Source organism: Euleptes europaea, chromosome 4 (genome assembly GCF_029931775.1).
Source record: "Euleptes europaea isolate rEulEur1 chromosome 4, rEulEur1.hap1, whole genome shotgun sequence".
NCBI classification, from domain to species: Eukaryota; Metazoa; Chordata; class Lepidosauria; order Squamata; family Sphaerodactylidae; genus Euleptes; species Euleptes europaea.
The window spans coordinates 64,161,658-64,305,836 of NC_079315.1; the positions used below are offsets into that span (position 1 = coordinate 64,161,658).

Here is a 144,179-nt window from a genome sequence, read left to right on the forward strand (position 1 = left end):
GTCTTTTTATTACCAGCAGCGGTGTATTCAAGTCCATTTTTGTTGGATTGCAACCACGGTATTTCTTTGCATTTAAAAGCTCTATTGGAAATTGTGCACATTGGCTTTTAGATGAGAGTTGTGAATATCATATATGTATACAGGATGAGCACAAGTGGAACATTTTGCTCACATGCTCAACAGTGATCATCTTAACCATCCTGACTTATCAGCTTTAGGATTTATATATAACATGGAGATGAAATGCAAAGTTGTAAACTAAACAGAACATTAACCCTTACACTCAGTTCATAGTTTGAGGAATTCTCTGTCAGAGTTAGCAATAAACTAGTTATGGGAAGTCCAGTCCTGCAAAACAACTCTATATTAAGACATGGCTTCTATAACAATTTACTTTAATGTGAGAATTTAACTATAAATTGTCCTTTTAGAACAGACAGTAATTGCCTTTGGAACAGACAGATGACAACTCTAAAGCCACAGAAACTGGTTGAAACTCAAGATGGGAAATAAAGAAATTTCTATTTAATAGTCTTTCTTGCTATAAACGTTATCCCTCATATTAAAAACCAATCTTTTTTTTTTCTTGTGCTAAATCCAATAGTTTAGACACTGGTTTAAGAACACCTTTGTAACCTATCTCTGGTTTGGCAACTGACATTAGCTAAATATATCTTACTTTATAAAAAGCAGTGCTACTTAACCAGATAAAATGTTGGGAAGAGCGTTCACAAAAATACAAGGGGTATAAAATATAATGTTTTGGCACTGTTGTTCTGAAACACTAGAAAACATAGCAACATCATTTTAAAACAGATACAAGTTAATGAAACATAGAGTAAATGTGCCAGGTTATTAGCAATGCAAAAGACCAGCTTAAGCATATTTCGTCTAAATCAATCATAAAAAGAAAAGGTGCTTTTGTAGCAATTAATGCACCGAGACTGCTCAGTTGATTTCAGGCAAATAATTAATTGAACATTGTACTATTCGTATTCCATATTACAATAGTGCTGCTCGTTTATAAAACCATTTCTTACATTTAAAATGTACAGCATATGCTACATTTTGTACTTTTTAACATACTTATTCAGTCCATTTGGACAAAAAATACATCGATTGTACTGACATTTCTGAAGCAATTACTGATATGTTATGCATTATTAATTGTGAATAGCAGAAATGGTACCCAGAACTGTTGAGTCTCAAGTGCCAATAATTTGGCAAAACTTGAAGCCAAAGCCTACTACTTCACAGCTCTTTAGCTATATTCATCCAAGGCTTTACTTGCATTCTAAACAATGTCAGCAGTACAATTCCATTACCAGCAATGGGGTGAACTCTTGTGTTCGCTTTCACAAATCTCCTGTACTACAGTCAGTTATGCTCTGACACACTATATATACTTACATGTCTTGTCCATGGACAACATTAATCCACTGGGAATATATAACATGAGAAAAAAGTGATGACAAATTAGTTTTTTTTCTGAAGTACCTAGTAAGTCAGATGACTTGGCTAAGTGAGTATTTGGTAGATTGTATAGTCTTGACTGCATTTCAACTATGCAAACTGAGCTACTGAAAGAACCAGCCATCCTTTGTGAGGCCCAGCAATGCAGGCACTACAACTGTTCTGCAAGCTCATACCTTTGAACCAGTACCATGCATTTAACATGTTTGGCATCCGCTTCTCTCTCTAAAAAAGCAATTGCAATGGAACATCCGAGAGGGTCTTCCCAGCTTGGCATCTATCCATTTGCCATGTGTATATGCAAGCCATAGTTTGACACTCCTGGTTAATATACAGCAAAATGTATACTGAATGCAGATGGCAAAAGAGAGGAAGGAGTATAACTAGGTCCCAGTTCTCTGTAAGAGTTCCACTGTGCTCCAAAATCCTCACTGTCATTCACTGCCATTGTCTTTCTCCGAAGACGCAGGACTATCCCGAACTGGCAGCAGGTCATAATGGGAGGGAATGTGGCTGTTTTTTGGTAGATCATAAAGATCTTGGCTGAAAGGTCTGTTGTTATTCAATGTTCCTTGGACAATACTAACTGTAGGTTCTACAATGGAAAAAAAACAGACATATATTAGTGCTCTGATACTGATAAATTGGAAAGAATCACAGCATTTAATAACAACAGCCTAGTCTTGGAGTGGCTTGCTGTGCTTTTAGACAAAAAAGGGTTTCCCTCCCCAATTGTTCTTACTGTGGTATTAAATAAACTGGTGAAAAACTACAAAATTGATCTCTTGCTCAGTTTATGATTCTAGATACCAACACACACAAATGCAGAATAACTACATAAACAAGCAATGATGCAGGACCTGTTTTTACTACAATGAAAAGGAGTGCTTGTTGATAGGGGTTGGTGACAATGACCACAAATAACCTTTTAAAAGGCTTTTCACTAAATTTCATCCATACTTTGTAGATTAGATGGGCTGCCACACTAGAATGCCATTTTATTGATTTCTTCACTCGTGTTTAATGAACAGAATAAGGTAGCAGTAATTCTTAAAATAGGGCTCCTTCCCTAAATCCTTTCCTTGTTTTTTTTTGGGGGGGTTGGTGGGATGGAGGTGCAATTGAAGATTGGAAAAACGCTCTTCAGATGAATAAGTGATATTCTGATACCTTAAAAGATACAAAGATATAATAAATCTGAAATGACAGCAAAGTAAAAACTCTAGGTCCAGTTTTAGAAACTGTGGCCAAGGTTTCTCTCCCCTGGTAAAATGCTCCATTCAGACTTACCTATTTCATAGACATTCTTGTTGGCTGAAGCAGAGTTACTAATTTCTGCATACGCAGAGTCCCTGCGTGCTGGGGACTTCATTTCAACATACCCACATTCTGAATTTTTTGGCGTTAGTGCTGGGGGATCTTTAATAGTGGCATATGGATTTTCGGAGCTGCTTATGGAGCAGTTACTTAAGTTATACTCAGAATTCTTCACCAGATCTGAAAACATACACAAAAATGTTTGTGACGGAAAAGTTTATGAAAGTGAAATTATCCTTCTTCCAGAACCTTTTTGCCAGCAAGTAGAGGTGCTTAATTAGATATGAGTAAGGATTCCAGAAATAATAATTCAAACACCCAGATGATGGCACACCACCAATAAGAAAAACAGTGTTTCACTTAACTGTAACTGTTGTTCATCGAGTGTCTTCGTGCAGGCACACATGGGATCTGCGCAAGCGCAAAGCCAGCCATGGAGAATTTTTTCCTAGCTTCTAGGAGCCTCAGCTCTGAAGAGCGCTCCTCCCCCACTCAGTCAGTGCTGTAGTTTCCCGCCCAAACAGTCACCTGACCAAGGGGGAGGGGGCGCTCTTCCCCTCAGTTCTCCAACCTGCCGCTGCGGAGACAAAAGGTTAAAACAAAGACATGTTTCCCACAGCGGGGAAGGAGGGAGGGATGTGTGCCTGCACGAAGACACTCGATGAACAACAGTTCCAGGTAAGCGAAACACTGTTTTTTCATCTTCGTGTCTTCAGTGCAATCCCACATGGAAGAATAGCAAGCTCGCTTACCCAGGAGGAGGGTGTGGGACCCCTCTTAACGGAATAACGAATGGAGCACTACTTTCCCCACTGCAGCGTCCCTGCCGGAATCCACATCCATCGCATAGTGTTTGATGAAAGTGGATGAACTCAACCAAGTCGCTGCTCTGCAGACATCAAGGATGTTCAATCTCGAAGAAAATGCAGCAGAAGCAGCTTGAGCCCTGGTGGAATGGGCTGTGACTTTCAAGACAGCCTTTTGGTAGGTTTCGCCTTTTGGTAGGCCAGCGTGACAGCTGAGACAATCCATCGGGATACGGTCTGGGAAGACACTGCTTTGCCCTTATTAGGGCCTTTGAAACAAATAAACAAATTATCCTGTCGCCTAAGGTCTATTGTCCTGCTTAAATAAAATAATAAGGCCCTGCAGACCTCCAATGTATGGAGAGTCCTGTCCGAATCCGACTGGTGGTTTGGGAAAAACAAGGGCAGAACAATGTCCTGAGAAAGGTGGAAGGCAGATACCACCTTAGGGAGGAAATCAAGACTGGGAGGCAGGACAACCCTGTCTGCATGAAATTTGGTGAAGGGGGGGTCGAAACGTAGCGTAGCTATGTCGCTAACCCTCCTTGCGGAGGTGATGGCCAACAGAAATGCTGTCTTAAAGGACAAGTAGGAAAGGTCACACGTGGCCAACGGTTCAAAGGGGGAGCCCATTAGCTTCTGAGCACCAACGAAAGGCTCCACTGGGGAACAGACGTGGAAACTGGAGGGAAGGTATTATTCAACCCTTTCAGGAACCGTTTTGAAAACGCATGAGAAAAAAGTGTCTTAGACTCAAAACCAACGTGAAACGAGGAGATGGCAACCAAATAAACTTTAATAGACTTAGATAACCCCAAATCTTTAGGGACAGTAAAAATTGAAGAACATCAGGAAGAGGGCATAATGTAGGCATAATACCCCTAGCAGTAGCCCACACAGAAAACCTCCGCCATTTGGCAGCATATGATTTCCTAGTCGAGGGTTTCCTCAAAGACAACAAAACATCTAAAACCCTTTGCAGCCATAACGTTAAGGCCGGATTCTCCACACTGCCAGGTGCATCGATTGTACCTCTGGGTGAACCCACGTGCCCTGAAGGAGGAGATCGCGAGCGGGTCGTAGAAGAGACACATTCCCCTTGGCCAGTGAAGCCACCAAGAGAAACCAGGGCCGACGTGCCCAAAACGGGGCGATCAATATGCAGTCGGTCCTCTCGTCCCTCAACTTGGCGACCACCGTGCTCAACAGGGGGAATGGCGGGAAGAGGTAAAACAGTGTCCCTTGCCAGGTTAGTTGAAAGGCGTCCCCTAGGGACTTCTGGCCTGCGGCTCCCCTGGAGCAAAATTGAGGGCACGGCGTTCTTGGCTGTGGCGATAAGATCTATGGTGGGCATGCCCCACTGGGCAAATATGTCCCACCGGTAGACGGGGTTCAGGGACCATTCGTGTGGGTCGGGGGACAGCCTGCTTAGAGCATCGGCAATGGTGTTTGCAGTGCCTGCAATGTGTATTGCAGTGAGGTATGTGCCACATTGAACGGCCCAATGCCAGACCCTGGAAGCTTCTGCAGAGAGGGCCATGGATCCGGTGCTGCCCTGCTTTGCAATATAAAATTTTGCAACCATGTTGTTGGTGGCTATCTGCACCACCCTGCCGGTGACAAGATCTGGAAAAGAGCAGAGCATGGCGAATTGCTTTAAGCTCCAACAGGTTAATATGGAGGCGAGATTGAGGCAATGACCAAAGGCCACTTGCGGTAAGGTTGCCACATGAAGCCCCCCAACCGGACAATGATGCATCAGTAGTGATGTACACCTGAGGGGAGGAGATACCAAAGGGAACACCTTCAGATAAGTTAGAAGGAGAGTTCCACCACAGCAGGGACCTCACCATCTGTCTAGGGACTGAGAATTTCTTGGATTGATGATCAAGAAGGGGCCTAAATTTCCTTAAATACCAATTTTGGAGAGGCCTCATGTGCAGCCTAGCTGTAGAAACTACAGCAGTCGTAGATGACATGAATCCCAACAGTTGTTGTATGTGTAGGGCAGACTGAAACCGGTTAGACTAAAAAGGTGCACAAGGAGCCATATGGACTGGATCCTTTTGGAGGGAAGGAATCCTCTCCCGGTAACAGAATCCAGTATCCCACCAATAAATTCCAACCTTTGGGTGGGCTGAAGGGTGGATTTAGTATAATTGACCACCAGACCTAAATCATTAAAGGTGCGAAGGGCAAAGGAGACATGTGCAGACAGTACATCAGGGGAGTCCCCTACAAACAACAAGTCGTCTAGATATGGGTAGACAATGCAGCCGTGAACAGCCAAGTATTCTACCACCACCACCAGGCACTTTGAGAAAACCCAGGGGGCAGTAGAAAGCCCGAACGGGAGCACATTCAACTGGTAACATTGGTGTGTGTGTTAAGTGCCGTCAAGTCACTTCCGACTCATGGCGACCCTATGAATGAAAGTCCTCCAAAATGTCCTATCTTTGACAGCCTTGCTCAGATCTTGCAAATTGAAGGCTGTGGCTTCCTTTATTGAGTCAATCCATCTCTTGTTGGGTCTTCCTCTTTTCCTGCTGCCCTCAACTTTTCCTATCATGACGATCTTTTCCAGTGACTTTTGTCGTCTCATGACGTGGCCAAAATACGACAGCCTCAGTTTAGTCATTTTAGCTTCTAGGGTCAGTTCAGGCTTGATTTGATCTATAACCCATTGATTTGTTTTTTTGGCAGTCCACAAAATCCGTAACTCTCTCCTCCAACACCACATTTCAAAGGAATCTATTTTCTTCCTATCAGCTTTCTTCACTGTCCAGCTTTCACACCCATACATAGTAATAGGGAATATGATGGCATGAATTAATCTAGTCTTGGTGGCCAGAGTCACATCTTTACACTTCAAAATCTTTTCTAGCTCCTTCATGGCTGTCCTTCCCAGTCTCAATCTCCTTCTAATTTCTTGGCTGCAGTCTCCCTTTTGGTTGATGGTGGAGCCAAGGAATAGAAAGTCTTGAACAATTTCAATTTCCTCATTGTCAACCTTAAAGTTGTGTAATTCTCCTGTAGTCATTACTTTTGTTTTCTTGATGTTCAGCTGTAGTCCTGCTTTGGCACTTTCTCTTTTAACTTTCAGCAATAGTTGTTTCAAATCTTCACTATTTTCTGCCAATAATGTAGTGTCATCAGCATATCTCAAATTATTAATGTTCCTCCCTCCAATTTTCACTCCACCTTCATCTAAATCTAATCCAGCTTTCCTAATTATATGTTCTGCATATAGATTGTAGAGATAGGGAGATAAAATACATCCTTGTCTGACACCTTTGCCAATTGGAAACCATTCCGTTTCTCCATATTCTGTTCTAACTGAGGCCTCTTGTCCAGAGTACAGGACAAGCATCAAAACGATCAGATGTAGTGGCACACCCATTTCCTTTAAAACCAGCCATAGCTTTTCATGATCCACACAGTCAAAAGCTTTGCTGTAATCTATGAAACACAAGCTGATTTTCTTCTGAAATTCTCTCGTACGCTCCAGTAACCAGCGTATATTTGCAATATGATCTCTAGTGCCTCTTCCTTTTCTGAAACCAGCTTGAACATCAGGCATTTCTCGTTCCATATATGGTAACAGCCTTTGCTGTAAGATTTTGAGCATCACTTTACTTGCATGAGAAATTAATGCAATGGTCCGATAGTTGTTGCAATCTTTGATGTCTCCTTTCTTGGGAATTGGAATGTAAATGGATTGTTTCCAGTCTGTGGGCCATTGTTTTGTTTTCCATATCTGTTGGCATATTCTTGTCAAGATTTTTATGGACTCCGTTTCTGTGGCTTGGAATAGCTCTATTGATATCCCATCTGCTCCTGGTGATTTGTTTCTCCCGATTGCTCTCAATGCAGCTTTCACTTCACTTTCTAAAACTGTAGGTTCTTCTTCAAAAGATTCTTCTTGGAAAGAATCTTTTATCCTTTCATCTCTTCTGTATAGTTCTTCAGTGTATTGTTCCCACCTTTTCTTTATTTTGTCCTGTTCAGTTAATGTATTTCCATGCTGATCTTTCAGCATGCCTAACCGTGCTTTAAATTTCCCTTTGATTTCTTGGATCTTGTGGAATAGATCTCTTGTTCTTACTTTTTTGTTGTTCTCTTCTATTTCTTTACACTGGTTATTATAATAGGTCTCTTTGTCTCTACGTGCTAGTCGCTGGAACGTTGCACTTAGACTTTTGATTCTATTTCTGTCACCTTCTACTTTTGCTTCTCTGAGTTTCCTCAGACATCCATCGAGGTTTTTCTTTTCTTTTGGCTACAGGAATAGTCTTTGCACATTCTTCCTTGATAATATCTCTAGTTTCCACCCATAGTTCTTCAGGTTTACATTCACTTGAACTTAGTAATGCAAATCTGTTCCTTACATGGTCTTTAAACTCTTCCGGAATATTGCTTAGATTGTATTTTGGTGCTATGAATGTTTTGGTGTTTTTCTTAAGCTTTATCTTTATTTTCGATATTAGCAATTCATGATCTGTACCGCAGTCGGCTCCTGGTCTTGTTTTGGCCGAGAGAATAGAGCTTTTCCATCTTCTGCTTCCAATTATATAATCTATTTGATTTCTATACTGGCCGTCTGGTGATGTCCATGTATACAATCGTCTATTTGGTTGCCTGAAACATGTGTTTGCAATGAACAGATAGTTGTCTTCACAGAATTCTACGAGGCGTTCTCCTGCTTCATTCCGTGCTCCTAGCCCAAATCTGCCAACAACATTTGATTCTGCTTTGTTTCCTACTTTTGCGTTCCAATCACCTATGATTATCAGCATATCTTGTTTCTTCCTGAACACTGGCATAAAAACTTTCAATTTCTTCCTCATCAGCATCTGTAGTTGGGGCATAAACTTGAAGGATGCTTATGTTGATAGGCTTTCCCTGAAGTCTGATTGATATTATTCGGTCAGACTTTGCATTATAGCTCCTGACTGCCTTTGCTACATCTTGCCTCACTATTAAAGCAACTCCGTTTCTTCTCTTTTTGTCATTCCCTGAATAAAACACTTTGTAATTTTCTGATTGAAAATGTCCTAATCCAGTCCACTTTAATTCACTTATTCCCAGGACTGAAATGTCCATACGTTCCATTTCTTGTTTAACAATTTCAAGCTTACCCTGATTCATGCTTCTCACATTCCATGTTCCTATTTTATGCGTCGAACAGCTTCGGACTTTCCTTTTGCATCTATTCATGTCAACCACTGAACGTCCTTTTGGCTTTAGTCCAATCGCATCATTAAGAACAGCGCTACTCGTACTTGTCCTCTGCTCTACCCCAGTAGCAGATTGAGTGCCATCCAACCTGGGGGTCCCATCTTCCAGCACTATATCTTTTTTCATTTTGGTTTGTCTCATCATAGGGTTTTCAAGGTAAAGGTTGGTCAGAAGTGGTTTACCAGTGCCTTCTTCTGCGCAGTACTAACCAGAGTTAGCCGTAGTGGCACTGCCGTTGTCTACGAAAGATCTTCCGCCAGTGTCACCTTCCACTACTGCTGCTGCCCAGTAGCTAACCTTCAGGGATTCCTCTACCCCCATCCCCATTGGAACTGCCTGTTCTCTTCTGCGGATGTGGCCATTGATCCCTTAAGGGGGTGGATGCATCTTTGTCTGGTGTCTCAGCTGTGACCATTCCGTCTTGAGTGACTCTGCTAGGAGTTTAGTCTCTTGATAGAGTCTAGACCCCTTACGGTATTGCTCTCAGCTTCCCTGACACTCACAAACCCCCTCACCACGTTAAGGTGTGCATCCAGAAGGGGGGTAACATTGGTGGCCACATACAAAATGCAGGTATTTCCTACAATCTGCGTGAATAGATATGTGAAAGTAGGCGTCTTTTAAATCGACAATACAAAACCAGTTGTTAACACATAGGAGATGTAAGGTGTCAACCAGGGAAACCATTCTGAACTTCTTCACCCGAAGGAACTTATTAAGGCCTCTTAGGTCTAAAATCGGCCTTTTACCACCGCCTTTTTTGCTTACTAGGAAGTAACGTGAGTAGTAACCGCAGTCCCTCTCAGCCTCAGGTACCAGAGATATCGCACCCTTCTGGATGAGAGTGGAAACCTCATCACGCAATACTTGAGGAACGACATTGGAGGTCATTGGAGCGGGTACATGCGGAGGCAATGATGTGAATTCTAAGAAATAACCAACTTTTATTATCTTCAACACCCGTTTGTCAATAAACAGTGAACACCAAACATGGTAAAATTGAGATAACCGGTCTTGGAACATGAAACCCTCAATAGGTTGAACTAGTCAGGCATTCTTGCCCTTGTTGAACCTGCCAGGGGACGCCTGAGAACCTTTCTTCCCACGAAATTTAGGAGGGAACCGTCTCTCCTGTTGAGGTGGATTATAATGGGGACGGAACTGCCCCTGGTTTTGGGACTGACCCTGGAACCTATAGGGCATATTGAAGGAATGTCGTGGAAAGTATTTGGGTTTGCAGGATGAAGTTTGGGAAACCGTAATCCCTAGATATTTTGAGCAGGTTTTTGTTTTCGAGTCTCTCTAAAAAGACATCCGTCTGTTCGCTAAATAGTTGGGATCCTTCAAATGGTAGATCTTCAATAGGAACTTTGGTATCGTAAGGAAGCGCCGAGGCGCGCAGCCAGGAGTGCCTCCTGATCGCTACCGAGGTAGACATGGCTCTACTTATGCTGTCGGCCACATGCGTGGCACCAATGAGCAGGCTCCTCCCAATGGCCATCCCTTCGGATTGGATAGTCCTAGCTAAGGGTTTAGTAGTGCCATCCAAGAGACCAATGTATGGGGACATCTTGTCCCATAGGAAATACTGGTAATGACTCATAACAGCAAGGAAGTTTATTATTTTCGCCGACTGTATTGTGGCAGTGTAAATCTTCCTCCCCATCAAATCTAACTTTCTACCTTCCCTGTCTTGAGGGGAGGTATGGGAGCCCGGCTGGAATCTGCCCGGCAGGGCCTCAACTATCATTGAGTTGGGTGTGGGCTGGTGTGTGACAAAGACACATCCCTCCTGGGATATTTTATAGAGCGAGTCAACCTTACGCACTGAAGGCGAACAGGACGCAGGGTGTGCCCAATTGGACTGTATAATGTCAAGAATGTTCTTGACAAAAGGAAGAGCTACTGGACCGCCCTCTGGCCGTTGGAGGATGTCAGAAATGGCGTCAATAGGGTCGGTGGTAGTGGGTTTGTAATCGATTTTCAGGGATTGTGCCATACGGGAAACCTGATCGATAAAGGAACGGATGCTATCTGGGGGGGAGACACCCATAGACTCGTCAATCAAGTCCTCTGGTGAGGGTAAAGAGTTAGCATCGGAATCAGTGTTCATCCCAGCAGATTCACTGATGGCATCCGAATCAGACACCTGCGAGTCCCGGATAGGAGGCAGAGGAGTCGAAACGGGTTCATGGGTAAGTGCAGACCTGGAGTCATGACGTCGCCGAGTGGAGACACCCATTGATGCGGAAGTATGGGGCTACACGTCATGAGTAGCCCTGTCTGCCGAACCCAAATGACGTCGATCGTCTCGACGTCGAGGGGACTTGCGACGCAGAGAACGTGCAGAACAATGCCTGGTGGGTCTCTCTGTGGTTCTCGACGTCAACCGCCGGCGCGGTGAGGTACAACGTTGATGGGATGCCACCGGGGAAGCATGACGCCAGGCAGGCGAATACCTTCGTCGCGATTAAGTAGTCGACGTTGAACGACCACAACGTCGACAGCAGCCGCAATCATAGCAGCGATAGCGAGAATCTTGAGAAGTACCTTGATTGCTGTCGACGCGACGGTTGTGCCAGAGACAGTGTACGACGTCGAGAAGGAACATCTTGCCCGGGGGAACGGCTTCAATGCGGCGAAGCTTCCACACACGGGGAGGGTGAACGATGCTGAGTGGGCGTAGGCTCATGCTGAGATGAGTCATCCCCAGCTGGGGAGACGGACCGGCTACGAGGGGGTGCGCTGTGGCGGACGGAGACCACACTAGACCCCGAACTGAGTGGAATGGAAATACAGCTAAGCACCGAAGGAGACCGGGAGACTGGTGCAGTCGTATGAGTGATCTGCTCTGAAGTCAGCGCGACATCGGGCTTAGGTGTTGAGCGTCGAGGCGAAAGGGTTTGAGATACGACCGACTTCAACCGCTTGGAAGACCCTCCTTCAACCGTTCCCGTAGATTTTTTCTTGGCCTTCTTCGCACCCCCAGGAGGAAGGGAAGAGGTCTTTCCATGCGAAGACGTCGAGGGAAGAACATGTGCGGAAAGTGGGGCCGAAGCGACTGAAGGGGGCTTAGCAGAGTCAGACGACTCGATCTGGGGCTGTAAGGACTGCTTCCAAAGTGCAGCATTAAGCCTGGTAGCCCTCTCTTCACGAGATCACTTTGTCATTCGGGAACATTCCCGGCAAGAAGGGATAGGGCCCTCACCAAGGCAAAGGACACACTCAGCATGGCCGTCCTTCTTTGCCATTTTAGACTTGCACTTGGCACACTTTTTGAAGGGGGCCCCAACAGACTTAACTTTGTCCTTCCACTTCTTCCCATTAGACTTTTCAGTGGACACTGAATCCTTCATTTTCACCTCAGAGTGTTATAGAAACCTCTGAGGAGAAACAGAGCTGAAGCTCAACAGGTTCTCTCTCCGCGGCGGCAGAAAGAGAACTGAGTGGAAGAGCGCCCCCTCCCCCTTGGTCAGGTGACTGGGTGGGAAACTACAGCACTGACTGAGTGGGGGGAAGAGCGCTTTTCAGAGCTGAGGCTTCTAGAAGCTAGGAAAAAATTCTCCGTGGCTGGCTTTGCGCTTGCGCAGATCCCATGTGGGACTGCACTGAAGACACGACGATGAACAAAAAAGGAGACCTACTGGATCAGTCTAGCATCTTGTCACACAGTGGCCAGCCAGCTACTGTTCAAGGCAAACAGCACAGAGGCTGAGGCCTCCCTCTGATGTTGTCTCATAACATTGGTATTCATAGGTTTACTGCCTCTAAAGGTGGAGGTTTCCTTTGGTTCCTTTAGTTAGCACCCACTGATACACCTGTCCTCCATAAATCTGTCTAATATTTTTAAAGCCACTGATGCCTGAGGCCATTACTACATTTTTTGACATAGAATTCCACATTTTAATCACTCATTGATTAAAATAAGTATTTCCTTTTGTCCATCCTGAATCTACTGCCCATCAACTTCATTGGATATTTGGGGAAAGGGAGAAAAGTTCCCTCCGTCCACTCTCTCTAATACTGGCTGAGGGCCAGCGATGCTAGTCTGTATCTATGTCGATTCTGTAGAGGAGATGAAAGTAAATAAAAGACCACCTAGCAAGGTGCAGAGAGCATAAACAAGTATACCAGAGTCCCTTGGCACTGGCATTTCTTCAGGTTATGCTGCAGAGGGGCTTAGTTGCCATCCTAAGCCACTCCAAGGCAACCCTTAGGATGGCTGATGAGTGGAAAAATGAGTGGGGGGTACCATTTTTGCCTTTCTTTTCTATCCATTCAGAAATTCAGGATAATGCAACAAACAAACACAAATTCTTAGGAGAAAATATGAAATTATTGAATGGGTGTGAATTAATTTAATATTATTTTTGACGTTTTTATGTATTATGCTTATATATAACTTTTAAGCAGGGCTCCCACTGGTCTCCCATGAAGGTTACTGTCCAGATCCACAACTGCTTCAACATCAGAAAGTCTCAGACCATTGACTGGCCCCAGCATTTACATCTGTGGCAAAATACAAACTCACCTTTCAGGGATTTTCCCAGACTTCTATCAATTCCAAATGCACCTATTAAAAACGTAGAAGAACATAAAGAAAATGTCGGAGGAGGAAATGTTAAGTCCTTGGAAGAGCAAGTTTAACAATATGGCATGTTGTTGACAGTAAGATTTTGCCACACTGACATCTTGGTTAATAGTAATATGCGTTATTGAACATGCTAAGAGCTTGTGAGTATCTAGGCAGATAGTTTTCAAATTTTCACAGTTCTTGTCTCCTATAGGGCAGAAAAACATTAACAGCATGAGTATTCTCTTTCCTAAAATTCTTAAAGAGAACTGTTTATTTTATTTCTATACCAAGCTCATTGAGGTAGCCTCCATGTTTCCAGTCAGCAGGCAGCGTTCCCGTGTAGTCCATAAGAGGCCCTCGCTTCCCTTGATCTACATTCTTAAGATTCAAGAACAGTTGGTTGTTGGTTGACTGTTTAAAACAAAGATGACATACAGTGAAGATGGTAACTGGTCAGTAATATTTGAAGATGCTAAGTATACTATTTTAAAAATACAACAACAAAAGCTGCAATGAAAACATGCAGTCTCTGTCTTCTCACCTTTGCCAGAGTCATCCTGTCCATGTTGTTGGCATTTGTTGAGCACTGTGTTAGAGTGTGATAGCTTGGGTTAGAAAAGTAGTGGCTATTAGCATTTCCACCATTATTGTGAGGAATGGTTTCTGAAAAATAATTACAAGTGAAAGTTGTGAAAACAATGGTATTATTGCCTACTGTGACCCCTTTTACTCCATTAGAGGCCCTACCACACTGCACAACCTCTGTCCCACAAGTAGGTAAGTCAGGCAGTCACAGTTCACCACCTGTCTTGCCTCTTTTAAAATATGTAGAGATCCCTGACCCTTTTGCACAACAGATTCTCCCTCACTCACAGAAACACCACGAAGCAGGGTAGCCCAGTCTGTGGTAGAAGGCAATTTTACCAGAGTTTTTGCACAAATATCAGACTGTCCCTGTGTTGCCCGCAACAAGATAGCATCACTTCTGGTGTGTGTGGGCCTAGACCTCCTTTTGCTGCTGCTGGAAATTCAGGCTCCTTTTCCCCAACGCTGCCAATAAGCCCCCCACTGGCCAGCTGATCAACCCTGTGGGGAGGGGGGCTGGAAGGGGTTTTCCCCCGAACTGGCAGGGCTTGGCAAACCTAGCTCTTAGGGAGAGGCAGAATCTCACCTGTCTGTCATACCTGTACCTGCCACTGAACTCAAGAACTGGACAAGAGCTCCACCACAACAAAACATAGGTTAATTAGGGGGTTATAAATAAATTTCACATTTTTGTGTTCTCAAAATGCATGTTTATAATCTGATCTGGCCTGTTCCTCTAAATGATGGAAGCAAACATTTTGGATCTTAACTTGAAGAAATCCTGTTGATTTTTCTTCAGTCTTGATAGGATTCTGTTTTTCCATCACCTCTTTGTATTACTGTCATGGCCCAGCCGGGTCCAGGGGACACCGACAACTCCTCTGATGAAGAGTCAGCCAGCAGCCTTGGCATCCATACACAGCCAGCAGCTGAGGTGGTACAGGAAGCAGCAGCTCCTGCGGGGCCAGACCCAAACCCACAGCCAGGAACCAGCACAGCAACTCCTCAGCCCTCCAGCTCTGAGCCGGCTGCAGAAAGCTAGCTGCCTGTCTGCTCACCCCCCTCATCACCAGAGCCTCAGGAAAGGCGGAGGAGGAAAACATGTAGAACCTTACAGGACCAGAGGCGAAGTGCTCGTCTGGCAGCTTGGTACTGACCCTGTGCTGACAGCGGGATGAGTGTTTGCAGAAGCAGGTGTGAGGTGGCTGGCAGGTGCATGGCATTACAGGCTGCCTGAGTGGCATGCTGTTTATAAGCATATGGGAAGGGCACAGCTGTGTGGAAGCAACAGGTCTATCTGCTCCTGGTCTTGCTGTGAACTGTCTGCTTTGTCTGGACCTTGGCTTGAGCCCTTGGACTTGGTTTTCGGACTACCCTTGGACTTGCCCCTGCGAAAGTTGAAACTGTTCGGTGTGTGCATATGTGTGTGCTGGGGGACCACAGCAATTACAGATGATCTGTCAGACAGGCTTGAGCCCCCTACTCTGACACGGAAACTTGATGAGTGACCATGGACATACATTCTCAGCCTATCCTACTACACAGGGTTGTTTATTAATATTGCACGTTTTTGTGCCACCTCTCCTCGAGAACCTGCCCAAGGTAGCTTACAGAACAACATAATAAAACAAACATTAAAATTTATAAATTAAAACTGAGCATTAAAAAAAAAAACCTTTGCTTGAGAATAAAAACAAATAATTGAACAGCTTAAAATGAACTTAACAGTTTTCAGGGTAACTGCACACTATGAAATGATTTTAAAAGATCAACCCCTTAATTAAAAGCCTATGTAAACAAAAATGTTTTGGTCTGGCACCTAAGAGAAAGTAATACAGGCACCTGCCTCAGGACATTCCACAGATGAGGTACCACTACTGAGGATAAACTGGATGAGAGGAAAAAAATCTAAGCTACTTTGGGGCCCCATTGGGATGGAAGGTGGAGTATAAATGAAGTAGTAATTAAATTAACAAATATATCTTTGTGGCTCTTACGGTGGCTCCTTACTAATGTTTAGCAAAGTGAGAGCCAGGCTCTGGAATATGTGCCCTTTTCCAGTAGTGCCGCTACCCCTTCATCCCCTATTTAGTTTGTTAGCATAAATGTTATCCATGTTTAAAGGTAAACCAGGATTTTACATAAAACCATGATCTGACATAATGGTTGAAATGACTTTCCGTGAGTTGTCCTGATGGGGAATGCTGCTTGGTACCGATTAACGCTGATAATTAGTAGGAGGAACTTGATGATTAATAGACAGATGTTAATTGAAACAGGGAGCATGTGGGATGGTACTTAAAATAGATTTTCATGCATCCTGACAGCAAAAGTGCTCCATCACGATGGACTCTCCTAATAACAGAATGCACAGAATCTGGACCTGATAAGGACAGGAGAAGACAAACATTTTGTAGAAAATCTGAGGAAACAAAACTTGTCCTTTTCTAAAGTTTGTGCTTAATAGAGCCACTTAATAGAGCCAGGGTGGTGTAGTGGTTAAGAGTGCTGGTTTGGAGCAGTGGACTCTAATCTGGAGAACCAGGTTTGATTCCCCACTCCTCCATATGAGCAGCAGATGCTAATCTGGTGAAGCAGGTTGGTTTCCCTACCCCTACACATGAAGCCAGCTGGGTGACCTTGGGCTAGTCACAGCTCTCTTAGAGCTCTCTCAGCTCCACCTACCTCACAAGGCATCTGTTGTGGAGAGGGGAAGGGAAGGTGATTGTAAGCTGGTTTGAGTCTTCCTTAGAGCAAGTTGGCATATAAAAACCAATTCTTCTTCTTCTATTATGGTTCACACTTCCAAGTTCCTACCTGAAATGGTGTAGTCTCCATTGATGACCCTCATGGCAGGTGTATAGGAAACTGCAGGCATATTTGATTCCTTTCCCTTCTGCTTTTGTCTATAAATGATGAACAGCGCTAACAGGAAGAGGACAACCAAGACAAGAATAATGATACCAGCAATAGCTCCAATCTGGTAAGAATCAGCAGGGACGGCAGCGCTAGTGCGGCTTAAGCTGTTCAGATTTCCTACTATGATTACTCCAGCTGGAAAACAAAAAAAGGTGAAAAAAATATACCATACATGACCAGAAGGAATGGAATAGAATAAAAAACACAGCTTTTGGTGTGTAAAGTTTAGCTATATATGTTCATTTAAGTGTGGTCAAAATGCTTTTGAAGACATAACAGATGGCTGATGCTATGGAGCTCTGAAATTCTATGCTTTTAAGATCTATTAGGATAAATTACTGTTTTACATGTGCATCCACTTTCTTCCTTTAAACACAATCAGTGTACTTAGGATACACTTTAAGACTACTCCCTGAAATCCATGTTAATACCTAAATTTGTTTGAAGAGCTGTGCTTTGATGTATTGCAAATATGCATGCTTGTTGCTATTCTTACTCATACAATCTGTGGAAGAACTTGAAATGTTATGCCTTATTTTTGTAAAAGACTGGAAAAGATGGGTTGGAAAACCATTTTCTGTGTTAAACAATAACAAAGTATTTTTATTTTTTTCCTCTGCAGCTGTGCACACAAGCAACCTCCTTTTTAAAAAAAACAAGTGAAGTTTTCATGATTCTAATTGATCATCTAGATAAGTCAAGATGTTCTATATATTATTCCACTTTGAATATACAGTTTGCAGAATTCTGTAGATATGGCATTATTCATCTACACACCTGCCTTTTAAACATTTAAAACAGACTACATAATTAAAGATATAATTTATCCTGTACTTTAAGGTACAAAATATTAAATACAATCAAGATCAATTTCATATAGCTTAATGAAGAACAAATTCTACAGTGCAAAAGATCAAGTGAAATGAACCACAAAGTATATGAAAGGTTGGAGAGACACGTAAAATTGAACCCCAGAGAGGGTTATTTCTCACACTGTTACCTGGAAGACATCAGGGCAGCCCTGAATATTTTCCTCGGCTGTGGCACACAGGAGACTAGCAATGCAACTCTAACTGGAGTTACACCTCCATACGTTCATTTATTTCAATTGGTTTAGAAGGGTGAATGGCCCAGGCTACCCTGATCTCATTAGATCTCGGAAGCTAAGCAGGGTCGGCCCTGGTTAGTACTTGGATGGGAGACCGCCAAGGAAGTCAGGGTTGCTAGATGCAGGCAATGGCAAACTACCTCTGTTTGTCTAATGCCTTCACTACCCTACTGGCTGTGACTTGATGACACTTTCCACCCCCACCAGCAGCAGCTCTGCTTAGGTCTGCACGGTAATAATGCTGTTAGTATGCTGCAAAATCATAGTGAAATGGATCATATCAGCAAAGGCACCCTGAAACTATTTTTTTCCTCTTTCCCTGTATTGATGCCAGATTTGGAATAGCTAAAAGTGGGCATAGTTTTTAATTCCCTCTTCTTTGAAATGTTTGCTATATACCTGCCTACATATCAACAATTCAAAGTTTGGTTTTAGTTTGCTGTGTTCAGAAAATATTACCTTGGTCACATCTCGCTCCTTTCCACCCAGGACTGCAGTAACAGGTCCCTGTGATGTAGTCACAAGTTGAGTTGTTCAGACAATCACATATTTGCCGGCAGCCATAGCCATATGTCCCTTGGGGACACTCTGTGCAAAATAACATGCAACAAATGTCTAGTTTGCCTTTCAAGCCACTCTACTATGCACTTGGTAAACTGAAAATTCTCTATATTACAAACAGTGAACATAATCTAATAAAACAAAACTCTGTGTGGAACTGAAACTTTCAAATTGTCAGAAAATACATTGATATTCACAGAGAAATCTGAAATTATGCACTTAACAATGGGAATCCTAAATGCTCTGTAGCTTCCCAGATCCAGGTCAATAGATACCATTAAAATACCATTTAACAAGTTCCTGCATTGAAATATTATTTAAGATACATATATGCCTTAAATAGCCTTTTTTAATATAAATCTGGCATACATCTCTTTGAAATTCTGGCATGTGTAGGACTGAAATCTCTTAAGATTTGTCACTATCGAATATTTCACTCTTTACGTACACCACCACCTGAAACCTTGCAGATTTTATTTATCACCAGCAGGTGGCAATGTTTCATCTTGCCAGGCCCATAGAATGTTAGCCACAAATGGGTATGTTTAAAATATTGTCATAAATGGAGATTAATCAGAGTATATGCTTGCAAACAGTAAAGGTGATCCACTACCAGGCAAAGTTGGCATCCCTGTTCTTACAAAGTTCCGCTGAAACCCTGTCTGTAAATTGGTGAGAAATTTATATGTAGGAAGTCTGAGAAACTTGTAGAGAAAAGAATATTTTTTCCAGTTTCCCTCACACATGTTATAAAACAACACTTTTGGGTATATATATTATACTCAGATTGAAGTTCAGTCTTTTGTCTAGTAACTTTATATATTTTTGTGATGTCCATATGCATCTTTTTTAAAGGTATTATTTTCTATTACTTTACAGCATATCAAAGATTTCAGAACAAATAAATAATACGACATTTAAAATTATATTGGTATTAACCTTCAGTGGTAGGCTCCTCATATTTATTAGCTTTAAAATCTTGAGCACAATCTAACAACAGTTAGTTGTGACACTGCCATCCTAAACAGAGCGGCACCCTTCTAAATCCACTGAAGTGAATGGGATTAGAAGGAAGTAATTGTGTTCAGGCTTGCTCTGTTAATCCCATTGAAAACTACAGAACCTAAGGATTTAACTATACATTTTAGTCCCATTGCTTTCAACAGGTCAGTCATGAGTGAATGTATATCCTGCAGCTGTCCCAGACGTGAACGATCTGATGCTTTTATGCATTTGTTCTTCACTGTGTGCAACAAACCTCCAGCTTACTTTGTTCACAGTGTTTTCCCATGAATCCTGTGCGACATGTACACTGCCCTGAGATGTGATCACAGTCGGCTCCATTTTGGCACTGGCAGATTAATGCACAGTCCTTTCCATAAAATCCCAAAGGACATCCTGCAGTAGAAAGAATAAAAAGAAGATAACCCAATCTATGTCAAAAATTGTTATTTTTAATAACGTGGTAATCAATCATATCACTGAAATAAGAATCAAATTTAATTGTAGATTCAAAATGATATGAAACCCGATAACATTTGAAGGAGATTAGGGAGGAGGGAAATCAGTCATATTAATGGAAGACAAGCACGGCTCAGACTCACCCGCAGAGCGGGTCGTCCGGGCAGTGCGGGGCCCAGTGCAGCCGTTGGAGGAGGCTCACGGCAGAGGAAGGCGAGCCGCTTCAGGCCGGGGCCACGTGCGTCTCCACAGGGGCAGCTGTTGCTGGGGGCCTCTGGTTTCAATGGGCCAATCAGGCCCGTTTATCCAAGGGGGTGTGCCAGCCAGGAAGCTAGACCTGGGGTGTTTTCACTAAGGTCTGGCTTCCCTGCGTAAAAGAGGGCCATGCAGGGAACAGCTCACAGTTGGCTTCCAGTTGTCCCACCCACCACTTACCAAAGAAAAACATTGTTATGTTTTTCTTTGGTAAGTGGTAAGACTAAGGCAAGTAGTGAAATTTAAAGAAAAAAATCAAGCAAAAAGAGTTGGGGTACTCTGCGTTGAAGACAGGGAACGGAGCCTTGATTCCTTACCGTGAAGGCTCCTTCTGTTCTGAGGCGACGGGCATCTTGAAGCTGTGGGTGTTTACCGATGCTCTCCGGGGAGGCAGGACAAAATCTTATTGGCTGTCTCCTCTAGGCGGGAAACAGCCCTGAGCTTCCCACTTTCAGACTTGCCAAGCCCGAAGCAGGAAAAAACTCCAAGAAAAGAATAGAGGAAAAACTTCCAACAAGTTAAACAAATATAAATAGAAATTGGTTAAAACAAGGAAGACAGAACCTGGAGAACTGTAAAAAACTTCCCATAACTATGTTTGTCAACCCAGTAAATCTACTAAACTATCAGTTAAATGATACATTTATCTAAGGAATTTCCATGTGTGCACGAGTATGTAGTGGCCATGAATGTAGTGAATTGTATGTCCCATGTTTTACCGGGTGGGCAAGATGCCCGTCGCCTCAGAACAGAAGGAGCCTTCACGGTAAGGAATCAAGGCTCCGTTATCTTCTGAGGCTAGGGCATCTTGAAGCTGTGGGACTTGCAAGAGCTTCGACCCGGGTGGGTAAGGAAAACTGATTATTCCACTACATGCTGTAACACTCTACGCCCGAAAGCCGCATGGGCTGACGACCATGTTAATCCTGTAGTGTTTTATAAATGTAGAGACGTTAGACCACGTTGCGGCCCTACATATCTCGTCTACTGGTGCTTGTTTATCAAAGGCCGCCGTGGTGGCGGCACTACGCAAAGAGTGAGCGGTGATACCGCTTGGAACAGTCTTACCACGTGCTTTGTATGCCTCTGTGATGCATAGCTTCAGGGTGTAACTTATAGAAGCAGCCGACATCTTTTGGCCCTTGTTGGGATTAGAAATTGCTATAAACATAGAGTCCGACTTCCTAAACTCCGCGGTTCTTCTTATGAAAATCCGCAGGGCTCTGTGTAAGTCTAGGGTATGCCACTGATGTTCTTTCTGACGTGAAGGTTTAGGACAGAACGATGGCAAATTGATCTCTTGTGTTCTGTGAAAAGACGAATTCACTTTCGGTAAGAATGTAGGATCTGGTCGAACAACCCTATCCTTATGAAAGATGCATAGGCCTTCTCTGATGGAAAGAGCTCTCAACTCGGACACCCTACGGGCCGAAGTGATGGCCGTTAAAAACAAGACCTTTAATCTTAGGTATTTTAACGGGACCGTCCCCAGTGGTTCAAATGGTGCCCTTGTAAGTGCCTTCAGAACTAAGTTAAGGTTCCATGTCGGGAAACGATGCACGACGGGAGGACTCAACTGGTTAACACCTTTTAGAAACGCCACCACGTCTCGATGTCTAGATGTGGGTAGACCTCCAATCGTTGGGATGACGGTTGAAATAGCAGCGATTTGTCGTCTTAGGGTGGCTGCAGAGAGCCACATCTGTACCCCATCCTGCAGAAAATCCAGGAGCTGTCCAACGTCGGGAGCGAGTGGATCCACCTTTTTTCTCTGGCACCACCGCACAAAGGCCTTCCAAGAGGTGTTGTATATGCGCCTAGTCGCCGGTCTTCTAGCTTCAATGATGGTATCTACAACTCTAGATGAGTAACCACACTTCAAAAGGCGTTCCCGTTCAAGTTCCACACGGTTAAACAAAACCATAGGGGGTCTTGGTGAAAGACAGGTCCTTGTTGTAACGAAGCCCGTTCCTGAGGAATTCTCCACGGTTCCTGTATGGATAGCTGTTTCAGTGTAACGAACCACGGTCTTCGAGGCCAATAGGGAGCCACTAGAAGAACCCTGGCCCTCTCGTGTACTATCTTCCGTAGAACTTTTGGGAGAATAGGAAGCAGTGGGAATGCATACAGCAATCCCTTGGGCCAAGGGCTCAGGAGGGAGTCTATCACTTCCGCTTTTGGATGGAAGAACCTGGACCCGAATCTCGGGAGCTTGGCATTTGTTGCTGACGCGAACAAGTCCAACACTGGAGTTCCGAATTTGAGGCAAATGATCTGGAAGGTCTCCTGCGAGAGAGACCATTCGCCCTCGTCCAAGGTCTGGCGGCTCAACCAGTCTGCTTGTACATTTAATGTTCCCTTTATATGTTCTGCTCTGATGGACTTGACGTTGTTCTGAGCCCAAAGGAAAATCTGTTCTGTTTCCTTGTGGAGGGTCGAAGACTTTGATCCCCCTTGTTTGTTTAAATGGGCCTTCGTGGCCACATTGTCCGTTCTTATAAGAATATGACGGTCGACTAGTTTTGACTGGAAGTGATACAACGCCAGCTTGACTGCTCTGATCTCCAGTAAGTTGATATGAGATCTTTTGTCCTGGCAGGACCAACGCCCTTGAGCTGTCTGGTTCTCCAATGTGGCACCCCACCCCTCCAGACTTGCATCCGTGAAAATCTGGGTTGGTTCCTCGTGCAAATATTGAGTGGAGTGTCCAAGGTTGGCAGGGCTGTGCCACCAGGCTAAGCTGAGTTTCACCTTTTGCGATAACAGGATCGGTCTGTCTATCTTGTGAGTTATGTCACCTTGATATGGTCGTAATAGCCACTGCAGGGGTCTGGAGTGGAAACGTGCCCACGGTACTATTCCTATACAGGATACCATTAACCCCATCAACTTCGCCAGGAGCATGAGGCGGGCCGATTTGGTGCGTGCGGTGATCCTGGCTAACTTGGAAATTTTCTCCCTTCTTTCCTGTGACAAGGATATGGTGTTTGTGGACGAATTTATGATTACCCCCAAGTGTAACATCGTCTTGGATGGAGTCAAAGAGCTTTTGAGTCTGTTCACCAAATAACCGTGTTCCTCCAGAACCTGAATGACTCTGTGTGTGTGTTGAAGAGACTGGTTGTAAGAGTGGGCACAGATGAGGATGTTGTCCAGGTACGGGTGTACCTGGACTCCCTCTTGTCTCAGCGTGGCTATGACTGTGACTAAGACTTCGGTAAAAATTCGTGGAGCAGAGGTCAACCCAAAGGGGAGGGCTCTGAATTGATAGTGACGGCCTGCATGTGCGAAACGAAGAAATTTCCTGTGAGTTGGGTCTATTGGAATATGTAAATATGCCTCTGTGAGGTCGAGAGAGGTCATGTATGTGTCCGGTGTAAGGGACTCCACTGTAGATCGGAGAGTTTCTATGCGGAAATGTTTTGGGGCTACTCGTCTGTTGATGTATTTTAGATTTAAAATAGCCCTCCAGTCCCCGTTGCGTTTCGGGACTGTGAAAAAAATTGAATATACTCCCCGACCGACCTCCTCTGGTGGTACCTGTTCTATGGCCTTTATGGTGTAGAGGTGTTGTATGGCTCTCATGGTCCTTACATATTTTCCCCTTTTTAGAGCCAATGGTGATTGGATAAACCGATCTGAGGGGTTCCTGAAGAATTCTATAAGGTACCCGGTTGAAATGATCTTTAGTACCCATCTGTCCGGGTTTGAGGCTAACCATCTGGGTAGAAAATGCTGTAGCCTCCCCCCCACCTGTAGTGGTATGGCGTCACTGGGGGTTGGTTTTGGAGAACTTATCTCCCTTGTCAGACCTAAACTGACTCTGCTTTTGGAACTTTCCCCCTCTGCGAAAGGAGCCCCTGTTAGACCATGAGCCCCTTCTGTATTCGGATCGATATCTGGGGGCTGGCCTATAGGGACGAAAGGAAGGATAAGATGGGCCTCTGTTGTCCTTCCTAACTTGTCTGGGAAGAGCCTTCTTCTTATCCCTGGTTTCTATTAATATGTTATCCAATTTTTCCCCGAACAGCCGACCCCCTTGAAGAGGGTAGGCCATTAGAATCGCCTTATAACGGAAGTCCGACTGCCATGGTCTAAGCCACAAAGCTCTCCTGACAGCGGAGATGGAGGCTATGGATCTGGCGGAAAAAGACATTGCATCCAAAGATGCGTCAGCCATAAGGGAATTAATTGAACAAGTTTCCTCATCCATATGGTGGATGCCCTGGCAAAAATAGAGGTGGTGGCACTAGCTTGTATGGAGAGTGCTGCAACCTCATGTAGCTTACGGGTAAGGAACTCAGCTTTCTTGTCTAGATGATCTCTGATGGAACCAGCCCCGTCCTCAGAAACTAGACTAGGGTTCTGAACGTCTACTACTGGGGCTTCTACCACTGGAACTTTTAAAAGTTCCATGGCATGAGGAGCAAGCTTATAGAGCTTACGCAAATTAGCTGGAAACTGCCTATTAGATGTAGGATTCTCCCACTCAGATTTTACAGCCTTTTGGAAAAACTCAGGAAAAGGGACTAGGTTATTTTGAGTCTGAGTCCTTGGGAAGCACTCTTTAACTCCCCTCTTTAATTTGGGCTGAGGCTCCTCCGCAGAGTCAATCTCCTCATTAAGATCAAGAGCCACCAAGGCTCTGGCTAGCAACTCTTGAAAATCCTCTGAGGCAAACAGTCTAGGCTGTTGTTCCTCAGTGACAGTAAATTCTTCTTCGGAATCAACCTCTCCCTCCTCTGATCCCGAGTAGTCAGAATCAAGAGGATATGAAGAGGGTCCCGGCCGTGTTTCCTGAACCATAGTGGGTTGAGCTTTCATGGCTGCTTTTGTGGGCCATGGCTTGAGACCCCTCTGAACAGACTCAGGTTCCCTCTCTTCAATCCTCCTGGAAGCCTGAGTGGAGGAATGGCTGCCCACAGACCTCTCCTGTTGCCCTGCGTTAGGGTATTGGAAGGAGGGTATCATAGCCTGCATCATCTGCCATTGTCTTTCTAAAGCAATATTAAACATGGCAGAAACCTGTTCCAGGGTAGCAGGGTTACCAACTCCCGACTGGCACGGGAGAGTGGGATTCAAAATGGCCGCCTCCTCCCTTATCGTGCTACTGCTGGGTCCAGAAGCCGAGTCTAGTCCTAGGGAAGGGGCCGAAATTATGGGCAAAGGAGGCTGCGGGGGGAATAAGGGGGCTGCGGAATGATCGCGCTTTACCTTCCCCTTATTGCTGCTAGATTTACTGCTGCCCGTTTTAAAAGTCAACTTTTTCTTTTTGGCACCTCCCAGCGACGGCGCCGACTTTCGCGCCTTTTTTACCTTGCCGGCCGCTGCCGCCTTGCCGTGCACCGTCGCCGCCTCCTCGCCCGACTTATAGAGGTCTTGCGGGCTTTTACTGTCCGAAGGACAGTGATGACGGCCATTGGACACCTCCGCGGTCACCCGGGCGGATTGGACCAGCCCACTCTCGCAATCTCCCACAGAAAGGAGATCGTCCTCCCTCGCCTGATTCCCGTCCGCCATTTCACCACCACACCCGAAGGAAGGAGGGGGGGGAATATCGGGAACAGACAGAGAGTTGAAGACAAAGGCTGGAAGCAAAGGTCAGAAGGACACTAGGAAATTACAGCAAGTAAGAAAAAATAGATTTTAGAGTAGAATAGAATAGATTAGATAACAGTCAGTAACGAACTGTGCAGAGACACTGCTCTCCCCTCAAAGGCAGGACGGAAAGTGGGAAGCTCAGGGCTGTTTCCCGCCTAGAGGAGACAGCCAATAAGATTTGGTCCTGCCTCCCCGGAGAGCATCGGTAAACACCCACAGCTTCAAGATGCCCTAGCCTCAGAAGAGAAGGCTTGTTAATAATGAATGGATCTTTGGACACAGATTATCTGTAGAAGATCCTGAAGCATAACACATTGTGACTTGGCACCACACGAAGATTCCATTTCCATCTGAAAAAAGTCTTATGACATGTAAAGAGATTATTATTCCGGATCAGGGAAGAAAAGAACCTTGAAAGTTGATGGATGACCAGATCAGAACATCCCTCTAATACATGTACTACTTCCTGGCATTAGTTGTTTGAAAAGAGAAGCCTTGGTTTTTGTTTTTAGGTTGGCCATAATGATCTTATGCAAAAATTGTAGTGGTACTGTTTTTTGGGTCAATCCGAGTAATGTACAAGAGCTGACTACAAGGAAATTGCCAGTCCAGTACATGTAATGATCAGTTAATTAATTAACCCAGTGGGTGTGATAAAGAACACATCGAATAATGTGACATTTATCAATAGAATGAGGTTGCCAATGTTTATTCGTTCATTACAGCCTTCACTGCTTTGGTTATTTTCTTAAACCCTTCATCACTAAAAACATTTCAGGTTAAAAATGGGATTTTAAGTAGTTATTTAACTTTTATAATTGAAAAAACAATTTACACAGTGCAAAAGAGTTAAAATCTGCATAGTCTGCATAGTTTGCTATTGTAAGATCTTGTGTCGCTAAGGGTGGTGGTTGTTGTTTTCAAGAGAGGCCCACTCCAATAGATTCAGAGCTTCCAATGCACTCTAGTATGCATTTCTTCTGAGGTAGTAGATTTTCATAGGAGTTACTCGCTGTGTAGATTACACATCTGTTTTGAGTTACATGCCAGCACTACCCATTTCTACTGACAATGGTATGAAACTTTTCATACAACTGGGATAATCAATATGAGCAGCTTTCTAATGTTATCATTACTGCAGAGAGCCATGGACATGTGAAAGCTTTTCCTGTGGTTTCTACATGATGGCTACAACAGAGGCATCAGATTGAATGTGGTGGCTGATCTGGAACTGGTCCCCCCCCCTTTTTTTTGTCTTCACAAGAACTGTGCAATCTTCACCCACATTCAGGATGGAGCTCTTGGGACAGAGACAGAGGTTCCCCTACTCTGGTTCTATTAACCAAATAAGGATGATGAATGTATTAAAATAAATGTACTTTTCTCCTGTGACTATCAGCAGCAGTTCCTCTATTACAAGTTTTATTCTACTATTTTCAGCACACAGCTGTACAAGTAAGTATTAGGGAGGACTCACTCTGGGTACAGTAGAGACCAGTCCACCCTGGTGTACATTTGCATTCCCCGTCATAGGCACTACACCGAGCTCCATTGTGGCAATTGCAGGTATGGATACAGTTGGGACCCCAATGGGAAGGAGGGCAAGCTGAAACAATCCAAAGAAACCAGACAGTTATATTTGATACAGCTTTATAGAACTCTACAACTCATATCTGTGTGACACGTAAATAATACTCATTGCTTGTTTTAAAGTACAGTCATTACAGTTTTGCGATATTAAATCCAGCCCACCAGTTCAGATTGTCTTCTTGAGCCCTGCCCTCTGGGCCCTTGTGGCGACCAGAGGCAGGGATTCTTCAGTGGTGGCACTTCGTCCTGGAGGCTCACCTGGCACCTACCTTACATTCCTTCATGTGCTCAGGCTTTAAATTAAGGGGTGTTATGTTTTTTAGCTGTTTTGTGATCTGCTCAGAGCCTAAAGACTATTTTATCAGTATCGTTTTAGACTGCTCTGTTTGTTTTATGCTGCTTTTATAACCTAGCATGTTTTTATTGATCTGTTTTTTTGGTTTTGTCTTGTTTTTATTTGCATGTTGGTATTTGATTGTTTCAATTGTGAGCTGCCTGAAGCAGGTTCTGGAGAGGCAGCATACAAATTCTCTAAATAAATAAATCAATAACTGTCACTGTGGATTCTGCTGCTTACATCAAGAAGATGTAAACATTCTGTTTCACCATTGGCTATATTCAGCTTTGTCTCCACTGATGTAAATGGCTGCAATTTTAAAACAATATTTTCTTATTTTCCATGCATACAAACTGTATTCATGCTGATTTACTCATTAAGACATGAAATCATGTCATCAATTCTAAGCAAGTCTACTTGAAATTAAGTCTCGTTTTAATCAGTTGGGCTTACTCCCAGGATAATGTTTTCAGGATTGCAGCCTACATGTACAATTTTTGGAAAACAGCTCTGTGCAAGTAAAATACTGAGAAGTTCCTGTTTTTAATCTCCTGAAATGTCATGGTCAAAGCACTGTGCTTGGCTCAGCATGACCCTCAGATAATCTACACATGATTTTGAAAGAACCTCTGTGGAACTTTTTGTTTCATGTTATGTGTAGTAGTTGTTGAAAGTTTTGCATTTGATTTACAGACACTGAAAATGAACACTGCATACCCTTTCAAAATCTCCTTTTGGATTATTTTGATCTCATTCTTAATCTAAGGAGCTCAGGGCCTGTACATGGTTCTCCCTTTCCCATTCTGCCCTCAGAACAACCCTATTAGGTACATATATTTGGCAGAGGGTGAGTGACTGGTGCAAGGTCACCCAATAAGCTTCGAGGAACTGTGGGGATTTGGGACCAGATCTCCCAGAGCCTAGTCAAGCACTCTAACCACTGCACACACTAGTTCCATTGAATGCATGGATATATTTCATATGCATGAATATATTTCACATGGAATACTGAGAACCAAGGCCTTAAAAATGTTCATATACCATGAATAAATGAGTCAGAATGGTGGGTTCCCATGTTCCATTAATGATACTTTGCTACTAGTATAAGAGTTAAAGAAAACCCCACAAAGGAAGTTTGTGAGTATGCAGAACGTCAGTAATGTTCATATGACATATCATGTGATGGCAAACAAAGGCCATCATCTAGCCAAGTGACATCAGCTGACAGACTACTGCAGACTGAACATGGAGGCAATATAGACTGCAGGGTCTACAACACAGGATTCAAAGCTGGTTCTTGAACAGCTGTCCAAAGATCTGCTTTAAAGGGCAAATCTGCAGACCCAGTTTTCCTACTGTACAATGAAAGGACATGGAAACTCCCCTTTTATTCTCACAGGTATATGGACTGTAAGTATCAAACTATATTATTTCATGCACTGGGACCATCTCCTACCATGGAGATCATGGGCTATATTACACAGTGGCAGATTTTTAGTGTGCAAAAGGCCTTCATTATGAACTTCATTATGAGGATAGGAACACAGATGTAGCCTAAGGACTCGTCTTTGTTTTCATCAATGTACCAATCAATAACACTTTCCATGTCATAACTCATTATTTATAGAACAGCAAAGCAACATGCACTGTTGTGTTTTGAGATGTGATTGGTACAGATCTGAGGACTACTGTGTTATCTCAGTGATTGAGCAGCTTTAGTTTTATCAGCCAATTTATTAAGAACACTTAACTGATAATTTGGATCAGATTCTTTTTTTCTACATTTAAAATTTTCAGTGACAAGTTTATTATACAAAAATGTGAGGAAGGGCTGGTGATTTAGACAGAAAAGAGACTGTCAGTTCACATGCACAAAAATCTTTAAGAGGCTTCACGAGGGTCACACTGAAGTAATTTTAAGTGATGGGGTCACTTTTTTTCTACAAGAACTGAAAGCCTTTACACAAGTCTAGTGTAATTCCTTTTCCTGGGCTAAAGGTCAGCCTTAACAGACCTCTCCTCTTCATTCCACTGTCCTTTTTTTTTCTTATTGCCCCATATCAAATTGTCCATAAGCAACAAAAAAAGAATCATTATCTAATAAGGAACAAATAAGGGCTTCAGAAACAAAGCAAGATGGGCAAGTTTCAAGGAATCCTAGAATTCAAATTTAAAAATCCCAAAAGGTTTCAATTAAAAAATTCTTAAGAAGCAACGACAAAGCATAAATTTATAAAAGTAAACATTAAAATAATCTGTAAAAGACATTTTGACCGATCAATTATAATGTGTCTTTTTTTAAAAAAAAAATGTTTAAATTGCAGGTTATATGAGATCTTTTATAACACAATCCTAATAAACAACATGAAAATCCAGCACTACTGCAGTCATACATAAACCTCTATAATTTAAAAAGTGAACAAAACTAGTTATAGGTAATATAGATTATGAAAACCATGTTTAAAGTTTTCTGAATAATCCAGATGTTGCCCAGCACTAGGACTCAGCCAGTTAACCTGTGCTGGTAAATCCACAAGTTATGTGAACCAATGAGCCACGTTACAAGGAGTTCCATGGCAACAGATTTTATTCACCCTCAGTTCTGTCTAAAACTCATGCAAACTGTGCCAAAGCTATGCATAGAACAGTAGTTGAGGCTGAGCTCTCAAAAGCTTGCAGCTGCCACCTAGTCACATATCTATTTAATTCTACTGGCACCTGATTCATTCAGACTGTTAAAGCACAGTAGGAAATCCATGCTCATTGTGCAAAGCTCGTGAACAGGACTCAGCCACTCTACCACTTAAGGCAATGTCTTCGGTAAGGCAAGCCTGGATTCATTTAGTGAACCTTTGCAGAGTAATCTAACGAAATACAGAAATCCATGTGCAAAGTTGACAGAATTACTTTGTGTTTAGTGTTCTGACAGATTCTGAGAGTGCATTCAGTTATAACCACTGCCACTCATTTCTCAATTTAAGGATGGCATGCCACATCTATAAAAAAAAGTAGGAAGGCATTTGTTCTTAACATCCAACAAAAAACACAATAATAATTAGAATCCAATTTAATGCTCTATTGTGGAAGATATACAAGTGGCTAATTTATGAAGTCTGAATTTTCCTGCAGCGCTTGTGCTATCCAAAAACTGTCAGCAGTGCTGATTCTATAACCTTAGGCAGATCATGAGAGGGAGGGCATATTGCCCATCTTCTGGCATGGAGTATGGGTCACTGGGGGTGTGGGGGGGGGGAGGTAGTGTTGAATTTCCTGCATTATGCAGGGGGTTGGACTAGATGACCCTGGTGTCCCCTTCCAACTCTATGATTCAGTGATTCTATGAACTATATGGTAGATATTTCCCAATGCTGTATGTGAACTAGTAACAAGTAGCCGTAGTTTTTTCACTTTGTTAAAAAAATTGTCTTTACTGTCTAGGGAAAAAAATAAAGAAAACTAAACCATGATTACTTTATTAAGAAATCTGAACCAAGTAAATACAGGTACTTACGCTGAGAACAGTCACTACCAATCCAGCCGGGGTAACACTGACAAGACCGATCAATTGGATTACAAGTTCCATTATTGGTACATGTGCAAATTCCCACACAGTTCTTCCCAAATCTGCCACTGGGACAGACTGCAAAAATCAAATGTTGGATTCATCAGTTTTGCATTCATCAGTTTTGCATTCTTAGAACTTGCTCAGTTTTGTTTCTTTTTTGTTTCACTTAAAATATTGTTAGATTTAGGAAATGCCCACTCAATGATGGGAACATGGTCATGACAACACTTGATGGCAGAAGGGTAGCTTCCCTTCCTTGTTCCTAGTTGGCTTTATTCTAGCTCTCTTTCCTCTATACCTTGCTTGTCCCATCCCTTGGCCTCCTTTCCTTTGCACACTGTTTCAAATGGTCCTTTCCTGTCCCTTCAGACTCCACTTCTTTTTCTTCCTTCTTTATTAAGCCCCTTGGCTGATCATGCCACACCTTCACTTTCTCTCCCCGTGCTTCCTGCTCAGTTCCTTTCTGAGGTAATCTCCTTCCACCAGCATGCTTTTCTTTAGATGCCAGTCTAATTTGCCCCATATCAAGCCCTTGCCTCTTTCCATACATCCTTCCCTTCCCCTTGAGCCTTTCTCAGCTATAGCACGTTCTTATGGTAACATTACTGTGGACATCTAACTGACCTATGGGCAGGCACACCCTTGAATAATGAAAAGATTTTGGATATTGTTTTATTATAATGCAGCCTATGGTCCCAAGTCTTCCACAATATTCAGCTTTTATACTGGACATGTACGAGCAGCAGTTGTACTCCTTTTTAAAAAAAATAATCTCTCTCTGCCAAAAATCATTCTTTATTTCCATTACCTGCTTCTACAATCATTGCCCCGTTGCCCAAGGTCATCCAAGTATAATTGTTTCTCACTCATCTACCAGCACATTTCTAACTCTGTGCTGGTTAAATATGAATACTACAGAAGGGACCAAGCATCAAGCAAGACAGTAAAGTGAAATTGGGAACTTGGGGCAGGAGAGATTCTCCTGTCTCAGAAAATTTTCTGTAGTGGTTTATGTCTCAGTTGTTGTTAGTAGGCTGTCTTGGATACTGAGCAATTTTTAAATTGATCCTTTTGATTCATAGATTTGTTGCAGATTGGGATGGAATATTTATTTAATTGGTGTAAAACATTTTGATTCCACTTAAGGCCTTCAAGACAACAAATAGCACAAAAGACATTAAAATCAACTTTAAAACCACACACATAAAGCAGGAGTTAAAACATAAACAGGAAGGAGAATCAGTAAGGAGCACCAAATGAAACAAAAAAGTCTTCACCCATGGGCAGAATACAATGACAGGGTTCCCTGGGAAGGCACAATTTTGGTGCCATGGCAGAGAAGGCTGTTTCTCAGGTTGTCACCTATCTAGCTTCTGATGATGGGAGCACCTAAAGCAGGGCACCCAAAGTTTACCGTAACAGTTGTGTAGATTCATATGGGAATACACGGTCCTTAAGGTATGCTGGTCCCTGCCATATAGAGTTTTAAAGGTCAATAACAGCATCATGAATTGGGCCTGGAAGCAAAATCAGTGTCAGTGTAGATGGAACAAGACTGGAGTGATATGGTCCCTATGACCCACTCTGGTCAGCATTCTCACCACACCATTCTGTACCAACTGAAGTTTCCAGCCATTTTTCAAGGGCAGCACCATATAGAGTGCATTGCAGTAATCTAACCAATGTTACCAAGGCACACACCAGAGTGGCAAGATTTTTTTTTATACCAAGGAAAGCCACAGCTAGAGCAACAGCCAAAGCTGGTAGAAGGCACTTCTGGCCCCCACTGCCACCTGCTTATGTAACTGGAGGCTCTAATAATGTAAATAGTTGAGAGAAGATTGACAGGTCTGGAGTTATCTCTGAATACCTAGACAGTACTCTTGTAATTCTATCCTCTGTGAGTCTTAAAGGGCACAGATTTTGAGGGAGAATTTCTCTGAAGTGATGTCAGCTTTCATTATTTTCCCACCACAGGTCTGCAAAGTGACTCAGAGAGTGGCAGACAAATGGCCACATTCACAGACCAGTGGGACATGGTCTTGGTAGCTAATAGAGAGACAGCCCATTCCTGAGCTTTCAGTGTGCGGGGAGGAGGCGACGCCACACCGCACGGCGAAAGCACAAAAAAAGCCTTTAACCGCCTTTTCCCATAGAGAATAGTGAGGCTGAGCCTGCAGAAAAGCAGGTGCAGCAACAACATTTTGGCACTGGCATCCGGGGCTGAAAAGGAACAGGATGTTGCCTACGGCAGCTCCTCCCCCTGGAACGCCCCTCGGAACGCCGGCAAGGGCCTTTACACCGGTGGGACGCCGGCAGAAAGCCCCGCCACTGTTCTGGGGCGGCGCTGCTACGGCGGTGGCCAGACCTCCATGCCAGTGCTGGAGCCACTAACGCCGGCATAAATAGCCCAGACACCGGTGTGGAGGGCCCCAATGCTGGTGCAGCACCTTCCTGGCCTCCTAAGGGCTTTTGCCCTTAAAGTTCAGGAATGTACTGTAAAATGCTCAAATATACATGTTAAACTTTTTAAAGCATGTTTTTATTTTTAAATCCATATTTTAAAAAATACTGTTGCAGATTATTATTTAGTGCTCTGGAGATTATACAATTAAGAAAAGATTCATCTCACATGTGACAAACATACCTTCTGGTTAACCAGAATTCTCTGCAAGAGTTTCAACATGAAGCTAAACGGTGACATTTAAGGAGTGCCCAAAAGAAATAACTCATCAAGGTGCAAGTTTATTTGAAAGTGATCTATACCTGTAGAATAAACTCTAGCTGCAGCTTTTAAAAACAGATCTATTTTTGCAAGGCTACCATCTGACATTGTGATTCAAATATAAGGAGGAGGAGGAAGAGGAGGAGGAGGCTGCATTATGATTTGTACCTTCATTGCAAAGGGCTCCTGTGAAACCAGGTAAGCAGTCACACAGTCCAGTCACATGGTGGCATGGACCACTGCTGTGCACACACTGGGGGCATGCTTGGCTACAGCGATGGCCATGAAATCCAGGGGAGCAAACTGAAAGCAGAAAGATGTTACTGTGTTTTTCCTCCATTCATACTCCATTCATACTCCATTCATACAAGACAATCCTAGTACAGTTGCTTTAGAGTCACTTGTTTATTTTTTATGAATCAGGGCAACTTCTTTCAGAAACATTTAATTTGTGCAAACACTATTGAATTAGATAGATTTATTTGGGAAGGAGTCAGAAAGAACAGCTTGATATGTATGGGATACAAGTTAAAAAAACAGCAACAAACCCTAGTAAGATATGGAAGTATTATCCAAAGAATTTTACCTAATATTGTTTTGTTATAATTTTATCATCCTCATCATGATACCATCACCATTGATGTGATTTTTGCAACACCTATCAGCAGTGTAACGTTCTCCTCTCTAGCTGAACTGCTCCGACTCATTGCAAACTGGCAGCTTCCAACAGAATACCAGTATAATGTTTTTTCCCCAACGTGAGGGCACTCAAAGTGTAGACAATGCAGAATGCGCTACTGCTTGCTTCTGTTCAACTGATGACTTAAAAAACAAGAGCACTTCAATTTATTTTTATGCCAAGTACACTAATCCTCCCTTCCTCATACATACATCACCATTTGCATTGACACAAGAAGAAAAAGGATACTGGGAAGAATTTCTTTCTTTACATCCCTAATCTCTTCTGGGATTTTTTTCGTGACAATTTAGTATATTAAACAATGCTTCAAGTGCCTGTTGTTAAGTGTCAATTAACATTTACAAAGCTAACTTTTCACCATTAAATTATCTGAAGTCGTTCAGAAGTCAGCCTGACTAACTGCATGCTTGAAACAGGTTGCCTGATCAAAAAGGTTTTTCCGAGAACCTTGTGGTTTTCCAGTACAGCTGTGGATAATCATAATTTCCTCTTTCTCTCTGATATTCCAGGTGGTTTATAGTGGTATACACACTAATTTGTGCAACCACTTAGCTTCTTACTGAAATACAGCTCCTAAACTTGGTTCGCTCCTTATAACATCTTAAGGTCGTAATGGAGTCGCTGCCCTAAATTGTGCTTATGATTTGTAAAAGATTTGAATGCTGCATTATATCATCTTTATTTACAATGCCTCTGGATTAACTGAACCATTGAGTGAATAAAGCCATTATAAAGGTGACAATAGGTGCAGACTTTGGAAACATCCAACAAGGACTGCTATTGGGCAGTTTCATTTCATTTCAATAGGACTTGCATGGGAACAATGCTTGCTAGACCACACATAACTTTAGAGTTTTATCCAACCACCCAGATGGTTCAGTGAGTGTTAATTAAAACAGGACAGTTTCTGCATCTTGTGACACAAGAAGAGGTTGTATGACTAGCTTCACATTTAACTGCTTCCATCAATTCCCACCCTGTGGTTCAGGCTCCAATACACAGTAAATACTCACACAAATTAAAATGATAGTATAGCACATTTATGACTTTGCTATCATTAGATTTTGGCAGAACCAGGGCTTATTATATCTGAATGAGAAGCCTCTGTTATAATAAGATTTAGAAATACAATTCATAGGATCAGGAACTGAAAATGGAAGCAGTAAGCAGCATGATAATTCTAACAGGAAGAGATACAACTGATAGCGGGCTACATTATAAGCCTGAAAGTTTACTCATGGGTAGGGTTTCCAGCCCAGACTAGCCCAATCTTGTCAGATCTCGGAAGCTAAGCAGGGCTCATCCTGGCTAGTATCTGGATGGGAGACCTCCAAGGAATACCATTGTTGTGACACAGAGGCAGGCAATGGCAAACCACCTCTGAACATCTCTTGCCTTGAAAACCCTACGGGGTCACCATGAATCAGCTGTGACTTGACAGCACTTTCCACCGCCACAAGGGTTCCCAGCCAGTGACTGGCAACCATCAGGAGTCCAGTGATTCCTAGAGTGGAACATGGTTTAAAATTGGTCTGGGAGCTCCAAAACCCCACGTGTTCTTGGTTAAGTAATTTTTTTTGGTCATTGTTTTGTTCTCTCTTACTTCTTTTCATTTTATTCACAGTCTGTGTTTTTCCCATCCAAATAATCCCCCCCCCCCGTTTTGTTCCCTCAGTTGTTTAGTAACTTTTCTGAAAAATGGTTTCTGAGTGCATCGTCACTTTTAACATGCATGTAAATTAATGAAATCTGCAGTGGGAAAGGACTGGCCTAGACATGCAGCTGAATGAAGTGGTCACGAGTGGTGGTGGAATGCTGAGGTGGTAGAACTACAGGGGGAGGGATGGCATATTTACAGTTACCCTACCTACATTATAATTTCCTGTAAATTGAAACCTGCCGAGCCTAGGAAGGACTAAGTGAGATTCTTTCTCTGTGACGTGTTAATTTTTAATTTTCAGGAAGTTTGTCTGTGGATGAGCACTGGAAACGTGGCTCTCCTCATCTACAGTCTGAAGTGGTACAAATCATCCGACCACCTCAGAATTCCTTCACCTCATTCTGCATAGACCATGCGTAGACCATCTAGAGAAATTCTGATTTGATATTACTTCTCACAAATGGCTAAGAATATAATTCACAGTGGGTAGCCGTGTTAGTCTGTTTGTAGTAGTCAAAAAGGGCAAGAGTCCAGTAGCACCTTAAAGACTAACAAAAATATTTTCTGGTAGGGTATGAGCTTTCGTGAGCCACAGCTCACTTCTTCAGATATTCTTCAGAGCTGTGGCTCACGAAAGCTCATACCCTACCAGAAAATATTTTTGTTAGTCTTTAAGGTGCTACTGGACTCTTGCCCTTTTTGACGGCTAAGAATATGTTCTCAAACTGTTCATTGTTCAACTAAAGGCCAATTCAAACATTGTGGCATCAATTGTTTGTGTGTGTGTGTGTGTTAAGTGCCGTCAAGTCGCTTCCGACTCATGGCGACCCTATGAATGAAAGTCCTCCAAAATGTCCTATCTTTGACAGCCCTGCTCAGATCCTGCAAATTGAAAGCCGTGGCTTCCTTTATTGAGTCAATCCATTTCTTGTTGGGTCTTTCTCTTTTCCTGCTGCCCTCAACTTTTCCTAGCATGACTGTCTTTTCCAGTGACTCTTGTAGTCTCATGATGTGACCAAAATACGACCGCCTCAGTTTAGTCATTTAACTTCTAGGGTCAGTTCAGGCTTGATTTGATCTATAACCCACTGATTTGTTTTTTTGGCAGTCCACGGAATCTGTAACACTCTCCTCCAACACCGCATTTCTTCACTGTCCAGCTTTCACACCCATACACAGTAATAGGGAATACGATGACATGAATTAATCTAGTCTTGGTGGCCAGTGACACATCCTTACACTTCAAAATCTTTTCTAGCTCCTTCAGGCTGCCCTTTCCAGTCTCAATCTCCTTCTGATTTCTTGGCTGCAGTCTCCCTTTTGGTTGATGGTGGAGCCAAGGAATAGAAAGTCTTGAACAATTTCAATTTCCTCATTGTCAGCCTTAAAGTTGTGTAATTCTCCTGTAGTCATTACTTTTCTTTTCTTGATGTTCAGCTGTAGTCCTGCTTTGGCACTTTCTCTTTTAACTTTTAGCAGTAGTCGTTTCAAATCTTCACTATTTTCTGCCAATAATGTAGTGTCATCAGCATATCTCAAATTATTAATGTTCCTCCCTCCAATTTTCACTCCACCTTCATCTAAATCTAATCCAGCTTTCCTAATTATATATCTATTTCTGTCAACTTCTACTTTTGCTTCTCGTCTATCTCTGGCAATTTTAAGAGTTTCCTCAGACATCCATCGAGGTTTTTCTTTTCTTTTGGCTACAGGAATAGTCTTTGCACATTCTTCCTTGATAATATCTCTTGTTACCACCCATAGTTCTTCAGGTTTACATTCACTTGAACTCAGTAATGCAAATTGTTCCTTACATGGTCTGTAAGCTCTTCCGGAATATTGCTTAGATTGTATTTCGGTGCTATGAATGTTTTGGTATTTTTCTTAAGCTTTATCTGGATTTTCGATATTAACAATTCATGATCTGTACCGCAGTCGGCTCCTGGTCTTGTTTTGGCTGAGAGAATAGAGCTTCTCCATCTTCTGCTTCCAATTATATAATCTATTTGATTTCTATACTGGCCGTCTGGTGATGTCCATGTATACAATCGTCTATTTGGTTGCCTGAAACATGTCTTCACAGAATTCTACGAGGCGTTCTCCTGCTTCATTCCGTGCTCCTAGCCCAAATCTGCCAACAACATTTGATTCTGCTTTGTTTCCTACTTTTGCGTTCCAATCACCTATGATTATCAGCATACCTTGTTTAGGTGTCTGATCAATTTCTTCCTGAACACTGGCATAAAAACTTTCAATTTCTTCCTCATCAGCATCTGTAGTTGGGGCATAAACTTGAATGATACTTATGTTGATAGGCTTTCCCTGAAGTCTGATTGATATTATTCGGTCAGACTTTGCATTATAGCTCCTGACTGCCTTTGCTACATCTTGCCTCACTATTAAAGCAACTCCATTTCTTCTCTTTTTGTCATTCCCTGAATAAAACACTTTGTAATTTTCTGATTGAAAATGTCCTAATCCAGTCCACTTTAATTCACTTACTCCCAGGACTGAAATGTCCATACGTTCCATTTCTTGTTTAACAATTTCAAGCTTACCCTGATTCATGCTCCTCACATTCCATGTTCCTATTATATGCGTTGAACAGCTTCAGACTTTCCTTTTGCATCAATTGTTTAAGAAACCTCTATGCCAGTTCCAGCAGCCACCAGGAATTCTGGTGTGGCTATTTCTAGGTACAGCTTGGTGAATCTATGTGGTAAGTATTTAGGACTGTTATGTCCTCAGAAACATTTTTATTTTCAGTAGCTTCCATGCAGCTGCTCTAATGTTTGTCTTAATCCTAATGTCCAATTTAACTGAGGTAGGAGATGACATTGTCTACAAGATTATGCATTTTCCAATACAACGGGTCTTGTTGACTGATGAGGTACTGATACACACTTTGATACGTTATACTTTGATAAATACATTGTATATATCCAATTCACAAGTTAAAGATAGCAAGGAAGGCAGAGTAACTGCCAATAAGTGAAGCACATATTGGACTAATTACATAAATATATTTAAAGGCACTACTTGAGTTTGCCTTTAGACAGAGTACTCAAATTCAGCATTATAGAACAGCCACATTAAAAAAAAATACTTAAGCATCTGTATAGCATTTGCATTGTTCAAACAGCATCACACATATTATCCCAGTAATCTTTACAACAGCTCTGTAAGGTAGGCCAGTATTATTATCACCATATTGCAGATGAGAGCTAAGAGAGTGAGTCTGTGGCTGGAATCAGGTTTAAAATTGTTATCTTCCAGATGGCAGTCCAGCCTCTTAGCCACTATGTTACATCCAAGAAATAAAGGAACAGGGAATTTTAAAACTTACTTCTTTGACAAGTAGTGCCTCTGTAGCCAGGTGCACATTCACAGATCCCTTCATCTGGAGAGCATGATGCACCATTTTTACAGAAACAGGGCAATGAACAGTTTGGACCCCAATGTCCCTCAGCACATACACTGTCACAATGCATACCTGCAAGCAATTAACATATAGAACTGTCATTAAAAACCCAGAGGATATACACTCATCAGAAATTATATTCACTGGCAAATTTAACACTGCTGCTACAAAACGAAGGAGGAAGGCGCAATGTAACAGCATTATTTATTACACTTGAGCAATATTACAAACTTTATATATTCCCCAAGTGTTTTGGCCAGAATGATTAAGGGCCAAAGTAGATTTGACAGTTGAAGACCCATTGTAATAACTGGGGATGGGGGTATGAGACAGAGTAAAAGGAGTGTGAAGGGGGGGTGCAATGTCCTTCTGCTTCCCGGAGCTTACCTGCAGTCGTTACCCACCCATTTGTTTGTTTAATTCTTATATGCCTGTGTGTAGTACAACAAAATAGGTACTCACAGGGATGTGGGAGTGAGATGCTTCCTGTACCCACCATTTACCTTTCAGTAGTTTCTTCCCCAAAGTGCTTTTCTCCAAGCCAAATCTCTTTTGGTTTTGTAGTTTAGATGAAAGGAACAGACTGTGTGGGGCACGGAGGGGCTAGAAGAGGACAGATCGCCTTTAAGGGCAGCCAAGCAGCACTAGCGGAAGGTTACCAGCCAGTAGCTCATGTATGGCCAGAAGGGCACTGGTTGGGAAGAGGAGGGCTGTTAGGGGCTGGAGCCGCTAGGGCTGGAGAGGGCAAGCGGCATGTGGGAGCATGGAACACAACCCGGAGACTACACTGTGCCTTCTTCTTTTAGTTGTGGAGCCTCTATGTTCAGGGACAGTGTATCTCTGAGTATCAGAGGCAGAGGACAAATGACAAGCTTTCACCCCCACATCCTGCTAATGAGCTCCCAGAGGCATGAGGCCGGCTGCTGCAGGGAACAGAATGCCAGACTAGATGGCCCTTTGTTCTTGATCCAGCAAGACAGTTTCTATGTTCTTATGCTTTGGTTCCTCTATTCTAATAATCACAGAAAAACGAAAGTTCAGTTTGGGTTTACTTTCTTCTTTTTTGGAAGATTGAATGTTTGCAAAGCAATGGGTAGTGAAGAAACCTGATTTATTTTCTAATTACTAGTAAGCTGATTACTGCTAAGCTTCATACCACAGGAAAAAACCAGAACACAAGAAAGGTTCCAAAATGAACCACAAGAGCTTCCCAAAATGCTTAGCTGTGTGAAAGACATTTGGAATTCAATGTTCATTGCCAAAGAATGCATATTGTGGACAGAACTTCAGTATATAAGCAGGCACAAAAATGGTAACTGTCAGTAGAACCACAGGCGTTAAAACTAACTTTCTTGGTATCTTTTTCAGGCGGGGGGGGGGGGGGTGTTGCACTTTTAAAAAGTCTCCCTTCATGTCAAATGCCAGCAGGACTCCACAGTAGCTCTCAGACCTCATTGTGTCTACAGTGCTTTCTTTTATCAATTGACTATTATTGGAGTGCAGCTACTGAATGAATCATTTGGCTAAAGAAAAAGGGGACTAAATTCAGAAGAAGAATGACTGGCTTTGTAAGTATTTCATGCAAAATATGCTTCAGGTTCACTTTATATTGGACTGTTTAAAATGAGCAAAAAGGACATTTGGGGGGGCAGAAAACTTTTCTAAAAACATTCAAAAATGAATATTTTCTGGAGTATGTTGAAGAATTAAGAAAGACTATCCATACTGACAATTAATTCCTCAATATATCTTTTCAATAAGCAGTCCTACCCATCCCTTCTTGATTAGGGGATAATACCATGTTTGGGAAAGATCTTCTCCTGACTGGAAGAAAGGTCAATGACTGCAATCCTATACTTTACTTTCAAGTAAGTTCTACTGAGTTCAATGGCAGTTACTTCCATGTAAGTGCAAAGTGAACATAAAAACCTTTAACTCTTATGACTTTTAAAAAATCGATTTACGGCTGCCAGACTAAGGACCAGATAGAGCCAACTACAGTAGAAACTATACTATAATGTAACAACCCAACAACTAATTTTACACAGGATACTGAACAAGTATAAAAAAGACTACTTTCCCTTGGTGAATGCAAATTTGAATGCCAAGATACAAAAGACTCCTTATACCATCATGCTGTTCCCGGCTGATTTTTGTCTTCCCAGCTAACTGGGTTTTCTGAATCAAGACACAAAGTAACTTATTTCTCAACAGGCTGGAACAATATTTTTCAACTTGAAATCTAAACGGAGGCACCTAAATTTGCATCTGAATAAGGCTCCTGAGTGAGAGACACTGAGCCCTCTTATAAGATAGTTTCGGTGGATAGCTGGGTTGGTCTACAGTAGAACAGTTAACAGTGCATTCCTAAGGAGTTACTCCAGTCTAAGCCCATTGAAATGAATTGGCTTAGACTGGAGTAACTCTCCTTAGGAATGCACTGTTATATTCGAGTCCAGTAGGACCGAAGAGACCAAGAAGAGTTTCAGGGTATAAGCTTTTGAGAGTCAAAGCTCCCTTATTTAGACATGAGTAGAAATGGAGATCTCTTGAGTATTTTTATATATGCATTGTACCTTTGCATCCTTTGCAACACCCCTCCCACCTCCTAACTAGGATAACAGAACATCTTATAAGATGTCACTGAAAGCTGTGTGAAGATCACACCTTTAAAATTGTGGTCTCAAAATGCAAACTTCTATGTAGAAAGTCAAGCATATGTGTGCGAAGGCAAAGGGTTTTTTGTTTTTTGAGATGCTGATGATGATAGGGCAGCAAATCTGGTTGCACTGGGATCTACGAAAAAGCAAACTGAGGGCAACTTGAATTTTTTTCTTTATTCTAGTTTATTTCTTCCATAGACATGTGTCTGAAGGCATACGTTTAAAAATCAAATTCATTAGGTTAAAAATCCCAGCACTGTATATTATAAAGGTATATATTTTAATGGATATGTATTTTAGTATGCTAATGTAATTTCATTTTGTACATGCTTTACAGTACATAACTGGCTGTATTCTATATAAATATGCAGCAGTGAAAGAAGCTGTGTGTTTGAGTGCACATGTACAGCAAAACCCTTTCCCACTGAGTTTGTTTTCTTATTTACTAAAAGAAATGTAACTGATTATATTAATCTCTGTCTGTTAAAGCTGCCATTCCAAACACAGCTAGTAGGGAGTAAGTCCTACTTAACTCAATGGGACTTATTTCTGAGTATACATGCTTAGGTAAACACAGTAAACAGACTTGCACGTGGCTCAAAGGAAGGAATATTTCAAAAAGAAATTGTAATAGGAACAGATTTGGTCATACCCAGATTGTGAATGCCAAATGTGAGCAAAGAGCTCTGTCTGTGTGTGTTTTTTTGTGTTTTTCCTTTCTTTTTTGGTGAATGTTTTAAGCCTACGGACAACAATATTGTGCTGGTAATTTGCATGCAAGACTTTTAGCCAAATCAGTATGAATAGTGTGCCTGTATGTGAACTTTGAACACTTAAATGTGCCTTGTGAAAAAAGGAATTATTAATAAGTGTACATGTTAATTTCATTCTTGATAAGCAGATTGGAAGGAAATGTTTTTGCTGGGGAATGGACAAAGAAGTCTTTGAAGGCCTTCACAAGTTGCTAGGCAATAGCTAAATGGTCATGATAAACTTTAGCTAAGCAGCTGAATCCTCGTGCATTTAATGCTTCAAGCACAGTGCCAAGGGCCTCACACCTAAATCAGCATTCCTGCAGCATCTGTAATTGTGTGAATGAAATAAATAATCATTTGAGGGTATCTGTGTTGTTTTAATCTCTGCAGTTACAATGTTATATGTGTTAGAATACCTTTAGTATTTTAACAGTTTGGTAGCATGCTAAGCTACAATATGTCAGTGGTGCTTTAACCGTCTCAGAAATGTCACAAGGGGAGGCCTCATCACAGAAGTGGGACTCCTTTCCAGGGCAGGATTGGATCACACAAAATGAAGCAAGCTTGTTCAAACTAAGCAGGCTTGGAACTGGTTAGTGTCTGGACAAGAGATCTCCCAGAAAGTTTATAAATGTCACCTTGAAGTTAACGATGGAAGATAAAGCAGGATAGGTAAACAATCAACTACCACTGATTTTGACAATAATATGCATCTCAAGTCCCTTCACAGCACACTAGCCATCAGCATTTCCAGTCAAAAGCCTGGGCCACTTTTTTCCTGCCCCCCCCCCAATTAATGAGCCCTTCTACTAACTGTACAGTTGCTGTCACTCCCCACAGTAAGAGGGGCAGTTGTCAGCCCTTTAAGCACTGCTCCCACCCACTAAGTGCCAGCCTCTTCCCTTGTCCCAAGTGAGCATGCTGCTGGCTAGGCAATGACAACAGGTGGAGGACGCTGCCAACTGGAGGGAGGGGGGAGGACATGTCTGCTGCTGCTGCTCCTGTCTGTCTGCTCATCAGGGAGCCCCCCACAAGCCAGTATTACAACCAGTATTATAAGCCACTGCTACAACCAGCGTGGTGTAGTGGTTAAGAGCAACGGACTCTAATCTGGAGAACCGAGTTTGATTCCTTGCTCTTCCAAATGAAGCTTGCTGGGTGACCTTGGGCTAGTCACAGTTCTCTCAGAACTCTCAGCCTCACCTACCTCACAAGGTGCCTATTGTGGGGGGGGGGAGGTGATTGTAAGCCACTTTGAAACTTCTTTTGGTAGAGAAAAGCGGGGTAGAAAAACCAACTCTTCTTCTACTTCCATAGTACAATAGTAGTTTGTAGGCAGGCAAATAACTAGAGCAATCTGTCCGCTGAACAAAGAGGGAGCTGCGGGCAGATGTCAGCCACTTAAATTGAATTCCTCCGCACTGTGTGCCAAGGCATGACACACTAGGCTAGCTGGCTCTCCCCTTCTGCAGGCTGTGGCAAACCACAACCCTTCCCTCACATTTCCGTAAAGGAAGGGGTACCAGAATGGCCATTCCATAAGTGGAGACCTAACACAAGTTTTAAGTGCTTTTACAATGACTCCGAAGTTATCAGGATGCCATGACATTTTCCATGAAATGTCACAGCACAGTGAAGAAATAATGTGCTATGACCTGTAACATACCTGAAACCATTTCTTGAAAACGTGTGCTTTTCATAACTGTTTAACAGGAAATTGTTGTCAACCAGAGCTCAGGTCTGCTGAATGTCTAAGTAAAAATATGGCTGCTTTGGGAAGTGGTGAAACTGTGGACTGGGGACATAAATGCTAGAATAACCAAGCTATAGCTTCTGGAGAAGCACCCAGTTCCTCACTTGAGAGAGACTAAAGCAGTTTCATGCAAGTGTTGAGTGGAACTTCTGTGCTTTCTCACTGTCATTGATCTTTCTAAATTATGATAGATAATAAGAATAAGAAGTACGCATTTAATTTTTTAAAATGTACAACTAAAATGTAAAATGTGAATGAACTAACGGGTGTTTACAAACACAGGTGCCTCTGTGCATCATCATACAGATGACTCATTGGAAAGCCAAGCTTGGTAGCAACTCCCTAACAAAATTACAGTTGGTGGTTAACTGGAGTTTGCTGCCATATAATGTGTGGAATGCCAAGAGTGCTGCCTAGAGCATTCCAGCAGATGGGATAAGTATAAATGATGGAAATAAAGAAGAAGTAAGTAGAAAGGCTGCCAGAAAGACCAGGAGGAAGAGTAACACTGGCAGTAATAATTCAAGTAAAAGTATGAAACATATTGAATAAAATTGTCACATGTTTTTATTATACTATCGTTGAAGATAGTATCTTTGAAGATCTTTTGTTCAGTAGAGTTAAATATTCTTTGCAACATTATAGTTTTCCAAATCTGACAGAATTTGCATATTAAAACATGAATACCAGCTAGAAAAAACAGAGAGCAAGTATTGGAAGCAGCAAAAAAGTAGCATTCCAGAATCTTGCCTGAGTCTGATTCTGTTAGATTTCTCCTAATGATTTCTTCATTAAGTGAACAGCAACAACTGTACAGAGTGTTATTCTCAGAAGCTTTGTCTGTTCATTCAGCATTTCCTAACCATAGCCTTTTGGTACATATGAAAACAAAAATTCCACAAATGTGAGCAAAAATATGATCCAAATGATTTCTTGAGCAACAGAAAGTTAACCCTTGAATTTAAAGCTATGACCATGTTTGACTCTTATTTTATACTGCCTTTCAGTTTTGAACTGTGACAGGACAACAGTCTGAAATTCTTTGAGTAGAAGTGGATTAAAGAGAAAGGGTGATAAAATCAGGTGTAAAAATTAATGTTTAACAAGCAAGATTATTCTCAAAGGTGGTGATTCTTGTGAGAAAGTCTGGAATCAGTAGTAGGCTGAATAAAGGGAATAAAAAGGTAAAGGTGCAAGCACCAGGTCATTACTGACCCGTGGAGTGATGTCACATCACGACAGTTACTAGGTAGACTAAGTTTACAAGGTGGCTTGCCATTGCCTTCCCCAGTCATCTACACTTTACCCCCAGCAAGCTGGGTACTCATTTTACTGACATCGGAAGGAGGGAAGGCCACCTTGAGCCAGCTACCTGAAACCATCTTCCATCGGGATGAGCAGAGCTTTGACTACAGTACTGCAGCTTACTACTCTGCACCACGGGGCTCCTTAAAGGGAATAAACTGACACTAAATCCAGACAAGGTAATGATTTTAATAATGGGGGTCTATTTTGTGTGACAGCTTGTTGTTTGCTTGTTCCAGACAGGACTGTATCCCCCTGAAAAGGGTTCATGAAAGAAAAGCCAGTGTGATTAACAGGTCAAACCAGGAACTGGAAGATCTGGGTCCAAATCACACTTTGCCATGAAGCTTGCTGGGCGACTTCAGATGTGTCACTTTTTCTCTGCCTAATCTCTCTCTCAGAGTTGGTGTCACTAACTTGTGACAGCAGGAAGAAGCATAAATTTTGTAACTGCAAAATTAATTTCAGTTATCATTCTTTGATTTCCAGGTACATTTAGGCATCCTTTTTTTGCAAATGTGCTCTTCATTTTGTGGTCTTCTTAATGACTTCAAATACCACATTCCATTCAATCCACTACATTTCTTTCTGCTTTCCTAATTAAGTTCCAGCATGAGACATGCTCACCACAATTAGCCAACTAGCTCAATGCTGTGAGTAACATTACGAAGTGGCATGTCTTGTGCTCTATTTTAGAGCCCATCCTTAATGTTATGCTGCTTCATAATTCACGTTCACAAATAACAGTGGGCGAGTATCATGACTGACAATACCAACATTTTTATGTGGGTGGGGATTTTTTTCAGACACCCAACACCAGAAAACTATCTTGTTCGTGCCATATGGCATGTCTAGACTTCGCTGACAGGTTTCCCCCTTTTCTGTGTTTCAAATAGGTTTGGATATTCTTTTGTAAGCTCGCAGCTTGTGACACATATTTTATTTATATCCTGTCCTCCCACCGCAAAAGCAGGGCTCAGGGCGGTTCACAACACAAAATAAAGTACATCAGCAAATTTATAAGCCAATAACAAGAACAATTAGATAAAAACAAAACATACCGCATCTCTAAACATGACAGCGCCTAATCAACAACCCACTCACCGCTACTTGCTAATGTCTAAACAATGTTATATAACGGGGAGGTGAACAGTCCACTTAACCTAATTTGCAGACAGAGAGAGGAGTGGCTGGGAAGGAACCAAAACATGAGGAGCAAGCAGGGGGAGGTTCATCAAGAAATTAAACACTACATGAAGTTTGTTTTAGGTGGGTAGCTGTCTTGGTCTGCAGTAGCTGTCTTGGTGGGGGGGGTTAATAGAAAGTAATACATAGATAAATAGAACAAATGAATCATTTGGAAGCTGCCTTCATATAACTTTCACTTATTTCTAATTTACCTGACCATCCAGGGAGGCAGCGACAGTAGCCAGTAGTGGGGTGGCAGCCATCTGCATGGCTGCAGTCACAACGCTCAGCACAGTCTAACCCATAAGTACCATCCTGCCAGAAAACAAATGGTGAAATAAATGTTAGATATAGCTAATATGCAAGAGATTTAGGGAGAAATCTGAAGCAGATCTACTCAGACCTAAATCCCATGTTATTCAGTGGGGCTTACTCCAAGGAAAGTGTCCTTAGCACTGTAGCCTTAATGCTTCAGATTATTGTAGAACTTCTTCATGGGATAAAATGTAGCCCTGTTACTTACCGAGAGGGCTCTTTCCGCTCCGAGGTAAAAGGGGCATCTTGAAGCTTGGGTTTTCCCGCCCTTTGCTCGGGGAGGCAGGACTAAGTCTTCTCATTTCCTGTCTCCTGGGCGGGAAAGCCTCCAGCTTCCACTTTTCCAAGAAGCCAGTTGCTAGAGACAGGAGTAAAAAACTAGAGAAGACAAACATGGTAACCACAACCAAAAAACCAACGTGGTATGGAACGTTTTAACGTTTAACATCCTATCTACACAAATAAGACAACTAGTTGGTGTAGTAGGGAACCTGAAGGTAAGGGTGAACTACCCTGGAGGTAGGGCAGACCTACTGGGATCCGTGGGCTGTCCTATCTTATTGCATGTGGTCTAGATGATTTTTCCTTACGGAGAATAAGAGTTGTGAAGGGTAATGTAGAGAAGTTCAGAATAAGCCCAGGTTACCTAGAACCTGCCCCTTGAAGACTGGGGTGGGGCAAGATGCCACTTTTACCTCGGAGCGGAAAGAACCCTCTCGGTAAGTAACAGGGCTACATTTCCGCTCCAGGCAAAAGGGGCATCTTGAAGCTTGGGATGTCCAAGAGCAATTGTCTTCCGGGTGGGAGTTAGTTTTCCCCTTCGTCCACCACATGCTGTAAGATTCTTCTTCCGAATGCAGCATCCGCCGAAGCGTAGGTGTGAATGCGGTAATGTTTTACAAAGGTGGAGTTTGAAGCCCATGTGGCTGCTCTGCAAATTTCGTCTACTGACGCTTGTCTGTTAGCTGCTGCTGTGGCGGCGGCACTACGGACCGAATGGGCTGTGATACCTGCCGGGATCGGAAGATTGTTGAGTTGGTAGGCCTCAGAAATGCAGCGTTTGATTGCTCGGCCTAAGGAAGGTCTGGATAATCTGTGGCCTTTGTTAGGGGCCGAAACAGAGATGAAGAGGTAATCTGTATTTCTAAAGGATGCTGTCCTGTTGATGTATATCTTTATGGCTCTACGGACATCGAGAGTGTGCCATGATCTCTCTTTGTGATTAGAAGGATTAGGGCAGAAGGAAGGGAGGTAAATTTCTTGCTCCCTGTGGAAGTTAGAATTGACTTTTGGGGTAAAGGCCGGGTCCGGTCTAAGCACCACCTTGTCTTTTTGGAATAGGCACAGTTCTTTCCTGATTGAAAGAGCCCCTAGCTCTGAGATTCTCCTTGCGGAGGTAATAGCTGTAAGGAAGATGGTCTTCATACCCAGGTACTGAAGTTGAATCTCTCCCAACGGTTCAAAAGGTGGTTTTGTGAGAGTTCGCAGGACTAGGCCGAGGTTCCATGTAGGAAAGCGATGGATTGGAGTAGGATGAGTTTGGGCCACCCCTTTAAGAAAGGCTTTAACTTGAGGGTGGCTTGCAAGGGTGAATCCATCAAGGGCAGGAAATATTGTGGCAATGGCCGACACTTGTTTGCGCAGGGTATTTGGTCTTAGGCCCAGTGTAACTCCATCCTGTAAGAATGCCAGTAGGGATGGTAGATCCAACTGAAGGGGATCTGTGTGTTTGCGTCTGCACCATCTGACGAAGGTTCTCCAGGTGTACTCATAAATCCGTCGGGTAGATGGACGTCTGGCTTCTAGAATGGTGTTGATCACCTCCTCACTCAATCGCAACTGGCGCAGCCTTAGCCTCTCAATGTCCAAACGCTGAGCTTGAACCAGGTTGGGTTGGGATGGACGATGGGCCCCTGGTGAAGTAAGTCGGGAAAATTCGGAAGTCGCCAGGGTCTCTGAATGGACATTGCCATCAGGTCCGCGTACCAGGGTCGTCGGGGCCAGTCCGGTGCGATTAGAACTACCAGAGCCTTCTCCAGTTGAATCTTTCTGAGGACTCTTGGGAGTATGGGGAGAGGAGGAAAGGCGAACAGGGTGCCTGGTGGCCACGGGGCTAGTAGAGCGTCTGTCTGCTCCGCGCTGGGATGGAAGAAGCGGGAGAAATATCTGGGAAGCTGTCGGTTCTGGTGAGATGCAAATAGGTCCACTTGTAGCGGGCCCGATTTTTGGTCGATCAATTGAAAGGCTTGATACAGAGTGACCACTCTCCCTCGTCTAGAGACCGACGGCTGAGCCAATCTGCTTGGATGTTGTGGACTCCCTGAATGTGTTCCGCTTGAATGTGGAGAAGGTTCTTCTCTGCCCATCTGAGAATCCTTTCTGACTCCTGGTGCAATGTGGATGACCGGGACCCACCTTGCTTGATGAGGTGGGCCTTCGTTGCTATATTGTCCGTCCGAATGAGGACGTTTTGGTATTGGATGCGGTTATGAAAATGGATTAAGGCCAGGTAAACCGCTCTTAGTTCCAGAAGATTGATGTGTTGTTTTTGTTCCTCCCGGGACCAGGTGCCCTGGATCAGTTCCTTTTCCAAGGTGGCTCCCCACCCCTGGAGAGAAGCGTCGGTGAATATCTGGACTGCTTCTGGCAAGATGAATAATTTTCCCCTGCGGAGGTTTGGTGCGTGAGCCCACCACTTGAGACTTGATCTTTTCTTTGGTTAAGGGAAATGATGCTGTTGACCTTCTTGGTGATGAGAGCCTGGTGAGGTCTGAGAAGCCACTGTAGCGGTCTGGCGTGGAAACGGGCCCACGGTATGGCCGGTATGTAAGAAATCATGAGGCCTTGGAGACTCGCTAGGGTAAGGAGACGTGAAGTTGGTGCACTGGAGAGTTGCTTGGCCAGAAGAGACAGTTTGGAGACTTTGTCCTCGTGGAGGATGATGGTGTCTTTGGCCGTGTCGATGATGACACCTAGCTGCAGCAGGGTCTGCGATGGTTGAAGGAGACTCTTGGCGTAATTCACGAGGAATCCGTGATCTTCCAAGGTGTGTATGACTCTTCTGGTGTAAGACCTCGACTGTTGTTGTGAGGGAGTGCACACCAGCAGGTCGTCGAGGTACGGGTGTAGCTGAATTCCCTCGCGACGCAACTCCGCTATGAGGGTCACCAGCACCTTGGTGAACACCCTGGGGGCTGATCCCAATCCGAATGGGAGGGCCTTGAATTGAAGGTGGTCTGTATGATAGGCAAATCTTAGATATTTTCGATGTAGAGGATGAATTGGGATGTGGAGATAAGCTTCCGTGAGGTCGATGGACGTCATGTAAGATACGTGTTTTAGAGCCTCTATGATGGAGTGGAGGGTCTCCATCCTGAAGTGTTTTGTGGGGACATATCTGTTTAAAAATTTTAGGTCTAGAATGGCCCTCCAGTCCCCATTCTTCTTTGGGACAGTGAAAAAGGTTGAGTAGACCCCGGAGAACCGCTCTGGAAGGGGTACTCTTTCTACTGCACTGATGCGAAGAAGGTGGTTGATTGCCTTTGAGGTCCGGAGGTGTTTGGATTCCAGTCAGGATCTTGGAGAGGGCACAAAGCGATCTGGAGGTGGGGTGTGGAACTCGATCTTGTATCCCTCCTGTACCAACTGAAGCACCCAGGCATCCGTCTGGGAGCCCGCCCACCGTGGGTAGAAGTGTTGGAGTCTTCCTCCCACGGGAATCGCCTTGGCGTCACTGCTTGTTGGGTTTTGAGAACTTGCCCGCCTTGTCTCCGCCTCTGAAGTGGGACTGGTAAGGTCTGTTGTTGTAACGTCCCTGTCCCTGTCTACGAAAAGATTGGCTGTTGTTGTGGGACCAGGAAGGTCGCCTCTGGTCCTGTCTGAATCGTTGGAGGGTATGGAAGGAATGAAAGGAGTGAGAAAAGCTCTTCTGTTCCTTCTTGGAGGACTTGGGCATGGTTCGCTTCTTATCCTTGGTTTCCGCTAACATCTTATCCAGACGTTCGCCAAAAAGCTTTCCTTGTTGTAAAGGATAAGAAAGAGGAACAGATTTAAACTTAGAGTCCACTTGCCAGGTTCTGAGCCATAGGGCTCTGCAGATAGCCGCATTTGAGGACATGGATCTGGCCGAGAAGGTGAGGGCATCCAGGGACGCATCCGCAAGGAAAGAAGAAGCTAAAATGATTCTCTCTATGCCATCTGTAATTCTTTTGTCTGCTCCTATGAGAAGCTGAGAAACCTTCTTTGCCCATGCAATGGAGGCTCGGGCTATGATGGCAGCAGTAGCATTGGCTTGGATAGTGAGGGCTGTGGATTTGTGTATTTTTCTGGATAAAAATTCCATCTTGCGGTCAAATTGGTCCTTTATGGTGCCCACCCCCCCCCTCTGATAAACCATCTGGGGTTTGCAGGGAAGCTACTGGGGCATCCACTACAGGTAAGGCCAGGAATTCCATGGCTGGTGGCGTCATTTCATACAGCTTTTTGACTGAAGATGGGAATTGCCTGTTTTGAGTGGGCTTGTCCCACTCTGCTTTGATAAGCCTTACAAAGTAATCAGGTAAGGGAACCCTTCTAGCCTTTGGGGCCCCCTGAGGAAAGTAATCCTTGGAACCCACAGGCCAAACACTGGGTTTAGACTCATCTGCCTTAGTGGATGATTGTTCAGAAAGTTCTAAGGCAATTAGAGCCTTAGATGGTAGATATTGGTAATCTTCAGGGGAAAATAGTCTAGGCTGTTCTTCCCCTGATGGGATATCAATCTCTAAATCAGAGTTGTATTCTCCCTCCTCTCTATCTTCCTCGGATAGATAGGATTGTGAATCATAGGCTTGTTCCCCGTGCACTTGAGAAGTGCCACTGGGAGTCTTTTGGGTAGCCTTAGAATGCAAGGGCCCAAGAGAACGAGACTGGCTGCAGCAGGGCTCGCTAGTCAGAGATCTAGGGGGAGAAGTTGCCTGAACTCTGTGTGGAGGGAGTTGAGGGGCTGGAGGAGGGGCGTTCTGTCAGGCCTGTCTGCGGTCTAGGATTCTCTCAATGGCCACCTCCATATCGCTTAAGGTAAACAAGGCCGCCCCCACCTGCGCGTTCCCGGTGCCTGGTACGTTACCGTCCGGTGATCCGCTGTTTCTCTCTGGGCTGGATTGAACCGACTGCTCAACACACCGATAGGAGGAAGAGGAGTAGATAGGAGCGGCCGCCTGGACACCCGAGCTCTGCTTTGGGTCCAGCGCTCGCTTGCGGTGCTTGTTGCTCAAGCCGCCTGAGCCTGCGTTCTTGCCGCCTGTGTGTTTGCGCTTGGCCCCCACCTTTCCCGACTTCTTTGAGGAGGTGGAGGGGCCGGCAGGCATCGCGACCTCAGAGAGTCCTCCTTGGCGGCTGACAGAGGGCTCCTCCTGGGAAAGTGCTCCCGGAGTCTTGAGGGACTGGTCGTAGTCCTTCTCGGATAGCAAGTCGTCCTCTCTAGGGACGTTCTTCGCCGCGTCCGCTATTTTGAAAAAACGGTCGGGCGAGTAAAAAACTTTTTTTTTTTTTTTTTAGGACGGGATGAGACGGAGGGGTAAGCACAAGGGAGACAAATAGACACGACTAACCACAAATAACAGAAAGAGAAGAGGAAAGGCAAAGGAGCTCTGCTAAATTGCTTGCTCTCCCCGCAAAGGCAGGACGAAAAGTGGAAGCTGGAGGCTTTCCCGCCCAGGAGACAGGAAATGAGAAGACTTAGTCCTGTCTCCCCAAGCAAAGGGCGGGAAAACCCAAGCTTCAAGATGCCCCTTTTGCCTGGAGCGGGAAACAATGGATGACCACTGCTGATAGCAATTTCAAGTACTTGAAATTTAGTTAAGCGTAACTAGTAACTATCACTCAAACTAATGTCCATGTATGCAAAATGAGTTGACTTTTCTGGAACACTCACTAATAGGGTTGTGCAAAAAAAAGAAATCGGTAAATTCTGGGTTCGGGTTTACTGGGCCCAATTTTTTTCGGTAAACCTGAAATAAGCCAAATACCCACACCAGCAAATATCAAGCAGTGCATACCAGCCATCTCACGCACAGTGTTCCAACGTTATGTGAAATCACTGCAAAGCCAACACACATATACAGTTATAAATCATCAACTGATGAGACACCAATGATTTGCATGCATGGGATAAATATGTCCCGCTAAAACCCCAATACAGGTCTGTACAACTTGAAGCCCATCAAGCAGAATGTAGTCCAACAGCCACATATTGTAGAGACAGCCAGTTCCTTAAAATCCACACCAAGTCTCTACCCATACCAATAATACAGCCATAAAGAGCATTAAAAATAATAAAGTCATTCAACTGTTAGTTGACTATTCTAAGGCAACATGGCGATTTTGCCTTTAGTGAAATGCTTTCAAAAAAAAACATAGAACATTTTGACCTAAGAATCTTTAGGTCAAAATGTATAATGCTTCCTATGTAGGAGACCACAGAGCATCTCAGCATCTCAGCATCTCAGCATCTCTCTCTCTCTCTCTCTCTCTCTCTCTCTCTCTCTCTCTCTCTCTCTCTCTCTCTCTCTCTCTCTCTCTCTCTCTCTCTCTCTCTCTCTCTCTCTCACACACACACACACACACACACACACACACACACACTTGGCTACAGCCTTAGTTTCAGCATCCAAGACCAACATTAGAATTTTATTCCAATCACAAATTGAAATACAACCATCATTTTTACACATTCAAGGAAGGGATTTGGTTATCATATAAATATATGTTAGGGCATATTTACAACTTCCACTTCTTTGACTGAAGGGAAAAAAACTACGGAAAAAAACAAAAATATAAATTCCAAAGCCAAAAATGATCACAATATTATAACCTGAAATGTAGCCCAAATAAGATATACTGACAACTGCTTAACGTTCACACCTATTTTTTTTACAGCACAGCTCAAGGATTAACTACCCAACTGCTTCCTTCAGTCATATAGCACAACAATACAGTATGTGACTAAAAAATAATGCTATTCAGATTCTCAGTAATGCATTTTAAAATAAAGAACAGAGATTAAAAGAAGGAAATCCTGAGAATATAATCAGTTTTGAGAAGAAAATCCCTCACTATATTCTGAAAAAGTTATTTTGACAAAAACTAAGTAATGTACTATCAAATACGTGTCACGCCACACATTGTGATACTGTTGATATAAATGTGTCTGAAGCTTCATTCAAACTATGCATCATCCTAAATTCAATGGGGCAATGCAAATATTTTCTTAAACAACATCATGGCCTCAAAGTCCACCATTTAGTGGATTGTTTAGTTACCTGACAATGGTGTTCACATTTTTCTCCTCTCCATCCTGGAGCACAAGTACAAGTTCCATCCAGAGTGTTGCAAGCTCCTCCATTAAGGCACTGGCAAGTTAAATTACAGCCAAGACCCCATGTGCCACTAGGACAGCTTATAGAGCAATCTACTCCATGCCAACCTGTCATAATAAAAACAAAATGTCTGCTTTCAGTGAAGAGATACAATTTTGAAATCCCTTTTGGATGAAAAACCAGCAGGGACAATGCTTTAATTAAGTTTAAGTTCTAGACCGCCAGGGGCATCGCCACATTCATATTATTCTCAGTGCAGCTCTGGGACAGAAGATTTAAATTATCCAATGAGATGCCATCCGTATTTCATTCTGGATTCTATAATTCCAGTAGCTGTCATATTACCAGCCCTTTCTTTACACCCAGGTAGACAGAGGTTCAAAAGGATCTAACTTCAAACAATCCCATGTTCAGCCGATGCCGCTCTATTTTTATTTAATTAAGGTTTAGCAGCCTACTACCTATTCCATCTTTGCACTTGATCAACCTTACAATGGTTTGTGCATTCAGCCAGACTTCTGATATACAATGAGTGGGTGATGAGCCAGTGAAGATTCAAAGTGGCCCAAACACCTTGGAGATTTATGTACATTAAACTGCCCCGATTCTTATTCTTTTTTATCTGCCAATAAATTCCTCTTTTTCTTCTTACTTATTTGTGATGAGTAATATGAGAGGAGGGACTTCCGGGGGTGGGGGGTGGCACTGCCTATGGTTATTCAGGTCTAGTGTGGGGCACAGAAAGGAAGCCTGGGAAAGTGGGATCCCTTTTGTACAAAACTCAAGGATGGAGAAAAGCCAAGGTGTTCCCCCTCTTATAAATTAAAACTTTGATGGTGGCAGCTAGGTTTACCATCCATGAACCCTGAATGGGTTGCAAAGGAACATTAAAGGTGTCACAGTTGGCCCTTCCCCTCATTCATGGCAACCCCTGAGAGGAAGCGCTGTGCACCAGGATATATCCAGCAGAGGAGGTTGTTACAGGGTACTTAGCTAATTTGAAATCAGGGTTGCCCAGATTTTTCTTAGAAAACAAAGTCTAGTTTGTGTCACAGGGCAAATTCAGGTGTAATGAAGGAGATCCCTGAGTGGCTCTCCTAACGTGAAAACCTTTAAAACATTTGCAGATTGTCCAAATATGATCAGAGTAGAGGTGCAGGGAATATGGTATTTAACCTTTTCCTCCTATACCATTCCTGGACCTGAGATTCACCCCCTGCCTACAAAGTTCCTATTGGCCACTGGGAAAAACAACAATTACAACAAAGTCAATCAAATTAAGAATATCTTCCATCCAAAGAAAACAAAGATTGAGACTCTTCCTCCTATGATGTTAGCTGACAACCTGGAGTCAGAAGAAACTCATATTAAAACACAAAAGCCCTTGAAATCTGGGATAACACATCTGCCAGAATTCTGAGGTAAGACATTATTTCTGGATCATTTGAAAGTTTTATTTGTATAAAGAATTAACAAACATGTGTCTTAAATGTTTTAGGGAGAGGGGGAGTGGCCATGGAAAATCAATTCATATGATAATACAATTAGCTAGTGTTGCATCTTATGATGTTTCAGTTATGAATGCAGAGTAGGAATTCTGGAATGAAACTAAACGCAATAGGGACAGACCTGTTTAAACCTGGAACTGCTGCAACCACACAGAAACCTTCAGGGTTTCACTGGGAGGTCCAATTTTAATACCACCCATCCCACATGGCTTTTTTCCATGCTGAACTCATGACTCCCAGCATAACCTTTTTTTGGTATTTAAAGGGGACCCCTGCTTCCTTTTTCACCAGAAGAAAAGCTAGCTGGATCCAGCCCATACTATCGAAGACACTTCATATTTACATTTAACAGATTGTGAGCTGCAGTCACCTGTGATCATCAACAGCAACACAAGCTGGGTTTCTAATTTTATACTTTGTTTACAACTAGAAAAAGTAATTGTGCTCAATCTAATCAATACATCTTTCAAAGCACACATGTTGTGATGAACCTGACTCATGAGTCTGGTTTGAGCTTCCAGCTACAAAATTAGATGCTTCAGTTACAAAAAGTGTGTGGTTGAAGCATGCCATCATGTACTTCCACCACAAATTTTAAAAAGAACCACATATAGTGATCATTAAAATGACTGCAATTGTATATAATGTTCCCATTTACTTATATGCTAGGCTAGAAGTTTAGAAATTTTATGAACTAAAAGTAAGTATTCAATTTCCCTAGCAATATATGATTAACAGTGCAACTGTATGCAGAGTTATACTCTCTCAAGTCCAACAGCTCATTCCTGAGCCTTGCGGCAGCCGGGAACAACATAGCCAAGGCACTGCCATGGCGCCTTCTAAGAGGTTCCCTGGCTGCCACAAGGCTTAAAAAACCCTTTTTAAAATATTTTAAAAGAAAATGGGGATTTCCCCCCATTGAAAACAGTGATGCTGTGCTAGGAAAAACCTGGTGCAGCAACGCTGTTGTTCAAGGAGGCGTTCCAGGGCTGGAGGGGCTTTGGAAGCTTACTACCATCAGCTCCACCCCCAGGAACGCCCTGGGAACACCCCCCATGCCGGCGCTGCATTTCTCTTCCGGGATTTAGGTCCCGGAGAGACTGCGGTGTTGGAGGAGTGGTGTGCAGCTCTGCGTGCCCAAGTGTTGACAGAACTGCCCCCGCCGCCAGCGTAAGTGCCTCTTATTCTGTGTTAAGAGGCCACTTATGATGGTGGTGGGGTCATGCCGCCTCCAGACCACTTTCAGCCTCCCTCTTCAGGAATGGGCTGCAAGGAAGTCAATGGACTGTGCTTAGGATGGCACAAATGCTGTATTTTATTCCTGCTTCCTTTTTGCAGTCTCGTGCCTGTATGTAATTAGATCAAGTTTCTGCATTTTTGAGAAGCACTAAATTAAAAGAGCTGAGATGACATACACACAAAGTCTTGTCTCACTTTACAAGCAGAAAGAGCCAGAAGGACTGCTGCACTAATGTCTGGCAAGTCATTAGCCTAAGTCTATGACTACCCCTCCCCTCTTTAAAAACTTGATTCTGATTTTTTCTAAAGTTCATATGAACCCTATATTATAAGACATACATTATTCATCTTACCTGCTTTGCAGGTACAAGAACCATCCACTGGGGAGCAGACAGCCTCATTTTTGCAGCTGCATGCAGAAGAACATTTTACTCCATACGTTCCAAGAGGGCATGGAATAGAACAATCAGAATCCTAAAACATGTTGGGGGGGGGGAACAAACAAAAGTATAGAATTGAAGGAAGAAGAATGGTTTTGTTTGGTCTTGTTTTCTTCTTGATTTCTAGGGAAAGTCTGAATGAATTATATAGTTAAAATGGACCTGCTGTCTAAGGCTGTAGTCTTATGTACACTCACCTGGCAGTAAGCCCCAGTGATTATTATGGGACTTCCTTTTGAGTAGACGTGCATAAGATTGTGCTACTACTGTTGCTTCATATGTTATACTTTTTCCTACGTGGAGATGATTTCTATATACAAGAATACCTGTATCTGTTGAGTGTTTATTTGATGTACTCACTATGAAAAAAGAGATTATCTTCTTGCTAGAAAAAATGTTTTGTATGAAAGTCCCATAGTCTTTTTAGATTTTCTTGTAGGAAGTCCCTTAGTGTTATCTAGGCCATTTGGGAATTACAACTGTTGCTAATATTTTCCTCTGACACAAAATAAGTTGGATATCATCAATATGTGCATCAAAACTCCCATATTTTACATAAGTTGCTATGAGGGATCACATACCTTCCAATACCTTTTATTCATTTTTCATCTACTCTGAATAGAGGCAATTTAAAGCAATGGACTGGACTATGTAATTTTAAATGAAATAGAAACAATTGGCCAAGAACAATTGCATAAAAGTATAATTCAGTAGATCTTTTTAAACAATAAACAGCATTACCCCCAGGAAAATAAACCGTTCATTAATAGCGAGTATAATGCAATAGTTATCACTTTAATCCCTAGATCAGTACTACATCTGCTGTTCTTCATGTTTTTCTTCCAGCACAGTCAATATTTATACCTCACTGGACGTTTTCCATTCTCCTCTGCTGGGCATACGATTCTAGCAGATCCATTTAACCTCTAGAAATGACCTTAAAACTGTTTCTTTAATTAATTTACCTTATTACATCTTTATTAGTATTAGTAGAAGGAGGCTACTCTGGGTCTAATGGACTGGCTGGAAGAGTTAATGAGGATCAGAATTATTTACCTTAAAACCTGGTGCACAGTTACATTTTCCAGTCACACTATCACAGTCAGCACCATTTTGGCAACTGCAGATTTGTTGACAAGATTCTCCATAGAATCCCGGGGAACACGTCTCATTACAGTACAGTCCAGACCAGCCAGGGTTGCAGGAACATTCGCCAGACATAGGGTGACAGCTGCCACGAAGGAATGAAAGGAATAAAACATTTGGAGCTAAACATGATACCAAGAGGCCAATGCAGCAAAATAGTATTATGGACACGCATATAAGGATTTTGCATAGAAGACTTTTTTTTTCAAAATCCATATTTTGTGATTAAGGTGCGTAGAAGCACACACTATATTTTTCCACTACTGTTTAGTAATATAATTCAGAAACTTGATTTCCATTCTTTAAATGGTGTTTCCTCTTTTTGTATTATGGAACGTTACTAATCAAGTGTGTGTGTGTGTGTGAAGTGCCGTCAAGTCGCTTCCGACTCATGGCGATCCTATGAATGAAAGTCCTCCAAAATGTCCTATCTTTGACAGCCTTGCTCAGATCTTGCAAATTGAAGGCTGTGGCTTCCTTTATTGAGTAATAATCATACAGGAATTTAAAATGAATACAGTTATAACCATGTTTTGGGGTACCCTGAAATTTAAAAAAATCCAAATAAAAAGTCTTCCTAAAGTGCTTAAAATATACAAATGCTGAAAACCCTTTAGTCTTGATTTATGGCTCATTACAATGCAACTTTAAAAAAAAACCTGACTACAGTTGAGTTCAAGTTCATAATATATTGTAAAATATATACTTCTTCCTGAAACATTCTTGAATGTCTCTACTAATTGATACAGCGTTCTACTTAAAACTGTTTTAAGACTGAAACTGGTTTTTTCCCTAGAAGTGAGGCAAATCACTTTCACAGGAAAGACGCCGGGGCACTTTACTACCTAGCCTGTAAGATTTCATACCTGGTGACAAACCAGCTGTCTCTACCTGAAAACAGCACCTCCATTCAATGGGCAGCCACACAGCTGTTTGTCTTGTAACAAATGGACATCATCAGCTGTCCTAAGATATATTGCCGCAGAAAGTGGACACAATAGGGTGCTCTGTGGTGCTCTGGCAGACAAAGCACTTAGCTTAACTCTCACCAAAGGGAACCCTTAATATCCAGATCAATTATGTTTACAATAGGCAGCCTGTTTAAAGATGGACTCTGATCGCTGATTGAAGTCATACCCCCTACGGCATTCTACAAAAAGTGAACACAAGTCCGGACACATTAAATGAACAATGGCAGAAGACTGCCTTCCTTCCTTGTTTTTTTTTTTAAAAAATACTCCGTGCAAGACCCTCTTCTCATTCATGTCAACTTAATTTCCTCAAAGTCTGCTATTATTAAATGGCAGTCACATGGAAAAACACATTCCCTTCCCTTACAATATTGACAAGATTTAAAAATGCACTGATTACTGCATTCACATATATTTTATAGTGGGAGACAGGAACAGCAGGGAATTTCTCTAGCTGGTGGGTCCTTGATTCATATTCCTGAAACATTTTTTAAGGCAAAATCTGAACGAGAGACAAGTATCTCTTACAGCAGCTCTATTACAATTCAAAAGAATTAAACTCATAATAAATTAAGACTGCTCTCAAGTACTCAAACCTCAGTACTTTACTCTTTATATCTAGATGTAATTCTTTTTTCACTGTAGTTATCCTTGCATTTTCAGCTACTGAATTAGAATTTCCTCAATGGTAACAGTTCACTGAGTAATATCTATATAAGACAGAATAATTTGTGTAGTTTCATGCCATAACAGCCAAGCTGCAGTGTCTACAAAGATATTTAAAAACCCTAAACAGAGTTATGTCCTTCTAAATCCATTGAAGTCAGGGGCTTAGAAAGGTAAAGGATTGCAGTTACAGACATCCAAATCCTGACAGAGTTGTACCTACTACCTCTTGGTATCACTTGATTAAATGTAACCATGACTACAAGAGCTATGTAACAGACCTCGTGACATTTTCTTTCAGGAGGGCTTGGAGCCCACAACATTTCCATAAGATCATAGAATCATAGAGTTGGAAGAGACCACCAGGGTCATCTAGTCCAATCCCTGCACAATGCAAGAAACTCACAACTACCTCCCCCACACACACCCAGTGACCCCTACTCTATGCCTAGAAGATGGCCAAGATGCCCTTCCTCCCATGAACTGCCCAAGGTCATAGAATCAGCATTGCTCTGTGATTTGTAGATGGCTATTATATTTAATCTAGGATGCTGTATTTTGTGGAGGTTCGTTTACTTAGGTTTACTTAGGTTCACGGAATGCCTTCTTGCTTGTGGGTGGCCCCATTTTTCCAGCTTTAGTGACTGGCATGTGCCACCTACTTTGTTATTAAAATACAAGATAATACAGTGCCACAGAAATAATGTCCAGTTTTGTAATTATACGTGTGTTATACTACCAAGATGGAGGTGGGGGGGGAGATAATACTAAGCCCTGCTTTGTGCTTACTTTCTATTTCTCAGAACAAGGGAACACACATGCAGTTGAAGCCCAGCCACAACACTGATATTTTGCACCCTTGTTCTCCCGTCACAGTGAGTGTGAGGAAGCCACACTTGCACTTAATAATGATTGACACCCAAATTACTATTCTGTAATGTGTAATTAAATATAGGAACCAGAAAGACTTGGAAGCTTTCGATGGTTCTTATGTAGTTAGATTAATTGGCAAAGAATAGCTAAAAATGATATTAAGGAATGCTGCATGTACTTTCCTCTTTTTAAATTAACATTCTATGGGAATCAAGGACATCAAACCAATATCTAAATGTGTAATAAATCAAATATATCACAGACAACTGCAAAATGGCAGGGGCATTAAGTATTAAGGCAGACACCCAGATAGAAAAATCTAAGCCTGCCTATATGTCAGATATTCTCAATGTGTAGGGCAAACAGAGTAGCAGTTCACACCCATGTCCTTCTCCTTACATCACCATGGCCCCTAGAGTTCCCCATCTAATGAGTTTCCCATCAGATCAGGAAAGAAAAAGTTCAACAGGTGCACAATGCCTCACTTCCTTCAGTTGCTAGATGAAGAGCAGAGCTTCCCTTCCTTGTTCTTCCCTCCCTCTTTGAAGTAACTCCCAGACCAGATTCCCAGTGAAGGTACACAGGAACACAGCTTCCCAGTCATGCTGCTGTTCAAGTCACCAGCAATTCCTCTGGTTGGTGTTTTTCCCTACCTCAACTATCACAAGGAATTATCTTGTTCTGGTTTATACTTATCCGTCAACCTGGTGGGTATCTGATGGGGTCTTCCCCTCTACCATCTGGTGGGCCTCAGATGCAAACGGAACTATAAGGCTTATGCCCTAGAATGCTAAACAAACTAGCTGAGATTACAACTGAGTTTGGAATATTAATTTCTGAAATAAATATAATGAACATAAGAAGATCCCTGTTGCATCAGACCAATGGTCCATCTAGTCCAGTGTCCTGTTTCACAGTGGCTAACTCATTGTCCCAGAGGACCAACAGCAGGGCATAGAGGCCATGGGCTTCCCCTGACGTTGCCTTCTAGCACTGGTATTCAGAACTTTTCTTGGATGTAGATACGAAAAACAACCAATGGCACAATTGCTCCTTGGAGGATGCCTAGGGCTGTTCGCTAGCTGTCTACAATGTTGTTTCTGACAAGATTTGACTCAATATTGATTTCAATATTTATGTAGGTTCATACTGGAAGAGGTAGTCCTTAAAGTATCCTGGTACCAGGCCATTTACAGCTTTAAAGATCAGGACAGGCACTTTGAATTGGATCAAGAAATAACCAGGCAGTCAATGAAACAATGCAAAATTGTATGTTGCATATAACTGGAAAAATGTTGAAAGAGAGACATTTATCCTTCACTAGGTCTGTTGGTTTTTGAGGGTGTAGTGAAAAAGGTTTCACTGACTACAACACCACGGTTTAGAATAGTGACTCCCACATTGTAACTCCAGTGACAGTTAATCATGTGGTTGTACATTCTGATGTTTTTGGTACAAAGGGTTACTGAATCATTGTAAGAAAAGTTTAAAAAGGGAGGAATAGCTGAATCAACAAATAATATTTCCATTAAACAGATGTCAATGTGTTTTTTAAAAAAAGAAGAGATCAGTGAATACAATTTAATGTCCAGGCATGACTAAACTGTTTACTGTTATACACTAACCTATGAAATAAAAAAATACCGAGATGCTAAACACATGCAATTTGTCACAGAGGGGAAATGTCAAAAGCATATTCAAAAATAGACATGTGGTTCTGTTTACATCTGAGCATTTGCAATTTGACTTGACCACAAGCTGTCTTTCAATGTTAAAAATGAAGAAACAGCTGTGTCAAGCATGAATCAAACATAATCCTTGCAATATCAGAAATGCTATATAATGCAGTGCAATACATTCTTGTCGATGCAGAATGTTTACAGCAGACTTTAGATAACTTTCTAAAAGATCATAAAAATCTCAACTCCTTTTAATAGAAACAAAGAACAAGAGATTGGTAAAACTGTGGCTTCATCATATATCTAATTGTGAATCCGGACCCTGTGGACAGAAAAACACAGAGAATAGGGCCAGGTACACACAGTAAACATTTTTAGCTAAAAAAATTAATAAAAATAAAGCATTTTGTTATATGACCAAGATCTCATGAGATATCTTAAACAAGAGAGTAGCTATAACGAAGTGGGAGCCACCACTGTTCCCCCCCCCCCCGCTACATTGGCCAACCAGCTAAAGGCAAGGTAGGGGTGGGGGAGGAGTGGGAGCCCCCACTACAGGTGTACAGGACACAGTAGAGCTTCCAGTGTGTGAGCCAGCCAGCCAGCCAGGTAGTATAGCTGGTAGGAAGACAGGTGAGTGGGAGCCACAGCCACACCAGCCAGGCAGGGAGGAAGCAGCATGGCAGGCAGGCTGGCCAGTAAGCAGCCAGCCTGGTGCACAAACAGGGATAGTGGTGGGATGGGATTCCTCCCCTCCCCTGCCATGAGTTTTGTGGGTCTCCCAATTGCTTATCCATAAACCTAGGCAAAATCCACCATTTATTAAATACATCTGAACCCCACAGTGGAATGGATCCCAGGACTCCCTCCTTGCTCCACCTGTAAGAGTCTTTCTCTGCTGGTGCAATCCACCTCTTTCTGTGGAAGGGAGTCATGAGATCCAACCCAATATATTTCCACTACATCATATGGAAATGCTGGAGGATCAACTCGTGATCAACCATGTTTCTGAAAATTATAAAGAAATTCAGCTCAGTCTACAGATGCTCAAACACCTGCCAGTTTGACTCAGTTCCTGTTTGCCAGTGGTGACTAGGCAGCTAATTAATTGATGGGCTGTTTGGCTGTTCGCAACTATTTGTGTGTATTCACAGAACAGTTTACTTGCAACCATCAGAAGTCAAGTCCCAGCTGATGAGGGATCAGTTGGGAGTCAGCTTCTGATCTCCTGTTGAGAAAATGCTGCTGTGTACCCAGCAAAGTTTTTTTTTATAAGGGAAGAAATCTGGAGCCAACTCCCAGCTGATGGGCTAGTAATCAGTTTCTTCTGATTCCCAATCCTGCTGTGACTTTCTGAGATGCAGCATATTTGGGGAAAGGGGTGACCAAAAGCCCAGCTTATTTCACTTCAGTTTTCCTAACTCCAAGCTGTCAGCTTGGACTGCAAAGAAAAGGAGAGAAATCAGCTCTTTCCCCTCTCCCTTGTACAACGCAGAAATCTAACACATTGCATCTGCCCCTGCCAAGCTTGGAGAGGGAGAAATGAGCTCTCTTTTGCAAATCAGAGGTCAAAATCATTGCTTTGTTCTCTGCCCAGTTTGGACATCTAGATATAAAGAGTAAAGCACTGAGGTTTGAGTACTTGAGAGCAGTATTTTGCAATATCACGGTGTAGTTATTTTGCTGAGGGGACAAGGTGGATAAAAACCGGACTTCCAGCTGATTCTCCCTATCAGCTGTGAGTCAGTTGCTGGCCAACAGGTGGCTGCAAACTTGTCTGGTAGCTATATGAGTTGCTTGATGTAATCCAAAGACATCCCTTATCAGTTCTCAGTCTGATGATGAGTGTCAAACAAGGTAAGTGTGTTCGCTGAACTATGTCTTTGTTGCCTTGCACAGCTCCAAACGCTGTGAGGAGGAAGGAGAGGCTTCATGCTTCCCTCCTGTGCCATTTTCAGCAGTGGAAACAGTTGTGGGGGGAATTTGCCCCTTCCTCTGGATCCATGTGTCCATTCCCAGGGGCACCTCAGTCCCGTGCAAGCCCTCAGCAGTCTCCAGCTTTTTCCTCCCTAATTCCAACCTAAATCAACCACTTAATTTTATTTACTGTCCACAATTGGTAAAACTGTGGAACCACGAATAGCAGCCAATGTAGCACAGTGGTGCTGCCACTCAGGATGGGAAGTACAAAGATGTGCTGCACATAAGGATTTTTCAGTGTACTTCTTGGGACAGGGGCCTTTGTTTTTGATAACTCAACAGATAAATATTGGAGCTACAAGGGATGCATTAGAAAATGTTTTGCTTTTCAGTTACCATCTCTTACAAACCTAGAACCCAAGGTCCTTTTAGCCTGCAAGCAGCAGATACCGTATTTTTCGCTCCATAAGACGCACTTTTTTCCTTCTCAAAAGTGAGGGGAAATGTGGGTGCGTCTTATAGAGCGAATGTGCGCACAGAGCCGGCTGGGCGCGCTGGGAGGCAGCCGGGGAAAGCTGCCTCGCGCCGTTCCAGCGCGCCCAGCCGGCTCTGTGCGCCCGCCCAGCCCGCTCTGTGCGCTTGCTCGCCTCCCAGCTGGGAAGCGGAGGGGGGGCGGCTTGGCGCGCCCGCCCGCCTCCTCCCCGCCCGCTCTGAGCGCTTGGCGTGCCTCTCCCGCCCGGCTCCTCCCCGCTCGCTCTGAGCTCTTGGAGCGCCTGCCCGCCTCCTCCCCGCCCGCTCTGAGCGCTTGGCGCACCCGCTCCCTGCCCGCGTTTTTAGAGGAGGAAAACAAGATTTTTTCTTGTTTTCCTCCTCTAAAAACTAGGTGCGTCTTATGGAGCGGTGCGTCCTATGGAGCGAAAAATACGGTACTACAATTGCTATATCAGGACTTGAAGAATACACATAACTTTAGCTTAATCAAAAATTTTACCAGCCTTTCTGCTCCCCGCTTTGCTTAACTAGTGCTTTACTCGTGAATGAGTTTATAATAAGAATGTTTGTCAAAAGTTCTAGAACTTTACCTGTGAGTATTTGGCAAGTGGCAGGGACACTTTTTATCACATTTGATACCATAAACACCTTCGGTGCACAGCCTTGATTCACAACGTTCTCCTGTGTAACCTGGCTCACAGAGACATGCACCACTAATGTGATAGCATTTTCCACCATTCATGCATTGGCACATCTCTGCACACCGTACTCCAAAAGTTCCAACTGGACATTCATCTTGGCACCTGTGAGGAAATAAAAAATAATTACGTTTAAGTAGTTTTTATTAAAACATTTCGACTGGAAATTCCATTTTGAACACATGCTTTAAAAATGTTGCTGCTCCCATACCCTTTCATCACCTTCTAACGGTCCCTTCACCATAATATTCACTGTTATTCCCTGACCTTCCCACATTCTTGATCACTGAATGATGAGCCCTCTGGCTGGAACAGTAATGTATCTATGTTCTGTGGCGGGACGGTCACAATGATGGTGCTAAATAAATTGTTAGGTTATAGAACTTTGATGTCCTCCAATATTCTCTGTTAAGGTGCAAGTGGTTTAAAGACTATAAATGGTACCATACTTTAATTATCAAAACACCCTACAATCAAAATAAGAGTCTTCCAGTAGCATGGCTTGTAGCCATTATGACACTTGAAAAAGTCATGGGAGGGAGCCCCTAATCCCCCTGGGCTGTGATTCCCAGCAGGATTGGGCCCACACGGCATTTTGAAAAGTTAAAAAAACAAAAATGCTTTGTTCATATCTGAAGAAGTGAGCTGTGGCTCACGAAAGCTCATACCCTGCCAGAAAATATTTTTGTTAGTCTTTAAGGTGCTACTGGACTCTTGGTCTTTTCTACTAAAACAAAAATGGCGATGCAGCCCAAAGGCTGCCATTATAAGGTTTTGTACGATGCCCCCCACGGGCATAGCCCCACCCATATGCTTGGAAAGTGCTTAGGATGCTGACTAAGGAGTGACCAATGGGAAGGCTCCCCAGCACATGCCAAGCCCCCTCCCCAGCAACCAATGGCGGCCCAGCCTGTCCTTTAAAAAAACCCCGACCAGGATGCCACAGACCTCAGAAAGTAAGGAGCGCGACACAGGATGCTGCTGACAGCTACCTGCCCCATGGACTTAGAGCAAGCAGCACATCACCACAGTGGCGGGAAAAGCCCAACGAGAGCACTTTGCGCAGTGGGGCTAGCACTTTAAGCCAACACCCAGCTGGGAGAGCAAAGTCCACCCACTGTGTGGCTGAATTCTTCCAGTTAAGCACCCTTAAACGGCAGCACTGTTAATATCAAGTTAAAAAAGAAAAGAAAACAAAGCCCTCCATTTTTCCTCTGGATACCACATAAATCTCTCCATTGGGGTTGCACTGTCCAGCACCTAAGCAGAGGCTCCAGGAGAAAGAAATGAAGCTAAGGAATAAACAAGTTTTTCTAACTCCAAATGGGGAATTGGTTAGATTCTGAAAACACCGTATGAGCAGAACCTATTCAAAAAATCTTTTCAGTGAAAGGAAGAGGAGGTGGAATGATCAATATTGTCCCTAGTTTTGCCTCTGAGGAAGGAGGACATTTCCTTTAGATATTTGCTGTTTGCAAATTCAAAGTGAATTTTTATAATATGCCTCTAAATTTCTGCTCTGTGAATTGTCATGTCAACATGATTCTTAACCAATTGCTTCTGTAGCACAGCCTCACTCGATCCATCATGCGCAGTACCATTTAAGCTTTTGCAAAATGTCTTCACTTCAGCATCAATCCAAGCAGAATTAACCTGCACAATACATTTCTCTTGGCATGTGAAACAATACCCCCCGCAAAAAAAGGTCTGTGCCAGTCCCCCACCCCACATCATAACAGAAGAAGATACTTGAGTCCAAATGCTACATAACCCTTTTGAAACAATACAAACAGTATGCAGGATTGATAAAATGAAGAACATGAATTATGTTTCTGATGAAGAAAAAGAGTTCTAATGAAGCTGGCTCCTGGGTTCTCCTAGATTTCCAGAAATATCTCTCCTACCCATATCTGGTCCTATTATGCGGACTTTTTGACTAGAACCACAGGGTCAAGTTTAGAATTAGACAAGAGGGAACCTGCAAGGACTTGCAGGAGGCATCTCATTTTCCTCTCCCCCACTATTTCATCTTTTCCTTTCCTGAAAGCTCCTACAGCCTCTCCCCTTTTCCTACTTTCTTCTCTCCTTCTAGGGTTGCCAACCTCCAGGTGAGGCCTGGACATCTCCGGGAGTCACAACAACTCTCCCAACTACAGAGATCAGTTCCCCCTTAGGGTTGCCAGCTCCAAGATGGGAAATTCCTAGAGATTTGGGGGTTGAACCTTGGGGGGGGCACAGTTTGGGGAGGAAAGCAACCTCAGCAGGGTATAATACCACAGACTCTGCTCTCCAAAGCAGCTATTTTCTCGTGTGCCCTTGAAGTGACTGAGCCTGACACTCAGGGAGCAATGGGGGGTATGTGATGAATATTTTTCAATATTTTCTCTTTTTCCTTTGCAATAGTTATGCAGACAGATAAATTCCCTGAGCATATCCACTAAACAAGTTTGCCAGAAATCTTTGTGACTTATGGAAAACTTAAAAGTGGCTTCGAAACATAAAGACTACACCTTTCATCCCTTCCTGGAGTTCAGTTTCCACTTTTTCCAAGTCCCCCTCTCTCACACTTCATTTGTGGCTGCTCCATCTGCTAATTATGCCTGGAGATCAAGCAAATATGGCTGCTACCAAAAAAAGCTATTGAATCAAGTACGTTTGCCTGAAAAATCCACTAGTGGCAAAGACCCTACCTCTGAATGCGCAACAAGCTCCTCTTTCATTACAAAAAAAAAAAAAAGATTATCATTTTGACAACATATTAGTTGACTTAAAATTATGGTACATTTTTTCCTGTAGGTTTGTTTGTGTTATTTAAGGTTATCCTTACATTCTGCATACACATTTCTAGTGGCAAAAGTACCTGATAGTGGTCAAAGAAATTTCCTAGTGTAACTTCCAATGCAAAGGGAAGTTTCATGTGAGATGTTACAAAAATATTCAGTAACATCAGTCACGGAAAATGCCCATGTATATAAATCATGGCTTTCCTCTACAAAATATATGTAGGTGGTGGCTTGGGAAGAAACAAAACCAGAAATGCACATGAAACTATCCTACAATTACTGCTGACTTTGGCAGATGTGCTGTGTGCTGTTTAGCCATCTTTTCATTTAAATGTTTTAATTCCCTTTTTCTTTTCATTGTAAGAGGAAAAACACAAATTCCATTTCATTCAGAGTACAAAAAATGGAAATATTGTTCAAACAAATGACATGCACCATGTTTTAAAAAATTATTTTCTTTAGCTGTCTTTTTCAAGGAAATTAAGAAAAGAATATTTTTGTGCATCCAATTCACCCCAGTTCATGGTTATCAAAGGAATCATTTTGTTAAACATACCAAAAATATTCTTCCAGATTATTGGGGATCCATGGACCATAGTGGAAGGAACATGTAGTTGTATCACTTATTACAAGAATTATACTTACAAGTCATGTTGTCCCTGCTGATGTTTTGCTTTTTTTTTTAATGGCTTTGAATTAGGAATTAAACCACATAACTGCCTGAATACATTTACTGGATTTTTAAAAATTATCCTTTCTATCTTCTTACTGCATTCTCTTTTTTGCTCAGTGGTTCAATTTGAAGAAGTGACTTCTTACCGTTCCCCTGTGTAACCTGGACTACAGTGACATTGGCCCGTTGCTGAGTCACATGTACCTCCATTGTGACACTGGCATTCTTGGGAGCAGTTTCTTCCATAACGACCTTCTGGACATGGCTGACCACAGACTGTGCCCTGTTTGGAAAGAGAACTTCAATAATATTACACGTGGGAGTGCAACTGTGAGGGGAAAAGATGAAATAGATTTAATGGAAGTGATTAGCAGGCTCTCTGCAAGCAGCATCTTAAAAATGCCAGGTATTTTTTTAGCTTGCAAAACAATATATGTTATTGTCAAAGGCTTTCACAGTCAGAGTTCATTGGTTCTTGTAGGTTATCCAGGTTGTGTGACCGTGGTCTTGGTATTTTCTTTCCTGACATTTCGCTCACAGCTGTGGCAGGCATCTTCAGAGAAGTAACATTGAAGGACAGTGTCTCTGTTCTTCAGTGTTACTCCTCTGAAGATGCCTGCCACAGCTGTGGGCGAAACGTCAGGAAAGAAAATACCAAGACCATGGTCACACAACCCGGATAACCTACAAGAACCAATATATGTTATGTCGTTAAGTGTTAGGCTGTTAATTTGTTGGAGTATTTAATCCTGTAAAAGAATTTCATATTTTATCTCCAAGCAACAGTAAACATTTAGATATTTAAATCTAGCTATTTTTTTGTTTCTCCACACAAGCCAGTACAAGGAAACATTTAAGGATCAAAAACGAAACATTGTATTGTCATATGATTTTTAATTTATGCTTCATGTTTGTGTTAAAATCCCTGTGCTCAAATCCCTTTGGTTAAAGTAATATATTTCCAGAAAGTGGTAATTAAACAAAGAATGAGAACTTTGTGAATCGCAGCCTTGAAGGTTAGGATTTAACTATACAATATGACTGACATGGGTGGGGTCATTGGTGTCCTGCCAAACTCACATTGGGGAACTCGCCTTAGAAAGCACTTGTTTGCTCGGTGCTGAGGAAGCTCTGCAAGAGAAAAGAAGCTTCCCAGTTTCTCTCTCCACTTTCACCAGCAGAAAGGTGTGTGTGTGTGTGGGGGGGGGGCTTTTGCCTCTTTGCTCCGGCTCCACATGCCCTAGGAAGGACTAAGGTTGCCAACCTCCAGATGGGGCTTTGGAATCCCCAAGAATTACAACTGATCTCCAGGCTACAGCGATCAGTTCCCCTGGCAAATATGGCTGCTTTGGAGGGTGTACTCTGTACATTATAACGCTGCTGAAGTCACCACCCTGCCCCAAGCCACACCCTCCTTAGGCTCCACCCCAAATCCCCAGGAATTTCCCAACCTGGAGTTGGCAACCCTAGGAAGGACACATGGAGGCAGAGAAAAAGGGCAAAAGCTCCTCCCCCTCGCCCTTTCTGCTGGCAAAAATGGAGTGGGAGAGAAACTGGAAGAGCCTTCTTCCTTCACAGCACCAAGCACTTTTTAAGGTGAGTTATCCATCTGCATGAGTGTCTGGTTGCATACCTGTGATCCCACATGTGTTGGGCATATTGTGTAGTTACTCTCTTAGACTACAGATCAAGTAGGGGCAGACAGCTGAGGACAGAAAGTTGCCAGCTACAGTCCCACAGAGGAGATTTAGGGCTTCTCTATCCTAATTCCCTTCTACTTTAAATTCTTGTACACTCCCTAAGATATCTCTTAATAATTCCATTCATATATCAAATATGAAATGGAAATAAAAAAGATACTTTGGTAGATGCTTCCTAATTTTAGAACAATTCTCTGTCCATGTGGAACCCAAACAACAATTATCAGCTGTTCTCTGTGAATGCAATAGAGCACTGGCCATTGGGAAAGAGTTTGTGGAATATTTTTCTATTTAAAAATGTAAAGCTGTAAATATTGCTGTAACTATCCCACAGCCATGGGATTAGAATACCATACAGACTGGATCTATATGTATATGGCTGTAAAAAACTTAACAGATATTCAAATGAATAAATTCCAAACTATAAATTTGTGAGAGGTGGTGCATCTGTGTGAGATAGGAAGTACAATTTTTTTTATTCCAGTTCACCATAAGACTCTTTAGGCACTTTGGAATTAGAAGATATCGAATAATATTTGTTTTTGTAATCATTTGGTTTTGAAAATCCCTTGTGATGGTATAGGATACCAATACACATTTCCGTCTTTTTTTCTTTTTTCTTTTTGCTCAATGACTAGCTGTTATTCCAGTTATATTTTCTCTAGAGGCCCACAATGGTTGAAATTTATACTATTTTAGAAGGTATATTTACCATCCATCCAGGAGGACAGGCACATTCCCCAGTTACGTGGTGACATACTCCTCCATTCTGGCATGGACATCTTTCTTCACACTGTGGCCCGTGCTTACCAGGAGGACAAAGATCCTCACAGCTTAAAAAAAAAAGGTGCATGTTGAATATGATATTTAATTATGAAAACCTCTTTGCTTTGAATATGCCGCAGGATTTTTCAAGCTAAGCATGCAAAACAGTTAACTATCCAAAATTATACAAATACAAATGTTTATAATAAAATTACTAATCTGTAAAAACAAGGGAGCATCATGACAATTTACTTAAGCTGTGCAGCTTTTGTTACTTACAATGGAAAATACATTTACAAAGTTCCTGGTAAGTTAGATCCATGTTAGCAATTCAGTGACTACAAAACAGATGTTTCTGGCCTAATCCAATTTATATCCTAGTTTCTGGTTATAAGAAAAAAAGTTCAGAATGTAATAAGTATTTATTGCAGGGGTGGGGAACCTTTTTTCCTCCAGGGGCCATTTGGATATTTATAACATCATTTGTGGGCCATACAAAATTATCAACTTAAAAATTAGCCAACCAAACCCCAGATGACTGCCCGCCCCCCAGTGTGGGCAAGTGGGCAGGCATCCAACCAGTGGCGAACATGCCCACCTGGTGGCACAGGATGGTCTGTTGCACCAGCCGGGTGTAGCCATCCAGCAGTACACTGGAGTTGCTCCAGCACTCTTGTAGTACAGAGGGAATACATTTCTCCATGGCCCTGGTGGGAAAGGGTTAACACAGTTTCTTGGGCTGTCCTAGCAGCTCCATAGCTAACGACTCTTCTGTAAAGGGGGAAAAGGTTTATTTTCTCGGCAAAACAAACTCACATCTGCCTTGAATAGAGGCTATTCCTGTCCGCGGGAGGGGGTGGATCACCAGTCTTAGATCCTTCTGAGCTAGAGATCTGCCAGGACCCACAAAGGGCCAAACCAAATGAGTTCGCAGGCCTTAAACGGCCCCCGGCCTGACGTTCCCCACCACTGATTTATTGCATTAACTGGGCTTTTAATACTTCTTCTTTATTTGCAGATTTTTTTGTGTAAACAGCACCTTGCTTTAAGGAAAAAATTAAAACCTGTTGGTATAGAGACCGCATGCTGTTTCTGCTTGTGCCTCAGTAATGCCTGGCTTTCCAGTACTTTACCTTTTATCTTTCAGTACATGTATAGCCAATGAAGAGTTTATGCTTGGGGCAATCTTATTTGTTGTTGTTTGGACGAGCCTACCTCAAAGGATATACTAAATCAACACTCCCACTTACTCCTGGGATAGACCTAACTTTTACTGCAGACATTTTCCCCAGTAAAAGCTTGGTTTCTGAGGTCTTCAACACCTGCTTGTTGCAGTGGCATGTTTATTAGTCAACATTTTTTAAAAATCTCAGTTGAGCTTTTCCTGGTCCAGCCATGCTTTCATTCAGGTTTCTATGATATCTCTTAGTCCCAACAGACAGAAAAAAATAATTATAATTTAGCAGTGAATGCATAATAAAAGAGACCACTGATGTTCACCTAAATTTTGGACTAATGAGGTCTCTTCTAGCATGCTCACTGACCACACTTTTGACTCCTGCTCTCCTGCGAAAAGCTGTGGTTGGCTTTAAAAAATTTTTTTGGATGCACAATCTGTTCTTTATTCATGAGGCTACTGTAAGGACAAACTATGGTTTTCAATTGGCAAAGGTGTCAGACAAGGATGTATTTTATCTCCCTTTCTCTTCAATCTATTTGCAGGACATATTATAAGGAAAGCTGAATTAGACTTGGTTGGTGGAGTGAAAATTTGTGGAAGGAACATTAACAATTTGAAACATGCAGATGACACCACATTACTGGCAGAAAACTGTGAAGACCTGAAACAACTACTAATGAAGATTAAAGGAGAAAGTGCTGAAGCAGGATTACAGCTGAACATCAATAAGGCAAAAATAATAACTACTGGGGAATTATACAACTTTAAGGTTGACAATGAAGAAACTGAAATGGCTTAGTGTTTTCTATTCCTTAGCTCCATCATCAACCAAAAGGGATACTGAAACTAAGAAATTAGAAGGAGAATGAGACTGGCAAGGACAGCCACAAAGGAGCTAGAAAAGTTCCTTAAGTGTAAGGATGTGTCTCTCGTGACCAAGATCAAGATAATTCATACCACAATATTCCCCATTACTATGTATGCGTGTGAAAGTTGGACAGTGAAGAAAGCTGACAGGGAGAAAGTTGAATGATTTGAAATGTGGTGTTGGAGGAGAGTTTTACGGATATCATGGAGTGCTAAAAAGACAAAGAAGTAGACTCTAGATCAAATAAAGCCTGAACTCTCCTTAGAAGTTAAAATGACCAAACTGAGGCTATCGTATTTTGGTCACATTATGAGAAAACAAGAATCACTGGAAAATACAATAATGCTAGAAAAAGTTGAAGGCAGGAAAAGAGGAAGACCCAACGTGAATTGAGATGAATTGACTCAATAAAGGAAGCCACGGCCCTCAGGCTGCAAGATCTGAGCAAGGCTGTTAACAGCAGGATGTTTTGGAGGTCATTCATTCATAGGACTGCCATAAGTCAGAAATTACTTGATGGCACTTAACACATGCAGACTCCTGTGTTAACCCTAAAACTTTACAACACAGATATGTCTACTACTGTACTTATATTCTTCCTGTACACATTAATAAGGCTGTTCACATACTAATTATTGGGAGAAAAATGGGTTTTGAAACTTGAAAGTCTGCTTTTCCCGCAACATCAATAAAAGTGGTTTAAGTAAAAATTATCATCTTACTGTATCTGTTTTCTATCTTTGCAGTTGTAATGCAAATATTAGCAATGTCCCAAGAAGTATTAGCATAAAGAATAACTTTTTATTATTTATATGCTCCTTCTTCCATGGAGCTTAGGACATACACATGATCCCCCCACCATTTACGTCAACTTTGTAACAGATATTGATTGGGCCAAAGCCTTCCAATGAGATCAAGGTTCAGAAGAAAGTTGAACGGAGGTTCTCTTGGTCCTAGTATCCCATTTACTACACCCCACTGACTGTGGAATAATATATGTCAAATCCATTGGTTAACTAGTGTCATTACTGCAAGTGTCAAGGAGATGAAGTAAGACTTGTTACCCGAACTAAGCCTTGGGAAAGGAAGAACAATAGATATGATTTTGGAACTACACTTCTGTACTCTACATCACAAATACAATTGTTGCTTACAAAGCTCCAGTGTATCCAGGAGGGCACCGACATTCTCCAGTCACATGATCACAGGTGGCTCCATTCTGGCACTGGCACTTTTGCTGGCAGTCATTTCCATACGTCCCTTGGTCACAGTGTTCCTCACAGCGCCATCCCTTGAACCCAGCAGCACAGTGGCAGGCTCCAGTAATGGGGTTACACAAAGCTCCATTCTTGCACTGGCAGCGACTACTGCAGTGTGGTCCCCAGTGGAAACTATCACATGCTGAGGAAAAACAGAAATCAAAGGTTACAAGGGTTTCCTCAGCTAAATCTCCTCCGATTATTGATAGTCAGTGATGTGAGAATGGCAGTAGTAAAATACAAACAGCTTCCCCCTCCCTTTTAATACTAAATAAAAGAAAGCTGGAATGGAAATATCATTTACTGGGTTAAGTAAAGTCTAAACTGTTGGAAATGAATTTTCTTCAGACAAAATTGTTAAAGGGGGTGGTGGTAACAAATGCTGTATTACAGACAATATGATGCCAATGAAGCAGACTGTTCTTTTTTCAGATGTAAGGGGAAAGATCCAGCAGGAAAGTACCAAAAAAACTGGATTCAAGTTGAAATCAATTTTCTTTGTATGTTTTTGCTGGACTTTTTACATGCATTATGCTAAGGGCTAAAATTCGCTTTATATTGGGGGTCCAATGGTATAATACTTTGAAAAATACAATATGTATTTTTCCTTCCTAGGGCTAATCGAAGCTCGGGAATTTCTATCAGGGAACCCATGCAGGAGAAGAATTAAACCTCCTGCCACAACACTGCAGCCTAAGACCAAACCAAGGAGCTTATTGCCACAGAAGTATGGATCTAAGATCTAATCACTAATACTCAATATAATGTGTAAGCTGGCCGTAAGACAGATCATGGCCAAAGGGAAGCACTTTTTGGTCCCATGAACTGAAATGGGGGAAATTAAACAAGGACAGAAGAAGACGAAGAGTTGGTTTTTATACCCTGCCTTTTCTCTACTTTTAAGGAGTCTCAAAGCAGCTTACAAACACCTTCCTCTCCCCTCCCCACAACAGACACCTTTTGAGGTAGGTGAGGCTGAGAGAGTTCTGAGAGAACTGTGACTGGCTCAAGGTCACCCAGCAGGCTTCATGTGTGGAGGTGGAGAAACAAACCCGGTTCTCTAGATTAGAGTCCACTACTCTTAACAAGTACACTATCAATCTGTCAATTGTGGGGCTACCAATCTGTGGGACTAAAAACAAAAATCAGTGGGTTGAATCCCACCAAAAGCGTGACTTTTCTGCATACCCTTCCCACAGCAGCCTGAAATGCCCCTGAAATGGTGTTCCAGAGGGATCGGGACCATCCCAGGAAGAACTTGAATGGGGACTTGGAGGACTGTTGCAGGAAGGGAGAACTGGTGAAAATTGCTTTCTCTTGCATGACCGGATCTCTCTGATGGTATCTAACTCTCAGTTTTTACTGTATTGTGCCTATGTTTGTCTACTTTATAGGTTTACAGTACAATCCTGAACAGAGTTATATCTTTCTAAATCCACTGGACTCTGTTTAGGATTGCATTGTTAATTACCTGGAAACTCCTCTCTACACCTCTGAACACCCATAAATCTGCCCTATACTAAGTCAACCACTGATCTATCAACATAATTATATAAACTTTCATAAATTTTACCTTTTTTTTATCTTGCCTAATTGTTTAATGAAACAAATAATGCAACACAAAAATGCAATACGTTAGAAACAAAAAAAATGTCATCTATAGGAGAAAGCATCCCAATTTATTTGGTGTCTTTAAGTGCAGTTCTAAGACAAAATGGTCACTGAGTCAAATGGAACTAAAGAGAACAAGGTGGGACTGGACTATAGTTAATTTACTGCTTGACACATGGATAAAAACGTAAACAACTTAAAGGCACATAAGAATGAATGCACTGAAAGAAACAGCAATCATTTCAAACATGAAACATCATTATGTTTCCATTTGGGGACATGATGCTATACTGTATAATCTTCAATAATACTAGGGTTCAAAGTTTCCTGTTATTATCTACACTCATTGGGTTTCAATCCATCCTATTGTGGGCACAGTCCACAGTATCCATGAATGGAAGGAAGACCACTAGATGACTACTAAGCAATTTCCTTCCTTTGCATCTCTCTCTCTCAGCTACCACACGAGGTTATTACGGAAGGTTTTGGACACTTCCCTTATCCCAATCCAGTCTATTATTGTACTTCCGGACAAAGCACAAAGGATGGACAGGACAGGACTGGTGGAAGTGCACATGGCCTTGCATTCCCTAAAAATGCTTCCTGCACCCCTCCACTACTCTATAACAGCAATCTTTCAGTGTGTGCGAGCTACATGTATGGAAGACTGGCAAAAAAATGTTATTTGTATTTACGAAGTATCAAAGAAAGCCTAACAGATAAATTTCCAAAACCTCTTGTGCTTTTTCTTCCAAGAGAAAATATTAAGCAGAGATAAGCAGTGGAAGACCTATAAGTAACCTATAAAAAGGTCATATGGAGTTCACCAGGAATTTGCTAAATATGTGCTCACAGCATCTGCTTTTTATTTTTATGATTTACTGATAACAACAGTGCCATGGCAAAATTCCAGAGAAGCTACTTGCTGATCATACACACTGAACCTCCTTAGTGATTGACAACTATTGTTCTCATAACCTTCTCCCGAGGCAGAGCAGTCAGGCAGAGAACAGACCTACTTTCTTAGAAGAGACAAAAAGAACGCAAGACATCCCCACAGGGTAAAAATTACTCTGATGAAAGATCGTTCAGACTACGCAAATAAAAAAAAGGGTTAGGCTATTTTAAGGATAATTTCCTATTTATATGATTGATAACCTAGATGTTTTAGAAGATTATAGATTACTTTGATGTGGCAGTTTCTTATTGAACAGGATTCTTATCTAATGGAATTATAATATCCAGTGTAAATACAAATATCTTTGTGTTTATATATGGCAAAAATAACATATATTAGAAAGGATCTTGCTGCATATGACAAGCTTACGCAAGCACTAGTTTTGTTTCTAGTTTGGCTACACAATAATTAGTTATCATGTTACTCTCAAAAGCTGCTATATCAAAGCACTTTAAATGCATCAGAATGGAAGAGGAAGCCTTATGTTTATGCTGAATCAGTCTTTACCATCTTCTTAGAAAGCTAATAGTGTTGATATATATCTACTAGATATGTATGTCAGACAGATTCATGTTCCCTGAAGACTGAAGAAAAGATCATCAGATTAATTTTGCTTAACACCTCCTAGAATATTCAGATTGCAATCTCCTTTCAAGTGAACATAGCTGTGTCAGCCAATCCCCATGGGCAAATTAAAATGAGCACAGATGTCTTGGAATGTCTGGACAAACCACCATGGAGAACACAAGAATCTAAAAAGTGACCATCAGACTGTTCTGTGAAATAAAATGGACAATATTAATCTCAGACATGGATTTTCACAAGGGACAAATTTCCTCCTATACTTCTAAATGTAGTGAACTGCAGCATAAGAAAACAACTGTCCTGGCTCAGATTTTCCAGCTCCCAACGGCTCAAACCAAGATATTAAATGTAACCCACCAGTGGTCATGCAGATGTTTGGCGAGACAGCTTAATCATTCTCAAAGTCACCCACAAGAAACTTCTGCTACTGCACACTGGCTGTGGTATTAATGCAGTATACAGTATACAGACTGGCTTACACAAATTCTCTCCACTTTGCCTGTGAAGCTTTATAAAACTTGAATCCAACACATTTTTCAAAGGACAGATCATATTCCTGATATGATATTGTCTCTTAGTGTTCGAGTTGTATGCTAGGTCTATCTTTTGTGTGTATCTGAACTTAAATTACTTCATTTGCAAGAGGCAGATTTTGAATAAACGAAGATAATTGATTACTTCCCTGATGTGCTCATCACATTCTGTCTGGTGGAGTTTCCTCTAAATTATAAAGCAGATGCTCACTGACAAGATTTCCAGCTTCACAGACACTTTGGTAATGAATCAACAATGAATCAGGGCCACTTCACATACAAATTTCACTGGCACAGAGAGAGGATGCATTCAGATGTCCTGAACAAGAGACATTTGTCCAGGATGGACAGAAACCTGGGTTGCTGCGGTATTCATGCATTCTCCCCCCACCCTTCATAGAGCATGACTGAAGACATTGTGGCTTCAGAAGTCTTCAGTTCATCTTGTTATTCGAATGCAGGCACTTGGACAAATGGAGTGTGTTTTTCCTCTGCAACCAGGATTCTAAACCATGGCTTATTCCTAGTTTATCCTACAAGTGGATACAGACATTATCCTGTCTAAGAACATTTCCTCAGTGACTGCAATACATCAAATCTGATGTATTTTAAAATACCCTATGTTGGATCCTAAACATTCACTCCTCAGCAGTTATGAAGGGAAGGTTCATACGTTTACCTTATTTGGAACGTATCTGCCCCTGTCCCTTAAGTAAGATTGACACAATTGCACATATTCTTTTGGAGAATCCTTTGTATGCTAATCTCAGGAGGCACTATATTTCACTGTGTTTGCCAGTTCATTCTGATATATATTCTTATGACCTAGTCACATATCTACTTGCTGACAGGGATCCAAAAAGAATGCTAGCAGTTGCAACAAAAAAAATTACTCCTTTTTTCTATTGGGTGATAAGTGATTAACAACAACTATTCACTGCTCAAAATCAATGTATCAAAGAGCTTTTATTGGATAAAAGGAAAGGAATAGTTCCTCACCATAGTGGAAATTATTATGTATGAAACATAACCTAACTCTTAGCCAGGTACTTATTTTATTCCAGTTCTCAAACCACAACAGAAATGGCAAAGATAATGAATCTCCATCAGCCTCTAAATAAGAAACTGACTGTTGCGAAATAACTGCTATAGAAACTGTAGCTACACAGGAAGGGAAGACAATTAACTCTTCCAGCTCCTGCTTAGTGTTGATAATTGGAACATAGTTCACATTCTTCCCCATTAAAACCACCATTAAAAGTTCAAGAAGCCCAGCTTCAATTAGCAAGATCAAGAGGGGCTTGAAGAGTTAAACCCTCAGTTCCCTTCCCACATAGCCCTGATCCAAACTACAGCTGTTTATACACAGTCTTCTTTTACAGACTGACAGAGATCTGAGATATTTGTCACATCTATTGGAAACATTTGAAATAGCAAAGACTTGAAATTACTACTGCTGAAAGTTAAAGGAAAAGTGCCAAAGCAGGCTACAGCTGAACATCAAGAAGACAAAAATAATGACTACAGGAGAATTACTTAACTTTAAGGTGGACAATGAGATTGAAATTGTTTAAGACTTCCTATTCCTTGGCTCCATCAACAACCAAAAGGGAGACCGCAACCAAGAAATCAGAAGGAGATTGAGATTGGGAAGGGCAACCATGAAGGAGCAAGATTCTTAAGTGTAAGGATGTGTCACTGGCAACCAAGATCAAGTTAATTAACGCCATAGCATTCACTATTACTATGTATGGGTGTGAAAGCTGGACAATTAAGAAAGCTAACAGGAAGAAAGTACATCCTTTAAAACACGGTATAGGAAGAAAATGTTACGGATACTGTGCATCGCAAAAAAAAAAAGGTGGGTTCTGGATCAAATCAAGCCTGAATTGTCCCTAGAAGATAAAATTACTAAACTGAGGCTATTGTACTTTGGACACATTATGAGAAGGCAAGAGTCACTAGAAAAGACAATAATACTAGGAAAAATCAAAGGCAGCAGAAAAAAGAGGAAGATCCAACATGAGATGGATTGATTCTGTATATGAAGCTACGGCCCTCAGTTTGAAGACCTAAGCAAGGCTGTTAATGATAGGACATTTTGGAGGACATTGATTCATAGGGTCGCCATAGGTGATGCATAGGGTTGCCATAGGTGATGCAGAACTTTCTCTTAATGTGCTCACAATGCTCCCATTTAGAGGGGCCTTCCATTCACCAAGTGCCACTTCTTCAATGCAGTTTCATGTATTTTACTTAATTCTATCAGATTTATGACGTATCAGAAAAATGTACAGAGGGCACCATTACTGGCAGACTTCTGATCTTTTTTTTCTAGCAGTTATTTTTATTTGTAGCACATTTGTAGATTACTGTACTTGCTTTTTAATGGTAGATCGAGAAAACATCTTTACTGACAGGAAAACATGATTTTTAATCTTTCATTCTGTATATTGCAATTATATTTTAAACTATGGTTTTGATTACATAAGCTACCTTTAAATGAAACTAAGAAAATAAATTTATCTAACTCCATACAACTGAAATTACTAGGACAATGACAATCTAATTGAAATTGTCAGTGTCAATGCCTATGTATATACTATAGCATATTAATAAACTTTTTTCTGCAAAAAAAAGAAAATAAATTATCAGGCATTTAGGTGTTTAGTACTTCCAGAGTATTTCTAACTTGAACGCTTAATGAAATTCAAGAGATGTGACTTCAGTAAATACACTAGAAGTCTGTCAGCATATTTTATCTAACCTTGACATATGGCTATTGCTGTAAAATGCCTACATGATTAATGGGAACAAATAAAATTATTCTTCAAGACAAATTAATCACATAGTTTCCTGCCAAATATTGACTGACCTCTAATTTGAAAGGTCTCAGGAAACTGAAAAGATCTGTCAACAAAAGTTCCTGCATAGAATATGAGCAATATTGCACTGAAATACTATTATCCTTAAAAAGGTTCCACAGAAGTATGTTTGCAGATGATGTAGATGGAACACTGATTCATCTCATTGCTTCTGTTTAGTGATAAAAACACAGAAAAAAAACCTCATGGAAGCTATACAGTTGTTAATGGGCTAAAAAACATGCAGTCTTTGAGTTAATGACTATCCTTAGGTTACAGTGGGGTTTAATTGGACTATACACCAGTATTGCCATGTCTGTTCCAAGGTCAGACACTGGAGGGGGGGTTTACAATAGATGTTATAGAGTGCATCTACCAAGCTGAACCAAAAAGCAAAGACGTTAGAGATGTACTTCTGCATCTACTAATAGTGCTATACTTTGGGTCAAAACATAGACCTTAAAATAAGACAATAGAATGCACTGCAAAATAAAATGAATCTGCAAAGTAAGATGAAAAATATACAAACAAATAAAGCATATTTTAGAGCCTTTTCCAGAAAGTCATAACAAAATAACACTTAAAAATGCCTAGATTTGAGTCCAGAATAGAGACCAAATAGAAGGCCTGTTCATATATTTTGCCCCTAGGACTCTACTTGGACAGAAATCTGGAGTAGATGCTAAACTTATATGCTCCTTCCCCTATACTCCCTCTTCCCAAAGGTTGTGTTTTGATATATCCTAGTTTCTAATAAACCACAAAATGACCCCCTTTTATTAATTTCCTGTACCTGTAAAGAGAATAATGAAAGAGGACGTCTGCAAACTTAGGACATTGCTGACATTCACACACACACACACACACCCTTTGTATAATGTGCAAGTCAATGAATTTATGAGTTGAATTGCATTTCTATTTCATTATGATGCTTACGTTCTGAAAGCCATTTGGGAGGGGCACTTTTGTAAAAAAAAACAACAACAAAAACGGGGGAACAAAATAAACAAACTATTAAGAATAGTTTGAATATCTGCTTATTAGCATCTCCTACTATGGAAAGAACAAATAAATGGACTGCCTGTCAGCCCACCAGTAGTGTTCACAGTGTATGTATGTACTCCACCTTGTTTCAGTTTTTTTCACTGAAAGGTGGCCAAAAGGGTTGGAACCCAGCCAGAATCTCACAAAACTGATGGTTGTAAGAAGTGGGCCTTTCATGTGTGGGGTAGAAATGCAGCTGCTGTGATTTGCACAACCATGTCACCTCAGACAATGCAAACTGTAGTGATTGTGTGTCCATGCACATGTACACGCACAAACATATCCCTATGTTTTTCAGTGGCCTTATTTCTAATTATCACCACTGAAGGTAATGGAAAAAAATGGGGCAAGATATGCAAATGGGTCAGATCTTCCATGTTCCTTTTTAAAAGGCTGACAGCAAATGGAAGAGTAGTAACTGGCTGCACTGCTTGGGGGATCACTGTTTTCTCCCATGTTTTTTTTTACAATTAAAATCTCCACAAAGCCCTAAGCAGCTATTTGCCTTGCTTGAAAAACATACAGGAACTATATTGTAAATCGTATATTTCCCCCATTGAACAAATGCAGCTCCATTGGAAGATTCACAGTTGAGTTATGCAGGTCAGTAGCCTATCACCCAATCCAAAGGAAATCAAACCTTGGTGGTACAGATGCTGTTGAAACTTGTCACCAGTTTGGAAGTAGGGCATATGAAATAAACAGTATTTCATACTGTGTATTTCCAGGACATGGTTAGTGTATGAACCAGTGTATCCATATGTGTGCTATGTGCTATTATAAATAGTGCACAGTCTAGTCTCAGCAAATAAAACTATTTTGTTAAATTTCCATTTGCAATTTTTTACTTGCACATTCAGATCATTTGGGAGCAACATTGCTTTAGTCCTCCACAGTACATATTCAAGGACAGAAGCATTTAATTTTTGATATCTCAAGTGAGATATCACTTTGAGATATATTTGAGAATAAGAATGTTACGTTGTACAGACACTATTAAAATGCGTAAAACTGTAAGACAATACCATCAACTGTAATAAAAGGGAAATTATGTATGCTCTCTGAAGCTCAATGCCGAATGACAATTTCATGGACAGAAATAATCCCAGACTATAAACTCCTCCTTCAGGGGTCAAACTACAAAGGCCCTGTTGTCATATCAGTGGGCATCATTCTTGGGATTTATGCATATTTGAAGATTGAAATTTGTGTGTTTTACATTTATACTTCCTTCTCCATGGAGGCCCAGGTCACAAATACTGCCAGGACGGAGTTTTTCCACCTTTGCCAACTCTGGCAGCTATCCTTCCCTGACCTAGCCACAGTGATCCACACAACGGTTGCCTCCAGATTAGACTAGTTTAACTCGCTTTACGTAGAACTACCCTTGAAGTTGCTCTGGAAACTGCAACTGGTCCAGAAAGCAGCAGCGCGGGTCCTTACAGGAAGCCCTCAGAGAGCGCATATACAATCACTGCTCCTTTCCTTCCTATTCCTTATTTCCACCCTTATTTTCTTTTTCCTTTCCTCTCTTTGCTGGACCCTACTGTATCAGATGGGTCAGACTGACAAATATGATGCTTCCTTCTTGTTTTATAGGTCTTGTGCTATTACCCTCTAGGACCAATTTCATCCTATTAAAGAACAATTCCCCCATTTAAATCTGGCATAATGAGGGAATCATCATTAGGACACGTTTAGTTAATTTGGATTTCAAGGTTTTTATAATGTGTGTGTATGTGTATAAGTATGTGTGTGTTTATGATTTGTTCTTAATGTATCAATTATTGTATTATGATTTTTTTTAGCCTCCCTGAGTCTGGCTTGTGCCAGGAAAGGGTGGGGTAGAAACCTAATAAAATAAAATAATAAAACCATTGAACTTTAATGCACATTATTATTATGCTATTCTGTGTAGTTGGTTTTCAAAATTTGCACCCCTTTATAAACGGTCCAGTGAGGGAGTCTGAAATTTTCTATTGTGTGAAATATGAAACTATTTTATGTCTGCCTATGTTAGGGTTGCCAGGTCCCTCTTTGCCACCGGCGGGAGATTTTGGGGGCGAAGCCTGAGGAGGGTGGGGTTTGGGGAGGGACTTCAATGCCAGAGTTCAGTTGCCAAAGCGGCCATTTTTCTCCAGATGATCTGATCTCTACTGGCTGGAGATCAGTTGAATTAGCAGGAGATCTCCTGCTACTACCTGGCAGTTAATGAAACACAAACCAAGCACTGATGGCACAATGTAAATGCAATAAGATTTCCTTTATCTAAATAATAAATATAACAACTTACAACTCAACCCGACACTCTGTCATAATTACAGAACATGAAATACACAAAAGGCGAGGCGGCTGCAATCCGGAGATCAGTCAGCTTCTCCTAAGAGAGCACAAAAATCCGAAGTGGATATCAGGATCCAAGTCGTTCTAATGATGTATGGGCTCTTCCAAATTAGGATGTTGTAGAAAGACTAGTTCAGTCTCTGGCCGCATAAATAAGTATTACTTTATCCCGAGATGGGAAACCGGTAAGACCCATTTCGCCGTGGCTTTATCCATCGGGAAAGTAACAGCATGAGATGGCGCCTATCTCTATAAGGTGATACAATATAATTACAAAGGTTGACAATCTATACACAATTATTCCAAAATAAGGCAAGGAAAAAGAATGTTACATACCATTGCTGGAAAGCTTTTAGCATACAGATTGTAGGATGGCTTCTACCAATCTTACAATAACACTAAGCTAACCCCGTTTTATGCACAGTAATTGGCAACAGGTGTTAATACAAGAAATCACAGAAAACAGTCTTAAAGGAACATACTATTACTGCCTGAAACATGTTCTTTTATGAAACTATTTTATCAAACAAAGCACAAGCCAACGACCAATCACGGTTAAGGCTACAGTGTTATAAAAAACAACTTAAATCAGAAGCAGAATTTAAACCATAAGGAATAATGGTGTTAAAAAGAAATATGAAGCGTGATTCAGCTTGAGAAAGAATTCTATCAATATTTTGTTTGGTATAAGGTCTGGGTTTGTACTGCCAAATTACAAAAAATTGTATATCATTTTCAGAATGATGTACTGCTTGATAATGGGAAACGAGGGGAGCCTCAACCACGTTATTTTTTATTCTGGATTTATGCTCACCTACTCTAAGGCGGATAGGGCGTCTTGTTTTGCCCACGTACAAAAATCCACAGGGGCACCGGACGAGGTAAATAACATTCTTACTGGCACAATTTGAAAACTGTTTAAGTTTGAAAACAAAATTAGTGTTGGTATTTTTAAATTCTTTTACTGGCATAGAGTATTGACACATGTTGCATTCTCCGCATCGAAAATGACCTAAAGGTAAGTTAGAGGTAGGTAATGGTAAGGTGTCTGTATGAGTAAGGTAGTCCCTAAGAGATCTAGTCTTACGATAGCCAAAACGGGGTGGTATCTGGCAGCCTGGCAACTCGCGTACTAAGTGCCAATGTTTGGTTATTATGGTCTGTATATCTCTTGTATATTGATTGTATTCCAGTCAGGATCTGACTGTGGTTATTGATGAACATAAAAAACTTTCAGTTACTCCATACAAAAAAACTACAGATAAAGGGGCACTTTTACATTTTCAATCATTCCATCCATTGCATTTGCGCAAGAACCTACCTTATGGGCAGTTCTTAAGATTAAAAAGGAACTCCACCTCACACTCTCACTACGCTTCAGCTGCAATAGGTCTTTCTCAGACACTTTTGACTAGAGGATACCCGCAGCAAATCATACATAATGCCAGAATTAGAGCTGATACAAAGGACCGTTCCCAATTACTAGTAACACAGCACAAGTACACACACACTGGCATCACCTCCTCTTTGGAATATAATCAATATACAAGAGATATACAGACCATAATAACCAAACATTGGCACTTAGTACGCGAGTTGCCAGGCTGCCAGATACCACCCCGTTTTGGCTATCGTAAGACTAGATCTCTTAGGGACTACCTTACTCATACAGACACCTTACCATTACCTACCTCTAACTTACCTTTAGGTCATTTTCGATGCGGAGAATGCAACATGTGTCAATACTCTATGCCAGTAAAAGAATTTAAAAATACCAACACTAATTTTGTTTTCAAACTTAAACAGTTTTCAAATTGTGCCAGTAAGAATGTTATTTACCTCGTCCGGTGCCCCTGTGGATTTTTGTACGTGGGCAAAACAAGACGCCCTATCCGCCTTAGAGTAGGTGAGCATAAATCCAGAATAAAAAATAACGTGGTTGAGGCTCCCCTCGTTTCCCATTATCAAGCAGTACATCATTCTGAAAATGATATACAATTTTTTGTAATTTGGCAGTACAAACCCAGACCTTATACCAAACAAAATATTGATAGAATTCTTTCTCAAGCTGAATCACGCTTCATATTTCTTTTTAACACCATTATTCCTTATGGTTTAAATTCTGCTTCTGATTTAAGTTGTTTTTTATAACACTGTAGCCTTAACCGTGATTGGTCGTTGGCTTGTGCTTTGTTTGAATAGTTTCATAAAAGAACATGTTTCAGGCAGTAATAGTATGTTCCTTTAAGACTGTTTTCTGTGATTTCTTGTATTAACACCTGTTGCCAATTACTGTGCATAAAACGGGGTTAGCTTAGTGTTATTGTAAGATTGGTAGAAGCCATCCTACAATCTGTATGCTAAAAGCTTTCCAGCAATGGTATGTAACATTCTTTTTCCTTGCCTTATTTTGGAATAATTGTGTATAGATTGTCAACCTTTGTAATTATATTGTATCACCTTATAGAGATAGGCGCCATCTCATGCTGTTACTTTCCCGATGGATAAAGCCACGGCGAAATGGGTCTTACCGGTTTCCCATCTCGGGATAAAGTAATACTTATTTATGCGGCCAGAGACTGAACTAGTCTTTCTACAACATCCTAATTTGGAAGAGCCCATACATCATTAGAACGACTTGGATCCTGATATCCACTTCGGATTTTTGTGCTCTCTTAGGAGAAGCTGACTGATCTCCGGATTGCAGCCGCCTCGCCTTTTGTGTATTTCATGTTCTGTAATTATGACAGAGTGTCGGGTTGAGTTGTAAGTTGTTATATTTATTATTTAGATAAAGGAAATCTTATTGCATTTACATTGTGCCATCAGTGCTTGGTTTGTGTTTCATTAACTTCCTATTTGAGCACGAGGTGTTCTTTTCTATACTACCTGGCAGTTGGCAACCCTAGCCTATGTGGATTTGTGATGGTTTTAAGTTTTTGAGTTCATTAATAAGTTAAGAAGCAGTACGAAGGAGGGAGGGAGGGAGGGAGGGAGGGAGGGAGGGAGGGAGGGAGGGAGGGAGAGAGAGAGAGAGAGAGAGAGAGAGAGAGAGAGAGAGAGAGAGAGAGAGAGAGAGAGAGAGAGAGAGAGAGAGAGAGAGAGAGAGAGAGAGTTCATTACGGGTAATGTATCATCCAATATGAACATGTCATGATCATTGGAGATATTTGTCCCCCTTTTTCTTCTTTTTGTTCACATCTCTTGACAATGTGACAAAAATAGAAGTCTGAATGAATCTAAGAATATTCCTTACAAGTGTCACCATGAGTATATGCAGTTACATTCTATTCCAAAGAATAGCATTTAATGAGAACAGAATAAGGTTACCAGATGGAGCCAATGAGCATTTCAGAGGAAAATGTACAAAAAAGTTAAGCAATTATAGCTGCCCTTAGGTTCCTTATTCTACGTGTTATATGCAATCAATAATGTTGGTTGTTTTAAAGATATCCAGATGAACATCCAGCCATCCCCCCCCCTTTACATGGTAATGTTCTGCCCACATGTCAGTCAAGGCCTTGTACCAGGGTTCTCTCAAACCCAGTGACACACACTGCAGCAAATAGCTCCACCACCCAAGCCACATACCCAATTCTGTCCACAGGGAAGGCGGCTGGGGTGCAGGGAGGAGAGGGACAGCATTTCCAGGTGAGCCAAGATGCTCTGGTTCCACAGAGGTCAAGTTGTCTTGTGGAAGAAACCCTCTTCCTGTGCCTCAACCTAACCTGGGAGGCCACTCTACGGTTGCCAGCCATAGTTGGCACCCTGGCAGAAGCTTTTTTGGGGTGGAGACAAGCTTGTTGGCATCGTGTGGAAGTGAAATCATTGCATTAAGGCAACGCTCTAAGATTCACCCCAAACTCTGTGATTAAACCAGTTTCTTTGATTAAAGCTGACCAGTGATTTCGTATATCGAAAACTGGCTGGAGTTTTTATTTGCAATGTACTGCTTACAAAACGGATGCTAGTTTTGTATTGAAGCAGGAAGGTTATGGATTCCAGTTACCAATATTTGTATATATTTCAAATATGTAATTGATACTTTTTCTTAAATTGTCAATACCTGACAGAAGGTTTTATTCTTTACTGAAGTTTAAAAACATTGATATGAGATCACGCGTAAGAGAATCTGGTCTTATTTTCAGTGGTATTGGATTTTATTTGAAATAGCATTAAAAATGGTTATATAATGAGAGAACCAGTATGGTGTAGTGGTTAGAGTGTCAGACTAGGATTTGGAAGGCCCCAAGTTCGAATCCCCATTTTGCCGTGGAAGCTCACTGGATGACCTTGGGCCAGTCACACACTCTCAACCTACCAAACAGGGTTGTTGTGAGGATAAAATGGAGGTGAGAACAATGAAAGCCGCTTTGGGTTCCCATTGGGGAGAAAGGTGGGGTATAAGTGAAGTGCGTGTATATATATATGTGTGTGTGTGTGTGTGTGTGTGTGTGTGTGTGTGTGTATATATATATATATATATATATATATATATATATATATATATTTGTATACACACACACACATACATATATGTATACAGAGAGAAGGGGGTAAAGTGCATTAGTTGCAGTGATTGGATTCTAACTATTGGTAGTTTTTTAAATTTATAACTGCAATTCTTTATGGATGTATTCACATGTATATATGTGTCGACACACACCTATGTATCTAAAAATAAAAATTAAACTTGTCAGTATTGATGGATGTGAGGTTTCTGGCGTTTTATGTTGGGATGGAGAAAAGCAACAACGCTTTGCTTTAAAACTGGTTTCTGGAAGGTACTGTAAGTTCAAATAGTTTGATAATCATTGCCTTAACACAACCATCTCCACCCAATTCACAGACAATATTTCAGACACCCCCATGTTAACCCCATTTGGATTTAAAAACCTTTCTTTGAAGGGTAGAAGCCCATACTCACTTCAGAAGATTGTCAGGTAACTCCTGTTTTAAAAAATACATCCAACACCACCACCCCTTTAGGTGCTCATTCAATTCTTCGTGTTCCAACATGTAGCAAATTATCCAATCCACAGGTAATGTGGAGTGAAAAAAGGGGACTGGAAACAGACAGGTAGCCAGTTATTTTATTTTATTTTGAGGATGGGGTGTTATCACTGCATTACAGTAATCAAACCTTGATGTGAAGAAATCATGAATAACTGTAGCAAGGCCTATCTCCCCAGGAAAGTTTCAAAAGGCACTTTGACCCAAAAATGCCACTTAAGCTTCCAAATAAGGCCAGATCCCAAAGTGTTCCCAAGATATACATAGAATTGCTGGAGCATGGTGCCCCCTCATCATCCCAAAGGAATCCAGAAAGATACCATGGTTGATGGTGCCAGAAGCTACTGATATTCTGGAGAAATCAGAGAACCACCACTACGCCACATCTTTCCAGGTACAGGTCATTTGTTAAAGTGACCGAAATTATTTCAGTGCCAAAATTGGGCCTAAAGCCATATTCAAATAGTAATTTTTGATAGTAACCGTGCTGTTGTTTGTCTACATAAGCATTCCCATGCAAGATTTTATAATTCAATTCTGTAGGTCTCAACAAGAATAATTGTGTATGGCAAAAAACATGCATAAACAGAAAGATATACATTATAAAATCTTTTTGAAAATAATAATGAATCATTTTCATTGAAAATAATTTTTCCTATGTATTCCAGAAATACTTAGCCCATTTTTGTACAGTGCACTTCCTATCACATCTGTGTTTTCTCTAGAATCTTTTCTTTTTATGATTATCCTATTTCATTTGTTGCATTGTAGGCTTTCTGCCCTCTGGCATATCAGGCATTCTTCATTATTGTTGTTTGTAAAGAAAGGATTTTTATTCAAGAATATAAGTTTAGTTTTTTTTTGTAAAAGCGTTCTGATCCATGAAATGGAAGAAGAGGGAAAATGTGATGTTCAGAGATATAAAAGGACAGGAATTGTATGCCGTTCATATAATACAATTCACAAAACCTTTTGACATATTTAGGAACTCAGCAGACAAAACTGAAAATTGTTTAGGAAGAGAACAGATGGCTCTGAAAAACAGGAAGAATCATAATTACAGGAAACCTTAAAAACACAACTATGAGTGTGGTTTATCATCACAATGCAATTTGTGGTGGGCTTTCTCCCTGCATAAGTTTGTGGTTATCGCATAGTTGTTGTTAAAGCTATTTGATGCAGTTTTCATTTATGGAATTTTGATGTCAGCATGAATAGCTTATCTGGACATCTGGAGATCTGTGTTGCTACCTGCACACAATCAAACAAAAAAGTAGCTGAAAAAGGCTTTTAGAATTCTTTATTATTTTTAGTGTAATTCACAAAGCTAGTGGGGAAGTGAGTTGGTGGCATTGACAATCCACAGCTCTGTATCCTTAAGAGTCTGGATAAACATGGTTATTAAGTGTGGACAAAGCACACAGAACTGAGATGAAAAGAAAAAAAATGTGTTGCCTGTAATATGAATATGGCTTAACTTAAACTGGTATTTCTATGAAAAGGAAAATATATTTTTTTAATTCTACTAGAACCCTGGATGTTGTAAAATATGGCAATAACTTTACTTCAACATGGGCAAAATCATCAAACACCTCAGGTGTCTGGAGGACTCAGGCACCGCAGTACAAAATGCTATATGATCTGTTTGCTGCCTTGAGGACCCTAATTTGGCAAAAAGGTGGGATATACATGTTTGAAATAAATAATAAATAAAGTGGAAGTTATAGTATGTAGGTAAGATGAAAATGGTTTTACTTTTCAGGGCACGCTGTATTTTCCTTCTTTAAGGTCAGAAGATGCTAGCTATCATTTTAATTTGCCATCAAGCCTTGCTCTTCATTAATGCCAGGCACACTAAAATAAATCGTATCCAAAAGCTAGTCTTGGGTGAAGGCGGTGACCTGGCTTCCATTACTGAAACATGGTTGAATAAAATGGAAGGGGTAAGCCTTTTCCAGTTATGTATGGTACATCACCAACATAGGCTCACCAGGTGAAGAGATGGAATTACTGGCATATATCAGGATTCTGACCCCTCTACAGTACTTTGCTCAGCAGAACTATCTTTGTAGCTAGGGTAATAAGAGCACATAGGACTTTCCCGTTTTTATGTTAGCAAGTATTTCTAGAATGCCTTTCCACATCTAGTGGACCCAGGGCAGTTTACAAAAGTGTTTCATGTACCATGCTCAGTCTCATGTACGATGCTGAGGAGCCTGAGGCTCTTCGTTTCAAGGAATTTCAAATCTAGACTGAGGTCAACTTGGTGGGGGCTGCTCAGCAATTCATGGCTGCTATGACAACCAAGAGATTAATTGTCCTGTACATCGAGCAGACAAACACTGGATTTGATGTTCTGCTTTAGAAAGAAGAAAACTGATCTGGTGTGGGGGAAGTATCAATAGCATCCATTCCTGGTAAGGATTACATTAATCTTGACTTTTGTCAGGCTTGGAGACCAAACAGGATGGTCCACGTGCATATTAGGATGATTGCTGGATAGCAATGGGTGATTTTCCAACTAATATAGCTAGTGGTTCTGTCAAACACAGACATGACCCAGGTGTTACTGTCCCCCTGTTTTGGGAAATCCCTCTAGCAATACCTGATCACATAATTATAAATCTTTTCACTATATTACTTATGAGAACAGCAACCCTCCATTACTGTTCATAAGATCTTTTATCAAACAAAACATCACCTGTAAGTCCAATAATATAATATATATTATTGAATGTGAACAACATAAATGCTACACACAGTACATTAGAAAAACAATGACAGACTTGCATACCAAATTTATTTATTATTTACAGCTTGAGTATCCCTTATCCAGACTGCATGGGACCAGAAGTGGTCTGTATTTCGGATCTTTCCGTATTTTGGAATATTTTGGAATTTAACATATACATAATGAGATATCTTGGAGATGGGACCCAAGTTTAAAACGAACTTCATTTAAGTTTTATATATGTTTTATATATACTTTATACATATAGCCTGAATGTAATTTTAAACAATATTTTTAAATAATTTTGTGTACATTGAACCATCAGTGGCACTGCTGAGGGCCAGTGAGTAATAATGCCTGCATGCCGGCTCAAAAGGTCCGGTTTTTGGATCAGTCTGAATATCGTATGTCCAGATAAGGGATATTCAACCTGTACTTCATTTATACCCTGCCAGTCTCCTCATTCACATATCTTTCATTTTATCCTCACAACAACCCTGTAAGTTAGGCTGAGAATGTGTGACTGGTCTAAGGTAACACAGCATGCTTTCATAGCAGAGAGATGATTAAAACTTGGGCTTCCCGGATCCTAGTCTGTCACTAACCCAGGAGTTTCCATCGTGGTGCCCCTGGGTGTCATGGCTCCCTCCAATTCCTTTCCTGGGGACTGCCAAGTGTTTTTGGAAAGTGGGTGGGGACAGGTAGGGCTTTTGCCTATCAAGTCTTCTGATTGGCCATTGGAGATCTGATTCGCTGTGCAGATTTTTAAAAAAATGTTGCTTTGGCATCAGCTGCCACCACAGCACAAGGATCTTTACTATGTATCTGAAGGTAAGCTGCAGGAGTCATTTTCTGGCTGGCTCCACCTTCTGCAGCAGCCATTCAGTGGCAACTTGTTTGCTGCACCCACTATGCCAGGGGTGGGAAACCTTTTTTCTGCCAAGGGCCATTTGGATATTTATAACATCATTCGCGGGCTATACAAAATAAAAATCAACTTAAAAATTAGACTGCTGTATTTGGTCAAACATTTAGCCAAGAGGCACGACCGGAGACGGCTCCGAGTGCCTGCCACGTAGAGCGACTCGCTTTTGAGCTCTGCCATCCCCAGCTGGGCCCGAGAGATTCCGGCAAGGCAGAAAACACAAGACAGAGTGAGCGACAAGCCGCTCGGGGCTTGTAGGCGAAGGAGCCCAGTCCAGTGACGCCCCGATCCGGCACTTTCCTGCCCTACGTGTCTTTTGCAGGACTTAGAAGGGAAAGAACCAGAGAGGGTTCCGACCAAGCCCCAAGCAGGCAGCTGCCCCAGATGCCCCCCCCCTGTGGGCAAGCAGGCAGGCATCCAACCAGTGGTGCACTTGCCCACCTGGTGGCACAGGATGGTCTGTTGTACCAGCTGGGCGTAGCCGTCCAGCCGCACACCAGAGTAGCTCCTGCTCCACATGTTCAGGGCCAAATTGTACAGCCGGCTCCTGCTACCTCCGCCTACAGGGATGAAATGAGGACACACTGTCTAAGAACTTGCCCCCACACAATCTGGCCCTGCCCCCTTTAACTCCTCCACTGTCGCCACTTCTGCCCCCAGCCCTCTTGTAGTACAGAGGGAATACGTTTCTCCACAGCCCAGTTGGTAAAGGGTTAACCTCAGTTTCCTGGGAGGTCCTAGCAGCTTCATAGCTAACAACTCTTCTTCAAGGGGGAAAAAAGGTTCCTTTTCTTGGTAAAACAAACTCACATCCACCTTGAATAGAGGCTATTCCTGTCTGCGGGAGAGGGCGGATCGCCAGTCTTAGATCCTAGGATTGTTCTTTTAAGTGTATCACCTCAACATTTCTTAATTAAGTCATATTTTTGAACAGATTATAGGTTGGACTGGATCCAATCAGCTTTTTTTTACCAGTGAAAAATGTAAAAGAGTGTGCCCTCTGACCATCAAAAAGGCTGTGCTTGGGATCATAGGACCTGCATGAACCAAAGGCATGGGCAGTGGGGGAAAATAGGTGAGACTGAATGAAAAACTGGTTGGATTTTGTAAAAGGGTCTGTTCCACTTAGTGGCCAACAGACACTTGAAAAAATGGCTCAGGTTCTGTTCTAGTTCAGGGGGGAGGGGGGAAACAAGATCTGACTTTTAGTTTGTGTTCAGGTCAGCTTTGACTCTCTGGTTATTTTTCCATCTGTGTTGGCAGAGTGTATTCTTTTGCTTTAGTTGTCAATCCAGTTCAGTCTTTCAAGGGTTCATTAAAAACTTAAAGCTTCTCTGAGAATCTGGCAGTGTTTCTACTTCATGTGTGTATCCCACAGAAACTGTGCCAAGGGATACTGTTTCTTGCTCTCTTCTAAGTCTGCCCATCCTGTGAGAAAAATACTGTGAGTATGGAACTTGCAAACTTGCAAACTTTACAGCTATTCCTGATGGTAAATGGAACTACAGGATAGTGTGATGATTGTATCTGAAAATGTCCATAACAAATATGCAGAACTTGAAAGTAAAAATACACATGAGGCTTTGTTTATTATTTTTGATCTGTCAAGCCTGAAGACTCAACATGACATACCAGGCTTGAGTTTTCATTTTTCTTCTTTCTTTTTCAAACATTTTCACTAAATAATAAGAACCAGCTGTTTTTTTAATAAAAAATTAGTGAGAAAACAATTTTAAAGAAGCACAACTTAGTGAGAAAACAATTTTAGTGTTAAGTAAATGCAATGAAGCTTGTTTTCTCACCTGTATTTCCCCTGATTTGTCCCTGTAGACTAAAAGAAATACTACCAGTTCATCTTACTTAAGGAAATAGAAGATAAATAAGGACAAGACACTTGCCTTTTATACTGGCATCGTCTCATAGGATTCACATGTACTGCCAAGTGTACTGAGCCGATAACATCATTCACTTACTCTCCACTAGATTCAGCAGAAAATAAATCTGAAACTTATACTATATATTACATACAAATGCATGCAGTATTACCGGACAGACCTTTTTAAATCACTTTAGAGGGGCAGTGGGTACCTAACATGCATGGCTACTAAGGAGTTTCCCCCCTTCAGGATTGCAGCCTTAGACATAAAGATACAACATTTTCACAGGGTATTTCCAGATATAAGAGTTTTAGTATAACAGTTGTTCTGTACAAATTAAAATCAATGAATGTGTACATGCTAACCTCGATGTCTGACTGAAGTTATAATTTCTAACATGCATACACTAATTTGAACATGGCCCCAAAGTGTAGATCAAAAAACCTAACTCAATGGGACCAGGTACAGAAAGGGGAGGTGTTTTGACAAACCTGGGAGAACACCCAGGTTTGCAGAAAAATCTTACATTAAAAAGGAGAGGACAAATAAAAAATTTAAATGCTTTAAATGCCAAGATCTTGGCAGCCATTCTGGATTGCCTATGCAACCACAGACAACATAACCTAAGTAAGCAGAATAGCTACTGCATTTCATTTTGAAAGAAAGGGAGATAGGGGTATGTCAAGAGGAAAGGAATGAAGCATGGAAAGAGGAGAAGCTGCAATGGCTATGTGGGGGGGGGGGAGGAAAAATAGAGATAGCATAGGCAGGAGGACCAGTGAGGTAAAGATGAGATTTTCCCCTCATGAGTTTTCTCACAGGTTCCTGCTTTTAAAAAAAAAATTCTGAAAAAGAGCCTTGAGCCACAAGGAAAAATGGGATATAAGAATTTTAATGAATAAGTAAGAATGCAGCAAAATGCCTTGAGATGCAAATGCCTTCTGAAGTCTGTTTTACTAATATGTTTGAGATCCACAATCTTTAATTACAGTTGTAACTAACCCTGGGTTTCATAAATTCTGGAACAACCAAACCAATCAATACTCTTACAGCTTTTTTCAATGTGATCCTGAAAATGTGCTGTGCTGATGCCCTAGCTGCAAGGGATAGTTTCAACTTGTTTTCTGTCTGCTCAAATGACATTGATCTGTCTACTCGGTCCACTCAATAAACCCTTAGTAACATAATTTAGTTCATATTAATGTCAGCTCTTTTGCTAAAAAGATAATATTCTGTATACATATATCTTTTTATATCAAATATTATCATGCTCCATCTGGTTCTATTAAGATATACTTCAGTCAACACAAAATACCCAATATGTCATAACAATATTTGCCAAAAACAAGTCAGATAAATATAAATAAACCTAAAGTAGCATTTTTCACCTACAACCATTTTTGGAGCAAGGTAAGGCAAACTGTAAAACTCTTCACTAAATTTTGTACTCAAAACGATGCTCTGAAACTATGCTACTATTAGCTTCTCAAGTCATAAAGATCCGTGACAAAACAAAGACATGTGCTTAAAGCCACTCTCATAGCAAACTAAATACCTGGATCTGTTGATACAGCAGTCTTGTCCTCAAGGATTTCAGTAAAATCATGGAAAGAATAAGAAGATCAGTACAAAAGGCAAGGTACTGCTGAACTAAGAAAGAGCATACAACATACACAGCAGGGGGGAAGGGAAAATAAATGAGAGATATGTATTTTATTGGCCCTCCTGACTTGCCATCCTAGGAGCCTAACTAGATATGACATTTGTCATGTATCCTCGAAGGGACCGGCAGCCATACACCAGCTGCCTGTCCCCAGGGTAACTCCCTCTAAATGTACGGCAGGGCCACAACTCCAGTAAGGACCGCAGTGCAGGGGTTCCTGCCTCCCCCATGCCATTTTTCCAACTTAGAATGGCATTGGGGTGTTATTTGCCCTGTTACGCGGCTGCACATAAACTGATGCTTGCTTGTGCCCGATGGGGCAAATAATGGCACCATTTCAGGTCAGGAAAACAACATGAAAGGAAGGCAGAAGCCCTTCCTCCTCTTGTGCTGCAGTCTGGTCCGGAATCAGTGGACCTTTAGAGGGCATTCTCAACGAGGACAGCAGCTGGCACATGGTTGCCAGTCCCTGTGCAGTTCACATGACAAATGTTCTGTCTAGTTTGGCTCTCAGATATGATGGAAGTCAGGCTCATAGCTAGAGCACTTTCACTTTCCAGTTCCATTACAGTCTGGCTCTTGCTAACAGCAGAGGTTGGACTGGGATGTTAAAACAGCCCTGGAGCAAGCATAGCCAAGCAGCCCTTGGAGATGGCAGCACCACAGGAGCCTTTCAGTTCAGGCTTGGGCCACGGTGACAGTGGCAATGAGTAGACCAAGTGAAAAGGCCCACCTGGCTCAAATTGCTCCTGGCCACCCCTGGCCCTTTAGGACCCTTCCCAGGAAGTTAAACAACTACTACATCCTGGCTAGCAGCTAGTTCAGTTCAAGGCTTCATCGTGATGTACTTTTGTGGTTACAATTAAGGTAACTGTTGGTTAAGAATCTTCCGTGTATTACATCTTCATCATGATACTTAACAAGATGAGTAGTCATGGTTATGGGAGGTTGACATTATCAATTGGGCCTGCTAAGGCTCCAGAAAGTAAAAACTCCAGTATTGCAATGATGTAACTTATAATAGATCAGATTCAGATTCAGACACCTTTATTGACATAATAAAAAAGCAACAAGTAACTTATAATACATTTGTTCATTGCATACTGTCACATTACTTATCACATACTGCCATTTATTATTATTATATATTATATGGCTTCTTCTTTATTACCAAGCAGAACCATAATACTCAGGTTTTGGCATCTGAGCAGACCCAATTTCAGTTCACAACAAATGATTGCCCAAAGTTGCTCTGCAAGGTTCTTTTCACTTGTGCTTTCTATGTCAGTGGTCCAGAACCCACTGACTGCAAGCATGTGATAGATCATTATGTGACATCAGAGTCTGGTAAAAGAAAGAGGAGGGAAAGAAAGCAGAGTTATGACCTCATGTCAATATCAAGACCATGGGCAGCAGACCAAAAGATCTGAGGACAGGAAAGGCAAGGTGATGTACAATAGTGAGGGATAAGCCAAGGAGAAGTTTTGCTTCATGTACAGCAAAGAAGCAACAATTCTGTTGGCCACACCAATGGAGTCCTAGTCCATTATGTGTATGTTGAATGTGACAGATTCTTAGCTGCCCTTCATTATTTTATTTTATATAAATGTGAACCTGGACCACTCCGAAAAGCATGTGGCAGGGGGCTCCAAATTGTTTGGGGCAATGATGGGAACAGGGGTACTTAACCCTCCCTCTATACCATTTCCCCAATCAAAGTCTCCTGTCCTCCAGCTATTGTTTTCAGGTATCTAAAAAACTATTTTGACACCAAACTTTTTTTTCTTAAAAAAAAAAGAGTATTCATATGAAAAGTTGTAATATGATATGAACGCTATGAACTAATTCCAGAGAAGAATATAAAGTGTTTCCTACCAGCCAATCATTCATGACTCTGATGAGAATTTCACTACCAGTCTGCAAAGTTCTGTTTGTCAATAGAGATGAGGAAATCACACATATCTTATGGCTCAAACAATAACAAACTGCATTGCTGAAATTATGCAGGCTGAAAGTGTTACTCGTTTTGGAATGACTGTGGATAATTCAATTTGCAGCAGGACAATCCAATAAAAGCATCGTCTCATTTCTCCTTTGTCTGCTAGAGAAACATGGATGCATGCCAGGGAGCCCAGACCAGACCTATTTCCCCAAACCCTGCCTCACCAGCATGTGAACAACATGCCCTTTTCCTTTCTAATCCACTGCTGAAGTATAACAACAATCCGAAACAATTTTTAAAACTTCAAGCTAGCTGTGATTCGTATACAAAAACTTTTACAAGAGATCATAAACATCCCAGGGGACCACTCAGTTCAAGGTACAACAACAAGGGCTCTTTCACATGACTTCTATTGTGCATAGCAAGAGCACAGTATTGGCACTGTTCAACCCGGTTCCACTAGTAGCAAGCAGCAACCAAAAGAGGCAGTAACAGAAAGGGCTTTAGCAACAGCACAAACGGAAGAAAGAGAAAATTATTATGGCGAACAACAGGACTACAGTCTCTCAAACACAACTAGTGAATTTTTTATTTCAGTTAACTTTATTCTTTAAAACCATTTAAAAATTAAACTTCATTTTATCGGTCTACAGTCAAATACTCCACTGATCCTTCACTGTATGCAACTTCACTGTACAGCTGTGGCTTTACAAATATAAAAATCTAAATAAATATTGCAAATATCTCCAAGATAAGAACACTACCACAAAGAAAAGGGGGGAAAAGAAACCCCATTTTATTTTTGTTCTGGGGACCTTCAGTACCAATAACTACTGCCCAAATGCTAAACTACTGCAGTGTCTGAATTAACATGATGTGCATTGCTTGCACACTGCTTGCACAAAAAATAAAACTGAAATGCAACACCAAGTGAAAGGACAATCAGGTAAAAATAAGTGGCAGTGCAAATAAAATGACAAGTCAGCAACAATAAAAACTCTCCACCAGTGTCTGAGCCCACAGAAGTTCAGACTATTCCAAAGGCCCTAAAGGAACAGAGCATCAGAAGCCCAGGAGTAAAGGAGCCGGATAAATCTTAAGAGGGCAAAGAATTCCATAGCCCTTTGCCAAACAACTCACAAAACAGGCGACCACCAGGTGATATTTGGTCCCAGAGGTAGTTCTTCAGCCATCCTGGTTTGATGTTGTTTACCGCTTTTGAGCCAGAGTGGTGTAGTGGTTAAGACTGGTGGTTTGGAGCAGGGGAGACTGATCTGGAGACCAGGGTTTGATTCCCCACTCCTCCACATAAGCAGCAGACGCTAATCTGGTGAACTGGATTTGTTTCCCCACTCCTACACACGAAGCCAGCTGGGTGACCTTGGGCTAGTCACAGCTCTCTTAGAGCTCTCTCAGCCCTACCTACCTCACAGGGTGTCTGTTGTGGGGAGGGGGAGGAAATGTGATTGTAAGCCTGTTAGATTCTTCCTTAAGTGGTAGGGAAAACTGGCATATAAAAACCAACTCTTCTTCTTCTTCAAAACCAGCACTCAGAAACTGGCCCAAAAACAAACTGGAAGCTTGTGAAGCTGACACAGCACTGCCATTATATGCTCATCACAGCAAGTATCTGTTAAGCCCCTGGGTGATATGTTTTGAAGGAACTGAAGTATCTGGGCGTTCTTTCAAAGCCCATGAAGGGCATATTAACTTCTAGGTACTACAAAGGTTAGGTATAACTGTGCCCGGGTGCCTACCAAGCAACAACCATCCAGCACTGCCTTCTGAGAGCTAGTTACCAGGAAAGACAGAGGCACTTTAAAAATATTTCCACCACAATCCATTTGAGTCAAGCAAAGCAGAAAGATTCCATGGTATTGCTAAAAGGAACTGAACCAGCAAAGATGAATTCAACATTACCTGTCCAGTATAAGTGATTCACAGAGTGACGAAGGCAATTTCTGACTCACACGAATGTTAGAAGCCACCTGTAATTGAATTGCCACCACTCTCACAAGCATCTCATCCAAAAAAAGAGGAAAATTTAAAATTGGCCAATAGTTAAGTCCATAAGGACAAACGATTTTTTAAGATGGCCTGGTCATAGCTTACTTTAAGGCCATAGGCATGGGATCCTTCTCTTAATTATGCCAGCTCCAGCCCTTGGGCTAATGGTGTTATGCAAAACAGGGCCAGGGGCTAGGTAACAGTACCTTTCAGCCAGATTTAATCAGTGAGACTTAATCAGTCAGGATGGACAAAGATTCAGTAAGCAAATGGTGGCCATGTGCCATACACATACACACACACACACATGAGTGGGTGACTGACAAAACAGGGATAAGCTTGAAATTAATTGTGTTTGTTACTAACACAGCTGGAATTCAAACTGGAAACTCAGAAAGTCCTAAGAATCCTAATGCTGGAGAGAAGATGACATATGCTGTTTAAGTGCAAGAGAGATTTTCTCCAAATGAAGGCTACAGGGTAACCTGTAACTTCAGTCTGTATATCCAAAAGTTTCCTCTTGCTTTTAGTGTTCTAGGATTGGATGACTGTTCTGGTGGAATTATTTCCAAGTGTGCAAGACTGTGGTCACGTAAATCAAAATGTCTTGCAGTGGTCTGTTCCAAACATTTTTGTTGTGATTACAGTTTTACATATCATCTGTTTATAAGCAGTCTGTTAGCAATAGTGCCCTATGTGTGGAGGAGTGAATCAATGAGCTTTCAGCTGCTGACGCTTGGCACTTTGGGGATTTAAAGAAGAAAATGCAGAAATAAACGGCATTACAGACTTCCTATACCTTTATGTAAATCAGAGTTGACTCTTCAAGCAGGAAACAGGGAATCCTGGCACAATTTTTTTGAAACCTGCCCGCAAATAAGGGCAACAGAACAGACAGAGCACAAGACAGACAGCAACAGATGTAGACTTACCACTGGAACAGTTGGGTCCACCCCAGCCAGGCTCACACTGACAGGTGTTTGGAGCAATACAACGGCCATGGACACATTTATCAGCACAATGAGCTGTCAGAAGACAAGACAGAAATCAGGAAGAATAAAATTTGAAAAAGTAGGTGGGAAAGGGAGAAACCTAGCCTTTCAACAACCCAGCTGTTTTCTAGTGTCTCCAGTTCCTCTTAAAAAGAAGGGAAATCTTAGCATATTTAAACTTTTTATAACTTCCTCACAATTTCTAGGTATTTAATGTCTTCTCCTGTCTCAAAATTTCAGCAAGAATCCCACAGTGGCTATTACGGTTCCATATACTCAGTTAGGAAAAAGGACTTTCAGAGAATGAGTATCACCAACTATTTTTGGAAAAGCAAGTGTATTCTGTTTTTGCCTTCTCTGCTTTCTCATTTAAGATTCTCAACTGACATATACCATTTTTATTAATGTGTCAATCCTTTACCATGTTCATTAACCTTTTATATACCAGTCACTGACAATGTTTAATTATTAAGAGAACAGCTGTCGTTACACCCATGTCAACACCACTTGTATACTTGCACAAGTACTTGTCTACTTACCCTATGCACCTTCCCCACCTCCCCTACAATTTCTACCCGTTATCTGTCTTCCACCCTGTCTTTCATCACCCCTTTTTCAATCACCCTTAGGCTCTTTATTTATTATTGTGGTTGTGCAAATTATGTTAAATGAGGAAAACATTGTAAAAAATAAATAATGATAAAAAATATCTAGAACAACCAATGCTTTTGTGTATTCAAAGTCAGAAACTGCAACAAAAACAAAATGCCAAGGAAGGGTAGCTATTTACACAAAAAAGTTTTCAATAAAATTAATGTAGCCCATGAAACAGTGGTACAGATTATTTTATTCACATCTTCAATGAGCAGATATATTAAATATTTTTTCTAACTTGCATATCTACTATATATCATTATTATTGAGTCTCTGCAATTACTCCCTGGTTCAGTAGTAGAAAAGAGCAAGAGTCCAGTACCTTAAAGACTAACAAAAATATTTTCTGGCAGGGTATGAGCTTTCGTGAGCCACAGCTCACTTCTTCAGATATCTGAAGAAAATATTTTCTGGCAGGGTATGAGCTTTCGTGAGCCAAAGCTCACTTCTTCAGATATCTGAAGAAGTGAGCTGTGGCTCACGAAAGCTCATACCGTGCCAGAAAATATTTTTGTTAGTCTATAACCGTGTTGGCGAACCTATGGCACGCGAGCCGGACTTGGCACGCCGAGCCATCTCTGTGGGCACGCGCTGGTAAGTTGCCCCGCCCCTTCCCTGGACTCCCCGGCTTGGCGCTGCCTGCAGGCAGCGCGGAGTGGTTCAAAGCCCCCCCTTCCCTGGACTCCCCACCGCTTTCCCTGGATTCCCCACCACTATTCGCTTCCCCTTCCCTGGACTCCCCGCCCCCCCTTCCCTGGACTCCCCTCCACTATTAGCTTCCTCTGCCCGCTACTGAAAAACTTCCAGCAGGAGAAAAAAAAAATGGCGACGCTCTATAATTTTGCCTCCATATGGAGGCCAACACAGAGCGGCAGCGCCTCCTTAAAAGCGGCCGCGCATGGCTGGCCTCCACTGTTGGCTTGCTAGTCGCTAGAGGAGGAGGTAGGTTGGTACGTTGCTCCTCCTAACCCAAGTCCGCCTCCCTCCCCAAGTCCCCAGGGTAGTTCTCCCGACCTGGACTGGAGTCTGCTGTGTTTCCAAGTGCATCTCTTCCCCCACCCCCGTTTTCTTTCCTCCCAGCCTGGGCTGGAAACGAAGCAGCAACTTTCCTTAGTTGGAGGGGGAGGGTAGTTCTCCCGACCTAGAGCCTGCGGTGTGTCCAAGTGCATCTCTTTTCTCCCCCCCCCCCCGTTTCTTTCCTCCCATTCTGGGCTGGAAAGAAGAAGCTTTCCTTAGTTGGAGGGGGAGGGTAGTTCTCCCGACCTGGAGCCTGCTGTGTTTCCAAGTGCATCTCTTCTCTCCTCCCCTTTTCTTTCCTCCCAGCCTGGGTTGGAATTCTCTCCTCTGATCCTGGAGAGAATAGGTTTGCATCATGACTAGTATCCATTTTGACTAGTAGTCATGAATACCCCTCTCCATGAACATGTCCACTCCCCTCTTAAAACCTTCCAAGTTGGCAGCCATCACCACATCCTGGGGAAGGGAGTTCCACAATTTAACTATATGTTGTGTAAAGAAATACTTCCTTTTATCCGTTTTGAGTCTCTTACCCTCCAGCCTGGCAGCTGTGGGGGGGGGGAGAGGAGAGTTCTCCCTTTTCTTTCCATCCAGCCTGGGCTGGGCAAGAGGCAGGAGCTGCCCTTTACTCACCTGCAGGAGAGGCAGGCACTGGCCTTGGCTGGCTTGGGAAAAGGGATGTTTTAAAATGAATGAGAGGATTGCCCATTTGAAACAGTGGGAAAGGCTCCACAGCCCATTGAAGATAATGGGAGCCAGGATTGCCCATTGACTTGCATGCGCTCCTTTGAAAAAGTGTTCTGGGACAAAAAATTGCAAAGAAAATGTTTCACAGTGGCATGGATATTCCATTAAGGTCTCTGGGCCTAGCTAAATTACTCTTCGACTGGAATGACAGCTGCCAGGACTAGTAGAAGTGTTCTGCGACTGGAATGACTAGCCTTGGAGTGGAATGACAGCCCCTGAGATTAGGAGAATAATTCTGCAACTGCAGTGACAGCCCCAGGAGTGGAATGACAGCCTGGTCATTCCAGTCCCAGAACACTTCTGCTATCCCAGAGGCTGTCATTGCACTCTGGGGGCTGTCATTCCAGTCATTCCAGTCCCAGAATAATGTAGCTAGGCTCAGAAACCTTACTGGAAAATCCTGATATTCCTTTGTGGTCTCCCATCCAAATACTTGCCAGGGTCAAGGCTGAGAGTGTGTTACTGGGCCAGGGTCACCTGGCAAGTTTCCATAGTAGAGAAGGGATTTGAACCTGGGTTTCTCAGATCCTAGTCTGACACCTTAACCACTACATCATGCTGGAGAACAACCAGGAAATTGTTAATCGTTTAAGCTAATTAAAACCTCAGTATTCAGGTTAAATTGTCGTGTTGGCACTTGGCGATAAATAAGTGGGTTTTGGGTTGCAGTTTGGGCACTCGGTCTCTAAAAGGTTCGCCATCACTGGTCTATAAGGTGCTACTGGACTCTTGCTCTTTTCTACTACTGCAGACAGAGTAACACGGCTACCCACTGTGAATTATCTCCCTGGTTCAGTATTCATGATCACTAATTCCCTGTCCTGGATAGTCCAGGTTAGCCTGATCTCATCACATCTCAGAAGCCAAGCAGGGTCAGCTCTCGCTAGTATTTGGATGAGAGACCTCCAAGAAATACCAGGGTCGTGACATGGAGGCAGGCAATGGTAAACCACTTCTGAATGTCTGCTGCCTTGAAAACCCCAACAGGGGTTGCCATAAGTCAGATGTGACTTGACGGCAAAAAATAAAATAAAATTCAGGTAAGCATCATGCCAAATACATTCATAGAGGAGAAGCCTTACTCTCCAGACCTTACAATGATTTACAATCTAACCAAATACATTTTAATGCACATAGCCTTTAAAGGACAATTCTCTATTATATCATCTTGAAAGTATGCCCATAGAAATGAAGAGGAACTTTGATCCCCTTTTCCCCCCAGTTTCCTATCCCCTTCTTTCCCTCTACACTATTTTTGCTCATTTTAGGGAAATTATACAAATATGTACCTTAATACTTCTTGAGTTACACTTTCCTGAATATGATGCATTAAGCAAAGGCTGTATGGTTAAGTTCTGACTTTTTACAACTTTCTAGGTTGATTTTAGTACCAGCAACACACTGGGAAACATCATCTGTACATGTACTAAGAATCACAACAAACAGCACAGCTGTTACAAAGATATGTAACACACTAGAAGCAGCTGTACGGATATTTATGTTTGGACCAGGTTCAAAGACTTGGAGATTCTTAGGAAGGTATAAAAAGGAGAGGTTTTGTGTCATGGCCTGCCAGGAAATGTTAAGATGTTAAAATACAAAGCTTAATATAATTTACAGTCCCATTAGCAACAAGTAATGTAAGGAAGTACAGCATCGGGCAGTTAGCCTGTTCAGCATCACCTAATTATCAGCATCACAATGAAATGGAATTGTAAATGTTTACAGTGAAACAAGAAACAGTCCTGCATTACTGTAGCATTTCAACTACTGACTGACAAACACCTTAAATACATGTTGTCGGGCATATTTTGCTATAAGGAGAACACAAGGGAAGGATTAAATCACGTATGCAAAAGCGTAGTTAACTTTATTTATTTGCAAATCACGTTGCCATTTGTGAGTGCTCATGCCCTTTAGATTTGCCATTCGTGTGGAGATCCATCTTAGTATATTGTTGTCACCAGTGGATTATTTTATGCATTCTTCTCCATTACAATATTTATAGCCTGCTTTTACTTTTTTTAAAATCTTCAAGATAGCTGACAAAATTTATTAAAAGCACAATACAAATTAAAACATAACATAATATTAACAATAAATAGATAAGCAGCAGGGAATCAAATAAAAGAGGACAAACTCATCGAAGCAAGTCCAGCTAACAGTAGCAGCATTACATGTTACAGTGATTAAAGTACCCCAAAGTCTCCTGGGGGAAAAAATATCCCCTTAACCAGATGCTTAAATGCTAGCAAAGGAGAGAGTAAAGTAGTAAGGAGGTAAGGAGTTCAGCAATCTCAGGCCCTGTCGTACAGAGCCACAAACTTTACTTTAAATGTTAAGGGAAGACGGAACAGAATATTCAAGGAAAATCTTAATAAATGGATAAGTTCATTTGGGAGAATGCAAGATAGGTGAACACAGACTTTTCAGGGCTTTAAAAGCAGCATTTGGGATTAAACCGAGAAATCAACTGTGAGCCAGTGAAGCTGTTGGAAAATGAGTGCTGTATTAGTACATTGTATATTGATGTTAGAGTCGCCAGGTCCCTCTTTGCGGGAGGGTTTTGGGGTGGAGCCTAAGGAGGGCGGGTTTGGGGAGGGGAGGGACTTCAATCCCATAGAGTCCAATCGCCAAAGTGGCCATTTTCTCCAGGTGAACTGATCTCTATTGGCTGGAGATTAGTTGTAACAGCAGATCTCCAGCTGTTACTTGGAGGTTCGCAACCCTAATGGATGTGCTTTATTATACTGCTTGTGCTGCAATCTTAGGTGTTTTTTTTCTTTCCTTATGCTAGTAAAAGTAGTGAACTTGAATGGTGGAATGCCTGTGTCCCTTATGTATTTTGCTGCAGGTTATGCTTTTGTAGGAAAAGTGATCAGATAAATCTAAAAATTCTTCATTCATATAGTACTTTTATAGAATGTTAAAGCGGTGCCAGTATTAGGTAGGGATTACAGTCTTCTAACTAACAATTAACAAATAGCCTACTAATACATTCTGTCCCTTTCTCGCAGACAACTTTTTAACCTCTGAGCTGGTCCAGAAGGGCTTGTATGTGGTGCAAGATGAAGGGCAAAAGCCAAAGCATTTTTGCCTTTGGCTCTTTAGCATGAGGGTCACAGTTTGGGACTGGAGGTCTGCTGGCAGAGAAAGACCTGCCCTGCACTTAGGAAGACCCCATCTCCTTCTCCTATTTGTCTGCTTACATTTTGTTTTGTATTGTAAGCTATTTTGGTCCCAATTAGGGAGAAAAAAACACATAAATTAAGGAAAAAAACTACCGTATAGTGTTATTTTCATTTATGACACACTGTAGACTATAGGATGACTACATAAAAGGTGATACATGTGTTCATTAATATTTCCCTCATGACCTAGATGAATGGTAAGTAGAACAAATGGTAGGGCAGTGGATAGCTGTCCACTAGGTATTTTCTGGACCAAATTTAGTTAAAGTACCTACAGGGCATCAATAACAGGTATCATAACTGGAGTCACAGAACAAATACCTCCATAGTTATTTTCACAATCAACAAGACAAGTAAGACTCTGACACTTGAGAAACATATAGAAGTAAAATATTTTATTATATATTGTTCCATTTTTCTAACAGATACCAGCTATTTTCAGCTTCTTTTCCTTACTACCAGTGGTATATGAGCAGGGTAGCAACAAGAACTTTATTCCCCAAGGAAAATCAAAATTCATAGGGAAACTAGCTGTTCACTAAATCTTAATTCTCTACCAAATATGCTCAATCATACAATTCATGGAGTCAAATCAGTCCACCCAGAATTTGGAATTGCAAGGGAAAACAGAAGCCAACAACAAATTGTCATCTGCTCCTTAGAGATAAACGGAAGTTTTTTGTGTTTTTTTAAGGCTGGACCTTAAGAATAATCCTTTTTTGTCATGTCCATCTGAAGGCCAGTATTCAGGGTCCAAGACTTCCATCTCTTCCTCTGCAGGAAGAAACCACAGTTTTGTTCTCCATTTCCTGTGACAGCTACTGTCCACTTTTAATCTTAAGCACTAGAATCTTTCTGGCTGACAGACAGCTGAAGGAATAATCTCTGGCTCTTCTAATCCTGCACCAGAGATGTTAGACAGGAACGTACAACTGCCAACTGGAACTGTCACTCAAAAAAAAGTTATGCATCCATCAGCACTGGCACCTCCAAGGAAGAGGAATTCAGGAAGGATGTACTGAACAGCAATCTTTTTCACGCAAACAGGGCAGAGGGTCTACAGTACAATAAGTGTAGTGTAAGGAAATATTAACTAATAGTTGTTGCTGCTTTAGGATCTATTTCTTTGAGGTACCAAATCTCCTGATTACTTAAGTAAAGAGAAGTCAAATCATATAAAGATAATGATACTTACGGATGCACATTTCCCTGCTTTCATAAAATCCAGGACAACACTGAGATTTCCGTCGGTACATAGTTTTTTCTCCATGTCTGTATGCGGTACGGTAACTGATTCTATCAAACACATAATTTTAAGATATGTTAACATGTACTTTAAAACATCCAACTGTGTATATTTAGGGATATTGTAGACTGACCTATATGTCTAAAGCCACAAACAAAACTGATTGAAATGTTCACATTAGTGCTTTCCTAAGGAAACCACTGATTCAAATATTTCCTAAACTAGTTTAGAATTTGACAGGTAAACAAAAATAACCTTAGGAACACAATACAATTTCTAAATATGAGACACTGAAATCTCTGTACTGTGACCTACATCTTTTACCGGTCCAATGCATCACTATAAATTCAAAGCATACACAGTATAATTTGAAAGCAAGAATAGGGCAATCAGAACAAAGCAAGGCAGGAGTTAAACAACTTTTAACAAAAAGTCATATTTGAATTGGCTTCTTTTTTATACTAATGAACATAAAGCATATGAAGTAAGACTCTAGGGCAGTTATCCTTTGCTGAAAGCATGCTCCCTAGTCAATGTACTTGCCAATCCCAATGGAAGGTATGGCAGCAGTGCTAGAGAAAGATTCTTTTCACAGATAATAAAAACAGAATAAACTACCTGCATCAACAACATTGCTCTTATTTACAGTTCCTCTTTAGAGGACTTTAGAGAATATCTTTTCACACCTGTGCATCACCCAGTATTTCACAGCTTAACCATCCTTTGCAAGATCCATAGAACATACTTAGCAGCTTAAATTTCTGATGGTCATTCAGAGGATAACTTACAAGAGAAGTCATGTGTCTCATACAAAATATGGCATTTGCACCCACATAACCTGTAGATGTCAGGTTCATTCCAAGTGCTTGATGAATAGCTTAGTATACACTCTTTTTAACATGAAGAAGCAACCACTTATCCCCTACAAGGGGTTAGTCTCACAAAGCAAACTGAAAGCAGATAAGTTTTTTTTTTAATTACCTGTGTCGCGTGCATTTAAACCAGTTCAGTATATCTGTACAGCTGGTATAGTAAATTTGATCAAAAGGATGTGGATAAGATTCTTGCACTGTAACAGAATAACTACACAGAAACAAAAATAAATTACTAAACATGTTCACTAATATAACCTCTGCTGATCTGAAATAGAAAGAGCTGCCAATTTAGATTTCCAAAAGCTGCAGACATTGGTGGCATTCAGATACTATAACAAACAGAGGTTTGTCCATGATGAGCACAAACACAATTTGTTGCCAAGCTCCGTTGCTTGCCTTCCTTCACATGAAGAGCACAATTTAAGACTTTTGAGTTCAGAAAACTTTAAATTAAACTCTAACTCAAAACAAATTCATCTTAGAATGTTTTTAATCAAACATTGTGTGTTTCTTAATAGGTAAAACTCTGATTTTATATATAATAGCACTGTAAATGATGAAAATAAATGGTACACATTTTTCCGTTGAAGATCTGGGTTCATATCTGCATCAAGTCACAGGTTGAACAAGTTTGGTATGTCAGGATCTAATAAAGACACTTCCACCCTCTCAAGTAAAGTGTTTTCTTCCCTCCCATCCCCAATTTGTATGCAACTATCTCCCAGCAGTTCTCACACAGGAATGGACAACTTCAGCCCAAACCAGAAGTCTGTCATGAGGCATTATGATTTCCATGTGCACACTGCTTATAAGATGTTATTTTCATTATCTGGACTTATTTTTATTTATTGGGAAACTGTGGAGCTGGATGATCCTACTCTACAAATAATTATCAAAATTATGTCACAAATGTGTGTGGGTAGGGGGGATCTAATTTATCCAGAAAAATAATCTTGTTTTTGTTTTTGTTTTGTTTTTTCCTGTCAAGTCACAGCTGACTTGTGGTGAGCCAGTAGTGTTTTTCAAGGCAAGATATGTTTGGAGGAGGTTTGCCATTGCATACCTCCATGTCATGACCCTAGTATTCCTTGGAGGTCTCCCATCCAAATACTAGCCAGGGTCACGGCTGAGAGTGTGTGACTGGTCCAAGGTAACCCAGTAAGCTTACATGGTGCAAGTGGGGATTTGAACCTGGGTTTCCCAAGTCCTAGTCCAACACCTTAACTACTATATCATGCTGGCTCTCAATTGGATATAAAATGAAGCATTTAAATCTTGCTTTCCTGTTTGCAAGTTTCTGGCATTTTGCCATGTTTAAGCTTCCCTGGAGAACCTTGGAAACTTCTATCTTAGTAAAGAGAAAACTGGAATTTCCCTAAGTCTAAGAAAAGGCTGTAAAGACTATGAACAATATTGCTTTGTGGGTTGTCTATAAAATACATGACATAGTGCATAACCACACTAGAGATAGTCGGTCTATCACTGCCTAAGAAAATACTGTGCAAATTAATAAAAATAGATTGGCATTCTGTTCATTCCTTATTTACTCAGAGGCAGTGTTCTAAACTACTTCTATAATCACAACTGAATTGTCATACATTTCATTATTATATGGGCATTTTTCCTCACACATGTAGGATTGTTCATAGAGCAGGTGGAAGGGCCAGCTATGGCAAAGCAATGCCCTCCCCAAACCCTACCCTCCCCAGGTTCTGTCTCTAATTCTCCAGGAATTTCCCCACCTAGATTTGGCAATCATATCCCCCAGCTAGAGGATTTCAGGCATCAGGTACTAGTTGATGAAAGCTAATTTACTTGTGTGACCTATCATCTATTCCAGTACAACTAAAAGTTCTATGATAGCTTTCCAGATTGTGGTTTCCTATGTTTTTCTTCCTGCCACACCCCTGAATACAAGAAGAAAGTTGAAAGATTACTATATTTAGAAGTAACCACTGGCCAGACTTGGGGCTTTGCTTACTTCATTTCACCAGCATTTGTTATGTGTTTGCTGTAAAATATACTGGGGATTAATTTAGTGGCTTTTCTAAAATGTAGCAACTTTCTTGGAAAGCAAAAGATATAACAATATATAGGAATGAGGATGAAATACTAGTAATACTAGTGAATTTCCTGCATTGTGCAGGAGGTTGGACTAGATAATCCTGATGGTCCCTTCCAACTCTATGATTCTATGATTCTAATGATTTGCAAACTTTGTATTGTGCTAAATAATCTCCCCAGCCCTACAGCTCATTGCATACATGCTTAAGAACGCTAATGAACATACAATGCTCCTGTGTATGTTATTTCTCCTTTAATTTTAGAGGAGGGTATAGCTTCATGCACATGACCTATGCACCAATCGGCCCCCTGCACTGAAGTAAATAATATACTGTACTGAAGTTATGTATTTCTGAATTTCCTGCCTCCTCTTCAAAATAAGAAAGTAATTAAGCCAACAAGTTTTAATATAGAAAAGATTCATAATTATACCTGGATAGCTTCCAGTAGGCTAATTATACTCTGAATATGCAGATTCCCCCACTGAGTTAATTGGATTAAAGGTATCCTTCATTTCTAGTGTGGCTGTTACTTATGGTTTCTGTTCCCTAATCCAGATATGGATACATTTTAATGTAAAATTAAGGATGCATATTTAGTTTTGTATTTTTTTTTCTACAGAGTAACATCAGAATATGGTCCACGGGGTTAAATCCTACATGTCTGTTCTGACAACTCTAACATTTTCCTCTGGTGCAAACAATGTTCTGATGACCCAAAAAGCCTCTTCCCTGGCAAAATAATATCTGTGTGTTAACAGAAAGCTCTATGTGCCAGAAGAACATGCCAGTGCCAATTCCAAACGTAGGAACCAATCCATTTACTACACATGCAATACACATCTTAAATATTATAAACTAATATAAGCATAAGTACAAGCAAAATATCATGAGAATTTGATTAACAGAAATGTTACCTCTCCCAGTGGCTACACACGTTTGGGTCCTCAAGGTTTAGGGATAAAGTTAGGTCTATCCAATGGCACAAAAATATAAGCGGGAAATGAACAAACCAGTCCAAATAAAGAACCATCTTTTCGACAGGCAGCCCTGTAAAAAGAGAGAATACATTTGCTATATAATTTCTGTATTATTCAAGCAATAAAGGAACAGAAATTATTTTTTTCAGCAACACTATCACCTAAGCAAAATGATCAGGAATATAAACAATGAATATAAAATGAATATAACTTTATGATCAGCTATATTTGTATGGGCAGCCCGATGCTGGGGGGGGGGCGGTGTGTAGATCTGACATGGCTAGGAGCAGTGCAGCCTGCCGCTTCCTCAGACGCTTCCTGGCTGCAAAAAGGAAAATAAACTAAAAGAAAAATAGAACCTTGAAAATCGGCCTATTGAAATCAACAGGGCTACCCCACCAACAAAGGTGGTGTACACCGCTGTGAGAAGGGGTGTTCCCAGGGTGGAAAGTGTTAGGAAGCTGCCTAAAAGCATCTCAATCCCCAGGAATACCTCCCAGGACGCTGGTTTATTTAGACAGAAAGTTAAACTTTATAACATTGAAAACACTGTACTCTTTAATAACGTATTATCAACAAACACATATAGGTCCCTTTCAGATTACCGTTCTAAACCAGATGTTATCCATTTTTGGTCTGATTCCGAATGAAGCGATAAAGGGTTGTGCGTTTCCTACAGCTGATTTCAATCCAATAATGAGCCACCTCTAAAGCGCTCTGGCCATTTCATACAGGGCTGCACTTTTTCCCACCTTTTATCCCTGGTCCGTTCTTATTTGGCTTTTTTAAACATTCTAAGATTAGCGCTATAGCACCATAGCAATCCAATGCATTCCAATGCTGGTGATATACCACTGAATCGTTATATAACCAGCATTTGGATGCACTGGATTGCTATGGTACTATAGCACTACAGCACTAATCTTAGAACTTTTTTTTAAAAAGAAAAGAAAAAGAATGTGCTGCGAAAAAAGGCAAGGGGGGGAGGGGGAGAATGGCCCTTTTGGAAGCACTCCAGACATTTTAAACAACAGACTGCAGCAATTCAGAAGTGCAAAGAAAAACTGAGAACAGGAAAAAGCAGTTTTCATTTAAAAACAACTGAGCTCCTGGATGCCAACACAAATAGCTTTGTCTGAAAAGGTTTTTAAAAAATCGGTTAGCAGCCAGGAGCCAAAATCGTTGTGTATGAAATGTCACAACTGGATGCTCAAACAGCTTAGAAGGGCAGTTTGAAAGGAGCCATAGTGTAATATGTGTATTAATTGTTGCCAACATTATTCACATTTAAACAATAACCTATCCTTGAAAAAGTATTGTATATGCCTTCAGAATACATAGTAATTATCAATATATCTATTTCTGAACCGTGCCATGAAGAATATGATAGATAGAGCTGCAAAACAGAGCCAGAAACAGACTGGTGGGGGATTTCTCTGCAGACATGAAGGAAATCCCAGAGTTGTTAAAAAATCTGAAATCTTAAAAATATATATATATATCGGGAATTTAATACTCCCCCAAAACCAGAAACGCCTGTAGCTTTAAGAAAAGAATGCCTACTGAACTATCAGTGGCCATGTTTGAGGATGCTAGGAAACCACAATAGTATTGCTGAGCCTTCTCCCAACTTGGTTTCTGTAAATTGTAAGATTAAACAGCCCTGGAAATGGACCTGTCCCTCTACCCTGTCATGTACCCTGATGGAGGAGACTCACTGGTTATAGGCCTGTAGATTAGCTGGTGGGTGGGAAGGCAGAAAGAAAGCACAAAAAGGGAAAAGGCTAGGGGGGCTGCCAGGGAAGGGAACGAGGAAATTGTGGGGTGGATGGAGAGACCAAGGGGCAGGGACATGGGGAGTGGCTAATGGTAATAGAGTTTTTGGTGATTCCTTGAGAAAAACTGTAATTTATGGAAAATGCCAGAATGTTTAATCTTCAGATTATTTTTCTCCCTCCACCACTGAGTTGCAGCAAGAAACACCAGCTGGTGGTGGGGATCCCCACTGGCAACCCTAAAGTGGATACAGGGGGAAATGAGATGCCCCCTACAAAACCTTGCTGGTCCCCACTAGTCATTATCCAATGCTGTAGACTGATTTACCGAAAAATTTTAATACTATGCATTTTGAATCTTAAATCCCCATGATAATGTATAATATTCCCATACTACAAAACAGAGGACTGACCTACAAAGAGATTTGCTACAGTAAAAGATGGAACCACATAAGAAATTAAACAACTGTCTCCCAGATCATGGGCTAATATATATAACCTTTCTTGCTTAGTTGAAGAAATAATTAAAACAAAATAATTTGAGTTAAATAAAATTCTGTAACCACAAAAAGTGCCTCTGATAACTTTATTAGAAGGCAACACAAAAATGTGCAATGAAACAATTGATTTTTTAAAAATTGAATGTACAAACAAAATTGAATAATGCAAAATGGGATAAAAGTAGCTACTTGTGAGAGGAAAATGTTCTATAAAGATAAAAAGATTGCTGTGGGAAATGAAATAAACAGAAATCCTAAATCCATTCACATTTCCCCCCTTAATTATCAAACCACTATCACTTTACATATAAATAACATATAATAGTAGCCAATGAACTGTGCTAAACTGGAATTAAAGTATATTTGCAGTCTGATTTCCAACACAATGGTGATTCCCTTATTACAAGAGATTATGAAAGTAAATTGTATTTCCTTTTTTAAAATGTCAATACATTTCTTTCTGAATGTGTTTAACAAGAAAACTGACTGTAAAAAAACCCCTCAACTATTTGCATGAACCCCCTAGTGTACAACTTGATTGCATCCTAGAGCTTTTGCTTAATTATTAAGTAAAATCAAAACAGAAAATCAGTACAACTGATTAGCATTGCTAAAGTGTTTATATTAGCTATAAAAATGTAGAAGGTTTATTTAACTCTTACTATCTATAATAGGCAGAAATATGTTTTATATCATATATAAACGTCTCAAGTATCTGTCATGTCTGGATATACAGAAATGATAATGAATAGAAAAGAAAATGTAAATTCCATATCTCAAAATGTTGTATATTTCTACAGAGAACTGTAAGTAAAAAATTAAATATACATAGTAACCACACTGCAGTCCCCATGGCCATTAAAACACACACAATTGCTCATGGGTAGACATAACTGTCAACCACATATTCCAGTAATGCTAACCAATACTGCTGGGAAGTAAGACTTATGAAATATATTGGTGAATTAGCTAGGGCATTCAACTGGTCGAAAGACAGCACAGTTTGGTTGGATGAGAATGTGTTGTGGCAAGGGAGAACTACAAGCCTCCCAATTCAGACAGGACCAACAAGCCCAACACAGCCAATGTCGAGCCAGAGAACCTAAGACAAACCAACTGAAGCAAAGGACACTGCTGCAAGCCCAAGAAGAACCAATATTGAACCAGAGGATCCCAGAAGAACCATGACTGTACATAGAGAACTGATACACATATTAATATATTGTTATATAGATCTCCCACTGCTTATTTACACCTCATGGTTCCCAAATTGTTCTTCAATACATTGAAACTAATGAGGGACATGAACTTCCGGCAAGATGGCTGAACTGATCGCAACTTCTCTCAAGAGCTCTTGAGAGAACCAGGAGGGACTTTGGAAACAAGTCACTTTCAGTGACTCAACCACGTTCCTAAAAGGTGGAATGTGGAGCAGGCAATTCCTGCTGCCGACCAGTGCGGTTTGACTCCCAAACTCTCCCCCGGGAACGAATCCCGGGGGAGTTTGGATGCTGTCTCGCTCGGCTGAGGGAGGACCATCGCTGCGAGCACCTCTAATGGAATCGGGACCAGATCTCCTCTACCAAATACCAGCTATTGAATTATTTTAATCATCAGAAACCCCAACATCTGAGACCTGTAAGTGCCAAGAACTTCTTTTGTTTGCTTTAAAAAAAAGAGAGAGAGAGAGACGGAGGAGTTTCTTTAAACTAGCTGTACACCCGCATCCCCCCCCTCCCAAGACCATGAGATAACTTGATAATAAGCAAGTAAAATCACCAACCGGACTGAGGATTATAAATCTTTCTTGCGGGTAGACATAACAACTAAGGATTTGAGTGACATTGCAAGCAGCAACTGAAGACTCCGAGGCAGAAGGGGGAGGGAAGAAGTTTTATCTCCGATTTGAAATACTTTCGCTTTTTTTTTTAATTTTATTTATATAATTGATGGGGTACAGGAAAAAAAGGAAGGGATTGAATATTATGAGTATAAAAACAATACAATAATAAAAAATAAGCTCGATTGTATATTAAGAGACATTCTCTAAACTTAATAAAAACTATTACATAGTGTCATTCTGTTATTACTTATATTAGTATTCTATTGTATGAAGGTCTAAAATTACATTACTATTGTGTATAACAAATTGAATATTACATAACCGTCATATTACATTCAATTAACTAATACTTTCGCTTTTGAGCCTTCCTGCCATGTTTCATTGTGAGAACGAGGAGACTCAGTGAGAAATACCGGATGTAACTAGAAGACTCTTGAAACTCGATGGTGAGTGTTACATCAATACTGACCGCCTATACAACTAATTCTACAGGGAACCATGGATTACAAAAGAGTGGAGGAACTTTTGATGCAGCAAACTGAAACACTTAACAAGCAAATCCAACATCAAACACAGCATATGACTCAACTACTTGACCAGAAACTTGACAATCTTATGAATGAGATTAAGTCAATTAAAGAACAAGTGAAGGTATTAAAAATAGACATGAATAAGATGGAAATTACCATAACAAAAGTGGAGGAGGAACAAAAGGAAATTTACAAGGAAACCAAAGATAATGAGAAACAAATTGGAGACGTACAAATACAAGGAGAGATTCTGAAGGACCAGATAGCACTTTTGGATATGAAATCGAGAGAATCGAGAGAATACGATTACGCAATCTCGTGGAAAAATATGGAGACACCAGAGAGACTATGATAAAATCACTTGCTGACATTTTCCATTTAAATGATCAAAAATTAAACTATGCAATAGACAAAATATACAGTTTCCCTGTCACCAAAAATACAGAAATCAACACCTAGAGAGATTGTGATTGCCTTTTTTTATCTCAAAATGAGGAATACAATCATGCAAATCCAATATGATAGTCCTCTTTCGGTAGATGGATTACCATTAATAATGCTGAAAGATATACCTCGCCACTTGGTTGCAAAGAGAAATGCTTACAAAGACTTCACAACGATATTGAGGAAAAATGGAATAAAGTATGCCTGGTTAATACCACAAGGACTCACGTTCATCTATAAACAAAGCAGATGTGCGGTTAATTCAGCAGTTGAGGCTGAAAGATTTCTATTAAGCCACAAAGAACTAACAGATCCAATTAAAGGAAGAGACCAAGAAGAAATGCGACGGGATGAAGACTCAACTGGGCAAGATGTAGCAACTGGACACCATGGACTTCAAGAGACTACACCAAGAAAGCAAGAAAAGAATAGAAACCCTCGACAGAAAAAGTCTTTTAAAAAGAAGGGATGAAGGGTTGGAGGGTATTAAAATAACGGGAATAAGGGGAGGTGTAGGGAAATAATAATAATAAAATTTTAATTTACATGATAATGTTATGTATGTGTAGTTCTATCCTAGTTTTTGGAATAATTTATACCCCATTAACATTTTTAATTATTTTTAATGTTAACTAATCATATCAAATAGGGTTACAAAGTTATGGATTTTGTATGGATATTAGAAAGAAATAGATAAATAAAAATAAATATATAATGTTTTAGAAGGATAGACAAAGAATGATACGGATTAAGAATGGGTTAGAGGAAGTTGGGGGGGAAGTTCAAATTGTTATATGTATTTTACTATGAAGATATCCATTCAGCATTGTATTATTATTGTTTATATATGGAAAAATAAGCTAGATGGCATATCGAATGGGATTATTGTATCAACTTTATGGAAAAAGCAATAAAAGATTTTATATTAAAAAAAGAAACTAATGAGGGACATGAAGAAAGCAGAAATGACTTAAAATGATAAAATTTATCTAAAATATATCATATGTGTCTGTAACCATCAGTACAATCCTAAGATTACTGACTCCAGTATATTTAGAAAGTGTAACACTATTTTTAGGAGCCCTGTGGCGCAGAGTGTTAAGCTGCAGTACTGCAGTCAAAAGCTCTGCTCACGACCTGAGTTCGATCCCAACAGAAGTTGGTTTCAGGTAGCCCGCTCAAGGTTGACTCAGCCTTCCATCCTTCCGAGGTCGGTAAAGTGAGTACCCAGCTTGCTGGAGGTAAAGGGAAGATGACTGGGGAAGGCACTGGCAAACCACCCCGCAAACAAAGTCTGCCTTGGAAACGTCGGGATGTGACGTCACCCCATGGGTCAGGAATGACCTGGGGCTTGCACAGGGGACCTTTACTACTTTTACTTAACACTATTTTAAAGATTGTTATTTTGGACCTTTTAATAATTATTGTGGATAGTCTTTATATTAACTTTAATTTTAAAGAATCAGGCATAGAGGTCATAGTTACATCAATAGTGATATGTGGTGCATGATATTATCTTATATCATGCCTTGATTGTTGCCCACCAGAGGGAAATCTGCACATTTTCTAGTACCTAAATACTGTTTTTTGTATACTGAGGAAGACACAGTATCCTTGCAACAAATATCCAACCCACAGTTATACACCTCTGTATCTCTGCAACAAAAATATCTCAGTTCAGAAATATCCTAGGGGAGACAGAGAATGGAGCAAGTTTACAAACCTTTACCTAAAGCAGCTGCCAGCCTCCACTTGCCTTTTTAGGGCTAACATCTAGACGGAATTGTTGTTAGTCTCTAAAGTGCCTCTGGACTTCTAGATGAATCTAGCCTTGTATAAATTCCTTCACCAACCTCAAACAGGAGGACCGGGTTGAGCATTTCCCTTCCCTGACTCTGGTTGCTTCAGTTTTTCCCAGCATTGTTGTCTTTTCCAGTGAGTCTTGCCTTCTCATAATGTGATCACTGTGTATATTGAAACTCCTGAGGACAATCAGCCAGGGATCTCACTGGCAAACTAGATGGACCATCAGGATCCCTAACTTGTTCCTGGTATTCAACAGAAGGTACAAACAACCAAAGACTAATGGATCAAATCAAGCCTGAACTCTCCCTAGAATCTAAAATGACCTAGCTGAGGCTATCATACTTTGATCACATTATGAGAAGGCAAGACTCACTGGAAAAGACAACAATGCTGGGAAAAACTGAAGGCAGCAGGAAAAGAGGAAGACCCAACATGAGATGGATTGACTCAATCAAGGAAACCACAGCCCTCAGTTTGCAGACCTGAGCAAGGCTGTTAATGAGAGGATGTTTAGGAAGTCATTAATTCTTAGGGTTACCATAAGTCAGAAGCTACTTGGCAGAAGCTACTTGCTTAGGACTGTCATGAAAATGCTACATGCTTCATAGCTGGGCTATGCCTAACTTGCAAAAATGGCCCAAGAGCAAAAAAGCAGTTGATTTATATTTTCCATTACTGTCGCTGGGAATAAAACATGCAACAAAGAAACAAAGCCACATATTTTCATTGGGAAAGGAAATGATTTTGACTTGTCCAGCCAGCTGGTTGCTCCCACTTTCTGGGTGACCTTCCACACGACATCATGCTAATTCAGAGCACAGTTCATGGGGCTCCTATACTTTTCCTGTTTAAACTGGAGCAAAAACAAACAAACCTGCTTTGCTCTGGCATGCTGTGAATGGAGCATCCATGTGGACACTCAAAACACAGCAGAGGAAGACAATGGATATAAACTCCACATTGCCCTTCCCTGAAGCTCTCTAACAGTTCTTTCCCCAGTGAAGCAAGGCAGGTGGGTTGCCAGGCCACAGGGGAGCAAGGCATGATTGTTGGCTGCTGGTGCTCCTGCACCAGTGAAACAGAAGGGCAGTGGTGGGGTGGACTCAGGGACAGCATCTGGGGTGTGGTGGGATGGGGCGGGCAGATGCTGCCCCAGCTCACCTCCATCCTGCTCACTGCTGCTTCTACAGTGGGGGTGAATTTTTCTGCCCTCGTGTGGAAGCAGCCTACATCGGGCTGGCCAATACAGAACTCTTTCAGATAAGCAAGGATCATTTTTGCCTCTTGCAAAGATTTAACGCAAAAGACTTTTTTAAAAAAAGCATTAACAATTTAAGTTTACTTGCATTTATACATTTCTGCCATTGTGGTAAACTACAATTACCACTGTTTTAGACATGAATGCATTTCCTTCTTTCATTCCTTTTGTTTTGTTTGCAAATCAGAAGACAATTTGAGATGGTTTTGGAGAAGTTGCATTTTATTCTGTACATATCTGTGCAACAAAGCTGAAATCCTAATAGTGTGCCAAAAGACTTTATAGCGGTGTTTGCATGAGTCGAACTATAATTTGAACAGCTGCACATCATATGACAGCTGCAAGACTTGCAAGTTTAACATTTTCATGGACTTAGAATAGTACTATTCTACTCACAGAGAAGTCAGCAAATTAAATAGGACTGAACTGGGTTATGAAAACCAAGTTAAGATTAGTTGATTGTTTGATCTGTATCCACAGCATTTTGGATCGGATGCTTACTACAGAGATGTATGATTATTTCAAATTTCATTGTATTTCAAGCTCTATGTCCTCTACTCTTCAGGCAGAAAGTGACAAACATCAGACAGCATCAGGTGGGCTTTTGGTCATAAACCAAAAACAGTGATGTTATGTTGACAGAGAGAAACATTAATTAAGACCACCAATGCTGACCTCATAAAAAATCTTGAATCTGACCCAATTTTGTCAGTAGTGATTAGTCTCATATTAACTTGTCATTAGGAATCAACTTGATTACTTTATTGATTGAGATGCAATGTTAAAGAGTATGAAATGTAGTAGTTTTAAAAGTAGATTAGGAAACTATTTTCATACATTCTCTTACATCATCTTGCTTAGAAAATGTTTATTAATATATTTTCATGCACTATCACTCTGTTTATACCACCTTATGATATAGGTATAACACAGACAAATGTAAAACAAAGCAATGTAGAGCCATAGTACTGCCACAATCAGGATTAGACTGAACAGCTTATGTAATTTAAGGGAATGGTATTTTAAATATTTTATATATATAAACAAATATATTGTTTAAAATACACAAAATATTAAAGACTTAACATAAATATTTCACAAAGGAAGAACTAAAGATGTACAACATGCCTTGTTCCTTGTGCAAACCTTGCAGAGTATGTAATTAAATCATACTTTGAATCCGTTTAAAAATAAAATTGGGTTAGCAAATTTACTTAGAAGGTTTCACAAACAGTTATTTTAAAGTTAGAGTTGCCATCTCTAGAAAATTGAGAAATTCCTGGAGATTCCTGGAGATTTGTGGGTAGACCCTTTGGAGGTATATTGTTGTTGTTTTTTATCTCTGTCTTTTGGTATGCCAATAAAGGTTAATGAAATGAAATGAAATGACCCTGGGAGGGGAGGGATCTCAGCAGGGTATAATGCTATGGTGTCCACCCTCCAAAGCAACAATTTTCTTCAGAGGAATTGGTCTGAAGATCAGTGGTAATGCTGGGAGATCTCCAAGCCCCACCTGGAGGTTAGTAACCATATTTGCAGTAGAGATAGCTTATCTTCTGCAGGATATAAACAGGTTCAAACCAGGTTCAATATATTCCTTATGGCAAGAGTCCCGATTATGGTGAGCCTGTGGACACTTTTAGAATTCTGAGAATAGGGAGAGGGTGCCATCACAAAATGGCTGTCCTGGGGGCTGGGACCAATCATAAAATTATGGGATGTTACAAGGTAAAAGCAGCTGATTCTGAATGAATGCTTCCTTCAGACATAAAGATTATGCCTCCTGAATTCTTCTGAAGCACCTCCTGTTACTAGGGTTGCCAGCCTCCAGGTGGTGGCTGGGGATCTCCCTCTATTACAATTGATCTCTGGGCGACAGATATCAGTTCATCAGGAGAAAACAGCCGCTTTGGAAGGTGAACTCTATGGCATTATACCCCACTGAAGTTCCTCCACTCCCCAAACTCTACCCTCCTCCAGGTATTGCCCAAATCTGAGCTGACAACCCTACCTGCTACAATGAGGAGGAGGCAAGCCAAGAATGGCTACTTGCTTTGGGAAAGTGATGCTTTGGAGAAGACGGAAGTGGCACTAGGAAATCCATCAGTAGGGGCTAAGGGCCCTAGATAGCAACACGTTAATGATCACTGCTTTAAGGGGACATCCAACTATTTTTTCTCTTCATGATGCACTACAAAAGCTTATCGAAGGAGATGTTCCAGTACATTCAATATTCTGTAATATGTCACTCTTTAGTCCTACTTTCTACTATGCTACCTCATTATCTTAAATGTTCGTTGATACTGCATTAAAATGGTATAAGTGTTCTAACAATTTATCTGGACATAATGTCCCTGTTCTTATAGGTTTCATGGGTAGTTGCTTTGCTATTTCACAGAGGTAACTTTGTGAAACACATCCTGTGTGTGTGTTATATTTATAGAACATTAAAAGCAGCTCACATACATGATCTCAATAATCATTACCATAATTGCTGTCCTTGAATAGGTCTGAGACAGTGGCTTGCTTGAGGCCATTTAGTGATTTCATGGCTGAGGAGACATTTGATTCAGGGAATTCTTGGCTCATAATTCACATTCTCAGGCATTACACAAAATATGCTCTCAAAGTAAAATAAAGAAAAATATAATACAATACAATTTTGGGCGTGTGTTTTTATTATTGAATTTTATAGGGTACAAAAATAAAAAAGGGATCGGGGAAAGAAAGAAGGAAAGTATTAAGTTCCTGTGTCCAAGTCTTGTCAATACAATAATAACTTATCTTAGAGATCAGTTTAACTTAGAATGCACCCCTTACAATATAATGCAATATATGATAATGTATAATGTAGTATATAATGTTTAGTCTATATAGTCATTTCATAAACACATGATAGTAACATATCTATTAAAAACTAGTACTGAGTATATCGATTACATACTTTATATTTCAAGTTAATAGTCTAAATACAGTTAGCTAAGTTCATCGATGCTGCATATTTGTCGTGTGTGTGTGTAAAGTGCCGTCAAGTCGCAGCCAACTTATGGCGACCCCTTTTTGGTGTTTTCATGGCAAGAGACTAACAGAGGTGGTTTGCCATTGCCTTGGTTGCCATTTATACCTGAAGTCATCTAATGATTGTTTTTTCATCAGACAGGTTAGTTTTGACATCGAAGCTAAGTCAAATAATTTGTAAATCCACTCATTCTTAGATGGGATCTTAGAGTTTTCCATTGTGAAGCATATATAATTCTGGCCGCAGTGGTTGCACATTGGAAGAGTTCTCTTTGAATTGGGCATACTTGTGGGAGAATGATCCCCAACAACATATATTTGGGATTTAGTTCAAAACGCACTCGCAAATTGTCTTGGATTGCTTTATGTATGATCCTCCAGAACAGTTGGCTTTTTCTACATGTCCACCATTGGTGAAAGAAAGTCCCCTCTTTGGTTCTTGTAGGTTATCCGGGCTGTGTAACCGTGGTCTTGGAATTTTCTTTCCTGACGTTTCGCCAGCAACTGTGGCAGGCATCTTCAGAGTAGTAACACTGAAGGACAGTGTCTCTCAGTGTCAAGGGTGTAGGAAGAGTAATATATAGTCAGAAAGGGGTTGGGTTTGAGCTGAGTATTGTCCTGCAAAAGTATTGTCCTGTAAGTATCAAGATAATGTGCTAATGAGGGTATGGTATGTTAATATGGAACCATTGTATCCTGAAGTGATCTGTTAATGTGTGTAATCCAAAGCTAATCTGTATGGCTATTGTTGAATGTTGTCTTTGTCTGGAGGTTTTTCAGGGCAGGAAGCCAAGCCTTATTCATTCTTAAACTCTCCTCTTTTCTGTTAAAGTTGTGCTGATGTTTATGAATTTCAATGGCTTCTCTGTGCAATCTGACAAAATAGTTGGTAGAATTGTCCAGTCTTTCAGTGTCTTGGAATAAGACCCTGTGTCCTGTTTGTGTCAGTCCATGTTCAGCCACTGCTGATTTCTCAGGTTGGCCAAGTCTGCAGTATCTTTCATGTTCTTTTATCCTTGTTTGTATGCTGCGTTTTGTGGTCCCGATGTAAACTTCTCCACAGCTGCAAGGTATACGATATACTCCTGCAGAGGTGAGGGGGTCTCTTTTGTCTTTTGCTGATCGTAGCATTTGTTGTATTTTCTTGGTGGGTTTAAACACTGTTTGTAGGTTATGTTTTTTCAAAAGTTTCTCCATCCTATCAGTGACTCCTTTAATAAATGGCAAGAATACCTTTCCTATGGGAGACTGTTTTTCTTGAGTTTTCTGATTTTTGTTTGGTTTAATGGCCCTTCTGATTTCATTCTTGGAGTAGCCGTTTGCTAGCAGTGCGTGATTTAGATGATTAGTTTCTTCCTTGAGAAACTGTGGTTCACAGATCCGTCTTGCACGGTCCATTAATGTTTTGATTATTCCTCTTTTCTGTCGGGGGTGGTGGTTGGAGTTTTTGTGTAAGTAGCGATCTGTGTGAGTTGGTTTCCGGTAGACCTTGTGACCTAACTGAAGGTTTGTTTTACGGATGACAAGGGTATCAAGAAATGGGAGTTTACCCTCAATTTCCTTTTCCATGGTAAACTGAATGTTTGGATGGATATTATTAAGATGGTTTAGAAAGTCCATTAATTTTTCTTCACCATGGCTCCAAATGGTAAATGTATCATCTACGAACCTGAACCAGACTGTAGGTTTGTAAGGTGCTGATTCTAATGCTGTCTTTTCAAAATATTCCATGTAAAAGTTTGCTATTACTGGACTGAGTGGACTTCCCATAGCTACTCCATCAATCTGTTCATAAAATTCTTGATCCCATAGGAAATAACTTGTTGTCAAACAATGGTGAAATAAGGCTGTTATATCTTCTGGAAAAATCTGGTTAATCAATGAGATTGTGTCTTTTACTGGAACCTTGGTAAAGAGGGATACAACATCAAAACTGATTAATATATCCTTTGGATTGAGTCTTAACGGACTGATTTTGTTGATGAAGTGAGTTGAATCTTTGATGTAAGAAGTGGTTTTTCCAATTTGGTCCTGTAGGAGGGTGGTCAAATATTTAGCTAATTCATATGTTGGGGAACCAATGGCACTCACGATGGGTCGGAGTGGAACGGAATCCTTATGAATTTTAGGTAGTCCATATAATCGTGGTGGTTGTGCTTCAGTCTTGCATAGTTTTTATGAACAGATTGATGGAGTAGCTATGGGAAGTCCACTCAGTCCAGTAATAGCAAACTTTTACATGGAATATTTTGAAAAGACAGCATTAGAATCAGCACCTTACAAACCTACAGTCTGGTTCAGGTTCGTAGATGATACATTTACCATTTGGAGCCATGGTGAAGAAAAATTAATGGACTTTCTAAACCATCTTAATAATATCCATCCAAACATTCAGTTTACCATGGAAAAGGAAATTGAGGGTAAACTCCCATTTCTTGATACCCTTGTCATCCGTAAAACAAACCTTCAGTTAGGTCACAAGGTCTACCGGAAACCAACTCACACAGATCGCTACTTACACAAAAACTCCAACCACCACCCCCGACAGAAAAGAGGAATAATCAAAACATTAATGGACCGTGCAAGACGGATCTGTGAACCACAGTTTCTCAAGGAAGAAACTAATCATCTAAATCACGCACTGCTAGCAAACGGCTACTCCAAGAATGAAATCAGAAGGGCCATTAAACCAAACAAAAATCAGAAAACTCAAGAAAAACAGTCTCCCATAGGAAAGGTATTCTTGCCATTTATTAAAGGAGTCACTGATAGGATGGAGAAACTTTTGAAAAAACATAACCTACAAACAGTGTTTAAACCCACCAAGAAAATACAACAAATGCTACGATCAGCAAAAGACAAAAGAGACCCCCTCACCTCTGCAGGAGTATATCGTATACCTTGCAGCTGTGGAGAAGTTTACATCGGGACCACAAAACGCAGCATACAAACAAGGATAAAAGAACATGAAAGATACTGCAGACTTGGCCAACCTGAGAAATCAGCAGTGGCTGAACATGGACTGACACAAACAGGACACAGGGTCTTATTCCAAGACACTGAAAGACTGGACAATTCTACCAACTATTTTGTCAGATTGCACAGAGAAGCCATTGAAATTCATAAACATCAGCACAACTTTAACAGAAAAGAGGAGAGTTTAAGAATGAATAAGGCTTGGCTTCCTGCCCTGAAAAACCTCCAGACAAAGACAACATTCAACAATAGCCATACAGATTAGCTTTGGATTACACACATTAACAGATCACTTCAGGATACAATGGTTCCATATTAACATACCATACCCTCATTAGCACATTATCTTGATACTTACAGGACAATACTTTTGCAGGACAATACTCAGCTCAAACCCAACCCCTTTCTGACTATATATTACTCTTCCTACACCCTTGACACTGAGAGACACTGTCCTTCAGTGTTACTACTCTGAAGATGCCTGCCACAGTTGCTGGCGAAACGTCAGGAAAGAAAATTCCAAGACCACGGTTACACAGCCCGGATAACCTACAAGAACCAATGAACTCTGACCGTGAAAGCCTTCGACAATATAAAGTCCCCTCTATTTCAGAACATTTCCAACAGTTAGCTTGGTTTGACTTAAACATCTTTTGAAGGTCTTTCGGTGAGAGATACTATCTGTAAAACATTTTGAACCAATTTTCCCTTATTGCTTGTGAAGAAGAAAATTTAATTCCTGTCATCCACAATCGTTCCCAGGTTTCCATTGAAATCATTTCTCCAAAATTTTGCATCCATTTAATCATACACACCTTGACTTGTTCCGAGGCCATTTCAATGGACAATAAAAATTGATATATTTTGGACAGCAGATGTTCTTGTGACTTTATTATGATTTATTCAAAATCCGTCAATTCCATGTCTTCATGAGGTGTTCTCTAATGTTAGTATCAAATGTTTTTGATTCTGTACTTCTTGCCTCGTCTTTGTTCCATAGTAAAATATGAAAACCTCGATCCAAGCCAGCTTTTTCTAGACTGATTTTCCTGTCTTCAGGATGCAATATCCAGTCTGTCAGGGCACCTAGGGTGGCAGCTTGATGGTAAAGCTTAAAGTTTGGCAATGCAAGACCACCTCTCTTCTTTTCATCTTGTAGCACTGTGAATCGTATTCTAGGTTTCTTCCCATTCCATACAAATTTATTTGTTTTCTGTTGCCAATTTTTTGATGATGCCAGGTTTTAGATATATTGGTAATGTCAGGAAAAGAAAATTTAATTTGGGTAGTACATTCATCTTAATAACTGTGATCCGGCCTAATAGCGATAACTGAAGTCTGTCCCATCTCTCCAGATGGCAGCATCTGCCTGAGAAAACTGTGGCCCAGTTGCACTGTGGGGAAACCCATGAGGACTTTTGGGCCAAACCTCATTTCCCCCTGTATCCTCCTTCCTACAGTATTTCTTATTTCCCTCTCTTGGCATATCCTCACTTTCCCTGCTTCCTTTTTAACTTCCCACCCAATAACCAACCTACCTTTTTGTACCCATCTTCAGATACATTTGTTATTTTACTCCATTAATACCCAGCCTTTCTCCCCAATGGGAACCGAAAGCTGCTTAAATTACTATCCATTTTGTCATCCCAAAAACGCTGTGAGGTAGATTAGGCTGAGAATGTGTAACAGACCCAAGGTTGCCAACTCCAGGTTAGGAAATACCTGGAGATTATGGGGGTGGAGCCTGAGAAGGACATGGTTTGGGGAGGGGACGGACTTTGGCGTAAATTGCCTTAGAGACCATCTTCCAAAGCAATCATTTTCTCCAGGTGAACTGATTTCTGTTGCCTGGAAATCTGCTGTAATCCCAGGAGATCTCCAGCCACCATCTGGAGGTTGGCAACCCTAGGTAACCCTATGAGCTTCCATGGCAGAGTGGGAATTTAAGCCTGGGTCTCTCAGATCATAGTCTGAAACTGTAAATTACACTTTGGTGGGGTGATTGCTTTTAAACAGCAGCAAGCAGCCAAGCCTGGTGAGTCATGCAACTTGTGTGGTAGCAAGTTGCCTGGTGGTTTCTGCTAGGTCAGGTCCTGATCAGTCCTCCTTACCAGGCCAAAACAGACCGGGAAAGGGCCCTGCCCCTGCATTTTTACTGTCAAGAACCAAGGCTTGAAGGCTGGCAATACTGTTGTGGTTGCCGAGCAACGGCCACTGACAGCATTCATTTCTTAAAGCTACAGGTGCTGTTTCTATTATTTTGGGGTGTTAACACCCCAATACCCTGACCTGGATAGCTCCAGTCCAGCCTGATCTCATGAGATCTCAGAAGCTAAGCAGAGTCAGTCCTGGTTACTATTTAGATGGGGGACCTCCAAGAAATACCAGGGTCATGACATGAAAGCAGGCAATGATGGCAAACCTCTGAATGTCTCTTGCCTTGAAAACCCTACTGGGTCGCCATAAGTTAGCTGTGACTTGACAGCAAAACAAAACAAAACAAAACACACCAATATTTATTTTTAAGATTTCAGATTCTTCTGGAATACCAGCACATTTTTCAGGGTTGCAGAAAGATCTGTCTTGTCTGTTCATGGCTCCAGTCTCTAATGGTTCCAATCTAAGTATCCACAGATTCAGCAATGTTGAGAATTAGATATACTGATTTACTAGATATACTCATTTACTAGAGATAAACAAACAGTATGCATAAAACACTTTGATAATTAAATAATGATTTAATATCAAAGTTCCCAATTGTTATTCATATCACTGTAGCATGTCTTAGTATCATTTTAAAAAAAATAAGATGTCCCGTGTCATTAAATTCATTTCCTTTAATGTGGAGCAAAATTTCCTTTAAGATAGCGAGCCTGTTTCATCATTAAAGGGACCTAACAAGGGCAACACTTTAGAAACCCTAACAATCAAAGCCCCTTTTTGTTGTAATTGATATCTTTCCAAGATAATTTATCCTATTAAAATATGTTAATTGAGTCTAGTTTCAAGTTATCTGAAACCTTCTGAAAGTGAGTTTGTAAGCTATTTCCTTGCTGGGAGCAATAATTTGATGCCAGAGGAATGAAGAGTGCATTACATGAACATAAGCAAAAGGGATTTTAATCCTCAAACTATGTTCCTTGTAGAATACTTATTCCATACTTTAAATCTAACTGCACCCCCTTTTGAAACTCAAAGATATTGATAATAGGCTCCCAGCACCAATGGTACTTATCTATCATTACCAAAATGATTGCCATCTGCAGCACTGACTGGAGAAGTAGCTAGAGTAACATACTGCATTCAGTAACCCAAGTTTTACAGATACCTGAATACTCTTAAAATTTTAAAAACTCTGAGTGTTGGTTTAATAAGATACTTTGTAAAATGTATTCTCCATAGTAAAAATTATGAGAGAAAAAGAGATGAATTTCTACGGCTTAATTGCAACATGTGTTATGAAGCACTTTACAATGATTGACTGAAGTGTGTGTCAAAGCTCATGCCAAAAAAGATATACTACATAGGCAGACTTAAATGGCAACTAGTATTAATGGTTTTTCTTCCTCAAAACCTACTGCTAGTCATTTAAAGTTGAAGAGTTTGTATGCACAAATTCTGTTACAAAAGAATTATGTGCACTGGTTGCTGGAAGCTTTTTTTGGGGGGGGGGAAATCACCCCCTAATTTACTACTTTCAAGAACCATCTTGTTACAGCAAAGTTTATGAGTATTAAAATGCACATAAGCAAAGGAATCAGTGGAGGTTCTAATAAAACAGCAGCATGCTTGAGATTTCAACTGGGGAATACATTCTCAGTTTTCTGGATTGCACCCATAATAATGAAATACCCATTCACAAGATATAAAGAATTTCAAACAAAAAAACACTTTCTTACTTTAAAAATCCTTTTCTTACTTAAGGCTTTCCCATACTTTTTAAATATCTGTACAGATAATAATTTTCAATCAAACCCCCTATTCACACTTTATATTTCATTTTAACTGACGGGTATTCTTCGGAAACAGTTGTTATTTACAGTTTCTGTCTGGAGAAGGAAAGATTAAAAGATCAGGTTTCCCTTGACTTCCAAACTGGCCTGGCCACAGCTGGTGCATCAGATTTTGAGCAACTGTTGCACATCTACATAACAAGGCTTCTGTCTTCCTTTAGGGTTTGTTCAGGTCATCTGCATGTGGCATGGATTAAAGTAGAAATAACGGTCTGTTATAAAAGTAGTCTACACAGTGAGTTTATGCCCAAAACTCCCATGATACTGGTAAATTCTTCCATCTGACACTCTCTTCAGAAGTGTTTCTGTATCTTACACACATAAGGGAACAGTGTAAAGCTTCTCTTTTAAGCACCATTGAAAAACATCCAAAACCCATTCTGTGCATTGTTAGGCTGAATATAAAAAATGCAAAGAGAAGCAGAAAATAACTCATTTTTTCTACATACATTACTTTTGAGAAGTATTTTACAAATTGCAGTTATTTCCTTCCTTTTTCTACCTGGTTCTTTCTGTGAACTGAATTTGCACCTACTGCTAAAGTTTAACAAGACTACAGTATCTATTTGTTTAAAAATTATTTTTTATTATTTTTTCCATAATAACACAATCCATCTTATTCGGTATTTCATAAAGCTTATCTTTCCATATGTTAGTAAGTAGCAATGTATAGCTTAATGTATACCTTCAATGTTAAATACATCTAGTAGTTTGGACTCCTCCCACCCCCAGCTTCCTCTAACCTATTCATAATCTAGTTACTCCTTTATATTGAATATTATCTATTCTTACTAGACTAGTATATGATTATTTATAATTTTCTATTTATTCCTAATGTCCTTTATATACCTATTGTCTTATATAACCTAATCACCAATATTATCAATTAAAATTAAAAAAAATAAAATGCTAATAGGTTACATAATAATTCCCCAAAAAAAGGATAGATCTAAAAATTCTTTACATTAATAAGCAAATTAAAAACTCATTGTTATTTCCCCACACCTCCCCTCTCTCCCATCATTTCAGTACCCTCCAACCCTTTAACCCTTCTTCTTGAACGACTTTTTCTGTCTAGGATTTCTGTTGGTTTTTTCTTGCTTTCTTGATATAGTCTCTTGGTGACCATGGATTCCAGTTGCTGCTTCTTGCAAACTTGAGTTTTCATCCTGTCGTGCTTCCTCTTGTTCTCTTCCTTGAATAGGATCTGCCAGTTCTTTATTTCTTGACAGAAATCTCTCCACCTCTGCCAATGAATTAACAGCACATCTGTTCTGTTTATAAGTGAAAGTAAGACCTTGTGGAGTTAGCCAAGCATATTTTATTCCATTTTTTCTTAATATCATAGTGAAGTCTTTGTAAGCATTCCTCTTTGGAACCAAGTGACGAGGTATATCCTTTAGCAGTATTAATGATACTCCATCTACTGACAGAGAACTATCAAATTGGATTTGCATGATAATATTCTTCATTCTGAGATAAACAATCACAATCTCTCTAGGCTTCGACTTCTGCATTTTTGGAGACAAGGGGACCCTGTAGATCTTATCTATTGCATAATTTAATTTTTGTTCATTTATTTGGAAAATATCAGCAAGTGACTTTATCATGGTCTCTCTGGTAGCTCCATACCGTTCCGGGAGATTGCATATATGTAGATTGGCCTCTCTCGATTTCATATCCAAAAGGGTGAGCTGGTCCTTCAAGGCCTCTTCTTGTGATTGTATTTCTCCAATTTGTTTCTTATAATCCTTAATTTCCATTTGGATTTCTTTTTGCTCATTCTCCATTTTTTTCACAGTGATTTCCATCTCATTCATGTCTGTTTTCAATTCCTTCACTTGGTTTTTAATTGTCTTAATCTCATTTAAAATATTGTCAAATTTCTGGTCTATAAGTTGAATAATTTGCTTTGTTTGTTTTTGAATTTGATTGTTGATTGTTTCAGTGTGCTTTGACAGCATTTCCTCCAGTCCTTTGTAATCCATGGCTCCCTGCCGAGCTGATTGCTGTAGAGTCGGGTAGTTTTAGTGTAACACAGACCATAAAGTTCCTAGAATACTCCAGTTAAGCTTAAAGACACATCCGGTTCTTCCAACAAATCTCTTTCTCAAAGTGCAAACGTGGCTGGAGGACTTCTAAAAGTGAAAGAGCTTCAGATCGGAAGTAAGACTTCGTCCCTCTCCCTTCCAATTCACAGTCTTTAGTTGCTGCTTGCAGTGTCACTCAAAACGTTATTGTTGTGTCTACCCATGAATGAAGTTTATAATTAATTCCTCAATCAGGTTAGCAAATATTCCTTTTTTTTCCAGGTTATCTCATAATCTTGGGGGGCGGGGTACAGGCTCTATAGCTGGTTTAAAAAGCTCCTCAGTCTTTCATGATTGAAAAGTAAACAAAAGGAGTTCTTGGCACTTACTCAGTTGTCAGATGCCGGGGTTTCTGTTCTTAAAATAGTTCAATGTTTGGTAATTGGTAGAGGAGATCCAAGCCAGGATCCTTGGAGACACTCATGGCGATGGTTTCTTCCTCGGCCGGCGAGACAAGCATCCAAATCCCCTCGGGCTTCTACCCGGGGGGAGTTTGGGAGTCAGACCGCACTCTAAGGGCTGCAGGAATTTCCTGCTCCACGTTCCACCTTTTAGGAACGTGCTCGGGACACTGGAGGTGTCCAGGTTCAGAGTGTCTCTAGGGTCTCTCAAGAGCTCTTGAGAGACAATGTGCTCGGGTCAGCCATCTCTACCGGAAGTCGAGACTACAGTATCTATTTGCCCTGGGAACAAGATGTCACAGCTTTGCTACTGTCTACTATGTCTTGAAATTCTTATCTATTTCAGTTAAGATTGGGCAAGGATCCAGATTCTATGGAAGTGGTGAATCCCATACTATAAAATTTAGTACAAAAGATGAATAATTAAGGAGTTGGATCCTATGAACCACAAGGGGCAGGCACTCACAAATACAGAGCTTTCCCATTTCCCCCTGACTCTAAGATGATAGCGGCAATCATTTGATCATCATGAATATCCTCACTGGGGAGAAGGATGCAGTGATAGGATAATCAGGTGATGTTCATCATCATTTATTTAATATAGTCAATGACCCAGCATAATAATTGCAGTAATACAATACAATGACCCCAACATTTATCAGGCTGTCTCTCGTGTCAACAACGATCTCCTTATTCTGATGGCAATGTAACAGAACTTCACCACTGTGTATGAGACAGTGGTGTTCTTATCTTCGAACAGAAAATTTGCCACTGAATTGCTACTATATCTAAAAGAATTAGAATACCTGTGAAACCTGGCCAGCAAAGGTAGAATTATGTAATTCCTAATATCCCTGTAAAAGTTATAATTCAATAATATATGTGCTATTGACTCGATCTCATTAGCATTGCAAGGGCATAACCGTGCTTCCATGGGCCAGTGTTGAAATCTTCCACTGAGCAGGGCCAAAGAGAAAGCATTAAATCGGGCTCTAGAAAAGTCCCATCAATACTTGGAAAAGGTGATAGTTGCTAAATATGGGGCAGCAAAGATTCCCGCCAATCAGGTTACATTCCCCCTACTTCCTTTTTACACCAACACAGTCTCATATATCAGCAGAAGCTCTGCTGGTAGAAAAGCATCAACTTTTCAGCCACTGGGAGAAGGAGGAGGAAGGAAAAAATGGTGTCCTTGCAATTCACAGCAATCAACTCAATCCATGTATTTTCTCTATCAAATATATGTTGGAAAACATGCATTTGTGATAAGAGAATGGCAGAATTAACAACTTCAATCATTACTGATGTTCTCTGACACAGGCTTCTCCCTAGGGTTGCCAGCCTCCAGGTGGTGGCTGGAGATGTCCCACTATTACAACTGATGTCCAAGTGACAGAGAACAGTTCACCTGGAGAAAATGGCCACTTTGGAAAGTGGACTCTATGGCATTATTCCCCATTGAAGTTCCTCCCCAAATCTCACTCTCCTCAGGCTCCGCCCCCCCCAAATCTCCAGGTATTTCCCAACCTGGAGCTGGCACCCTACTTCTCCCACATGGGGATTTTTTCCTGCATGGACAGAAGGAAGTTTCCATAGTAAAGGGGGCACAACTCATTGGCTATCATCCTTTTTTTATTCTGGTGAAAATGTAAACCTCATTTTATCTGAAGTAAAGTGGAAACTGTGAGGTGGCTGCAGATGGAGCATCTGTCTGGACACTCCCCTTTAGACACCTCAGGGTGGTGTAATGACCCTCTCTGACCAGCCCCGTGACTCAGAGTTGGAGTCTTCAGGGAAAGAAGCCAATGGCCAAAGAGGACTAGAGGGACCAGGGAGGGCCCGGCACAGGTGCCTGCTGACAATGTGGCAGCAGTGCCAGAAGCCATCCTGCCAGAGACTGTAAGGAGGCACCAGTCCCTGAGATAGCCACCAGGCCTCAACCAGGCAGGATGCAAACCCAGGCCCATAGCCCCTCAAGACCCGCTCCCACAGTAGCAGAAGTCCCAGGCTAAAATGGTGCAAAAGACGCAAAGTGCCTGACTGGCTGCATGGAACCCCACCAGAGAGCTAAAGCAGTGCTCCGAGTGTGGTACTTCTTCTCAAGATCCTAGCCTCAGCAAGACAATGCTGGCATAGGGAGTCTGGGGTCATTTCAGCCCTTTCTGTTCTAAAATTTAAAGGGCCGTGGATGGAGACCAGACCTGCCTATCAGCTGTTAGCATTTCTTCTTCCAAAAGAACAGAGGCACCTACTAGCAGCTGCCTACCGGTTGACTTCCTCTCTTCCCTCCCCACTCCTGAACAACTCTGAAATACTCGTGAAAGTTCAGGAAATAAATTTTCATTACTCCTGGAATTCCAGGCGTGTTCTGGGTCATTTCAGGTGTCCCTGTGCGGACCCAAAACAGCTAATTTCAGTTATATTTTTTACTCAGGTATACCTGAATGCACACCCCTAGTCTCTACTATCTCCCTAGATTCAAATGTTATGTGTCATCGCCATACTAATGGCATTGTATCCCAAATCCCTGGATGACTTCGCCCAGCATGAGGGGGGAAAGACAAATGATAAATCTGACAAATTGCAAAACCAAATCTGACAAATTAACAAATACTTAAATGATTGTTTACAGAAATGGAGAGTTACTGAAAAGAAAAAAATCATCCTGTATACTTTGTAAACAGCTCTTCCATTCCACCTTAAACGCATAAACCACATTTTATGCTGTTATGATTTTTAAAAAGATATTAATAATGCCTACTTTGATGAAGGTCGCTTCTAGACAGAAAACTGCATGGATAGTTTAAATCCTTTACAGTAATTAAGGGCGCTGCTCTGTGGCCTAAGAATGTTCCATAATGACCGTTCATGCAATGCTCCCAGGCATCATTTACAAAGTACTTCTCCAATAGCATGCAAAGCTTTTAACATTTTTCCCCCACCAAGGCTGGCATTGGCTTGAAAACAAGGGATTTTCTAAATGGTTAAATAAAGCTCCTTCTCTTCAAAGTTGCCTCTCAGAGAATAGAAACAGGCTGTCTAGCTCAGCCCCTACACTTGTGAAGCCTTTATTCGTCTAACCCATTCAGCTGTGTTGTCACAGTGATCACTTTTCCTAGGAAGCTTCAGCTAGTCAATGGAATGAATGTCTGATGCTGATAGCGTAGACAGGCTCTGTTTCTGGGCCAGGCTTGGTAATGTGTCAACTGTCTCTTGGACTTGTTTCTTAACCACTGACAAGAATCATCAGAAATCCATGTGCATGTTTTCAGGAACTGTTTTTACTGTGATTATTTATCTAGTGAGTATCCTACCCCGTGATTGTCCAGGATCACCAGCAATCTCCATTAATTGTGTGGAGAAAAATAATAATTATGGCTGCTGCACAGGACTCTGGTTCTGCAGGTCAAAGGTGCCATAGTGATTTGGCCAGCGGTTCCACAGAGGACAGAGGGGCAGCTCCCAGTCACCACAAACAACGGCTGAGCCCTGTCCCCCTCTTGGTGATCTGGCAGGGAATGTCCTATCAGCCCAGAAAGGGCCTGCTTGTTTGCCAGCATTCTGCCCCCTGGTGGCTCTCCTGGGTGCACTTCCTGGGACTATACCCTGTCACATGACATGGGACATAATGCTGAGGGGGCCTGCCTGGAATGCTTTGCATACAACCCCCCTCCCCACTAGGCTTAGTTGAGGGAGCCGTGATGTGTGCAGGGGTGAGTGGGTGTGGAATCCCGGGCTGGGGCTGTTTGACTCCCACTCCTGCTTGCCTGTCAGTGCATGGTTGCCCCTTCAATTTGTGTCTCTGGAGATGGTAAGGGTTCTGAAATGAGACATATTAGCCATGCAACACAGCCTTTGCTCTCTCTCTCTCTCTTGGGTGTTAATGCTAAGATCTCCCTCAGTGGTGCCAAGGGCCCTCTCTCTGCTTTTGCCACCGCTGCAGTGCGATGTTGTGTGCTCTAAGTGTGCACGTCAGGAGAGGAGGTGACTACATTGGGAAGGCAGCTGTAGTCTTTCTTAGGTTTGCTTACAGGATCTTAGTGAACTGTTAGTTTAGGCATAGCAGAGCATATTTTAATTTGTAGTTACACTAAAATGGTGCTACTTAAAGAAGTGTATGAAGCTGGGAAAGGATAGTAATTTTGCAACAGGTAATCACAATTATGTTATCTTTTTTGTTTATTTAGTTAACTCTTTTTTTACTTTGTTTACATACATGCACTTACTCACAGGATGAGTAAGTGGCATTTGGATGACTACAGCATGAACATTGGGCCAGTCTCCTGGTAAATGGAGCCCACCTATGGGGGTGGAACCACAGACCCTGATGGAACCCCACAGTCATGGAGTGCAGAAGGCACAGCTTCTGTGGTGTTTGCAGAACTGCACATGTTTCTTTTTGGCATTTTATAGGTAGTGATTGAACAGAGAGGAGACCTGGGAGGGCAACTGGGGCATTTCCTGACACTCTGCTTAGTCACCAGTTCGCCCCCAGCTCCTGGAGCTCCTGGCATGGTCAACCACCCATCCAGCAAGTCCACCTCATTCACAAGCATGCTGCAATGGGAAAACTCAGCCTGTTTCCCCATGTACCCTGGGAGCCACATGCCTCCGTTGGGGGTGAGCTTTCTACTGGGTCTCCATGTAGGGCAGGGGAAGGCACTGAGGGGCAGTGGCTGAATCAGCAGACAGTGATTGGCTGTTTCTGTGTTTGCCACTCAGAGGGACAAGACTGGATGCTGCTGCCAGGTTAGTGGATGTTACTGGGGCTGCTAGGTGTGCTCGCTATGCCATTTGTGCCTCACAGAGCATGTTGTTATTTCCCACTGTGGAATGTCCGCAGGCAACGGACCAGCAGTGCCTCTTTTACATTGGCAGTTTATTTGTTTGTTTATTTATTATCTTAGCTTTATATATTCCGCCCTCCCCAGCCAAAGCCAAGCTCAGGGCGGGTAACAACGTTTAAAACCAGCCTACAGGCATAATAATGATTCATTCCAGTAAAACAATAAAAACAATCATAAATCGTGCTAAAACAACAGGTGGCACAATAAAAGTAGTTTCCGCTGAGAAATTTTGCAGCTAGGCATTCTCCCAGCTTAACGCAACTAAAAATGGCTGCCCCAGCCACAGCAGCCCTCAGGATTGGGCTGAAAGATGTTTATAATTGCGGTAATTATAAATATTTGTACTGAGCCTAATGGGGGGAAATGTAACTGACCCTTCCAACTACCTTCCACCTAATCTTCAAAGCCCCAATGGAGGTTATGATTTTGATTAATCCTGGAACAAGTCACAGTTCACCAGAACAGCATATAAAACCCTGCCATGAGTCTCACATCTCAAGTTACAAGACACACAGCATGGCATTACACTTTTATGGCAACATCTGATGCACTTTTAGAAAACATAAGTGGGAGCTTTGGTGACGGGAACAGAAGCTTCTACAAGAGGGTTTATTAGATCTTTTGTAGAAGAAATAGAAAAGCTATGATAGGCTAAATTCAAATTTTGCCTTTATTAGTAAGGCAGTCAACATGTGATCATGGATAGGCCTAAATATTTCTGAATCAGACATCTGTCCTTGACTCTGTTCAACCTGGCTTCATGTTTTGCTTTAGGACAGATCATTGTTGGGATGATCATCTGTTTTGGTACTTTACTGCTTCCACAAAGCAATATGGTGTTTTTGTCAACAACTTGGGTTTCCCACCTCTTTTCTGTGATCTTTCCCAAACCTGCTTTGCTGTGATGTTTTGGGAAAGCCAGATGACTACTACCCAGGCAGGAAAGTCTGAATTTCCCTACCACCCAGGCAGGGAAGTCTGAAAAGTCCTGAATTTTCCTACAATCTACTGGTCCCTTTTTCCGTTTCCCTGTCCCCATGGAGGCCACTAGGGGGGCTCTTCTGAGCACAATCCTGAAGGGGGGGTGGAGCTGCACCGCCTCCTCAGAGGCTTCCTGGCTACTGTGGACACACACAAAAAAACTTTTAAAAAAATAAAATTAAAGTTTGAGAGTTTTTTTAAATAGGCAATTGACATAGTGATATTCACCCTTTGATATCAGCATAGATTCTCCATGGGTGAGATGGTCACCATAGAGTCACCATGGGTGTAAAGGTCACTCAATGGTGATCTAATGCCTTTTAGGCCACTGCTTGTTTCTAAGCCAAATCCAGTAGCAGGGCTCCTGAAACTTTTCACTGCTCTCAAATGAAGAGCATGTAACTATATGCACATTCTATCCTGAATTATGCCTTGAGGCTGCAACTCCAGTCAACCATGTATAATGGCTTTTTTGTTTAGCTGTCACATGGATAGTTTTGTGTTGCCATTATTGTTACTCAGGCTTAATATGGAAAGTATGTTTTCATTCAGACTATCTACTTCTGCACTTCACAATTACAATTATTTGACTCCTTTGTAGTTAATTCATTTAGCAGATTAATGCTGCTCTGGAAAGTAAAGCAAGTTATCTATTATCATTTTGTAACATTTTGATTCATCCTAACAAAAAAATACTACCCAATGGTTATTTTTGGAATTTTTCTATGGATCAACACACCTTTCTACAATCATGTATCTAATAGCAATGGGTGTTCCTCCCACACAGACCAAACAATACAAAGAAGTAACCCACCAAGGGCTAGGCTATGTTTTTCCAAACTTGCAGTAATCGCCAGGTTTGGAAAAAATATTAAAAGTTACAAAAAATACAAGGAAGTACAAAAAAAGTAACCTTCATGTCTGTGCATATGCAAACGGTACTTTAAAAAAAAAAAGCTGTAAAACAGCAAAAAAAATAGCAATCAGCCATGGCAACGGAGAACTGACCAACTGCGCAGATAGTCCAGGTGAAAGGGAAATGGGCAACTGTTCAGGTTGGAAAGGAAAACAGATGATCAAGCAGGTGGGGGGTGGAAAATAAGAACCAGATAATTAGGTGGACCAGGAGGGAACGAGGTAGGAGTGGGAAACACGGTGGGGTGGGATTTCAACTACCCCAGAAGCACATTTTACACATTCCCTTTTGTCTTCGAATATTCAATCATCAAAGAAAGGGATTCTCCAACTGGAGGAAGAGTACCTTCAAATGGACTTTGCTTTTGAGGGTTATTCCCCCCCCCAACTATTATTTACAATAACACTATCTAATTTGGCTTCAACTCGCTCCTTACCTAGTGCATCACCTAAAAATAATCCCTTCTTTGTTAATAAAAGGATTGCCACATTCTGCTCTCTGACTTATAAGGGACCGATGTGTTTCACAGCTTTTATATTTCAAAAGGGAATTGCAACTTTTTAGCTTATCATCATCATCATCACCTTTATTAGGTATTTACATCAGCATACAATAAACAGAGTTGCGAAAACGGTTAAAACAGGTTACATTAAAATGACATTACTTAGAAGTACAAACAAACTGCTCGCAAATCCTTTGTGCAGAGAGGAGAAAACTAGCTACTTGTTGGGTGACAGAGGGGTTTCTATCAGATAAAAGGTACATCTCCAACTGCTGATCTGAGAGACTCTGATCACTGGGCAGTAGGGGTTTAATATAGGTATTCCTCGGCCTCATGTAGAGCTGGCAGTACAACAGCACGTAGGTTAAGTGTTCAGGATCCCCAGTCTTACATGGACAATCCCTATCAATAAAAGGGATTCCTTTGTATCTTCCTTGTAGAATCGCTGAAGGAAGAATGTTAGGTCTAGCGAGCATGAAAACTCTGCGAATGTCCAGTGACTCCAAATAAGACAAGTAGGAAACTGTAGCTCCATAAGTCGGAGTAATACCATGAAACATGGGGGAACAGTGTCTATTAGCTAGGGAGGTTAGGGTCTGCATTTCTATATCTAGTAGGCGCTGACGTATCAATCTAAATGCTTGCTCTTTCCCAAGCATCAAAAGAGAATCAAATGGAATACCGACAGACTTGATTTTCCTGATAATTAATTTCAACCACTGGCTTATGTAAGAATCTCCCAGCAGTGCAGGAATATAACCAGAATATTCAGTTAGAAAGTGCAGACGTAACTAGAACTTAATGGTCTGGATCCAAGCTCTAGTCTCCAAGAAAACCTGTCCCGTCTCAAGGCACAGAGCTGCATACCCTATGCAATTGGGGACACCCAAGAATACGGTGTAAGAAGGTGGACTGAATCCTCTTAATGTCCTGATTAAAGGCACTTACCCAAATAAAAACTCCATATAGGAGTTTGGAGATGGATTTAGCCTTAAACACTCATAAGACAGCAGGAACTAATTGGCCACCATAGACAAAAGAAGTGAATTGTGGCCTCATTAAGTTTAGCTGAGGACACAGCATAGTTCCTGTGAGTTGTCCAATTGCTGTTGTATTGGAAATTCAGGTCCAAGTATCTGAATTGTTTCACTTGTTCAATTTCGTGCCCCTTAATTGTCCAACTGTGACATCTCCAAAATTTAGAGAAGACTAGGATCTTAGATTACTTGTAATTGATGGATAATAAGTTGGCATTGCAATAGCTTACAAACATGGACAGCAGCCGTCTTAGCCCCTTCTGTGTTAGTGATAATACCACAGCATCATCGGCATACAATAGTAGAGGGATGGAGGAAGGGCCTAGCTTGGGGAAGTGGCCATCTGTTCTTAACGTTGAATCAAGGTCATTTATAAAGAGGTTAAAGAGATAGGGGGCCAACACACACCTCTGTTTCACTCCCTGGTTGGTAGGAATCTCTCTAGTTAGCTCACCTCCTGAGCCATGATGAACCTGGCAACTAGTTGTTAACTGCAATTTTTGGACAAGGAAAAGAAGTCTCTTGAGGCTTTGCTCAGTTTGTCCCACAGGAGTTTCCTGGATATAGAATCAAAAGCACTCTTTAAGTCAAGGAAAGCTGCAAAATGTTTCTTCCCACCAGGGCCACTGTATTTCTCAGCGAGATGGGCTAGGGTAACACAGTGCTCTAAAGTAGAACGACCAGCGCAGAACCCAATCTGTTCCCTACCCAGGATTTTAAAACTAGTCATCCAGAAAGAAAGTTTATCTAAAAGGTGTCTTGCGTATAATTTGCCAATGATGGACAGGAGGCTAATGGGGCAATAGTTATCTACCGGATGTGAGTCACCTTTTTTATAAATGGGGACTATTATAGCCCTAGTCCAAGCTTCGGGCATCCTCCCTGTTGCATCAATAAGAGTAAAAAGAGTAGCAAGGGGGGAAGCCCACCATATCAGATTTTCTTTGAACAATTCAGGGGGGAGACCATCAGGTCCTGGGGCCTTCCCCATTTTGAGCTGGTTAATCAGGGAAATAATTTCACCGCGGCTCATAGGAGGCCATTCAGGGAGGTCTGAAGGACCAGGGTCTGATAGATCAGAACAGCTGACTGTATAGTGAAAAAGATTTTAGTAAAATGGTCCTCCCAAACTTGAGCTGGGATTAGACAATCAAGGGAATCCGATCTCCCAGAGAGAGCACCTGAAACTAAGGCCCAAAATTATTTATTATTATTATTCAGTGATGCATTGTGTAATAATTTCCATCTTTCTTTGAGTGCTAGGTGTTTGTTTTTGCAACAGTAAT

At 41.2% G+C, this 144,179-nt stretch overlaps 1 protein-coding gene across 3 annotated transcripts; it reads right to left on the bottom strand.

Annotated features, from left to right (window-relative positions):
• Nucleotides 1-1,707: 1,707 nt before the first annotated feature.
• On the bottom strand, nucleotides 1,708-114,024 carry MEGF10 (multiple EGF like domains 10). Of its 3 annotated transcripts, none has more exons than XM_056848323.1 (24): nucleotides 113,894-114,024; nucleotides 111,020-111,121; nucleotides 109,988-110,088; nucleotides 103,124-103,216; nucleotides 75,991-76,237; nucleotides 72,736-72,856; nucleotides 70,486-70,606; nucleotides 66,760-66,859; nucleotides 59,479-59,653; nucleotides 58,336-58,456; nucleotides 55,179-55,342; nucleotides 47,775-47,877; nucleotides 39,824-39,970; nucleotides 34,286-34,420; nucleotides 31,339-31,467; nucleotides 27,378-27,506; nucleotides 19,853-19,981; nucleotides 18,482-18,610; nucleotides 16,813-17,049; nucleotides 13,952-14,073; nucleotides 13,698-13,821; nucleotides 13,366-13,407; nucleotides 2,764-2,970; nucleotides 1,708-2,068 (listed from the first exon to the last, which is right to left on the bottom strand). In XM_056848323.1, exons 1-24 carry the CDS (start codon nucleotides 114,007-114,009, stop codon nucleotides 1,908-1,910), a joined length of 3,255 nt encoding a protein of 1,084 aa, XP_056704301.1. In that variant the 5' UTR covers nucleotides 114,010-114,024; the 3' UTR covers nucleotides 1,708-1,907. The 3 variants fall into 3 exon arrangements, with proteins under 3 accessions (XP_056704301.1, XP_056704299.1, XP_056704300.1); XM_056848321.1 differs by having other exon boundaries at nucleotides 66,760-66,972; nucleotides 70,470-70,606; XM_056848322.1 differs by lacking the exon at nucleotides 19,853-19,981 and having other exon boundaries at nucleotides 66,760-66,972; nucleotides 70,470-70,606.
• Nucleotides 114,025-144,179: the final 30,155 nt, after the last annotated feature.

Coding starts and splice junctions, on each gene's coding strand:
- MEGF10 (XM_056848321.1), bottom strand. CDS start 114,009: ATGGTTCTTTATTTGGACTGGTTTGTTCATTTCCCGCTTATATTTTTG. Junction 27,507..31,338: donor TGGTAGTGACTGTTCTCAGC/GTAAGTACCTGT, acceptor GGATTGTTTCAG/CTTGCCCTCCTTCCCATTGG. Junction 19,982..27,377: donor TGGTCTCTACTGTACCCAGA/GTGAGTCCTCCC, acceptor TTTCTACTGCAG/GATGTCCTTTGGGATTTTAT.